This window comes from Mustela lutreola, chromosome 9 (genome assembly GCF_030435805.1).
Source record: "Mustela lutreola isolate mMusLut2 chromosome 9, mMusLut2.pri, whole genome shotgun sequence".
In the NCBI taxonomy this organism is placed as follows: Eukaryota; Metazoa; Chordata; class Mammalia; order Carnivora; family Mustelidae; genus Mustela; species Mustela lutreola.
In genome coordinates, this window is record NC_081298.1 from 15254067 (window position 1) to 15371249 (window position 117183).

Here is a 117183-nt window from a genome sequence, read left to right on the forward strand (position 1 = left end):
GGCCTCTCAAAGCAATATTGTATATTGTTTGGGGATACACACACATATATATAAACAAAGGTTTTGAGGGTGGATTGTCCATGCTTACACGTCTGACATGTGAAGTGGGTGCCCAGTGGTGGTGGGGAGTGGGAGCTATGCAGTCATGGGACTGTGAAAACAAACACCAAAAAAAAAAAAAAAAAAAAAATCACAAAGAGAATAGCTCATTTGAGAGAATGAGGAAGTATGTCATATGCTTCTGGAGAGTGAAGAGTGGGCCAATATTGTTCAGGGAGATTTGTCAATACTTATTACAAGCTTCCAAAACTTGCATCATTTTAACCTGTGCATCCACGTCTAGAGAAGCTATTAAGTGTATGTCCAACAGCTGAACTGCAAAGAGCATTTCTTTGAATTTCAACATGAGAGCGAAAACATTAAATCATATGAAATGTTATTCAGTAATTTAAAAGAGTGGCATAGAGGTATATTTACGGCTGTGGGAAAATGTTCATGATGGGAAGCTAAGTGGAAAAAAACAGATCACAGGCCATGAAACTACTTACAGTACTAGACCATTAAAAAAGCACTTTATATGAAACACGGTCAAGGTGGGGGGAAAGGAGAAAACACATCAGGTTAAAAAGTGGCTGTCTCTGGGTAGCATGATGAAAATGATTTTCAATTTTGCCTTTGTTCTTGTTTTCTTCCCACAATTTCCTGAAAGGTGCAAAAATTACTTTTGTGATAAAATTCATGTATTTTGATTTGAAAATTGAGCAGGCTACCCAGATGATTTGTCAAATGGAAGGAACTAGGTTGAGAAGAGAGAACGAGGCATAAAACTATCAGGATGGGAAACTAGGAGACAGGCAAGAAGCTTAGAAGCAGGAAGGGCAAGGAGAAAGTCTAGAGAATAGAGGGTCTGGCAGTGTCTTATAGGGACCTTGCAGCCTAGGGGCTTGGCCCAGAGAGAGTGGTCAAGGGGCAGAGTCTCAACTCTGACCCAGACCTACCTCTTGCAGCCAGCTTGCCAGTCTTCAGATGCCCAGTGGCCAGGACTCCATCATCTTTCAGCCTTGATCCTTCATCACTGTCCTGTTTGTCAGGCTGGGAGTGAAGATCCCCCAAGTATGGAGCTCTGTTTGCCATGGGGAAGTTCAAGCTTCTATCAGCCTCAGCTAGGTGCAGCCAGCTGGGTCGCATGTCATAGCCTCAAGTCTAAAGGGTATAAATGAGCCATCCGAATGGGCAGGAGCTGGAGAAGCAACGGGACAGAAAGAATGTCTTAGTCATGAACTGCTAAGTATCAAATTACCATGTACATAAGGATTTACACACACACATACACACGTTTATTAGTTTCTGTGGGTCAGGAGTCTGGGCAAGGGTCTGCTGGATTTTCTGCTTCAGAGTCTCTTGGGAGGCTGCAGTCTAGGTGTTGGTCTGGACTGCAGTCTCATCTGCAGACTCAAGGAAAGAAGCATCTGCCCCAAGCTCACATGATTGCTGGCAACATTTGGTTCCTCTGGGCTTTTGGATTGAGGGCCTTTGTTCTTAGTGGGCTGTTGGCCAGAGGTTGCCCTTGGACCTGCCTGACATGACCCCTTGCCTCATCAAGCATGCAAATGGAGAAGGGCAAGAGAGAGAATGTCAGCACTGTGGATGTCACACTGAACGTGATCTAATCATGGGCGTGACATCTCATCACTTTGGTCTCCTGTTACAGGTCGGAAGCAATTCACAGGTTGCATCCACACTCAAGGGTATTCGTGGGTACTCAGTGCATGGGCATGGATCCAGGGTGCGAGGATCATCTTGGAGTCGACCCACGAAAAGGGTAACCCAGAGAACAGCAAGCTGAAACAAGAGGGTGTGAGATTAAGGAATGGGATGGGAGTCCCTGGGGACAGGATGTCCAGAGCCATCTCAGTTATAGCCCTGAAAAAACATCCTGGGCAACCCCTCTATCCCAGGGAAACCAGAACAGTTGATCATCCCGCCTAGCAGGACACAAATGATGTTAGGCAGTGTCACACTACCTAACGTAGAGAGTCTCTGTTTCATGGACAAAGTCTTTACTCGGCGATGCTGTGTCTTACCACTTCTCTAAGACCGTCAACCTGTCTTTTATCAAAGACATCTCTGTCTTCGGACCCAACCCTTCTGCAGGCTAGAGTATCTCCCTATAACTAAATGTTGCTTCAGTTTTATCCTATTTACTTATCTGGTTACTTTCTATTTATGGCAAGTGATACTGGGTTCTTCATTTATATAGTGTTATGAAATTTTCAACTCAAATACATGCATTTAAACAAAAATTAAGTCAGTTTAAGGAATAGCAGAAAAATAATAATGTCTGTGGCTGATGATCATTGCACAAATCTGGATGGCCAGTACCACCTGCCTCTCCTGTCCATTAGTACCCGCGTGACCACGTGTGTTCCACCTTCCTTGTCATTCATTCACATCGGCCACCCTGGCCTCCTTGCCTTCTCCTCAGGCCAGCAGGCACACTCCCCAGCACAGGGATTTTGCACCTTCTGTTCCCTCTACCTAAAACATTCTTTCTCCAGTTGTCTGCACGAGTCACTCCTTCATGACTTTCCTCAAATGTCACTTTCTCATGATGTCTTCGCTGGCCATCCTGCGTGACATTATCAGTTCCACTCTGGACAGTCCCAATTATCCTTCTCTATTTCATAGACATTTTTTCAATAGGACTTACTGCCATCCAAATGCTATGGTTTTTTTTTTGTTTCTTGCTTATTTCTCTTCTTTATTCTGTTTCTCCCCATTAGAATATCAGTTTCATGAGGACAGAAAATTTTGTCTGTTTGAGAATTGTTTTCTGTACTCCCCAGGACATAGAATGGTGTCGGGCTCAAAGAGAGTGCTCCGTAAATCCTCTCCAAGGGCTTTGTGATGTGGTTCGCAGGTATAAGGCCGGGGAGATGGCTGTCATTACCTTACTCCTCTCCCGCACGTTTCCCCCATGGTTCAAGACCTGCACTCATATTCTTCCTTCCTGTCTGCCTCTTTTCCCGCCAATCAGAAACAAAGACACCTGCCAAGAAAATCAACATTCAGGGGCGCCTGGGTGGCTCAGTGGGAAAGCCTCCGCCTTCGGCTCAGGTCATGATCTCAGGGTCCTGGGATTGAGACCCGCATCTGGCTCTCTGCTTAGCGGGAAGCCTGCTTCCCCCCCTTTCTCTCTGCCTGCCTCTCTGCCTACTTGTGATCTCTCTCTCTGTCAAATAAATAAATACAATCTTAAAAAAAAAAGGAAATCAACATTTAGATGTGGCTTGGACAAGCTCTGGCTGAGTCTGGGGTTACTTGGTATCCAATGAAACATATTAAAGAGATGCAGGAGAATGTTGAAGAATCACTGGCAGGAAATAGAGTCAGATATGTATATCCATGGGATGCTTTTGGTCACCCAAAACAACAACAACACGCACACGCAAAACCCCCACTAAACACAAAAAATAAAAAAAACCCAAAAGCCCAAAGCAAAAATGCATTAAACAATAATGAGATGTATGTGCTAACACTTAAACACCAACCCACTAAGTAGGGCAGCTCCAAGGTTGGTTAATTAAGTGGCTCAATGACATCATTAAGGATCTGGGTTCTTTCACCTGTTCTGCCGTCCACTGTTGCAGCTTTGTCCTAATTTAGCTTCCCTCTTGGTTGCAATTAGAATATGTCCAGCCATGGAAAAGGTGATGTTTCTCTCTCGTGTCCATTTTTCAAGAGTGCAGGCCCCTTTCCAAGTAGCTGCTTGCCCCCAAAATTTCACTCGATTCACAATGGTCAGAACTGGGTCCTAAGCGTACACCAAACATGGGCCAAGAGAGATGTGGGGTTTGTCATGGAAGGTGACTTAAGGGGCAGGAAGATGGATTTGGGTGGGTAACCTGCCATGTAGGTTTCAGGTGACCTCATGTAGGAATGAAACCGGGACCTGAAGTATCAGGCATCGAGGTCGCCTGCTCCCTATCCCCACAGCTTGATTTGCTCTGTTCATTTGCACAGACTTCTTTTTCGCTCCCCTGCTTCTCTGGGCAGCCTGGCTTTCTTCACTCTCATGATCCATGGCTCAGACAAGGCTCTATTACCCTCAACTTCAGTCTCCTTCCCATTGAAGTACAAACACCCAGTAGGGAAGGCGTTCAGCTGGAAAGGCGAATGCTGTAACAGACACGTTTGAAATCTCAACAACTTCAGACAATACGATTTTATTTCTTGCTTACATCCCAACCCAATGTGGGTCAGAGTGCCTGTGTGTGCATGTGTGTGTGTGCGCACACGCTCGCACGCATGCGCTGATGGAGGGTGACCCATGAAAAACAGCAGCACCTTCATTCTGGGGCTGTTACAGGTGAAGCCTTGCTTGGGGGCACCCCAACCGGGTCTGCAATAAGGCCCAACTTTGTCTGCTGTCTTCCTGGCTCCCACAATCTCCTCTCTCTCTCTTGCTTCTGCCTCTACCTCTTTGGTTCTTGCGTCTCTGTTACTCTGTCCCTCTCTCTTTTCTAGTCTCTGTCTCTTTCTGCCCTTTGTTCTTGTTTTTCTCTGTCTCTTGTCTGAAGGGGTGGTTTATTGGATCAGAAATCACACCCAGTTTTTTTTTTCTCTCTTTTTAAAAAATCATTAATACTCCTCACCAACTAGTAACTGAAGATACTCTTTGTGAAGAAGGGAAGAAGGTGTGTACCTGATCCCTCTGCTCCCTATTCCCACTACACACTTGCTCCCTGGAGCACACCAGATGCTTCTCCAGAGGGAGAACAGAGCCTGGAAGTCATAGGAAGGAAGCCGCAGAAAGCAGGAGACTGAGCCGTGCAGTGGTAACAAGTCTCAGCTTTGTCCCAGCTCTGTCTGGCCCTCCAGATGACCCAGGACTGCCATCCTACCTAACTATCGGAGCTCTTGGCAGTTTTTAAATTACAGGTGTGCTCAGAATCTCCGTAAGGCAGATTCTATGGTGAGGATGCTCTATCCGTTCCATGGGTCCAAGGAGGGCACAAGCTGTATCCAAGGTCACACGGGAAGTTGGTGGTAGAGGCACTTAATGGCTTCTGCTATAGGGAAGGACTCACCGGTTTCTAGCTCAGGGGTGGCCCTTAGCAAAGTGTTATTGTGAACTGGCTAAAATATACCGGCCACTGCAGTGATGATTATGATGATGATAGTTAATATAGTAAACCTACTATGTGCTCGGCAGTGTGCTAAGTGTTTATATGCAATAGCTCATTTCATTCACCCTACCCCTCCCAGCCCTTTCAGGTAGATACTTGTATCATCTCCATTTTATAGGTGAGAAAACCGAGATACACAGATTGCCTAAGAGAGAAAACCACACAGCTAGTAAATGTCAGTGCAGTTGAGATGAATAGGTAGGTGGCTGGATGGAGGGGTGGCTGGATGGATCGAAGAATGAAATAACGGTTAGGTCATTGGTTAGGGACTTGGAGTTATAACATAAACGATTTTAATATCTCTAGGCCTCTCAGCTTAATCATGTATTAGCCACTTGAAGACAAGGAGTAAGTCAAGGAAATACTAAATTCTCTCTCAAGCTACCAGTCTGCATGGACAAGCAGCATTCACGCCCAGTCAAGGCTAAACTCAGACCAACCAAGATGCAGAGAGGCAGATACAAGTGCACAGGAACAGAATCTTACAATGATATACAAGTATAACTCACACAACCTGGTTACACACACACACACACACACACCCCCACACACACACGCCCCAGGATGCATGGTACCTTTAAGACCGGACTGGACTCACTTCACACAAGAACACACACCTTGCAAGGACATGTTTAGGGACAAGGTCATTCACAGACAAGGACACAGATATGCAGAAATGCCCATCTCTTCTGGGATATGCACACATAGACAGACACGTTTTACACACACATGCACCAGCACACCCACACACCCACAGAGATATTTTACACACACACATACATGCACAAGCACACGCACACACACACCCCAACACAGACAGGATCAGTCTCTCTCTGACAAAGCTGCAAACCAGGCCGTGTCAGGTTTAGCTATATTCTAGCCACTTACTCCTTTTTCTAGAAAGGCACTCACCTGGGTCTTGATAAATGTGCAAAATCTAGGGACCTCATCCCTCAAATGCTTTGTCTTAGAGAACTATTAAACAGGAGATGTTCCATCCACATGAGTGGTTTTCTCTTGATGCTTTGAAGCTGGGCAGTGTCCCTGTCTTTCCTTTTCCTTCCTGGTCTTCACTAGTCCAGTTCATCTCTTAGTCTGGCTCAGGTCATCTCTGGAACTTCCTCAGGGTTAGCCTTTCTGGCCCCTCCTCAGCCTTGTCCTTTGTTGCCTCCTGCCAATGCCCGGAGACTTAGGACCCCGGGGGGGCCCCCTCCATCCTCCACTTCACCTTTCCACAGCTCAGCCTCCCCCGCCTCTCCTGGGGAGGAAAGAGTCAGTGGTCTTTTGGTTCAAAGTAGGACTTATCTGAACAGGAGGAGGAAAGCATCCCTCTGAACTGACTCCAATCTATTCCTTCCAGAGAAGCCCCAGAGGTTATTTGAACATGCACATGTATGGGCAGTGGCTTTATTTTATTTACTGATAAATATAAATACAAATAAATATGTCTATCTTCTCAGGGCCAAGAACAGTGCTGGGCACAGAATAGGTGCCATTCTCAGCTTAAACACCACCTCTCCAGGGAAGTCTTCCCAGATTCCCTCAGGCAGGATTAGATCTGCCCTACCCCCTCACACACTTGCAGGTGCAGACACACACACACATGCGCTATAAAGCACATAAATATCTATCTTGTATGACACTCTCATCACAATTGTAATTGAAATTATTATTACAATAAAGTGAGTATATCATGTTATAATTAAATAATTATTGGCATAATTATATGTTTAATGTTGCCAGTTTATAAGCGCCATGAATTCAGGGACCGGGTTTGTTTTATTCCTCCGTGTGCATTTAGGGCTGAGTACAATGACGAGACTGGGTGGACCCTGCAAATTACTCAATGTATGTGTCTATTAAGTACCTACGATCTGCCTGGCAGTAAATTTACATCCCATCTTCACCATGACTTGGCAAAGTGAATGCGAATTATGCTCATTTTTTGATGGGAACCCTGAGGGGACTTGCCCAAGGTCACACAGCTAAACTAAGGATAGGCACTTAAACTCAAGGCAGGCAGTCCTTCTTCAGCTCCGATCTACTGAGCTGTCTGGCCCTTGGCACCCTCCCTTTCCCTGGGCTGGGAAGCCCACACCACCAGTTTGTTCCTGACTCCCCACTGTTCCCTGTTCCAGACTCACCACTTCCCCCACCCACCATCTCGAGCCTTCCCACCATCAAACTTGTTCTTAGAACACATGATTCATACTCAGGTACGAGCAGTGGACAACTTAAGATTTCCTGTGGGAAAAATGATCTATTTACAAGGGATCAAAGATTTAAACTTACAGGGCCAAACCTTACTGGGGGAATTTTAGGCATGAGCTAACCAAGAAAGGAGAATTCACACCAGGAGTCCACTGCCTATATTGCTGGCCAGAGGCCAAGTCTGTTTCCGTTGGCTGCCTCTCCTCCTTGACACTGCCAGCTTTGTCTGCATTCACCCCAGGGGCCCCCTGCCTCTCTTGCCGGGTGAGACACAACCTGGAGCACAGCAGGAAGAGCACTGGGCCAGCTCAGGACACGACTGTTGTGGCAACAGCTCTGCACACATGGGCTATGCAGTTTAGGGAGTCCCTTGCACTTTCTGGGCCTCAGTTTCCCTCTCTCCCAGCGGAGGGACGCACTGGATGACCTTTCCGATTCCTCCCAGCTCTGGACATCTGCCTCTAACAGATGGGGCTGTCCGATCCCAAGCTCACACTTGCAGAACACGCACTGTGTTTGGGCACTGTTCTAAGAACTCCACATTTATAACTCACTCTGTGATGACACTCACACTGGGAGGCATTGTCCCCATTTTACAACTGAAGAAACAGGCCCGGAAGAAGTTCATTTGCTCGCTCAAGGTCATGATTCCATCATGGCCTACAATATTATCCCCGGACTTAGGGGGTCAAACGACCACCATTTATGCTGTGGCCCAGGAATTTGGGAAGGGCTCAGCGGAGCAGCTCCTGCTTGTGTGTTCGTCATGCAGCTGCCATTGGATGTCCGTTGGGGCCGCATCAAAGTTAGACACCAGAGATCACTCACTCACAAGCCTGGGAGATTGTTGTTGGCTGTCATCTGGGGGCTCAGCTGGACCCACCGAGGCCTCTCTAGCAAGCGTGGCTCAGGGTAGTCAAGGTCCTTATGTGGACGCTGGCCTCTCCCAGAGTGTGCAACCCAAGTGAGCCAGGAAGAAACTGCAGGAAACTTTCTTTCTTTCTTTTCTTTCTTTCTTTTTCTTTTTTTTTTTTTTTTAAAGATTTTATTTATTTGACAGACAGAGATCACAAGTAGGCAGAGAAGCAGGCAGAGAGAGAGAGGAGGAAGCAGGCTCCCTGTTAAGCAGAGAGCCCGATGCGGGGCTCAATCCCAGGACCCTGGAATCATGACCTGAGCCAAAGGCAGAGGCTTTAACCCACTGAGCCACCCAGGTGCCCCTGCAGGAAACTTTCTGACCTAGCTTTGGAAGTCATGCATGCCACTCACTGTATTCTACTGGTTCCAACCCAGTCACTAAGGTTGCCCCAGACTTAAGTGGAGGGGACAAAGACCCTACTGTTCAGTGGGAGAGCGGTCAAAGGATGAACACACAGGCTTTAAAACCACCACAGCGACTCAGATGATAAGTGGAAAAGCTAGAATCTGAGCCTCCAAGTGGGGTCTGCAGGCTGAACCAGCACACATGTCTACTTTCAACATTTAGGTGTGTTTTCTGGGAGTCTCACTGCTGGTCAAACAGACATGCCTTATGGGTCCCTGAGACTTCTTCTCCAGCTCCAGGCCAGCCTTTCCTGGCCTCTCTGTTGTCCTGTCCCTTCTCTAGGCCTCAGAGTGCTGCTCTAGGCCTCAGAGTGAGCCTCCCTCTGGCCTGTCTTCCTTCTGCTACAGTCTTAGTGGCCAGCAGGGCAGTGGCTGGAGCACTGGCATTCCCTGCTCTCTGTCACCTTGAGTGTGTCATTTCTCCTCTGAAAGTCTCTGTTCTTCATCTGTCAGCTTCGTGGGAAGGTATTCATCCAATCAAGGATCTACTGAGCACCTGCTTTTTGCTAGGCATTCTTCTAGGCTCTGGGTAGGAGAGAGAGAGACATTAAGCAAATAAGCACGAAAAAATATATGTATAATGCCATATACATATGATATGTCAGATAGTGATCAAGGCTAGAGAAAAAAATAAGGCAGAGTAAGGAGGACTAGGCATTTCAGGGAGGGGTATCGCTACTTTACAAAGGATGGTGAGGGAGGACTTTATAAAGAAAGTGATGTTTGAGCACAGGTCTGAGACAATGAGCCACACAGCTCTCTGGAGGGAAAAGTGTTCCAGCCAGAGGGAACAGCAAGGTCAGGACAGTGGGTCTGGAGCTGAGGGAGCCAGAGGAGTGGTAAGAGGTAGGCCAGAGAGGGAGCAGAGCCAAAGGACTTAGGACCATGTCCAATTTGGACTTTTACCCCTAAGTGAAATGAGACCATGGAAGGGTGTTTGGCAAAGGAGCAGCCCCCTCTGATTTCCGTTTTTGACATCCTGAAACTGACCTTGAAGAAAGAGGAGGCTGTAAGCAAGAACCAGAGGGCCATTTCTAGGAGTTAAGGGCAACTCTAGAGCAACTCCCCAGCAAAAGGCCAGCAAGGAAACAGGGGCCTTTTCCCAAAGCTACAAGAAACTGCAGGCTGCTACTGACCTTACATTACAATTGTAGTGAGCTTACAGGTTCTTTTTTTTTTTTTTTTTCCTAAAGATTTATTTATTTTTTTGACACACAGAAATCACAAGTAGGCAGAGATGCAGGCAAAGAGGGGGGGGAAGCAGGCTCCCTGCTGAGCAGAGAACCCATGTGGGGCTCAATCCCAGGACCCTGGGATCATGACCTGAGGCTTTAACCTACTGAGTCACCTGGTTGCCCCACAAGCAGATTCTTCTGCAGAGCCTCCAGACAAGAGCCCATCTGGCTGATACATTGTGAGGCCCCAAGGAAAAAACTCTGTCAAAACTGCTAAGATTTCTCACCTACATGACTGTCCACTAATACACGGATGTTGTCAAGCCTCTTACTTTGTTATGCAACAACAGAAAACTAATGCACGTGTTATGTTAATCCTCACAGCCATCCCAAATAGAGGGTCTCCCCAACGAACAGATGACAGAACACATCAGTGAGGTGAAGGGCTTTCCTCTAGGCCACACAGAAGGGTAGTGTCACAGCTGGGATTGAAACTCTGGGATCTTGCCATCTCCCCAGGCTGCTTTGTAAAGAGTGTGTGAGAGCAGCTGGCAGAGGTTAGACATCTGAGGGTTGGCTGGATGGGGACCTCAGGCCCTAGGTTAGAGAATGGAGTTTGGATTTCTGACTGTGATTGTGTTCATCCTGGGGGCTTTGAGTGTCTGAAACCGTGTGTGTGTGTGTGTGTGTGTGTGTGTGTGTGTGTGTGTGTGAAGATTGTGGGTCCTGGAGGCAGATATGTGGGTGTGTCCGTGTGAGCATGTGATCCTGGCAGAGTGTGTCTCATTGTGTGTGCGTCTGAGGGAATGGATCTGCCACTGGGAATGACCGAGGCTGTATGTCTGTGTCTGGGTGTGAGCACATGTGCCCACTGAAGTGTGTTTGAGTGACTCTCTCGGCCTGGGTCTGAAGGTAACCGTGTAGCAGTTGGTCAGTGTTTGCTAGCATTTGTGTGTATGTGTGAATCAGTGCTCAGGGAGTCCATGTCAGGGGCACTGAGTGTCTCTGTGTGCAGATCTCAGAGTGCGTCATCGGAGTGTGTGAGTGTGTCTCTGTGTGAATTTTAGGATGTCTATGAGTGGTGTGGGTGCTTGAGTGTGTGTGTGCCTGTCTGAACTTCTCTGTGGGTTTGTGTGGGATCTGAAGGTCTCCCTGTATGTCAGGGAGAGGCGCAGCGTGTGTGTGGGGGGTCCTTGGTTTTCACTCTGAGTGCCTCTGCAGGTCTCCTTGAGAGTCAGAGTGAGTGTGTGGGTGTATCTACCTCTGTGGATCTTGTGTGAGAATCTGAGGGTGTCCACAGGTGTAGGTACCTGTGTAGGTCTCTGGAGACTGTCAGGGGACAGATTCAGCAAGTGTCTCTATGAGTGAGTGACTTTGTGGGTGCATCTCTCTGGGTGTTGTGAGTCTGAGGGTGTCTCGCAGAGAGAATGCACTCGTGTGGGAGCCTGTTTGAGCTGCCCTGAGGGTTCACGTGGAATCTGAGGGTCTCTGTGTGGGAGGCTGAGAGCCGATCGCTCTGAGGGTGTCCGTTCTGAGCCTGTCTGCGTCCCCGGGTGAGGCCTGTCTCGGTCGGTGCCTGGACGCCTGCATCCGGGGCGAGTCTGAGGGCTGAGTGTGGGGTCGGGACAGAGCTGGGAGCACGGCCCGGGGACCAGGGCGCAACCCGCTCCGCCCGCTCCTCCCATGGGGCGCGCACACCTGCCGGGCTAGGGGCGGTGAGGAGGGGCCCCGCCCGCGCCCTCCCGGCTCCCACGCCCCCGCGCGCGGCGCCCCCTCCCCCGGGCGGCGCCGATTGGCTGCGGCTGCGGCTCCGAGCCCGCCCCGCGCGGCCGGCTGGGGGCGCCGCGGGCCAGAGCGCTGCGCCGCCACCTCCGCCGCCGCCACCGCTACCACCACCGCCACCACCACCGCCACCACCACCACCACCACCACCACCACCACCACCACCGCCGCCGCCGCCACCACCGTCGCCGCCGCCGCCGGGAGCACAGCGCGCTTCGGGCTCCGCGCGCCGCCCGCTCCCGGCCCGCCCGCAGCCCGCCGGCCCCGCCGCGCCCGCCGGCCCCGCCGCGGAGCCCCGGCCTAGCCCCGGGCAGCCGCCACCACGCCGCGCGCCGTACTCCGCGTCAAGAATGGGGCGGCCAAGCTGCCCAAGCCGCCCGCCGCCGCGGCTGCCGCCGGCGCGGCCGAGGCGCCCGGCGCCGGCGCGGGCATGGAGCGCTCGCAGAGCCGCCTCAGCCTGTCCGCCTCCTTCGAGGCGCTCGCCATCTACTTCCCGTGCATGAACTCCTTCGACGACGAGGACGCGGGTAAGCGCGCGGCCCGCCCCCATCCCCGGTTGGGGTGTGTGTGTGTGCTGGGGGGTGGCCCCGGGAGCCAGGGCCGGAGGCCCCCTGCTCGACCCGGTGCGCCCTGAGAGGGGCCCGCTCTCTCCTCCCTACCCACAGCCCTGCTCAGGATACGCCCCCACCCACGGGGCCCCAAGGTCTGCCTTCCAGCCTCCAGCCGCCCCCAGGGACCCTTAGGCCCTCTGCATTCGTCCCCTTCCCGCAGGTGGGCCCCTTAGGGTCGTCTGGACCAGCTCTGTTTACTCATTTGAGCCTGCTGGATGCCCCCTGTCTTGCTCCTGGATCCGACCTGCCACCCTCCCTGAGATTCCCTCCTGTCGCGCCCACACCTCGAGCCCCGGGGCTTTGGCCGCCTCACCCCTGGGGCTCCGACGCGCACCCCGCCGCTGGAGGTGGCGCGCAGACCTTACCTTTCCATCTTTGCCTTGCCTGCGTCCAGAGGCTCCCCCAAGACCCCCCGCCCTGCGCCCAAGGCCTTAAGCGTCCTCATTTGGCTTTCTTCCCCTTCCCCCGGAGGCTGGGGATCCAGACTCCTAGTTCCTATCAGACTGGGGCGGACCGCGGGGAGACTAGCTGGGTGCGGCCTTTCCTCCCATCTGGTCCCAGAGGGAGGCGTAGGGCGGCGCCAACTCCTCACCTGCGCACCGCCCGGAATGTGCCTGGACCTTGGGTGCTCTTGTCGCTGGAGTAGCCCTTCTCGGTGGGCTGAACCCGGCCACCATCTAGCGGCCCAAACCTCGCGCTCCCGGGCCTGCGCGCAGCCTCAGCTAGAGCCCGAGGGGCGGGGTAATGTAGGGAAACCTGCTCTTTGGGGCCATGGAACCAGGCAGATAGAACCTGAGGGCTCCAGGTAGATTTCTGTGGTGAGGAAGCCAATCCACCAACAGGTGGGGTAGCTAGAGGGTTTGGGTGAGAGTTCCCCAAGGAGTGGCACATTGGGAGTCAGAACCACGTTCCAGTCTTGCTTCTCTGCTTATTAGCTGTGACCTTGGGCAAGTCATGTACCCCGTAGCCTCAAATCCTCATCTGTAAAATGGGATAACAGCGCCTAAGACACATGATGCAGTTAGAAGTGTTTTCTGAAAATCTGAGGTAACAGAAGCTGAACATCTGAGAGTATTTGAGTTCAGTGAGAGGACAAAACAGAGAGGGGTGTTTGTGGTAGGGAGGAGCAAAATGGCTTCACGGACACTTTTGAGAACCTGATGAAAATATAGACTATCTCTTCCAAACATACACATATGAACCATCCTCAAAATTTTGTCTGCAGTTTTAGGGAATTTATGGGTCCTGCTTAAGACTCTCTGCCTGCAGGGACCCTTGTCTGGTCTCCCAAGTTATCTGGTGAGACATGGGATGGAGTGGTGGCTAATGGGTGCCCACCTCTTCCTGCTGGAGCAAGATGCAGGCAGGTGGGCTGAAGATTCTCCAGAAGACTTTGTCGGCCAAGTGAATGAATGAGGGGTACGTGAGGCAGACTCCCGACAGACCTAGAGTTGGGGTTGGGTTAAAGATGGTTATTGCAAAGTCATTTTACAGAATCACCCTTTTGTGGAAAAAGTAAGTGAGGCTCAGAGCACTGATGAGCTTGATGTAGCTGGGGGAGGTCATTATTCTGGACAGGGCAAAATGAGAGGAAGTGAGGATGCTGGCTAACACAGGCCTGCACTGGAGGAAATCAGGTTAGCATGAGGGCTGGGAGAGGGACCCCCACCAGCACAGGTGAGCTGACTCTTCCACCTTTTGCCTAATGGTCAGAGACTGAAGTTCAACAGGCCACTTGGGTCTCAGGCCGCTGGTGGGGCAGGAGCATGGGTTTGTAGGAGCAGGGACCGTTAGATCTTTTTTCCTCCTAAGTCATGCTCCGTGTCCTGGATCAGGTTATCATTGCTGGTTGCAGGCAATGAAGTCAGAATAGTGAACTTCATGAATAGTAGAGATTTTTTTTTTTTTAAAGACCCACCTGATGTTTTTTCCAACAAGTTTCTTCAAATTCTTGTTTTGCACTTGAAAGAGACCTAGACATCATCCTGTCCAACCCCCTTTTGCCCTCAGATGAATATGTGCGTGTGTGTGTGTGTGTGTGTGTGTGTGTAACCCAAGGTCACCCAATGAAGTAGGCACAAAGCTGAGACTAAAATCAGGTTTCTAGTTCTCTTTCCAGTAAACTACTAACCTTCTGTCTGAAAGAGGATTTTTTCAAAAGCCAAATCTCACTGCGTGGAAAATGGTTCCCAGGTGAGGGGCCCCAGGGAACGGCCGACAGCCAAGAGTTTGGGGTGGGCATCTTGTGCTCATTGTCTGCCCATCTTAAGGGATGCTTTGAATTTGGGAGGGGGAGGGAGATAGTCAAGTTTCATTTCCAGGAGACTAATGAAGTGTTTGGGAGAAATCCGAAGTAAGAAACGTTGTCTTGGTGCTTAATTTCTCTTGTTCTTCTCAAAGTCATTAATTTTCTCCTAAAAAAAGCCTTTTGGATTTATTCTTTTAGAACAGTCCCGTGCTGAACTAATTTCTAAAAGCAGTGTGAATAATCTGTCACATACTGGACAGAGACTGCTTCGGTAGGAGGGCTACTAGACCTGGCTTCGCTCCACCTTCCTCTTCCTTGATCCCTCCCCTGGCCCATTAATGCCAGGCTGTCTGATGGCTCAGAGGTGTGTCCCTGATGGCTTCTGGCTCATCTAGGTGCCTCTTCTTTGAGGCTGCTTCCAAATCCTGTGGACTGTGTCTTGTCCATCACCCAGGTTGAGCCAGAGCCATCTGAGGGCTTTACCTGCCCCTTCAGCTGGTTTCCTGAGAAACTGTGAGAAGCCTATCTCATTAGTCTTAACTGGGCCAGAGTACTTTCCTATATTGGGCTTGGGAGCCTTGGACATTTTGTGGGCATAGGAAGCAGCTCTTTCCTCCCCCACCTGCCTCCCCTGAGGCTCAGGATGCTGGTCACTGTAGGCTCCTAGAATTCCTCCCAAGGAGCATCTTCCCTCTCTTTGCGCTCTGAACTCATTACTTATGCTGCCTTTGTCCCTTTTCCAAAGATGCTGGGGACTTTAGAGAGACATGACCTGGGGGCATAATTGGGTAGGTGTCATCATTGCTCAGCCTTGTTGGCACTGGCTTTGTAACTGGGGAGTTAGATACATGACCTCAGCTTTTTCATCTGGATGAGGAAGAAAATAATAGCGTGGACCACATAGGATGACCTGCATAGGGTGAACATTTTTAAAATGATTACTTTTCGAAAGGCATCCTCCTAGGTATTTTAAAGATATTAATTCTTTCCTCATAGCAACCCTATAAAATTAACATTTAACAACCCCATTTTCAGATAAGAAAACTGAGGCACAGAGAATATTCATTCAAGGTCACTCAGCCAGAAGTTAGGGAGTTAGGATTTGATCTTGAGGTATCTGACTGAAACATCCATGCTTTTGATTATTATATTGTTTGTGGTCTGCAAAGGGCTTAGTACAGTATCTGGCATGAGGTGGGCTCTCAGTAACAGTTAGCTATCATGTAATTATCAAATAAGACTTGTTTTTTAGCATGACTGTAAAAAAGAATCTGTGGGATTCTCAAAATGTTAGCTTTTATAATTTTTAGAAGCTAATTTTGTTGCATTGTTGTAGCTGTTAAGGCAGCGTTGGATGCGCTTTTTTTGGCAGGGTTTAAAGATGGGGATTTGGGGGGCTTGCATGTGGAACAAGAGGGTGGGGAGCAGTCCAACTCCCTGTTTCCCTGTTCTTCCTGAACAGTTAATTTTCATCACATCTATAGTCCTACCCCTGCTGTGGTGCACTGGGGCATGGCTGGGGAGCAAGGGTGTCTCCACTTTCCAACAAATGCCAAAGGGAGTTGTTAATATCAGTGTCTGGAATTGATGATGGTGTCCCCAAGTCTGACCAAGTGGTTTCAGCATCCAATTCTCCCTGGTCTGGGAGAAGGGCGGAGAAGCTGGAGCAGCCAGCTCTGATTTGCCCATAGGATGCTTCGATCCAGCACAGGAGGAAGTTGCCATGGCAACACCGGGCCGGCTACCGGTCCCTCTCTTAGCAGTTAGGGCCACATCTCTGGGCTGCAGAGCCCTTCACTGCACCGCCCTCTTCCGCTCAGGCCAGATCTGGTGGCTGGGGTGTATGGTAGATGGATCCCACAGACTAGTACCAAAGCCCACTCCCTCTGTTTTTGGACAGAGGGAAATGGTGGGGGTTGTCTGAGTTTCTTCTCCTGGATTGTGGGGTGGAGATGCCTGTATCTTGCCAGACAGATCCCAGGAGAGGGAATTAGAGCTCTAATTCTTGCCCACACCGAGGCACCTGGACCGATAGCACTGGTCGCCCCCCACCCATTTACTCCATTTGGCAGAGTTTTCTTTCCCAGACCAAGTGCTAATTTTTGTCCTTGAAATTTGACCTGATCTTTTTCTGAGAAAAAAGAATGTCATGCTGTTCCACCCCTTTAGTGCTAAGAGAGTGGATGAGAAGGGAGTACTTCGGCCTCAGAGGGGGTTAGGGCTGAGTGGATAAGGGGGGATGGTGAGGGAGAGGCCTTAAAGCATCCTTTGGGATCAGGTGCACTTCAGGTGTGAGCCTGAGGTTTTGAAGCCTCCATTCCCACCCTCTTTTCTAGGGCACACCACTTCCTGTCCCCCCCACCCCCTCCCGCTCCCTCCCCCAGTTTACCACCAAGTGCTGTCATCTTCTTTGGTTTTGGGAGTTGGGCAGAACTCTCTTAAATTTGGGTAACTGAGGCATGGTAAAGAATTGACCCAATGTTCCCCTGGTACATGTCATGGGGTGGGATGAGAGTATGAACCCAAACCACTTGATCTGAATCAAATTATTCTGAAAGAAGCATCTCGGAAAAATCGGGTGCATGGGGATTCAGCCCTTCCCCCACTCCCCAGCGCGCTGCCCTGCAGATCTGCCTGGATGCCGTTCGCACTCTTTCCTTAAATCCCTCTCCGTCCGCCCCCCCACCTTCCCTGTCCCCAGGCAGCCAGACTCCTGGCTCCGGCTTCCTGGAGTTTGCAGAGGCAGGAAGGCCTGTCTGGTTCCGTTGGGTGGGAAGCGGGGAAGGAGGGCTCCTCGCGCCGCGGGCTGCTCCCTGGGAGGGTGGTGCTCTGGCTCGCTCCCCACCCGCCTGGGCCCGAGGCGTAGCCGGTTCTGCCGGCAGGCTGAGTGAGGGCGGGGCGGAGGTGTGGAGGAGAGCCGAGTGGGAGCGCCTCGGAGTCAGCTGACCTGCTCTCCAGGCTCTGAGCCTTTTACTTTGCCTCCTCAAACGACTTTTCATTACGACCTTAACAACCATCGTTTCAGCATTTCTTTTAAGAATTGTTGGAAAAGTGCCAGGTGTGGAGAATGTGTTCGCAGGGGTACACACGCGTCCTGCACTGTAATCTGCGCCCCGCCCCCTCCAGGGCTACTCACAATCCCACGGTCTTACTCTCAGAGCTCCAGGTCCCCTAGATCCAGTCACCTGGAGGGACCACACTGCAAACTCCTCTCTCCCCCACCAATTTACTCCATGGGGCTGGCACTGGACTCCACTGTGGCTCTGGGGCCTCAGACAGGTCCTTTAGCCTTCCCTGGCCTCAGTTTCCTCTTTGAGAAAAAAGGGTTACTTATCCTTGTCTGAGCATTTCTCAGGATGGTAAAAATAAAATGACTGAAAGTGTTGCTTGGCTATGCTCTGTGCATTCCATGATCTTACCGAATCCTATAGCAACCAGAAGGGATTGCTACTGTTGCAGGTGTACCCATTTTGCTGACGAGGGAAAGCCAGGCAGCTTGGAGTCATTTAGTGACTCGCTTGGGTGGCACAGTGGTGATTCAGCCTGAGGTGTGTTTGACTCCAGAGGCCACTCTGCCTCTTGGCATGAACCCAGAGTCCAGGTGGGAGAGGGCTGTGCACGCCCTGGGGGCTGTGCTTGTGCTGGCAAGTAACAGCAAGTGACAGAGGCTGGGGTGTGTGGGGTCCTGTTCAGATTCACATGTGCCCCTCCAGGGTCCACCGTCCTGCTACAGTCCACCCCAGTCTGCTGGATCGCCTTTCTGGGCTTCTTTTCCTGGGTGATCCCCATCACTGGGCTGCCTGGCCTCCTTGAAGAATCCAGTTGTCTGCCGTGGCCCTAGGGGCCGAGCCATCACCTGCCTCTCCAGACCGATGTAGGCCAGTGCTGGATTATATTTAACGCTGTGCTATTTCCACTTGACAGCTCCAGAGCGTCATCCCCCCTCCCATTTTCTCCTTCCTCCCTCCTCCCTTTCTGATTCACTCGGAAACTGACGTGGCTGATGTCAGCGCCTTATTCTTAGCCCCCGTAATTGTAACTGCATTTAGCAGTGCGCACTTCATTAACGGTTTCTGCGATGGGGGAGTGAGATGACTGTGTGCCTGGGCAGGGACACGGGTTGGGGGGAGGTGAGGAGGGGGCAGCTGTGCAGGGACCCTGGCCAGCTGCCTCTTCTGGCCGGACCGACTGGGTGGGTTCCAGGCCTCACTTCTCAAGACTGGAAGTCTTCAAAGGACCCTTGGAGAGCATCAAGTCCATTCCCCTCATTAGGCAAGGAGGGAAACTGAGGCTCAGAGAGGCAGAGTGGTTTGCCAAGGTCATGTGTTAAGGATCCAGGGCTCTGGCCTCTGAGTCCAGGCTTTCTTCCTTAGTATCTACTTATTAACCAATATTTAATTGGCTGCTCAGTGCCTAACAGTATTCTAGGTGCTGAGGATGTATTGGGGAACAGGGCAGACATGGTCTCTGTGCTCATGGAGTTATGTTCTGTGATGGGGGAAGCAGACAATAAACAGGGAAGCAATTAAAAAATAAGTAATTTCAGGTCGTGTTAAGTGAAATAAAAATAAAACTGTTGGGATAGCGGATAACAGTAGGTGAGGAAGGCAGGGGAGGCTCACTGAGGAGGTTACATTTGAGTTGAGGCCTAAATAACAGAGAGCCAGCCAGCAGTGGGACTATGAGGGGGAGGGTGATCCAGGCAGTAGCAACGCTGGTGCAAAGACCCTGAGGTCAGTGTGAGTTTGGGTGTTTATGGAACAGAAAGCAGACCAGTGTGGTTAGAGAGAATGGGTGAGGGGAGACAAGGTCAGAGACATAAGCTGGGAGCAGATCATTCAACCTTGCAGCCAATCAGGAGTATCAGGTGGGGAAACCACGGTCCAAACTGGGAAGAGAAAAGGCCCCCTAGCTGTGTAAAGTCAGAAAGAGGCCGAGAACTCATGCCTCCTGAACCCCTGTCCTTTTTTGTTCCTTGGACATAGGTGGCTGCGCCTTTAAATACATCATTTGGCTTCTTTTCACCCTGTAGTCTGGGCAGGGCTCTTTCTGCCCTGCTCCCCACCCTGCCCACCTCCCCTCCTTGACTCTCACCTGACCCAGCTTTATAGCTCTCTAAGCTGATGTAGCTGTGAGAGACCTCAGGGAGCTTCTCTTATAGGGTGGAAAGAACATGACTACATGGCTTTGAAATCTGATAGACCTGAATTCGCATCCTGCTTCTGCCACTTCTAAGTTGTGTGACTCTGGGCAAGTGGCTTCCACTCTCTGGGGCTCAACTTCCTCATCTCTAAAACGGGGGAGGCATTCTTCAAAGGGTTATTGTGCGGGATACGTGATGTGATGCACAGAACTCACCTAGGCGCGCGGAATGGAGGTTTCCTTGGTTACAGGGATGAATAAGATCGTGTGTTCCATGCTGAGCACATAGTAGATGCTCAGTTAGGGGGAACTGCTGCTGTTGTGGTTGTTCCTGTCAGTTTCAGTGGGTCAGAATAACCTAAGGGACTAGTGAAAAACACTGATTGCTGGTGTCACCCCAGCATGTTTCATTCAATTTGGAGTAGAAGAAGAGCATCTTATTTATTTATTTTTTAAGATTTTATTTATTTATTTGACAGACAGAAATCACAAGTAGGCAGAGAGGCAGATAGAGAGGGGGAAGCAGGCTCCCTACTGAGCAGAAAGCCCGATGCCGGCCTTGATCCCAGGACCCTGAGATCATGACCTGAGCCGAAGGCAGAGGCTTTAAACCACTGAGCCACCCAGGCACCCAAGAGCATCTTATTTTTAAGAAAGTCCCAGGTGTTGCTGTTACCAATGCTGCCAGTCCAGCGACCCTACCTTGAGAACTGCTGGGTTAGGGAAGAAAGATGGAGAGAAATGAAGGGTTCTTCTCCACTTAGGATGTCTCCTGCCTACCAGTGTCTTAGATTTGGGGACACTGGGTACCAAATTCAAGAGCTAGGAATAGTCTCCAGGTGTTCCTATCACCAGCACATGGTTCTAGATTAAATGAGCCTCCAATGCTGCCCTGCTTTGTGCCGGGTTTAATACATGGGACCCCATAAATCCTTTTGGAAGTCATCTAGATAAATGATAAATGAGTCGACATGAATAACACATCAGGCCTTAATATCCTTTTATGGAATATCAGGCTCAGACAGTTCGGGGATTCTGAGGAGTTCATGTCTAGCATCTGTACCAGAGGGAACAGGACACAGTCCCTTTCCTGAATTGGAGAAAGGCAGGGCTATGTCTTAAAACCAGGAGGTTCATTTGAGGACAAGGCTCCGCTGGGACGAAGTAAATCAAAGGAATCATGGATGTAAAGGGGCAAAATGCTGGGAAATGCTACCAAGGGAATTTACTGAGTCATTTAATTTAGATGTTTCTAAGAAAAGGGTCGCTGGTAATTTTCGAGGGAAGGTTTGAGACTTAGCTCAGGATGGAGGCAGTAGGGGACAAACCTTATGATGTGATAAGATTCCCACCCAGGCCTATGAAAGTCTGAGTCTGAAGACAAAGGCATTTACAGATAGTTTCCAGGCGGGACTTGTCTTAAACTGATAGGAAATACTCCAAGAGGAGTGGCTCAGGGTCATAAAAGAACACAGGCTTTGGGTTTGAGTCTCTGCCGTGTACTGGCTGAAGCTCTTTTTTGTTGTTGTTGTTGTTGTTGTTGTTTTTTTAAGATTTTATTTATTTATATTTGACAGAGAGAGCATGAGTTGGGTGTGAGGTTTGGGGAGAGGGAGAAGCAAGCTCCCCGCTGAGCAAGGAGCCCACCCTAGAGCTCCACTCCAGGACCCTGAGATCATGACCTGAGCTGAAGGCAGAGGCTTAACCGCTTAATAGACTGAGCCACTTCAGCACCCCACCCCCAAGATGAGTCTCTTAACTGTGATATGTAACTGTTCTGCTCAGCCTCATTCTTTGCAAAATAGAGTGAATAACTTTCACCTTGTGAGCATTAGAGATAATGTGTATACTGCTCATAGGGCATCCGGGAAATGGAAACTTCTGCCTTTCCTGCTAGGGTTGACTGCCCAGGTGCAGGACTGGCGGGATTGGTGGGCGCGCACATCTGGGGTTGGGCCTTGTGGCTCTGGTCTGGATACTGGTGTTCCCTGTGGGCTGAGGGGAGCCCCAGAGGCTGCGTGAGGAGTCAGAAGGGGTCTCTGTTCGGCCGCTGAATCTCAGTGTCTTCACTGGCCATGTCCCTTTGTCTTTTGGGCCTCAGAATTCCCACCTGCAGAACGAGAGTGGTCTAGTGGGCTTGTTTATTACGTACAACCAGAGTCTCCCAGAAAGCAGGACACTTGCTTAGTACCCTCCCCCCCTCCCGAACTCAGCTACAGCCCCTCTGTGGTCATTTTTATCCCCAGAGCATTCCCTCCTGCTGCGGTTTCTCTCTGGCTGGCCGTTGGCTGATCGGTCATGGAGTACTTTTTGAAAAGATTAAGTGCTGTTTGCAGTAGGTCATAAATGCAGATGGTATAGCATTTACAAGTCATGAAAAGTATCTAGTGAAAAGTGTCCTGGGCACCTCCGTCCTCTGACTCTCCCAGGACAAACACAGTTTCCAGCTCTTTCTGCTGTTACTGATATGTTACAGTAAGCAGGCCAGGCAGCACGAGGGGACGCCCAAAGGGGAGCATCAGCCTCCTCCCACCTCAGCCACCCAGGCCCACCCTCAACACCGTCGTGGTCTTGTAGGCTGCCAGCTTTTTCTTTATTTTCCAGATACCACATTCTAATTAGACACTTATGGCGGTGTTTAGCTCTGTGCCAGGCACTGTGAAGGTATGAGAGTGGTCAGATTAGACTGGGCAGTGTAGCTTGGTAATGGTTATGATACAGACTCTGCAGCCTCATGGCCTGGGTTTGAAAACTGGCTTTGCTGCCTGTTGGCTGTGTGTCCTTGAGGAAGTTAGTTAGCTTTGCTGAACCTCAGTTTCCAGGACTATAAAATGGGTTAATAAAAACCCCTCCCTGCTCTGAAGCTATCATGAGGATTAAATGAGTAAATATTTGTAAAATGCTTCATAGGGAGCCCACACACAGTAAAAGTCTGTCAAGAGTGTCCGCTGTTACTGTCTTAGAGCCTCCCAGCTGGAGTCCCTCTGAAGTCATCTGCTCATCTTCATGCGAGGCCCAGAGGGGTATTGCATGGTTTACCCAAAGGCTCACAGCAGGTCTGTGGCAAAGCCAGGAATAGAACTGATGGTTCTGTATTTCCCAACCAGGGCCATTTCCTCTCCTATGAGGTACCCCAAGTGACTACCTTGGACCCTATTTCCACCTGAAGCTTTAAGTCCTCACCCTCCATCTCCAGCACTTGGTGTCCCTGGGAAATCCTGCCTGGAGTCACCTGGGGAGTAGGTGGGAGAATGTGTCCTAATGGGGGCCTGTAATGGAAATTAATTAGTTCCTCAGCAAACGTCTCAAGAAACATCTTTTCATCTGCCCAGGCCCAACACCAAGCCTGGACCAGGTGCCTCTGGGGCCGCCCAGACCCAGGCCAGCCTGTCCCCAAGCCATCTGGTCCCAGGAATCTGGCACTTTTGCCCATCCTCTGTTGGGTGTGCTGAGTTCTGGGAGAGGGACCCCTCACACTGGGAAGCCTGGCCCTGTTGGGAATCAGGTGGGTGCCGCTGGCTTGGGAGGAATGAACACGAGGCGTACGCTCAGGTTCCTCCCAGGAGTCTTCAAGGGGAAAAGAATACAGGACAGGGGAGAGCTCTTCCCTCTTGTCACTGAGACAGGGCTCTTGTGCAGGTGAGGGGCTGTGCGGTGCTCTCGGGAGGCCTGTGAGAAGGATGCATGAGAGCAGCAAAAGGAGCAGTTAAAGCTGGGTCCTTAGCTGCAGCCTGATTTGGGGGAAGTTCTTGGGAGCAGGTGGCATTGCAGAGTTGACTGGCCGCCTGTATTCCCATATCAGTCATTGTCTGTGGGCAGTCCTGAAGGTCAGGACATAACTTTTTGGGAAAGTCGCTCCCATCTAATAGCAGTTCACAGAAGGGGCAGCTAGGAGCCAGGACCTGCAGCTACTCACAGCAGCCATGGGTTGGGTGTCCTGCTTGGTGAAGGGGATCTGGCTGGCCTGGGGACTTCTAGCTGAGCAGTATCCACCCCTAATTCAGGTCACCCTCCCCACAGTCCCACAAGGTGTGTGTGATCACTACAGTAGATGGGCTGGAACAATCAAGTACCTTGACTTGGCCATGGTCGTACAGATAGTGAAGGCTAGCGCAGCGCTTCACATCCTGGTCTGTCTCCCAACACTTATGGTCTTCTCCAACACTCTGTACTGCATTTCTTTTTTTTTTTTTCTTTTTTTTCTTTCTTTTTTTTTTTTTTTTTTTTTTTTTTGTGAATGTGTTTGTATAAGCTTCTTAATGGGTTTCTGAGTATGTCTTTGAAGGGTGTCTTTCTTGATACTCAAACCTTTCAGGTTTGACAGAACATTTTTGCCTGTTTGATCTCACTTGATCCTCATGGAAAATTGGCCCTATTTCCAGAGAGGTGGGCTAGGGTCCTCACAGCCTGTCTGAAGGGAAAGTTAAGGGGTAGCTGATTTGTCATGGAATGAGCCCTGGCTTTGTCATAAGAAGGCCTGGATTTGAGACCCCATATCTGCCAGGTTGCCAGTTGAGTGACCCTGGGCAAGTCATTCTCCTCTTTGAACCTTGCTTTCCTCTTTGGACGAGCAAGTCCATGGCTGTAAGCCACAGGGATCTCTGCAGGTGTTCTAATAATACTGCAAGGACTTGGCAAGGCTTTGACTGGTGTGGGTGTGGGGAGTTCAAGACTAGGGCTGACTTCTGCCATGTCTGTACAGGAAACAGTCTCAAATTAGGGCCTGTTGTCAGATGGGCACAGTGACATTTACCCTGCTGTCCAGGTTTGGGTTTCCCCAGAAGCAGGTCCTGAAACAAGGCTTTGAGTACAAGTATTAGGATGGGCCACATGAAATTGCTATTTTTAGGGGTTAAAACAGTTGTACGTTGTTTGTGTGGTTCATGGAGGTGATGGATGAAACTACAGGAGAGGCATTAGAGAAAGTGAGTCTGGGAATGGTGTGAGGAAGCAGTGTGTTATTTGCCAAGTTGCCCCTATCTGAGGGCAAGTGGAGTTGAGACTTTCTGGGGCCTTCTAGGCCAGACAGTGGATATTTTAGTCTTTGTGGACCATAAGGTGTCTCTTACCACTGCTCACACAGTTGGAGCTTGAAAGCAGCCCCAGAGAATATGTAAATGGATGGGTGAGGCTGTGTTCTAATAAAACTTTATTTACAACAATAAGCAGTGAGTTAATTTAACTTGTGGGTGTTAGTGTGCAGAACCCTGGAGTCCAACATGCCCTCATCTAGGGGTGAGGGAGCTGGGGTATTTACACCAATTCCTGTCAGTCATGGCTTGGAGGCCATGGCGGCTGGGCTGGCCAGTTATAATAAGCTTCCAGTTATTTGCAGCCGACTACCAGGAGGGGGCCCTCAGGCCAGGGAGTATATAGTTCCTGGACCAGTGGTCGTTGACAGTAGTGAAGTAGTGAAGGTGAGGGCTACGGGACAGGGGACCACCAGCATCGCTCATGCCAGCTCAGGGGCATGGCTGTGTTTGAAGAGTGGACTGGAAAGAAGGTGGCTGGATGAACACGTCTTTGGGTTGGGCCAGATTATTTCACTTCCTGTTTCCAGGCTTTCCAGCCATTTGTTCCTTTCAGGAAAAATTGGCTCCTCATTCTCGGCTGTTTTGTTTTCATTGTCTACCTCCATGCCTCTGCTTCAGATCCCTTTTCTGGGATGCCCACCCTCCCTCCCTTCCCTACAGGGCTCCAATGCCACTGCCTCCAGGAAGCACACCTGTCTTCTCTCACATGGAGTTGGTCTTGCAAAGTGCGGCTTCTCTCATACTTCCACTGCCACACCGAGAGGCCCTCCAGGGCAGGGACTGTGTGATTCCCTGTCTGCACCCCCCCCCCCCATTGACCTGGGAAAGGTGGAGCTGAATCCCAAACCCTTCCCTCCCTCCTATGCTCCCTGCACTCTCCACTTTTCCCTTTTTTTCCACCAGTACTGGATGAGGGGCCAGGCCCTGTCCTAGGTGCTGAAGAGCCGGGAAATGCACCGTCTTTGCTGGTCTCATGGAGTTTAGAGTCTGGTGGGAAGAGGGCTTAGGCATTATATTACTCAAAGGAACAACTAAAATTCGATCACTACTGTGGTGAGTGCCGTACAAGACAACTGGAGAGTGCCAGGAAAGGCTGGAGCTGGGAGGACTGACCTGTCCTGGTTGGGAGGAGACGGGGGTGGGGACAGCTAAGCTGAGACCTAAGGGATGAGTAGATGAGTTCGCCAGGCACAGGAGGTGGGAGTGAGATAGGATGCCATATGCTGAGAAGACAGACTTGGGAGTCAGTTGTGAGAGTGGGGGTTCAAATCCTGGATTCTCTTAATCTGTGTATTTGTTTTCTACTTCGTGGTTTTTCTTTTCTTTTCTTTTTTTTTGGTGGTGGTGGTGGTGTTTGTTTGTTTGTTTTGGGTTTTTTTGTTTGTTTGCTTGTTTTTTGTATTTTCCAAATTTTCTACAATGGATGTGTCATGGTGAAAATTGAGGGCTTCAGAGTCTGGAGACCACACTCGCACTGGTAGTTGTGTGACCTTAACCATGGGATTTAATCATGTTCTGCTTCTCCTCCTTCTGCAAAATGGGGATAATCTGGTGCTGATTAATACACGCTCATCACATTCTGACACTTTCTGACACATTCTGACCTCCATTAGTTTATTCAAGCCTCACAACCACTCTGTGAGCTAGGTACTATCACTATGCCTGTTTTATAGCTGAGGAAACAGGATTAAGTATGTTGTTCAAGATAACCCAACTGGTAAGAATCAGAGGCAGGATTCAGACCCAGCTGTGTGACTCCGGAATCTGACCTTAACCACTTGGCTCTACCACCTACTTCACAAGGTAGGAATGAAAATTAAAGAGAGGACACCTGTCAAGCCTTTAGCATAGTGCCTGACACCCAGTTAGTGCTCTATAAGTATTGGCTCATGTTCTTACTGGGAGCTGTGCAAAGGCCCCATGGTGGGAGGGGCACATGGTGTTTTGAAAGCCCAGGGAAGGGAGCATGTAGTTGGCCAAGTATCAGGACTGGCTCATACTAGATCTTTAAGTCAAGAATCCTAGACTTGAGCTTATAGACAGTTGAGCCCCTGTTGGGTTTTTAACAGGGAAGCTACAGACTCAAAATCTATGGTTTGCAAAGATTCTCTGGCTGCAGGTGGGAAGAATGGAGCCAACAGGCCAAGGGATGGTTCCTTTTGGTTATAGTGACTCTGCTTAAATAGGTCTGACCATTCCAGCATTAAATCCACAGACTGTGGCAGTGAAGATCTTCCCGTGTCTGGGCTGGCTGCGTGGGCTAGAGCGCAAGACACAAAAAAGTCAGGAGTGTGTCACCAGCCTGGTCTGGTGATGCTGGGAGGCTGGGAAGTGCTGGGTTTGAAGGCAGGAAAAAATTACTCTCCTGGAGGTTAGGCTGGGCCAATTCCTGCCGTGTTGCATTATTAAATTTGTAATCTTCATTCTGATACTTCCCAGCCGTGAATAAGATCCAAATTTAAAATGCCGGCTTTACATTTCTAGAATGAAGTTCTTTGTCAAGAACTCTTGAAACCCATAATTTCTCTCCAGAGGTGAATGTCTATGTCTTAAAAAAAATTAAAATTAAAACATAAAAGAATGTCACTGTTGTAGGTAGAGGTTGGACTGGAAGGGTTGTCTGAAACCCCAGCCCCGACCAGGAATTGGGAGTGGGGCCCCTTTGTCTCCAGGCCCAGAAAGGTTTCAGAGTAGGATGGGGTCTGCAGGTACCCAGGGCCACCCCAGAAACTTAAACCCCTAAATCTGGGCTTTGCCAGGGAAAAGAGGGGAGAGAAGCCTCATGTTCACCTCACCCCCAAGTAGTTAGCAAATCTGTTGATTTTTGAAAGGTTTTGGTAAAATGAGGACACAGTCCCTGAAAGAATGGAGCCATGTGAGGCTGTGGTAAGTTTTCTGGTACCTGTGTGGTGAGTGGTAACCCTGGCTGCTGGGCGAGCTGTGGGCCTTGCTGTTACTGCCCTCACACCTGCCCGGATGGGTCCTGATCTGGGGCCTGCAGCATTATTGGGCGGCTCTCTGAGCAAGGAACCTATAGATGAAGGGGCCATGCCCACCTGGACCCCCCTCATCCTCAGGGTATGTGGGACCCTGGAATTTTGTGTCCAGATGGCCCTGAGTCATCATCTTGGGTGTGTCCAGACCCCTTCCCTGGGTCCATCCTCCCGAGGGTGGACTCTGCACGTTGCTGGTGTCCCGTTAAGTGGCTTCAAAGTAGCTGTTTGTGGAGGTGAGGACAGAACACAGATGTGCAAAGTGGGCCCCTTTAAATGAGGGGTGGGGCTGAAGGAGGGCCAGGCTGCAGCTGAGGGCCGGCTCCCTCCTCACTCCATATTCAGCCATGGAACACTGTGGATTCTAAATTTGAACCTGGGCTGGCCTTCAAGGTCATTATGTAGGCCTATTTGTCAGAATAGAAGGATAGAGCATATTTTATTTAATAGCCTCATTTATAACTTTTAAATATTTAGAATAAGTATGAGGGCCTCCATGTACTCTTGCCCCGGGCCCCCAATAGTAGGGGCATGGGGGAGGGGGGGCGGGTGGTGGCCTTTGTGTCCTTCTCTGAACTGAGCGTGAGACCAGCCCAGGGATGATCCTTCTCATGGTCCCATTTGTAGTACACATGGCTTGCATGGGACGTTTGTGCAATTAGAGAAGAACACTTCTCACACCCAGCCTGGGTGACTGAGTAAAGAGATGGTACCTCCTATAGAGGGATGAATCAGAAAAAGACCCCCCTTCTCCAGTGCCAGCTCAGGAGGACAGGCTGTATTTCTGCCCTGGTCCCATCCTCTGTCGGGCACCTTTATACCGACAGCAGCTTGCCCAGAAGTCCGCAGGGGTCCCTGAACCTGAACCAGAGAACCAGCCGTGGGCAAGACCATAGGGAGAGTGCTGAAACTATGGGGTCCCTAGAGAATCATTTGTCATCTTACGTTTTTCATAATCATGCTCGTGATAGCAAACGTTTAATTTCGTTTCATACACGCTAGGTACTCTGAGCACTTTCCCTGGATTATCCTATGAAACATCAGTATATGAAGGGGGCAAAATTGTCCTACTCATTGTACTGATGAGGAAACTGAGGCTCAGAGAGGCTAGGCTCCTCTTTGGGCCAAGGTCATTCAGCAGGAAGGTCAAACAGGCCTGCCTGGCATGTGAATCTCTTAGCCTGACCACTGCCATGCACGGCCCTTTATCATTTTTAAAAGCATTGTTTATGTAGTCAACATATTTACTGGCCCCTGCTCCAGTGTGCTGGTTGTTTGAAGGTAAGCTGGGGGCCTCCCTCAGCCAAGGAGGAAAAATGAGCAGAACAGGTAACTGGGTGACCCCATTGAGCAGGGGGTGCTGAATGTGGCTATCAGGATATGTAGTCAGGGAGGGGCTCCCTATGGTTTCTCGATGTCTTGTGGGGGCGACGTAGGTACATCAGGAGGAGGTAGGTGATTGGGAAAGGTGCTAGTGCCCCCACCCTACTTGGAGACTAGAACTTTCTCATCCTCTTCAGGCTTCCTGGGCCCTCTCTCAGGGGAAAGACTCACTGTCCAGCCTCCACCACCAACCTTTGGAAAGGGAGAAAAGTGAGATTGAGAGGGTGGTTTGCCGTGTCTTTGGCTGGGATGGATTTGGGACCCAGGCCTCTGAGCCCTCCTGCGCCATAGCCCAATCCCTTCACTGGGCTCCTGCTGTGCTGGGTGTGGTAGAGTCACTCCTTATCACTTTAATTTTTTAAAACCATATTGCACTTTGACTAGTCACAAACACGTGTAGTGTTACACTAGCTGACATTTGCTAGCACAGACCATGTTCCAGATGCTGTGCTAGATTTCACACGTGTTACCTTGTACAGTCCTCAGTCCTGTCCAGTCCTGTTGCTGTGCCCGAATTCCCCCAAGGTCACAACCTAGCCAACAGCAGAGCCGATTTCCTTGGGCCTAACATCTTCAGTCAGTGCCATGTGTACCCATGGTGGAGATTCTGAGAATATGCAGAGAAGCACACAAAAAGAAAATAAAAATGACTCTCATTCTGTCATCCAAAAGCAGAATGTTGAACCACTGGGGCTGTTTCTCTCCTGTGTGTGTGTGTGTGTGTGTGTGTGTGTGTGTGTTTGCGCGCATGCTTGCAGGAATGTGTTTAAACCAAGGCAGGGTCATGCTGTGATACTATTTTGTAAACTGAAGCCAAGACTTAAAAATCACCTTAAAAGGACCTTCACAGTCTGGTCCCCCCCAGGGACGCTCTGATTTCTAGGATCGGGTCTAGAACTGTGTATGATCCATCTGTAGACCTCAGCTCAGCCAAGGCAGGCTCAGGGACAACACAAGGCCACTCACCCCGAGAGCCATGGCTCATTTTTGTTCTTGCTTTTCGCTCTTGTTCTTGTAGAAGATAAATAAATAAATAAATCAAAAACTGACAGACTTACCCAGGATTTTATTCCATGCCCGGCCCCGCATTTAAATGCGAGAAGCAGAAGGCTTGTGAGCTATAAATAGCACAGGCCGATTCTGAACAGTGGCGGGGAGAATTTGTAGGTTCTGTTTCCTCCCAACCTGGTGACCTGGATTACTTCCTTCCTGCAGCGATGGCTCTCCTCCCTGCCTCCTGTGCCCATCCTTCATGGAGCGGCACAAGTCCCTCTTGGCAGGTGTTCAGTGAGCACCTATCCCGGGCCAGGCCCTGGGTGCTGGCCACGCGGATCTGACTGAGCCATCCGCTCCTGTCACAGCCTGGGGCGGTGGGGGGTAGACGTAGACACAGATGTTTGCAAGTGGAAACCTTGTCATTATGGAAGCCCAAAGAGGGGTCCCTAGCTCTGGGGGTGGGGAAAGGCATCCCCGTCCTGAAGGGTGGGATGCTGGGGTGAAAGAGGGCAGGAGGAGACAGGAGCCCCGGAGAGGAGGGGTCTCTGGGGCAACGGGTGTGCTGCTTGGCACCGAGCAGGGTTTTGTTATCACTCAACGATTGCATGCTTCTTTTTTTTTTTTATTTTTTTTTTTATTTTTTAAAGATTTTATTTATTTATTAGAGAGAGAGGGAGAGAGAGCGAGCACAGGCAGACAGAGAGGCAGGCAAAGGGCAGAGGGAGAAGCAGGCTCCCTGCCGAGCAAGGAGCCCAATGTGGGACTCGATCCCAGGACGCCGGGATCATGACCTGAGCCGAAGGCAGCTGCTTAACCAACTGAGCCACCCAGGCGCCCCCGATTGCATGCTTCTTGAGGGCACTTGCTAGCTTCCTTCAGTGGCTCCTGTGGCTTCTAGAATCCCGCAGTCCTCGGTAAGGAAGGTGCTTAGCGTTTCACTTGTCCAGTGAGTCCCAGCCTGCGTGGTCATGTTTTTCCACCTGACACCAGGATCCTGAGCTCCAGCCCGATTACTCAACTGTAACTTTCATGTGGGACCCAGGAATCTATCCCGTCGCAAGCTCCGCAGGTGATTCTTTGCATTTGCCGTACTGATCTGGTCTCCATCTGGGGACCCACCTTGGTCCCCTGTCCAGTCTCCCTTGGTGACAGTGAGGGACAGTCCTAACTGCTCAGGGCAGTGCCTTCCATTGACAGACGGCTCGATGGCAGAAAGTCCTTCCTTTGTGCCCAGAGTCACCTTCACCATTAATCCTAATACAACAATGATGCTGAAAATCAAATTTGCACAGCCCTTTGTTGTCTACATGATTACTTATTTAATTTGAGAGGCAAAAGCACATTTTAAATTCAGAGGGACCTGCATTAAAACCTTACCTCTTTTCTTGTCCCGCTCTACTGGCTGTGTCCTTAAACCAGTGAACCTCTCTGTGTCTCAGTGTCCTCATCCCTTAAGTGGACATAATCGTAGTATCAGGGGTCATGGAAGGACTGAGTAGAGGGTGATACGGGCTCGGGACAGGAGTAAGGCACCAACTTCATAATCGTCGTCATTATTTTTACCGCTACTATGTGAGACATTTACACTCAGCATTCAGGGTTTTTATTGGAGCGCTTGATGTGTGCCCAGCACTGCTGTGGGTGATGTGGTACGTCGCGAAAAAGCTCTCACTTGTTGGCAGTCGTCATCAGTATTGTTAATGTCACTTGAACCTTCAGCGTTGCTGGAGCCTTCGAGCGTCTTGCAGTCATAAAGGAGCCCTTGGGGAGAAGTGTAGGGTCTGGCTGCTTCACTGGCTCTGCTGGGTTGGGTTTGCAGCCTGAGTGTGATTAGGGTCTTCACATCTGCTCTGGCAGCTGTGGGTACAGCCTCCACTCTACCCTGAGTCACCCCCTGATGTCCACAGCAGGACTTTCCTGAGTCCAGGTCTGACCGGATTGTTTGGGTCCAACGCCGTCTGCTCTCGGCCTCCTCACCGTCCCAGGAAGGTGAGCAGGAGTTTCGGGCACTGAGTTCTCTCTTCCGGGTGAGGGCCGGGGGGGCTTGTCATTCAGCCTCATCTCTCTCCAGTAGATGAAAGGCCCCATTTCCTGGTAAGGAACCCCAGACATCAGCAAGGAAATGAGAAGCCTTATAGTTAAAAGAGGGTCCCTGTAAACAGACATTCAGGGATGTTTGCTGCTAGCGAGGTGGGTCCCAAGCCAGTGACTCACATATCTTTTATCCTGTATTAGAGGTCGATCTCAGCTTCCCTCTTATGAGCCTTTCTTTGAGCTCATTTGCTGTCTTGTACAATTTCAGCTGCCCTGTTCCTGCCTCCCCTTCCACCCACTTCATTCATCTGGCAAATCTCATTTCTAGTAGCCTCTGACTGAGGGAAAGCTCTAGGTCAGGAGTCAAGAGACTGAGTTGTAGACAAATGCTGTCTAACAGAAATTTCTGTGATAATGGGAATGTTCTGTGTCTGTACTACCCTGAATGGGTAAGCAGTAGACCCATGTGTCTGTGTCAGCTCTTGATGTGTAGTTAGTATAACGGAGGAACCAAATGCTTCATTATTAAAAATTTTAACTGATTTAAGTGGCCACATGTAGGTAGTGGCTACTATGTTGGACAACACAGCCCCAGAACCAGCTCTGTGTGTGCTGAGCTGTGAGACCTTGAGCAAGTGTCTTGCCCTCTCTGGGATTATGGAGGGCTGCAGTTGGAGAAACCAGAAGGAGACTGTCTGGAATAGAGACTGAGACTGAGACTGAGACTGAGCCAGCTAGATCTGGGGCAGATTCCAGCTCTGTCAAAACCAGCTGTGTGGTCTTGGGCAAGTCACTTAACCTCTCAGTGCTTCAGTGTCCTCATTTGGAAAGGGAGCATAATAACAGTCATCCCACAGGGTTGAAATGAGGTTTAAATGAGATAAAACAAATCTACAGGTGACCCACTCCCAGTAGGCTCTTGACAAATAGTAGAAGTAGTTGTGGCTGGTCTTAGAGGAGCCCATGTTCTCCTGCCTCTTTGGACAACTTTGATAATTCTTGCTTTTGCTACAAATGTGTAAAACGTGCTTGCTTTCAGGGCCAGAGGCTTATCACCTTGAACCTCTTGAAATTATGTGTAGGTTGTGTTATTGTGCACCTGTACTTTTTTTCTGGAGAAAACCAGACTTTTTTTATTTTAATAAACAGCTTTCAGAAGATTTTCAAGGGAGTCTGAGAAGTTTAAGAACTCTGGGAGGGAAAGAAGCTGGTCCTCACGGTCTGTGTCCACCAGGGCTGGTGTGTTCAGGAAGACAGAGGATTCTGGCCCCAGACTGCCAGCCTCCTCCAAGCTGAATAAATATTGCCGAACCTCAGCTTCCCCATCTGTAAAATGGGGATAAGATAGGGCCTCTTTCATGGGAGGCTGTAGGGATTAAATAAATGAGTCCACATTCATTGTGTAGCCCACACTGGGCATGTGATCATTGTCCAGTGAATGCTGGCTGCTTCTGACATCGTCATCGTCATCGTCACCAACACAACCCGCACCCCTTGTTTCCATGACAGGCCCGGTGCGAGCTGTGTTGTCTGCCAAAGTTTGTCCTCCTGCCGCCTCATCTCAGACTTCACCTCGTACCACTGTCCCTTGCTCACTCCATTCCCGCTGCTCAGGCCTCCTTGTTTGTCGGATGGGCCTGACATATGTCTGCCTGCGGGTCTGTGTTCTTGGAGGGCTGTACCTCCAGGTATTCATCTGGCTCGTCCCGTTCCCTCCTTGAGGTCTTCACCTGCATATTATAATGAGGTCTTCCTGACCACCCGTCCCTCCACTCATCACCCTGTAGCACCCTCCGTATCTTCATGTATTTGGGTGGTTCAGTGTTTCCTTCTCTCTCCCAGATTGGAGCTTCAGGAGGGCTGTTTGTGTCCCTTATTTTGTTCCCTGCTCTGTCTAGCTCTAGTGCGTAGGACAGGCCCTAACACAGAGAAGGTGCTCAGAAAAATACTTAGTGAGTCCGTGAATGAACGATTGGCTCTCATTCAGTCGGAGGTAGGCTCCTGTAGGCTCCTCAAGCTCCAGAAAATGTCTCCTAATTCTTTTAATCAACATATATTCTCTGAACCCTCCTCTGTGCCAGGTTAGGTGTTTGGTTCTGGGGATAGAAAGATGAAGAACATCTCAGCTCTTGGAGAGCTCACAGATGTGGAGGTGACCACAGTGTAGTCCCCTCAGTTGTAACTATGGAATTGGGCTACGACAATTGGGGTCTATCTTCCACCCTGTCCTGGAAGGGTCCAGCGGACCAGGGCCCCCATCTGCCTTGCTCCATGCTGTGCCCTCAGCCCTCACCAGAGGCTGGTGCACATGTGTGCAGGTTGTGTCAGTGAGCACGTACAGGCTGTAGTGGGGTAGGGACTGGCAGAGGGTCTGTGGCTGTGCTGACGAAGAACACAGCCTCCCTCACATGGGAAGAGAGGAACACTCTCCCGTCCCTTGGCAGCTCGCTTTAACTCTTACTTGGCCAGTGATGCAGCATCTTGGGAACCATGGGAGGATGGTGGCTTCCTCTCCATCAGGAGGCTGGGTGGCCCGCCGCAGCCCTTCTGTATTTCAGCTTCTGCCTGGGCCTCTGTCCTTGGAGTTAAAAATAGCTGAGGATGGGAGTGCAAGGACATGCTGTCCTTCTCTGCCATGGAGTGGGGATTCTGCTGCCGCCTCTCAAAAGGGGCGGCAGGTTTGAGAAACCAGCGGCTTAAAGAATTATCCCTTCTTGCCTCCTCGAGGACAAGCATGGACTTCTCTTCCCCAATCTGGGATGACTCTAAATGAGCTATGGAATGTCACAGCTGGAGGGACTCTAGGGAGTAGGCTGACAACTGGCAGGAAGCCAGTCGCCTCCAGGCCTGGGACCTTGGCAGACATCACCAATCAATTAAAGCCCCTCTTTCTTGGGCACATGGCAGGCATCACCGATCAATCACAGCACCCTTTTCTGCCAAGTCCAGACACAGTCTAAGAATTCTTAACACCAGAGTATTTCAGGCAATAGCTATCAGAGTTGGCAAAGAAGAGAAAACCAATTTATCATTGTAATCTAGTCCAGCCCCCTCCTGGTGGGAAAACTGAAGCTCAGAGAGGGGTAGAAACTTACTTGATGTCACACAGAAAGTCTGTAGTAGAGCTAGCACCAGACCCCAGGAGTTCTAACTCTGCTGGGGCTTTTTTTGTTCTCTGTCCCCTATTGCATCTCCTTTTTTTTTTTTTTCAAATGAGAACTAAAGTGTGTCTGTCCAAAAGAAAGGCTTTTCACTGGACTGCAAACCTCAGAATTTTATGCAATGTACTATGTGTATATATGTGCTGACAAGCACATTTCTAAGGAAGAGAGAATAGCTCTTGTCAGCTTCTCAAGAGGCTCCTTGCACAATCAGGAATGGTGAAGAAATCCAAGTGCTGCTGGAAGTGTGGACCTCAGACTAGCGCAGGGACCTCACCTGGGACTTAGAGATGCAGAATGCCAGACCCCACCCAGGAGCTACTGAATCCAGTCTGCATTGTAAGCAGATCCCTTGTTTCATGTGCACATTAAAAGTTGAGAAGCTCCACCTTTGATTTGCGCAAGTATATGGAGCGCCTGCTGAGGGCCGGCACCTTTGCAAGTCTGCAGGGAAGACACAGCCCTTGCCCTCATTTGAAGGAGTGGAAAGACACTGAGGCTCCTTGGCCAGGATGGGGCCCAGCTGTGTTCTGTAGCTCTGCTAAGGCCAAATCAAGGGAGGTATTTGTTTAAAGTGTTGGAAGATGAAGGGTAGCACTTCACTCCAGCGTGCATTAAGCAGGTGTGGGGGGACGGCCTTGGCTGGAAAGCCTTAGTGGGCTCCTGGTTAGCTTCCCTCCTACAGAGCAGTGTGGAGGGGGCCTGGGTGCTAAGCATCCATGATAACTTGGATGGGCCAGGGTCTGAGGCCAGGTTTACCAGTGGCCTTTGGTGCTGAGAACAGTTCATTGAAGGTGGGTTTGCTTTGGTGAGTGCTGGGGCTGGTGGTTCCAGCTGGTTCTAACTGGTCGCACCTGATTCTAGTTCATTCTTCTGAGTCCAGTAGGCTCTGAAGCCGGCTGACCATATGTAGACTGAAGAAGGTGCCAGTGTGGAGCCAGAGGCACAAACAGAAGTCTTGCCTCGGTAGGGCTGGGAGTAAGGGATTCCTTCTCTCCCTCCCATGTGCCCACTGCATGTCTTCATCTGGGTGCCTTTGTGAGGCTGTGAGTTTACGGGTGTACTTTGAAGATGGCACACCTCGGGTCCAGAGGCCTCATTTGGCCTTCGCATTAGCCTTCCCATGCGGGCCTCTTGCTCAGCTGGAGCCCTTTGCTGCTCCTGTTGGAGGCCTGCTCTGACCTGCAGAAGCCTTACCCACCCCCCAGCTACTGGCTTTGTGTGGAGTGTCTGTGTAGAATAGGGGATAAGAGCAGGGCCTGGGAAGGAAAATGGTTGCATATGGAAAGAAAGCTTTAACCACAGACCATGCAATTCACTATGTAATGTGGACAGCTCAGGGGTTGTTAGCACACTCACCATTGTACAGTCCCAATTGTGGGACATTTCCATCTCCCCAAAAGTAATCCCTATACCCAGCAGTATTCACTCTCCTGTCTCCCCTCACCCCTACCCCTAGAAACCACTAATCTTTCTATCTCTATGGATTTGCCTCTTCTGGACATTTCATATAAGTAGTCATAGACTATGTGGTGTTTGATGGGTCATGTAGCTTCTTTGATTTTGCCTGTTTTCAAAGTTCATCTGTGTTGTAGCATTCATCAGTTCTCCAGTCCTTGTTGTGGCTGAATAATAATATTCTATTAAATATATACACATACATGTGTATATATATATATATACACGTACATGTAAAATACATTTTGTTTAGTTGTTCATCAGTTGAAGAACATTTGGGCTATTTCCACTTTTTGACTATTATGAATAATGCTGCTGTGAACATTTGCACTCAACTCTTCATGTGGTTGCGTGGTTCTGTTTTGCATACTGCCCCTCTGCTAACTTGCTGTGGGATCTTAGGCAAGCCGCATTAGTTCTCAGAGCCTTGGTTCTCTGAGAGTTTCTGGGAATTGGAGACACTGGTATCCATCTCAGAATATTGTTGAAAATAGTGCCTATAATTTACTGAGTGCCTTTAACTTAGACAGTCACTGTACATATGTTCTGTCATCGAGGTCAGCCCCGCATGGGACACAAGAGGATTTATTTCACAATTAATGTGAATCTGAGCTAAAATAGGCTAACACATTGCCTTGTTATAACAAATCACTTGGTGGCTTGATGGGTTCTCTTTGCAGTGTGAGTGCAGGGGAGAGAGCTCCCCCCACTCCTCTATACCCTTAGCCTTCTCACATTATTAGGGGACATATTTCTTATCTATCCTTTTGTATATTCTTAAACATGCTTAAATATACATAGAGAAAAGCACAGCGGCTGGAAGAGCTGCCTCACGGTTTCATCATTTCTGTTTCCCCTCTGCCATGAGATAGCATGTCCCAGATAGGGTTTGCTCCTTCCTCCTGGATTCCAGATGAATTCATGGGATACAGCCACAGCTAACTCGTAAGGGATGTTTCATGTGAGCAAGCACTAAAATTTATTTTGTGAGCCACTAAGATCTGGGCGTCTTTTGTTACTCTAGCATAACCTAATGAGAGCTGATCAATATTACAACAATGAGAAGTGGGTTCTATTATTTCTCTTTTATTATTCAGAAAGTAGCAGAAGGGTGCTGCAAATCCTGAACTGTTATTCTGGCTTCTAAGCCTGTGCTCTTAAGAAGATGGAAGTATGTGAGCTGTGTTTGGTTAATGATGAGTGATGCAGTGTGGACAGACCACCTGGTATGTTTGTGATGTAAGAGTTGTAGTATAGGTTTGGGGCAGGTTCTGGAATTGTGAGGGTTCCCAGTGCCAGATGGGATCATAGACTCTACCTTTTTGCCCACAGCCCAGTTTCTTCCAGAGCTTGCTTGGTTTGCCCCAAGGGCTGTTGGGAATGGCTTCATGGGGAAAGGCAGCCACATGTGGGGGCTATAAATTGTCTTCCTTCCAGTGACCATCCTGATAAGTGTGGGATCCCTTTTTCCCCAAATGCATTTACTCTGCATTCAGAGTTCTTTGTCCTCAGTTGACATTTTGGTTCTGCCTCTTTGCCTTCTCCCTACATGTTTGTCAGTATGGCTTTTGTTTGTAAACTCCCAGAAGGTAGCATTTGCATCTACGATAAAAATCTCACTATGACTTTATTTGCAACCAAGTATATAACTCAGTATTGAAATAATAATTCTTAAAACTGAAGCACTGCCTCTACTTCCAGTGCTGTATTAATTACTCCTCTGTTCCCCAGTACCATGTGTATATCTCTGTCCTTGAACTATTGTATGTTGTAATTATAACAGCTTGTGTTATAATTGCCCATTTACTTGTCTGTCTCCCCATAGACTGGGAGTTTCAACAATGTCTGGGTTTAATTCATCTGTATTAGGAGTCTCCTGCTTAGGCCCTGGCACTGAATAGGCACTTGGTAAGAGTTTGTTGAATGAATGACAGTTACTTATCTGTTATCTTCCCCATCCCTCTCTGCCAACTGTAAGCTCCTTAAGGACAAGTCTTCTTCTAATCTCCAAGGCCAGGAAAAGCATGGGATAGGAAATGAGCTTCCATAAATGCATATTTCATCAGACAAATGAGAACAGTTATTTCCTTCCAGGGGCAGAACTCTTTAGAGTTACAAGGCACATTCATATACTTTACCCAGTTAATTCTCTCAGAATCTTTAGACTCTCCCTGTCTAGTGTTCTCAGATTCCTATCACATGCCCTTTGCCTTCCTTGTTCCCACCAATTTCAGTCTGTGTCTTTATGATCTCTCCCACTTCCCCCTATGTATCCTCTTGGACAACGTTCTGAGGAATTCACACACAGCCCTCTCCTCTCATCCCTTCAGTGTAAAACAGCCTAAAGGGCAAATTACACTTGGGTCTGCATTGAACCGAGATCATTCTCCCACTTAACAGCTTTGCCATCTTGGGCAGGTTCATTAACCTCCCTGAGTCAACTTTCATTTCTGGAAATCAAAACAGTAGTGGTTTTGAGGATTAAATGAGGTAACGTAGGTTGAGCTCTGGGAGCTCGGTAAGTGGGAGTTACTGCCTTTACGTGGAAGGGTGGAATCTGAGACATTATTAAGCAGGTGGAAAGGAAGTGTGGCTTAAAAACGAACATGGGGTGGGAGTCGCTTTGTCCTGAGATCTTCCCTCCGCGTGAGCTACCTCTGTCCCAGGCAAGGCAGGACCTCAGCACTTGGGTCAGCACCACGGACAGTTCCCAGCACGTAGGTCTATTCAGTTCCTGTTCTGTAATGGCCCTAAGAGACCTTCACTTCCACGTCACAACTTTATTTTACACACCTTCAAGAAATAAAACGTCAGAATTTAACAGATGTGCCCTTGGTTGTCATCCACATCTGAATTTCAGAAGTCTTAAAATTGTGTGTCTTAGAATCAATGAAATAATGACAGTGTATGAAAGGTGGTATCAGTGAATCATTGGCCGATGACCCTTAAAGAGTTAATTTTAATAGGCAGCATTTATTGAATGCTTACTGAGTTCCAGGCCTTTTTTGCCCCTCCCTCTTCTGTCTTGGGTGCTGTCTGCCCTTTACACATTTACTTAACAAATGTTACATTTGGGGAATATAAATGTGAGCCAGATAGACAGTTGGTCAGCAGTTTTCCCACATCTTTCTTCCCAAAATATTTTAGCTCTGAGCCTCATTTCTTCAGAACTTTGCTTCCTGGTAAAGGATAATCTGTGTTAACCTTTCCAGTCCACATCATGCTTAATTCATTTAAAAAGCGTTTTAAATGCTTATCCTTAATTTCACCCCCAGGTTTGTGCCTAGAAAAAGTGCACAAATGGTCAAGAAAAGACATATATGAGAATGTCTTTGGCAGAGCCTTTGGTAATATCCCTAAACTGGATATTAGCAGTTTCATCAGCAGTAGAGTTTTGACATATAAGAGTATGAGAATGAATGAGCTGCATTGAAACAATTAGTGTGAATGAGACTAAAAAACACAAGGTTGAGTTAAAGAAGTCAACCTTGGAGAATATACAGTAGATGATTCTGTCTATACAGAAGTACAAAAGAGACAGAACTAACCTGCGGTGTTAGAAGTCAGGATAATGCTACTCTTGGAGAAGTAACCATGGCTCATGAGGGGCTTCTGGGGCATTGGCAAGGTTCTGTTTCTTGATCTGGGTGCTGGTTCTAGAGATGAGTGCACTTTGTAATATTCATTAAGTTATACACGTAAAATTGTACATCATATATATTGTACACTTCCATATATATTATATATACATGTGTGTATACACACACACCCACACACACACACACACAGCAATTCAACAAACAGGTTTTTTCTTTTTAAAAGGTTTATTTATTTATTTTAGGGGAGGGGCTGAGGGAGAGGGAGAGTCTTAAGCAGACTGCTGAGCACAGAGCTCAGTGCAGGATTCAGTCTTACGACCCTGAGCTCATGACCTGAGCTGAAAAGAAACCAAGAGTTGGACGCTTAAGTGACTGCACCACCCAGGCGCCCCCAAACAATTGTTTTTAAAAGCATCTTTCTCCAGAAGAGAAGGGGATGGTGAGAGTTTTATATGCAGGATGATTGGCAAGACATTTGGGGGTAGTTGGTCACATGGGATGTTTGGAATTACCTGAATTATTCAGTGTGAATGGAATGGAAAGCACATTGGAGAAAAGGGAAAAAATAGGCTGAGAATGTAGATTGGAAGCAGATCCAAAAGGCAGTTTGTGTTAAGGCCTTTGGAATTTATTCTGCAAGCATTGAGGTATGATTGGAGGTTTTTAATCAAAGAGATGACATACTCAGGATTGAGGTTTAGAAAATTCATGCAGGCCACAGGGTGGGGAACTGGCAGAAGATAATGCTCTGGTGCTGGGACACTAGTTGGAGTCGAGGCTGACCACCTGACCAGGCATTCGGGGCACCTGGGGATCTTCTGAAATTACAGATTCACAGACCCCACCCTAGGCCTCCTGAAACAGAATCCCCAGGAGAGGAGACAGAGGAAACTGGGTTTTTAGCTAAGTTCCCAATGTATTCCAGCTGTCAGATCAGCACTGGTCTCCAGGTGGATGTTTGAGAGCCTCTACATTCATTGACTATTGCAGCAGATAAGGCTAGGGAGTGAGCTAAGACTGTGACCTTGCTGATACAGAGTAGGGCTGATTTTGAGTCCCCAGAGGGAGGCGTGGAGACACAGTTTACTTAATTAACAAATACTTATATGTCATTTACTTAATAGCACTATGTGCCAGACCTTGTTCTAAGTGTTTTTTTTTAAATTACCAAATATTAACTCATTTTTATCCTCATAAAAATGTTATGAGGAATTTGCCATTGTTTTCTCCATTTTTTTTGGAGAGGAGGAAACTGAGATATGGAGAGGGTAAGTAACTTGCCCAAGATCACATTACTAATAAAGTGACCAGGCCCAATTATACAGCTCAGGCCATTAGGCGCCATTGTTCATGGTTTTAGTCACTACTCTGCAAGAGTAGACTTTGCTATTTCCTGGACATGCTTCAGAAATAGTAGTGAATGGCTGTTTATGGTGAAAGGGACTGAGAGGTTGACAGTGAAGAGACCTGAATTCTAATTTCAACATAGTCATTGCCGCATGTCCCTCTGTAGACTTCAGTTGCCCCTCTACACAGGAAGATATTAGTCTGGATGATCCCAAGTTCCCTCCAAATGGAATCTTCTATGATTTTAATGGATGACAGATTTTGACAGCTCTGGAGAGAAGAGGGGGAGGTAAAGCGCCCTCAATCAGGGTTTATGCTTCCTTGGCCCGTTTTTGGAGACAGCCAGAGGCAACATCAGGCCTAAGGAGGTCTGAATGCTTGCATGTCATCTTAGCCTTGATTTTCCGATGACTTTTAAGGCATGGGCAAGGGAGACATATGAAGCTGAAGTCACTTGGAATAGTAGTCCAGGGAGAGGTTGACCATGAAGGAAGAAGAGGCACCAGCTTCCAGGGTATTCATCTCAGAGGAATAAGAAGGGCAGTGCTAGTGGGTAGGGGGAGCAGTGAGTCCCAGGGGCCATGATACTTCTCCGATCCTGGTTTAAAATAACAGACTGACCCAGAGCTCTTGTGTCCAGGGGACTTCACAGACTGTGATATGGATCTGTAGTGGGCCTTTCACAGAGACAGGAATTCACTCTGGTCAGTGAGGTGGTGAGGGGTTTTTAGAGCCTGGGGACCTGGGGTAAGTCATAGGACCTCTCTCAGCTTTGGGCTCTTCATCTGGAGAACAGCTGTGAAGACCCATCTTCGATAAAATGTCAAAGTGGAGAATAGTTGTAGTCCTTCCTCCCTCTACCTCCCACCAGCACATTCTTGGAATCTCTAGTGGTTAAGAGTATAGGATCTGCTTTCACACAGATCTGGGTTTAAAACCTAGCTCTGTCTTGTCTGGCGTAAACTTGGATAGGTAGCTAAACTGCTCTGAGCCTGGTTCCTTTTTGTAAAATTAAGATACCCAACACTTGACTCTCAGAGTTTTGGCTAAATTATATCTATCTATCTATCTATCTATCTATCTATCTATCTATCGCCTAGCACAGGGTAAGTTCTAAGAATGATGGTATCTACTCTAATTTTTAATTTATCTTTATGATTGTTTTATTATCTCGTTCCTTATGAATGCTTGTTTTTGGGAGAAAGTACATTAAACACATTTATATTCAGGTATAAACACCTGAGTGAAACTTACTTGTTTTCTTTAAAATTGAAAGATTTGCATTTTTCTTGGCGGCACGTCCTAAAAATAAAGCCAGTTTTGGGGCACCTGGGTGGATCAGTGGTTTAAGCCTCTGCCTTTATTTATTTAGCTCAGGTGATGATCTGAGGGTCCTAGGGTGGAGCCCCGCATTGGGCTCTCTGCTCAGCAGGGAGCAGGCCCCCCAACCCCTCACCTGCATGCCTCTCTGCCTAATCGTGATTAAACACTATTCATGGGGATTAGACATATTGGGCACTGTCCTTGGTGCTGAAGGGAAGTAAGGGAGGAATGAGCTTACACTGTAGACATAGTTTGACTAAGAACTGTGTTTCAAGGTTCAGTGGAGTAGATAACTTCAGGAGAGGTGAAGAGGAAGTGCCCCCTGGGACTCCAGGAGTCTAATCAGGGAAGTCTTTGTGGAAGAGATGACATTTGAGTTCTGTGGTAGAGCTTAGTGGGTTTAGTTTAGTGGTTCATTAAAAACATGGTTATTGGAGTTTGAAAGACCTGGGTTTGAATTCCACCTCTGTCATTAGTAGGTGTGTGTCCCTGAGAGAGTTCCTTAGCCTCCTGTATTCTTATTTTCTCCTCCTATAAAATGGGGCAGTAACTGTTTTGCTCACAGTTTATTGTAACAGTTAAATGCTGTGATGCCTCTTAAAATACTGGGCACAACATCTGACAGGGTGGTGATAATAATAGTAATAGCCATCTTTATCAAGTGCTTGTGGTATGCCACCTCCCACCTAGGACATCCTGAAGATTAAATGTTAGTGTTATTATATTACTTTATTGTTATAGTTAATCTTCATAACAGCCCTGAGTTTGCTGAGTGCTGAGTAAATTGTGTTATTTAAAATTTAGCTCTGGAGGATAGCTAGAATTTTGATAGAGAAGGTGAGGAAGGGAGGAAAATAAAGGAGAGAAAACCAAGGTGAGGAGTTGCTGAGAATGTATCTGGGGTGTGAAGAATGGGGGAGACCAGTAGCAGATGGGCTAGGAATCAGATGATGGCATCTTGAGTGCCTGGATGCAAAGGTTGAACCTAATTTGACATGCAGTGGGGAGCCATTCCAAGGTTTTTAATAAGATCATGGCATGATTGAAGTGATTTACTTATAAATTTATATTTCACTTTCACTTATATGTAGAATTAATACATTTAACTATAAAAAATTCAAAAGTCATAGAAACATACAAAAGAGAAATAAAACTTTCCCAATGGGCTGGTTGCAGTGTAACTTGGTACAACTACTTTGGCAAGTCATTTGGCAGCTGAACAAATGCTTGCCCTATAACCCAGAAGTTCTGTTTCTAGGTATATTTCTGAGACATGTGTCTGAATCTTCCCTAAAGGCCAAGCACCGAAGTAATCATAACAACATTGTTCCTAATAACCCCATACTGAAAAAAAAGCCCTAAATTATACAATGGATAAATCGATTGTACTATATTCATACAGTAGAATCAGTATAGCAGTGATAATAAGTGTCTACAACTACACACAATGTGACTGGATCTTATACATTCACCATAACACTGAGCAGAAGAAGCCAGCTTCCCCCTCCCCAAAAGGCCATTCTCTGCCTTATAAAGTTCAGAAACAAAACTAATATTTGGTGTTAGAGATCACCATAGTGGCTTCCCTTGTATAGTGAGAGAGACCAGAAGATGGGGCACAGAGGGCTTTGGGAGTCTTGGCAGTGCTCTGTTTCTTCATCTGGGTGCTGGTGATATAGGTATGTCTGCTTTGTGAAAATTCATCAAGCTGTATGCTTTGAGTTCGTGCACTTTTCTTTTTTTTTTTTTTTAAGATTTTATTTATTTATTTGACAGACAGAGATCACAAGTAGGCAGAGAGGCAGGCAGAGAGAGAAGAAGTAGGGAAGCAGGCTCCCTGCTGAGCAGAGAGCCCAATGTGGGGCTCGATCCCAGGACCCTGGGATCATACCTGAGCCAAAGGCAGAGGCTTTAACCCACTGAGCCACCCAGGCGCCCCTTGTGCACTTTTCTGTATAGATCTTGTAGTACTTGGATTTGAAAGTTACAGAAACACATCTGTCATACCCCTCTTCTGACAGTGTTTCTCCCTACAGTTATTCCCCATTAACAGTTCAGTTCATATCCTCCCAGATTTCCTCCCAAATATATATAAGCTATCTATAGCTTTACAAAAATGGTATTATGATTTACATAGTGTCCTGCAGTGTACTTTGTTAACAATATGTTGAGGCAGTCTTTCTGTGTCACTGTGTGTGTAAAATCCAGATGATTCTTTTTAAAAAAAAAAAAAAAAGATTTTATTTTATTTTTTTTAAAGATTTTATTTTTAAGTCATCTCTACACCCAGTGTGGGGCTCGAACTCACAACTCCAAGATCAAGAGCTGCATGCTCTCCTGACTGAGCCAGCCAAGCACCCCTAGATGATTTGTTTTAACTGTTATACAGTATTTTATTGTGGAGATGGGTCATTTAGTAAACTAGTCCTCTACCAATGGACAGTTAATTCCAGCATTTCACTGGTGTAAATGATACATGGGGAACCTCTTTATGCATATCTTTGTGTACTTTTGTGACTATTTGTGTAGAATAAATGAGTGGGAGTAGAATATCTTTGTCTGAAGTGATAATTTAAGATGGTTAATCTCTTAATGACTTGTTGGGTGGGTGGGTTGGAAGCAGAGAGACCAGTTAGGAGGCTGCTGGCATAGTTTAGACTTGAGGTAATCAGGGTGGTTGGCTGTGAAAATGGACAAGGAAGGGGAGAGATAAGAGCTCTTATGTGCAAAGACCTTATAAGACCTGCCATTTGACGAGAGAGGGGGAAAAGTCAGGTCCTGAGGGGATTCTGAGTCTGGGTAGCTGAGTTGATTGGGGGAAGTAGGACCAGAGGTGGGTTTAGTTTTGGCCAGGTTGCCTCCTGGGATTCTGCTCGTCACCCAGGCAGTGATGCTCAGAATGCCGTCGGAAGTATTGCTCTGGCCAGAGTTAAGGGGTTCAGGTTGGGGGTGGGATTCATTTGCATAGGATGGTCCTCAGGTTGTGGGAGGGGAATGACATCATCAGGGGGCAAGGTCTAGAGACAGAGAGAACCCAAGAACTGCATGACTGAGGGCCTCATGTATAGAGATGGAGACAGTAGTCAGAGGGACCGGAGGAGATTCATAAAATTTACTGTCAGGGAAGTCAAAGGAGAAATCTGAGGTGACTTAATTCAAAGGCTGCAGTAATCAGTAGCATGCATTAGTCCCCCTCCCACGGTCCCCCCAATGGGTGCTGTCACTCCATTTTGTACTTGGTCTCCAAAGCACTTACAGCACTTGTGATTAATTGTGCGATCATCTGTTCAGGGTCCACCTCCCCCTCTGAACTGTGAGCCCCATGGAGGCAGGGACCATGCCACTCATACTGTCCTAGCTCCAGTGTGAGGCACGGTGTTCAGCACACAGTGGTGTTGGTACCCCAAGTTATTGCTGTTCACACTCTGCACTACCACCCCACCGTGCAAATCGGGAGAAGAGGGATACTTAGGACCCTGTGGGAGAAAATTCAAGCTGCTCAGTTCAAGTTTTGGGTACAGCAAGTTGTGAGTGGGTGGCCAAAAGTGGGTCATCCAAACTCCCATTTATTTGTACATTACAGTAGCCGGCTACAGTTGGTGCCCAAAGCCTATAGGACTCAAACTCCAAACCTTTCCAGTGAGGCACTGTGATAACCGGGAACAACGGAGCTTCCCCTTTGCTCCCCTCGCCCACGCCCCCTCTCATTATGCACCAGCTCTTTTTATCACCGCATTCATGAAGGGAACGGTGTTCCCATTGTGATGCTGGAACCCACCAGTGCAAAGATTTTTGAACTTCGACTTCCTTAGGGTGCCAGTCAAGGCAGGTATCTTAAGTCAGGTTTCCCCAAAAAGTATGCTGAGATGAGATTCGTTGACGGAAGTGCCCCCACAGGAGACTGAGGAAGCAGGAAGCACGTGGGGTGTGGGGTTAGGCAGATCCCACAAGGGCAGCTTCAGCCCCTCGCCCCCCACTGGGTTCCTCTGGAGCCTATGTAATGCCTCAGAGTTGTTCTGACTTGAGGCATAGGACCTGAATTGAGGGTTCCTTCTCCTGTTCCATTTAGGCTTTGACTAGGGGGATCACATGTTATAAACCTCCAGGCACTTCTGCTTCTGTCTATCGGGGGGCAGTGTGGGCTCAGTAGCCCCAAGGAAGACTGAGAAACAAATGAAAGTTTGGCAGGTAGATGGCTTTCAGGAGCCAGTTGGGGGAGGGGGTCACAGGAGTGGGAAAAAGGGAGATCTGTGAGGTCTGGGCGGAGCGTCAGCACTGTCTGCTACAACGGGTCAAGCCTGGGTCTTTTCCTGGGACCTGATGGACCCAAAGCAGAGGCTGAAGCACCTCTTTGTCTTCCGTCCATGGGCACTTTATCAGTGGAAACCAGCCCTTGGAAGCACATTTCACATCTTCGTGAAGGTCTCCCACCGGACCAGAGGCACTCAGTAGACGGGCGCTGTGAGAATTGGAAGCACCCCAGTACAGGAGCGGGGGGCTGAGGCGAGGCCCTGTCCTCGCTCCGTGGTCCCGAGCAGCCGCTGGAGACTGGCTCAGGAAGCTGTGTGAATGGAATGGAAGCCACACTGCCCAAAATGGCAACATGTGGTTGTCTGTGCTCAGAAGGAGTTTGCTGTTTGAAGGGGGTGGTGGAAGAAACGGAGCCTTGAGCAGACTTAAAGGAGGAGTGGAAAGAACCAGAAGAGGGAGAGGTGGCAGATCCAAGGCCCAGAGAGGACAAATGGGAGGATGCGTTCCTGGTGCGGGTGGGAGGAGGTAGGATGAGGAGAACAGGTGGTGGGTCAGCCTCGGCCAGGAGAGGGTCACCCCCTCCTGCTCTGTCCTCTGAGAGAGCAGGGGAAGGTCGAGGGGCGTGTTGAAAGGTCTGAGGATGATGCAGGTTGGAAGTGAGAAGGAGCAAGTCACAGAGACACATCTTTTCAGCCAAGTGGGGGGAAAGGTCATTGGTTGGGGTGACGGGCTGGGGAGAGAAAGCATTGGCACAGTCACTTTGGGACCTTGACGGAGTCATCGGGAGATGGCCAATGGAGGATGAGATGGCTGAGGGTAGATGGCAGAACTTGGTGGGGTTGGGTACCAGATTGGGGACGCCCACGGTGGGGAAGGTGGCAAATTGCGGGAAATGGAAGATGGTTGGTGTGAGCCAATTTGGGGAGTGTTGAGAGGTCTTACTCCACAGTCACCGTGGCTACTTCTGTTTCACACCTACTATGTGCCAGGCTCTGTGGCAGATGTCCAACAGCTCCATGGGGCTGCCTGACTTGCCCAAGGTCTGGCCACCAGTGGTTGCAGAGCTGGGACTCTGTGCCTGCCCCTGTGTCACCTGGGTGTTTCTGGACACGTGGGGGAACACGTGTGTCCCCGTCTCTGTGCTCCCCTTCATCCCACCATTTGCTCTTTCCCTAAGCTGTATCTGCAGTCCACCTGATTGCAACACCAGCCTCACCTGAGGCCCATATAGGGTACTTGGCTGTGAAATGCTTTGGTCCTGAAGAATGCCACACAGATGTGAAGCACACCTTTCCAGAGCACCTCCTTAGCCCCCATGGGGACTGAGTTGGGTCATGCTTTGGTTATCCCTCTTCCAAGAGAAATGTTTCAGACCCTAGTGGGCGGGGACAAACCAGCGTGAATCTCCAGAACAGGGCTCTGTAGGGAAGTAGAAAGCCGAGGCGGGTGTCTGCAGCCTGCCTGCTGGGTGCCGGGTTGTGGGTTTGTACCCCCGATGTGGAGGAGTGAGGTTCGTCCCTGGACATATGTCTGCACTGTGTGTGTGTGAGTTGGGGGACATCTCTCTGTGCTTGTGAGTCTGTGCTGCTGAGTGAGCATGTGTGTGGTTCTGGATCTTACTCTGTCTTAGCACCTGCTACACACAGAGGAGCATAGAAGTGGTTGGGTGGATTGCAGATACAGCTTAGCGAAAGAGCAAATGGCAGGATGAAGGGAAGCACAGAGACGGGGACACACGTGTTCCCCCACATGTCCAGAAACACCCAGGTGACACACACACAGAAATGCACAGTGTCGGTTTCTCTGTGTGCTTTCTTGAGTGGGTTGGCGTATACTTCTTATGGCTGTGCATCTGTGTGTATGACTGGCACATACCCAGTTAGCCTTAGAAGCACAGCATGATGGAGACTCACGGAAACGCACAAATACCAATGCTCAGCCATACATTAGTGTGCTCTGTGTTTGCATGTGTATTCCTGCACGTGTGTGTGCGACCATGTATTTTTCTGAGTGTGTGGACATCTCTGTGCCTGAATAATGCAGATGCATGTGGGAGACAAACGTGGGCACACACACTGAGAAACACAGTGTATGTGTGAGTGTGTGTGGGTGGGTGGGTGGGTGGGAGGGAAGGAGGAGCAGGCCAGTGGGAGGTGTCCTGGTCTTGCTCTGCCTCCTGGCATGCAGCCCCAGGGCCCTTACCTCTTGCTGAGCAGGATGGTGGGATTTGGGTGACACGGCTTCTCTCCAGCGGGTTGACCAGCCAGCACTGAGGAAGCCCCTGAGGTTTATGAGCTTGTCTCAGCCTTTGTCAAGACCTGGGGAAGCTCTCCCTAAAGACCTAGCCCCACCTCTAGTGCACCCGCAGTCCTGCCAGGTGCCAGGGATGTAAAACCCACCCTGATAAACCGGGCTGTGGAGCGTGGAGCAGAGAGACCCTCCTGGCTCAACTCTTGGTGCCGTCACCCCCCTACCCTTTCTGGCTCTATGAGTGTGGACAAGTGGCTTAGCCTCTGTGTCTTGTGTCCTTGATGCTTAAGTGGGAGAACAGACTCCTCTCTCTCATGCGGGGGTTGAGGAGTAAGACCACTCTCAGGGCAGACCTCGATTCAGCCAGCAGTTACTAACTGAGCACGTGCTGTGGCGGGGCCCTCTTCTTAGCCCTGGGGCTTCAACGGTCAACAAAGCAGAATACCATGTCCTGAGTTCACCTGCCCTGGGCAGGAAACTGGCCAGTAAGCCAGTAATGCACAGACATGTCTGGGGTGGTGTTGGGAAGAAAGCCCGATCAGGGCGACAGGATGCGGGGTGGGTGGCAGGGGCTAGAGAATGGTAAGGAAGGTCATCTAAGATGACGTTTGATTACAGAAGGGAAGCTAGCAGAGGAGAGGGTATTTGAGGGGAGGGAAGAGTAAGGGCAGAGGGCCATTCGTTGTAAGCCTGTTGTTCTCCTATTGTACAGTTGAGGAAATAGAGGCAGAGAGAGGCTGAGTGATTTGCCTAAAGTCTCACAGCCAGTGAGAAAGAGATCCACACTTGAACCTGGGCAGGCTGGTTTCAGAGCCTGTGGTCTAAATCAGTGGTCCTTCATCTGGGGTGACTTGCTCCCCCCACCCCCACGCCCAGGGGATATTTGGCAATGTCTGGAGACATTCTAGATGGCCACCCTAGACTGGAGGGTGCTACTAGCGTCTGGTAGGTAGAGGCCGGGGATATCGATCGACCTTCCAGAATGCACAGGACGTCCCCGACAACTAAGCAGGATCCCATCTAAACTGCCGGTTGTGCTGAGGTGGGGAAAACCTGGTCCAAACGCAAGCAAAGCATGTGACAGAGTGTGACACAGAGTAGGTGCTCAATAAAGAGTAACTGGAGAGGAGGAGGAGACATGACCTGTAGAGAGTCGCAGGGGGGAGGTGAATCCAAGGGGGGAAACGTAGCTGTAAATGAATCCGGCTGTTACCAGGACTCCTGCGCTGCTTCTTGTGGGGTGGGTGTGAAGGGCAGGGCTGCCCAGGGAGGGGCCGCGGGTGAGGCTGGTGGTAGGAGGAGGGACTGGGGGTGGGGGCCGACCCTGGGAGGGTCCAGACACTAACCAGACGACTTGTGTCTCTGTCCCTTCCCGTACCTTGTCTCTCTCCCCATTGCTCTTGGCCTCTCCGCCTAGAAGGGGACAGCCGGAGGCTGAAGGGAGCCATCCAGAGGAGCACGGAGACTGGCCTGGCGGTGGAGATGCCCAGCCGGACGCTGCGCCAGGCCAGCCACGAGTCCATTGAAGACAGCATGAATAGCTACGGCTCCGAGGGCAAGTGAGTGTGGGGCCCGGCCCGCTGTCAGTCCTGCTGACTCTCGTGGGCCCTTGTGGGGGTGGGTGGGAGGGGCCGAGCCACCCCATCCGGAGCCCTGGCTCAGCCTCAGGCCTGCAGAAGGGAGGCGACGAAGCACGCAAGCTCTAAGGGGGCAGCAGAGCACACTGGCCGCGCGGCCCTGGGCGAGTCCTTCTCTGCGCCTCCGTTTGCCCGTCTGTCAAACCGGCTGATGCTGGCGGCCTCAGAGGGGGTGTTGTGAGGACTCCGTGGGTTCGCACGTACAGAGAGCGGAGGACAGCGTTGGCATGTGAGTGCTGCATGTCAGTGTTGAGAAATAAAGAGGGGTTTGAGAGGGGTTTTATCGTGATGTTACTCTTTGCTCTTTCTTAGTTTCTGAAATCATGATTGGTTTTAAAGATACAGATTCCTGCTGGATAAGGAGTTTCACACACGTCAGACCACGAAATATTAGATAGGACCGTGTCCTCGCCCGGGTTCTCTCTCCCCTGACGGTACATAGCCCCCCAGGGTATTTGTTCCCGATCCAGACTGCAGACCCCATGCCCTGAGTCCGAGCCTCTGGGAGTGGAGCTCGGAACTCCGTTTCGTTTCTTTTCTTTTCTTTTCTTTTTTTTTTTTAAAGATTTTATTTATTTATTTGACAGAGAGAGATCACAAGCAGGCAGAGAGGCAGGCAGAGAGAGAGAGGAGGAAACAGGCTCCCTGCTGAGCAGAGAGCCCGATGTGGGACTCGATCCCAGGACCCTGAGATCATAACCTGAGCCGAAGGCAGCGGCTTAACCCACTGAGCCACCCAGGCGCCCGAAACTCCGTTTCTTAAGGGCTGCCTGAGGGAACATATTCTAGACTGCAGGTTCTCGTCTTTGCAACAATGATGGGCTCTTTGAGAGTTTTGGGCAAGTTTTGGGCTTTTGTTCCCCTAAGAAATATGTGCACCTACCTCGTAACACACACACACACACACACACACAGTCATGGAGTCGCACTCATTCCCAAACACAGCGACACGCCTTCTCTCACACATACACTCACACTCATTCTCGCACACAGTCGTACAAGCATACTCTTCTCATAATTCCAGCGGGTTCCCAGATTCCCCTAGAGCCCATCCATGGATTCTTAGCAAAGAAACTTGGCTCGCAAGTGACTTTCTCATTGTACAGATGACCAGGGCACTCAGAGAGCCTGGGGAGCTCGTCCCGGGTCACAGAGCATGTTAACATGTCTGGAACTCAAGTCCCGTGACTCCCGGTGGGGGGCTTATTCCGTGGCAGCACATCGCTCCCTTGTCTTAGCTGTCCTCAGCCAGGGTCGTGGGGGTTCTCATCACCCTCATGAGGACACTGGGGCTTGGGGAGGGTCCAGTACAGTGGACGCCAGGCATGTGGCTATTGAAATGTAAATTGATTTAAATGGAATGAAATGAAATATTCTGTTTCTCCACCGTGCTGGCCATGTTCCAAGCACTCAGCAGTGCGTGCCCCGTGGCTGCTGTTTGGGACAGCGCGGGTATAGAGCATGTCTGCCCTCGTAGACGGTGCCGTTGGACAGCACTGGCTAAGGGGCCTCTCCAGGCGCAGACACCAGGGCGGGCCCAGGGCTGGGGGTCGGCCGCCACCTTCTGCGCTACCTCCCAGCGGGGGGTTCCTGCTGGCTGGAAGCCTTCCCACCCCCAGCCCCTCCTAAACTGGGCATCTCCGGCCTCTGTGAATGGCCTTGCCTTGGCAGATGCTGCATTCCACCCACCTCCTAGGGAGGCTTTCCGGAGGGCGAGAAGAGGAGGACAGGCGGGAGGGAGAGGAAGAGGAGGAGGAGGAAGGGAACACATGTTTTCTTCAACCTGAGAAATTTGGCAAGGCAGCAATGCTTGGAGGAAGGTATCATAGGCCTCGGGGTAGCAGTGGGTCTCTGCTGAGTTCCAGAGGGTCAGGAGGTTTGGTCCTAGTCCTGGGTCTGCCAGTGACCACCAGGTGGCCTTGGGCACATCTCTTGGCCTCTTAAGTGTCAGGAGGCTGGGAAACATCTGGTCTGTTGGTCTCATAGGCAGCTCGGGGGGAGGGTGGTGTGGTGTGGGGAGTAAGATCAGGGGGTGAAGCCCAGAGCCCCATTTTACGGATGGCTCCAAGAAGCCCTGTGACTTGTCCAAGGACAGCAGCATAGGAGGGCATCGTGAAGGAGAAATGAGTTTATGTCTGCACAGGACAGGTGCTTGTGTCATCTGTTACAATGTGCTTTAAGGGACCGGAAAGTCTGAGTTAGAGTCCAAACCTGGACCCTAGAGTCAGATAGGCCTGGTTAGTGCCTCATTTCTGCTTCCTAGTAGCTATGTGACTTTGGGGAAGTTACTTCCCGTTTGTGAGCCCAGTTTCTTCATCTGTGGAAAGGGGACAGTAGTAGCACACAGAGACTCTCAGAGTTGTTGTGTGGCTTACGTGAATTAACACAGGTATGGGCGCTTAGGACAGAGGCTGGCACTAGCAGGCACTATTAGTCTGTTATTGTTGGCTGTGATTCTTGTTGTTCCTTGTTGGTTCGCCCCTGTTAGTTGGGTATTTTGCTCCTTGTGTCCAGCTGTATCTTGCTGGATACAGGGGCTGCCCCAGATGCAGCTGTGTCTGCAAAGTACTTAGCACAGAGCAAGCACGGCCTTGATGTTGGCTGTGACATTTAGGATTGTCAGAAGGTTTGGGTGGCTATCTTGAGCCCAGCTGAGGAAGGGTCGGGTGGGTTGGAGGGTACCGGCTCCAGCAGAGGGGAGAGTCTTGATGGAGCCCAGGGAGGCTCCACCACTCCACCTAACACCGGGGCAAGGAAGGGGCATAGAAAGGACCGGGGGACGTGGAGCTGTGGCCGGCCTCCTCCTTGTTCTGGAGGTATTTTGGGTACTGGTGGGACCCAGATGCCAGGCTCTGAAATAGGAAGGGGTGTGACTGTCCTCCCCTTGGGCTCCTGCCAGCCCAGCTGAGGCTTACGCCGAGCCAGCGGGCTAGAGCAGCCCCTGCGAGCCCGCAGCCCCTGGCGCTGCTGGACCTGTCTGCCTGTGCCCTGGCTCACTGGCGTGTGTATTCCTGCAAGAGGGCGCAGGGGTTTTTCTTCCAGCAAATGCGACTGAGTGCCTACGGTGTGCTAGACAGTTGGGCTGGACACCTGGGAGGCCCTGCCTGGCACTGACCGAGCAACTCGCAGTGAGTTAAGAGCTTCCAAGGACAGGCGTAGAGAACATAGGAAACCCTGCATCCTCACCAGGTCTCTGGGCTAGGGATGGGGTGCGTATGGGTGGGGCCGCTCTGTCACTGAAGCTCCTTGGGCTCCAGGCTGCATGGTGGTAGCTGGCAGTGACGTCAGCCTTTGCGGTTCCCAGTGTGGCCCCCAGTCCGGCATCAACGGCATCCCCTGGGAGCTGGTTAGAAATGCAGGGTCTCCGGCTCCACCCCAGACCTCCTGAATTGGAAGCTGAAGCTTTACAAGCTCTCCTGGGGGCTTGTGTGCACATGGAGGCTGAGAGGCCCTGGCGGTGGGAGTCATGTTCTGGAGCTATCCCTTACCAGGCACTTGCTCTGGGCAGACACTGTGCGAAGTGCTTTTATATGTGTTGGCCCATTTAATCCTCACAACAGCCTGATGACGCCAAGACTGCGAATGTCCCCATTTTACGGACTAGGACACAGAAGCCAAAAGAGGTTAATGAACATGCCCAAGGTCACTCATCCAGTAAGTGGCTTCATATGCCAGGCTTCAGATCTGGGCCTTGGAATCTGCCCTTAATCTTTACACTTGACTGGTTAAGAGCTTTACACTTCACTGGTTGACACTTAATGGTTGCATTCATCAGGATTTCGGGAGGCGGGCACTTCAGGGTGGTGTGGTGGCTCAGGGAGTCCCTTCATGTTTTCCCTCCCAAGATCTCAGCAGGTCGGACCGACCCTGGTCTGTCTCCTGGGGCTGGGGAGGGGCTTTCCTTCCCAGAGCCCCTTTCTGCCCGGTGGAAAAATTGGAGTTCTCTATGTTAAGGATGGAAGGGAACAGCTCTGGGATCGGGAGATCCGAGCTCGCCACCCCTCCTCCAGCAGTCCCGTCTCTCCAGATAAAGGGCAGGGGTTCAAGCCCCCTGAGAAAGGACCACGAGAACAGCGCCTTCCCACACACCCCCTGAACTTGAGCTGCTCCCTTGGTGAGTGCTACAGTTAGGGTTCCCCAGAACCAAACCCGAGAGGTGGATTTGAGTGCGAGTCATTCACTTGAGGATGATTCCAGAAAACCACGGTGGAGGAGCGTGTGAGAGGAGCGGAGCAGAGCAGGCATCCAGAAACATGGGCTTTAAGAAGCGAGCTGCCACTGTAGGCTAGAGCTTGATGCTTATAGGGACTCTGGGAGCCAGGTGGACCGTGCACCCCAGCGCCGTCCCCCGGCGGTAGGGGGAGCCGAAGTAGTCACAATTGACCCTCCTTCCTTAAGGATTGGTGGCTGCTTTCTGGGGACCCTGCTACCCTCCCTGCAGCACAGTGCTTGCTAGAGGCAGGAGGAGCGCAGGGACTGGCAGTGAGAGTCCCAGAGAGTCCGTGAGCGCGGATGAGGGGAGGGTCGGGAGGGGGTGGTGGGGAAGGAGCAAACAGCGCCACTGGCACCTCCAGGCTGCCCAAACCAGAGACCTGGGGCTCTCCCAGGCCGCTTCCCCTCTCACTTTCCATTTCCATATCCAGCCCCCCGTTGGGCTCTTCCAGTTTATTCCTAACTGTCTTTGACTCATCCATTTCTCTCCCTCCCACCCCACCCCCCACCCCGGTGAGGCCACTCATCACTCTTGCCTGCGTGCTCGCGAGTCTCCCTTGTCGAGACTCCGCAGTCTGTCACTCTGCGCTTCCTTCTGCTGGTCCCTGCCAGCCTCCCCCAGGCCCCAACCATGTGCCCCCTGCTCCAGTGCCCTGAACGTCTTGCACCTCCCTCCGTCTCCCCTGCCGGTCTGTGCTTCGGCCTTCGCTTCCTCTGCCTGGCACTGCCTTTCCCACCTCTCCTCCCTCTCCACCCTCTGACTCATTCCTCCTCCAGATCTCAGCTCAGAACTGGCACATAGGCTTCATCTCCGGCACCAGCTCCAGCTAATTGATACTGGCTGCCTGGAATGTTGTGCAGAGAAGGATTCTGGAGCCTTGTCCAGCCTTGGCAGGAGTGTAGAGGTTGACTAGTAATGTCTGCCCTGGGAGTGGGCAGAGGAGGGGGGAACGGCGAGGTCAGCCATTCCTCTGGCTGCGACAGCGGCTTCCACGGTCTGTTCTGCCCCCCACGGCAGCCTCCACTTGGTCGTTAATGGTCATGGGTGTATCTAGTTCAGTGCTGCCCAGTCTAGGACCTGGACTACAGGTGATATTTTGCAAATTCTGATGGATAGTGGGTAGGGGCTATGAGCAGGAGCACCCCCAGATTCCACTCCTTCCTGCCCTTCCTTAACCTCCATCACACAGAATCACAGCCTCAGCATCTTCTCTGGGTCGCAGAAGCTCTTGAAGCCAGCTCCCAAAGCCTCTTGTCCTCCTTCCCTCTGTCCCGTGTTGTCCTGAGGCGTTTGGGTCACTGACATCCAGCTCCCTGGGCATCTGGGTCACTGTGCCCACAGCCCTGGAAAGCAGGGTGTGGGAACTGGTGCGTGGCCACCTCAGCTGGGTTCAGGGTCATGTTTTTGCCAAGTCTATGTTTCCCTGGTCACCAAAGGCCCCAGGGGTCCGGCGGGTGGCTGGGACCCCCTTTCCCTTGCCCACCTCTGCTCTGTAACGGTTCGTGCCTGAAGGATGGACCGGGACTGGCTGGGGCTGTGAGCTAGGAGACACGGGGGTTTGTTTTGTTCTGTTTTGTAAACACTAGTATTTATGGCACATTTGGCTGTGCCAGATTGAGTTCTCAGAAGTTCATCTTGCTTAGTACTTACAACGGCACTGAAGGGCACCCTGTCGTTCATTCCTGCCTCACCAAAACGGAAACCCGGATTCAGAGAGGTGAAGAATGTGTCTCCACAGCTACAAGCCGGGTGGGCGTGGCATGTGGGGCGGGGCTCCCAATCCAGGCCTGCCTAACCCACCGGGAGCCCAGACTACAGACCCTGGGGCTCGGCTCTGGGCAAGGGGACGCTCTCCCCGGGGCGTGTAGACACAGCAGAGCAGAGTGGTTAAGCAGATGCACTCCAGAGCCAGACTGCCAGTTTCTAGCAGAGTGATCTTGGGGTTATGTAACATTTCTATGCCTTGGTTTCCCATTCTGTTATTTATTGGATAAATAAAAAAGTCAAATCCCTGGCATCAGGCCCGCGAGCCACACTCATGTGCTTGGGGGCAGGTGTGGAAACATCTGGGTGCTTGAGAAGCTGGAGTTGGAGTTGGGATTGTGGATTCTGTGTCTCCTGGCACACAGCCAATTCTGCAACACCGCTTGTTTTGAAAACGTGCATTTGTTCCAACACAGTTGAAGTATTAGGGAATAGTTTGAGCACAATACAGATTTTGCTTTTGCTGAGGTGCGTTTCATTCTGAGAAACACGAGGGGAACGCTGAAAACAGCCCCCACGTGGGAGCACCCATACAGCCCTCCAGCCGCTCCCTGCTCCCGCGGCTCCTGCCCCCTGCCCACTGGGCCTTACAGCTCTCTTCCCTGTCTCAGACAGCCCTCCTCCGCCACTTCACAGCAGCTCGTGGGCTGCGATCCTTCCGGCACTCATTTCCACAAGCAAACTTTTAGGTCATTGCCTCGGTAAAGCACCGTATTTATTGTAGTCTGTATGCATTTCGTAACCATTTAATGTGTTTAAAGACTGTTTTTACTATGTTCCTGTGTTGTGTGTGTGTGTGTGTGTGTGTGTGTGTGTGTGTACATGATACTGACATAGTGTTTGGCTGGTGTGCCCCTAACCCTGTTTTCCCCCAAAGCTCCGTGATTTCTTCTGGGAGGATTTTGCCCTGCAGAGTGATTTTTAGGAATGTCTAGTTTGCATGATAGCAAATGAGTGTAGTGGAGGCTCCGCGGGTCTGTGGGAGGGCGGATGGATGGGAGGAAACAGGGGGGCAGACAGTGAATGGGAGAACAGCGAACCCGTAAACCACTGAAACCTTTCAGAGTCACATAACCTATAATCACCACGAGGGCTGTGCAGCCTTTTAATTTCGGATGCAGTTGACATAGGTGATCCATCCGGAAAAGAGAAGAGCCAGCCCCCAAGTAACCCAGTTAGTTCTTTAACTGTGAGAGCACAGAAAATCCACAGAGCTCCAGCCAAACGGAGCTCAAAGGTTAATAATAAAAAGACAAATGGATTTCAGTTCTGCAAACAAAACAAACAAGATTTGAAATGCAGGAAATCTTATTTCACCATTAACACAAAATAAAAGGCCAGCGGCCCAGGGGTTGTAATCCTGTTTCAGGCCTGGGCCTCTACCCATGCGGCTGGTGTGTGTCCTTGGGGGGGGGGGGGACCAGCCGCTGCGGTCCTCCTCCATATCCCCCCCCAATCCATCCTCCCCTCACTCGCCCCCCCACCCCCCACACAACACACACACCTCCTCAGAGCCTGGCCTTGGTCTTAGGCATCCAGATGCTGCAATTCCAAACAGGTCTGGAGTCAGAAGTGCCATGAAAGTACCATGGCGAGGGAGGAGAGGTCCTCCCAGCGCAGACAGCAGAGGCCGCATTCATTCACCCAGCATATGTCGTGTGCTGGGGCCCGTGCCGAGTACCTTGCCTGCGCCTCCTCGCTGACTCTCCCCGCGACCCAGTAAAGTGATCCCAGTTTATCCCCCATTGCATGGAAATGAAACAGCAGCTCAGAGTGGTTACAAAACTTATCCCAGGTTGCACAGCACTGGAATCCAAGGTCTGTCTCAGCCACTGTATTTTCCCGGTCTGGGACCAGCTGAAGGGTGTGACAGAGAACATTTTTTTAAAGATTTTATTTATTTATTTATTTGACAGAGATCACAAGTAGGCAGAGAAGCAGGCAGAGAGAGGGTGGGGGAAGCAGGCTCCCCACTGAGCAGAGAGCCCGACGTGGGGCTCGATCCCAAGACCCTGGGATCATGACCTGAGCTGAGGGCAGAGGCTTTGGCCCACTGAGCCACCCAGGTGCCCCTGACAGAGAACATTTATTGAGTTCCTACTACATACAAGACATGGTTCAGGAACTGGCACGTGTATGGTATTTAATCCAGCAGACTCTCTCTCACCCTTTTGCGAATGGGCCCTATGAACAGAGATTTTTGAAACTTTTAAAGCTGATACAGCACAGGCAGCCATGGGTGGCATCACTGCACACTGTCCAAGAGGGAGGTGGGAGTGGTCTTGTGTGCACATGAGACAGTTTAAGCACAGAGATGCCAGCAGCTTACCAGAGATCACAGAGCAAGCAGGCGACCAGAACTAGAACCAGCTTGGACTTTGTGTCCTCTGCCTTTTGTCTTACTCCAGGGAAGACCCCAAGGTGTAGTGAGATCTTTGATACAGTCGACCCTCAGGCCAGCAGGAACCTGCCACTATCCCTTCTTCCTTCCTCCAACCCCATGGAGGATGTGATAACCCGTTCAGGGCTTCTGGGGCATCTGCCTGGTTCCTTGGCAGCCAGCGAGGCACCCTGGGATGGGAAATCAGGCAGCCGCCCAGATATTATAAACAATTACCGCTAATTACCAGGCCTGCCAGTTCCCCATTGTCTGCTCACAATCCCACCAGGAACCGAGGAGCAGACAATGGTGATGTTGGAGGGAACTTTCAATTTCAGGCTGCAGAAGCCTCGCTCTGCCTGGGAGGCTGGGCCTTTCAGTGACTTGGAGCTTAAGAGGCACCACTATTTCTTGGGCTTCTGGAGCCCAGACTCTCCTTACAAAGGGAGCCTGGACCCCACAGATGGCCGGGAGCATGGGGTGAGAGAGAGACTGGGCCGAGGAGGAAGGCCCATGTCACCAGTCCTGAGAGTCTAGGTCTTAGCTTTGATGTTAATTAAGGATCTTTGCAAGAATAATAGATACACATTTCTATCCCTCGATATTTAAGTTGTTTCCCCCATACTCTCTCTGTGAGACTGTTGCATAATTGCTGAGATAATAGATTCAGAAGCCGGACTGCTTGGATTCAGTACTCCTCTGCCTGTCTTGGTTTGGCCCTCTCTCGGGTGTGCCAGGAACATATGCTTCTCTTGGACTTGGAGGGACACACACAGCCTCAGACTCCCAGGTTCACTTGACAAGACACCAGGCAGCCATTTCTGCAAAGCATCATGCCCTTTTCTTAGCTCCACCCAAGAGGAAGGATGAGCACAAGTCCCCTCTGCTTTCAGATGCCTCAGGCCTGTGTGGGGGTTCCCAATGGGTCTCAGCACCACCAGCCCCGTCCAGGGACCCAGGCCTTCCCTGAGGACCCTCCAGCATCCCTGCTCTCCCCTCCTCCCTGACTTCTGCTGCTCCCTGGGGCTGGGGAGTTGCCGTGTATCTGGGGACTGGACAGCCTGGTTTTTGCATGTATCCCTCTAAGTCTGTTTCTTCCTGGATTTGCAACTCAAAGGCCAAGAATCTGACCAGCTTGTTCATTGCCTTCTCCTGGCTCATCACTTATCTGAGACTGTTGCCTGAATGGAAGAGGGCGGCAGGGATGGTCGGAGATCAGGAAAAGGAAAAATAGTCAGGCTACAGTGTCCAATTACCATTCTGCCATCAAGCCTGCCAATAACTTGAGTAGAGAGAGAGAAGTTCCTGGCATGCCCATGGTGAGAGAGCAGCATGAGCAGTGAGGCCTGGGGGGCTGGTTCGGGGCTCTTCGGGAGGGCCACGCACAGGGCTCCATCCTCATGACTTTCAGTCTCTGGGATTCTCTTTTCTTGTTTCCCAAAGAGTTTTTGTGTGAGCTTGGGTCAGGCGTCTAAGCCGTGGATCCGTCAGCTCTGCCCAGGGGAGAGGGCAGAGTAAAGCCAGTCACCATAACCGGCCTCTTTAGTCGATGACTGAATGACAGTGTTCGTTTCTGGTTCATGTCAATTTCAGGGCAGGTGTTTCTGGTCGTTGGGCCCAGGCTCCCTTTTTCTTGTGGCCTCACCATCATTAGGGTCCCCGATGGGGGAGGAGAGAAGGTATAGGAGGTTCCGAATTGTGGTAAAATACACAAGATACCAACATTGTAACAGTTCTTCTCATTGAAGTAGAGATGACACAGCGTTACATTGGTTTCAGGCGTACAACATAGCGATGGGACAACTCCGCCTGGGACTTATGGTTCCATAGCTGGAAACCTGAGCCACCCCCTCCCCTTCCCCATCATTATACCTTTTTTTTTTTTTTTTTTTTTAAAGAGAGGAAGGGTTTTGGGGAGAGGCAGAGGGAAAGGATCTTAAGCAGGCTCCTCGTCCAGCACAGGGCTCAGTCCCACGACTCTGAGACCATGACCTGAGCCAAAATAGGGAGTCAGACACTTCACTGGCTAAGCCACCCAGGCACCCCCATCATAACGATTTTTAAGTGTGTTGGTTCAGTGGCATTAAGTAGTCACATGGTGCAACCATCACCACCGTCCACCTCCAGAACTCTTCATCTTGTTAAAGTGAACTCTGTCCCCAGAAAACATGAACTCTTTATTTTTCCCTCCCCCCAACCAGCCCCAAGCTCCTGGCAACCGTCCTTCAGTCTCTGAATTTGACTGCTCGAATATCTCCTACCAGTGGAAACACCTAGTATTTACCCTTTTGCGACTGACTTACTTTGTTTAGCATGACATCTTCAAGACTCATCATTACAAATTTTACACATTTGTAAAATGTGTCACAGTGTCTTTCCTTGTTCAGGCTGAATAATAGTGCATCGTATGTATAGACCCTTCGTCCTCTGATGGACACTTGGGTTGTCTCCACCTTCTGGCTAGTGCAGATGACGCTTCCATGAACAAGGGTGTACAAATGTGTCTCAGACACCCTGCCTTCAATTTCCTTGGCATATGCCCAGAAGTGGAATTGCTGGATCATATGGTAATTCTATTTTTAATTTTCTGAGGAACTGCCATCCTGTTTTACAGAGCGGTTGTACCATTTTACATTCCCACCAACAGTGCAAAGGATTCTAATTTCCCCACATCCTTGCCAACACTTGTTATTTTGTTTTCTTAATTTTATTTTGTTTTTGATAGTAGCCATTTCAATGGGTGTGAGATGGCATCCTGTGAGCCCTGGCAGGTTTGGTTTGGTTTTGTTTTGTCTCTATAATGCCAGTGCCCGACTTCAGCTCTGACTGCCGAGGCGTTCATTTCAAAGAGGCAAACAAATTTGTCAGCCACACAAAGAGCCGGGCCACCTCCTCCACGGTTGAGGCTCTTTTGTTTTAGAGATCTTGACTGATTTCGGTAACTGACCATTTGGGCCACTTGTCTTTTCTCTTCCCGTGCTTTTAAATTCCTGCTCTTACGTTTTAAATTCAACACTAAAGAGTGAGCCCTGAACCCCTAGGCGCCCACCCTGGACCTCCACAAAAGCAGAACCCCTGGTCCGTGCGCTCTCTCGCGCCCCCTTCCCTCTTCCCACGGCCACGCTGTGTAGCCCCAGGTGTGCTGTGCAGTTTCCCAGGTCTTGTAGGTTATAAGCCTTTATTTCTCCAAAGTTCCCTGGTGATTGTTGCTTACAACAAAGTTCCCTGGTGATTGATGTATCTTGCCATCTTAGCAAGAACCACAAGGGTCGGTCCAGTCCTCACACTGGTTTGGAGAGAGGGTAGGTCTGTGGCAGGCACGCGGGGGCCCAGTTGAGTGCTCTAGACATTTCTAGCGTAGGGCGTTACTGTCCTTAGGCTGGGACTGGCACAATAGACGGCATGGGGGACGGGCCTGGGAGGGGCCTATACCCCTTCAGCTCACAGGGCCAGCCTTGGCTACAAGGCTGGGAGACAGACTGAGATGTCTCTTCCGAAGGAAGAGATGAGGAGAGCCTCCACCACACTGAGGCATACCGGGCTTCTGGGAGCTCACCCCACATCCTGGGACCAGTCCTGGACTGGGGAAGGTGTTGTATGCCGTGGCAGCCGCCTGAAAGGTGTCTTCCACAGGCTGACTTGGGTTCTAACTCTGCCTCTCCACCCTCTTACTGTGTGACCGTAGGCAAGTGGCTTTCCCTCGCTGAACCCCAGTGTCCTTGATGTTGTTAGCTCAATAAAATCATGCCTGTTTCTCTAGATCCACTGCAGAAGTCACACCAGAGGGTATGGCCCATGAGAACAGGAATCAATAAGTTCTGGAGCCCCGAGGGGTGCTGGCACATAGTAAGCCCTTGGGACTGGGGTACCCAGCCCGGAGTAGGTGGGTCGGGGACTGGGTGTGACTCGGTATATTGTCCTCTTTGGTCATTTCTTCAGGAGCAACACATTTCCCCCAGCAAAATGGTGAGTTCCTAGTGTGCAGGGTCTTGTCTCTTGGGAAAGGCACCGGTGGTTCAGAAGCAGGAGGGGGCATGTGTGTGGAGTGCATCCCCAAGCCCCACCTTCCTTGGAAGCTCTTGAAAGCTCGTCTTGCTCCTTCAGGTTGAGATCCCAGCAGGTTTCCGAAGAAGGGAAGCTTTGGTTGGCAGGGGTGGTGGGGGGTGCTTTCTGGCAGTGAACCAAGCGTGCTGTGCCCCCGAGGCCCGAATGCAGTTTCCTCCTCCTGCTCAGGGACCTCCCTGGCTGCTTCTGGGCAACCTGGCACACCATAGGCACTTGTTAAAAGTTCACTGGTGTTCTTGGGACCTGCCCAGGTGGAAAGTCACCAGGGCTTGGCCTTGGAAGTGTTATATTCAAGTGCTGACTCCCTGGGAGCTCTGTGGCTTTAGGCGGAGCAGGACCTCCTCCTCTTCATCTGAATAGTGGTGGTAAATCTGAGCCACCAACCTCTTGAGGTAGGAGTGAGGGTCAGATGAGGAAGTGGGCTGCCAGGGCTTTGCTCCTAAAGATAACAGTACTCATCTCATTTAATACAACAGACCTAGGAAATGGGAACATTATTATTCCCATTTCAGAAATAAGAGAGAAAAGCCATAATTAAAATGGGCTGAAGCAAAATAATAATAATTTGTAATAATAATAGTTGTTGTTGACTTATGTAATCAGAAAAGAGATGAAGTATCTTGCTTCAGGTAGAGCTTGATCCAGGAGCTCACGCAAGGCCTTCTGCCTGTCTGATGGCTTCCTCCTTTGGGTTCCGGATGGTAATGAGATGGCTCCAGTCTTCTGTCTGAGGTTCGAGTCTGGTGGGAAAAGAGAGCTTCTCACTCCCCACAGTTCACAGGAAGTTTCCTAACTAGATTCTTATGGCCTGAATTGGGCCATGCAGAGCTCTCTGGCCCAGGGAAGAAATGTACTGATCGGCCAGGCTGAGCTCACACCTGGACCCTGGGGCCTGCTCTGCTCTGTCCCATGGGAATTGGTGCCTTGGGGAGGGGGGCTCTTCAAAGAAGATTTAAGGTCTCATTCCCAACAGAAGGGCAGTGGCCTTTGGGCAGCCCCATAACAGCAACAAATACAGGCCGCTGAGGCTGAGCCACGGGTCCTTTGCATCTCAAATTATCAGGTGCAGACAGGTCTGTTGGGGCTCTTGTTAAAAGGCAGACTGAATCAGCAGGTAGTGGTGGAGTGGGGTACAGATCTGTTCCTGATTAGCTCCTGGGCACTGCCGCTGGTCCTTGGACCACACAGTGAGCACCGTGGCGCTAAGCCCCGGGAGCCAGGCATGACAGCATCACCTTCCACGCGTCTTACAACCACCCCAAGAGGCAGGTATCATCAGACCCATTTCATGGAGGTGGAGCCCGAGGCTTGATGAGGGGAGGTGAGGAGATGGTACAAGACACAAAAGCTAAGAACGAGAATTTTGAAGTTGATGTGGAGGTGTTAGGACCATGAACATGGAGGGAGGGAGAGAGAGAACGAGATCTGCCCGCGGCCGGCAGGTGGACATGGGCAGAATCCCTGGGGACTGAGAGGAGCTCTGGACGTGACTACCTGAGTCATCAGAGTCCCCAGTCAGAGCCGGGGAACATTTGGTTTTGTCGCCTCCTTCCTTCTCACAGCCTTAACTACGGGGGAGTTTGCCTGGCGTCAGACGCGCAGTTCAGCGACTTCCTCGGCAGCATGGGGCCGGCGCAGTTTGTGGGCCGCCAGACCCTGGCCACCACGCCCATGGGTGAGTGCCCCGAGACCGTTCCAGGTCTTTCCCCTCACTCCCTCTACCCTAGCTGCATCCACTGAGCACCCAGCTTAGAGCCCGGTCCCACCTGCCAGGCCCTCAAGCAGTCAGAGTTGTTTCTGGTCTTGTTTGCGCTGGGAGCAGGGGAAGGGGGTTTCTTCTCTAGAGAGGAGGGGCTGAACCCTTGGGTGAGCTTCTAAGCTACTTCCCAGTCGCTTTACTTGGGGCCTCTTGCAGGGGACGTGGAGATCGGCTTGCAGGAGCGGAATGGCCAGCTCGAAGTGGACATCATCCAGGCTCGGGGACTGACGGCCAAGCCAGGCTCCAAGACACTGCCAGGTGTGGGGACTGCCCTTCTTTCTGCAAGGCAGGGGTGGACATCGGGGAGGAGGTCCTGAAGAGTATCTGGGTCTAGAAGAGAGAAAATTGGGCCCAACTACAGGGGGACCCCTTTGTCCCAACCCCAGTGACTCACATGGGACTAGTGGTTTAGAGTTTGTTCTGAGGACACACTTGAGATTGTCAGTTGACCTTATTGGTTTCCTCCACTGGTTTGAGCTTCTGGAGGACAGCCTTGGCACAGTCAGGCTGAGCAGCTGTGTCCGTGATGAGTGTGGAAGCTGGGGAAGGGGCGAGCAAATCAGGGACTGAGAGAAGGAAGAGGTCAGTGCAGGCAACTGCCCAACGCAGGCTGCCCCCACCCTGTGGCTGCCTACCCAAACCTCAGAGGGGGGCAGCCTGACCCCCAGCAGTGACTAGGCAGCGTCCCTCTGCTGTGCCATGGGCCCACCGTTTGGGGCCCGATTGGAAGTTACCTCCTGGCCTCTGTCCTCAGCGGCCTATATCAAGGCCTACCTGCTAGAGAACGGCGTCTGCATTGCCAAGAAGAAGACCAAAGTCGCTCGCAAGTCACTGGACCCGCTGTATAACCAGGTGCTGCTGTTTCCTGAGAGCCCCCAGGGCAAAGTCCTGCAGGTGAGGGGCCCTGGGGCAGGGGTGTGTGTGCAGTTCTCTACGGGGGTGGGGGGGGATGGGGGGTGGGGGGGGAGGGCTGTCAGCTGGAGGGAGTGGAGCACTGTGGTTGGTCTGAGTGCCACAGTACAGCTTGGAGCAGGTTCCTTTCTGAGCCTCAGCTGCTTCCTCTGTAAGATGTGGGGGGGGGGGTGAGGGGTGCCTGTGTTACCTCCAGGGAACATCCCTGTGACAGTGGCTTGTGTACTTCGTGCAAGAGAAGTGTAAGTCTGGCCAGTAGGGAGCATGCCGCATGGCTGCTGCCATGGTTCTGGTTCACGTCAGCGCGGCCGGCTCTGGAAGCCGGGGCTTGGCCTGGAGCACAGAGATCATCCGCTGGGAGCGGTGAGGGGCCAGAGAAACGAGGGTCTCCTGGTCGTTAGGAGGTCCTCGGGCTGACTCGGACGAGGAATTGGAAGTAGCCGCCCATCGTGGGCGTCGACAGGGCCCAGGTCGGACGTCTGTGGGAACCACGTGTCCACCGTCTCAGAGCCGCGGCTTGGGCAGCTCAAGCTGATGCCTCCCTGCCTGCTTCTCACCGGGGCAGGCAGAGCAAACCAGGGCAGGCGGGGCCGCTGCAAGGGGCCGAGGCAGTGGGACTTCCACCCAGCGGGGAAGCCCAGGGCCTGTCTGGGGCAGAGCTTTTCAACACGAGGGTTAAGACCCATCCGTTGAGCTGTGAAATCTGTGTGGTGGCTCGCAACACGTTTGTTTGCTTGTTTGTTTAATGGGCTGGACTGAGAAAGGAAACATGTATTGTTCTTCGGGAGACAAGTGGTCGCTGGGGAGGCTCTTGCTTCCTTTGGGAATCCCCTGTGTGCACCCTGTGACGCTGTGAAGCTCTTACTGTATGTCCCTGTCAGAAAAGCTTGGGGAAAGTCTTCCAGCCTAGAGGCCTGTAAATACAATGTCGAACCCCAGAAGATTACCCAGGGGCCACATCGGTCCGCTAGAGGAAGCTCGTGCCTTCTGGCCTGGGCATCTTCAAAGACGCTTTGGAGAACGCCCTGCCTGGGATGTGGAGGGGGCGGGGCGACAGACAGCCTAAGGGGTCCTTGCTGCGGGGCGCTCTGACCGCCGCCAGAGCTGGACAGACCCACCGGCACTATACTCGAGGTCCAAATGCTAGTTGTGGTAGTGCGCGGGGGCTGCCGTGGCAAAGTGCCACCGACCAGGTGACTCACACAATAGAAATTTCTCATGGTTCTGGAGCTAGGAGCCCAAGACCAGGGTATTTGGTTTCTTCCAAGACCTCTCTCTTTGGCCTGCAGATGGCCACCTTCCCTCTGTGGGTCCTCGCGTGGTCTTTTTGCTCTGCACACATGTATCCCTATGGCCTCTCCATGTGTCCTGATCTCTTACAACTCCAGTGGGACTGGATTAGGGTCACCCTAATGGCCTCATTTGAATCTAAGGCCCTGTCTCCAAATCACGGTCGCACTCTGGGGGCTAGGGCTTCAACATGAATTTGGGGGGAACACAGCTGAGCCCACAACTCCAGTTTAAAATGAATTCATGCATGCACTAGAGGTGGGCTCCTGCTCAGCTGCCCAGGGGGCCACCTCGGGCAAGTGATTTAGCTTCTCCCAGTTGAAGCAACTGAAACGAGCGTTTTTGTTGTGAAGATGGCCTCTAAGGCCAGTATCACCTTGGGGCAGTCCGACACTGTGCATGGGGGCATGGGCTCACACTGTTCTCATCTCCCCCCTCCCGTGTGCTAGAGGAGCTGCTAAGAGTTCACAGGGAACTTTCACATCCACTCCTCTGTTCCTTACCTGCGAGGGAAACTGGGGGTAATTTCATTTAGAAACAAGAATTCGGAGACCCCGGGATGTTAGATGCCTTGCCCTAACCATTAAGCCAGGACTGGGATCAGGACCTATGTGTGTCTGAGCCTGGAAGCCGTGCGTGCGTTCTGACAGGCTCTATGGGGTGGCTGAGCCGGCCCACCTTCAGAGAGGGGACGGACCCGAGCACGGGAACCCCCCAGCTGGCTGCCCCGAGACTGTAAACCACACAGCAGGGAAGGCACTGCAGAAAGGAGGCTGTTGGACACAGGAAAGGGCATCGTCAGCCACTTCTAAGAACTTGGTTTCACGTAGGGGGTTTCCAAGGATCTGGAAGCAGAGCGCCTGGTGGGAGTCGTAGCGGGGACCAGGCAGGGGACTCCCCATGTAGGGTCAACCCTCAAGGCTTGGCATCCAAGACAGAGGAGGGTGTGGAAGGTGGAGTGGAGAGATCTGGCTGGGAGGCAGGGGGGCAGGAAGCCAGTCGTCCAGGCGAACAGTAACGGTGGCACCAGAGCCACGAAAACATGGTCAGGCTCGAGCCATTTTAAGACGGTAACATCCACAAGACTCAGAGGCGCGGGCGTGGGGGTGACCTGGAGTCTGGTTCTGGGCCTATTAGCAGCCCTGGCAGGGTCTGACCCACCATGTCTCTTGCCCTGCAGGTGATCGTGTGGGGGAACTATGGGCGGATGGAGCGGAAGCAGTTCATGGGTGTGGCCCGTGTGCTACTGGAGGAGCTGGACTTGACCACCCTCGCCGTGGGCTGGTACAAGCTCTTCCCCACCTCCTCCATGGTGGACCCGGCTGCGGGGCCCCTGCTCCGGCAGGCGTCCCAATTGTCCCTCGAGAGCACCGTGGGGCCCTGTGGTGAGCGATCTTAGGGCCGGGGTTGGGGGGGCCCCCTGACAAGGCCTGGAGAACGCCCAGCCCCAACCTGGGACCCCAGGCCCAGGGGCACATTGAACAGAGGAGGATGGGGTTCTCCCCCACAGTGGGGAAGCAGAATGGGGAAACCTGCCCCCCAGGGCCCCTCCTCACCCACTCTTTGCCTCCTATCCCCTGAGACCTTCCCTCTCCCAACGGGATTGGCTGCACTTTTGACTTGGCCGGTTCTTGCCCTGGTGGATGTGGCTGCAATCCGGAGAAAGGAGAGACTGAGGTGGCAGAGCGAACCATCCTCCTGTCCCAGACACTGTCCGACTGCTCCCCCTTTTCGCCTCCTCGGAAGCTCGCTGCCCGGAGCCAAGTCCAGAACCCAGCGGCCATCTCCATGGTGCCAATTACCAGCAAGTGTCTTTCCTGCGGCACCGGGTTCAGGCAGCTACTCCTGCCCCAAAGCTGATGGGGCAGCCTTGCAAGGATCCGGAGCCAGCTCCGGGGGGCCCAGAGCCTCCCGCTTGATGAGGAGCTTGGCCTCCCTCCTCCTGCCCGTGGAAGGAGCTTTGCCGCAGCCTGTCTGAGTCCATCTGTCTGTCCCTTCCTGCCTGCCCCTCTTCCGGTGGCTCTAGGAATTGGGGTCCAGCAGGGACCAAAGGAAAGGAGGCAGTGCCCTGGGCCTGGCACAGACCCCCAGGGTGCCCTGCTCCGTGGGACCGCAACAAGCTCGTTGAAAATGGTGGACTGGAAAGAACTGGATCGTCTGCGTTTTGGTGAAGGGGCTGCGGGACACTGATTTTTGAGAACCCCAACTCCAGAGAGCTCACAGCCTCTGAATTTTGGGGATGCTGGATTGGAGAGGGAGTCAGTAAAGTTGGGATTGGGACTGGTGGTGCCAAGGCAAGGGTTCCTCAAATTAGGAGAATCCCTCCTCGTTGGATGAGGTCAAAGGTCTTCTTGTCTACCCCTCTGCCTCCAGGCTAGGGGTCTGGGGAGGCAACAGAGCTTCCCTATTTTAGTCTTTTTAAACAAACCATCCTATACTAAGGGCAGAACCCACTGCCCTGGCCTCAACTACCTTGGCTCATGAGTGTAAGAATCAGGAGATTCCTTCTCAAGCAGGCCTGGGTAGCTGCCTTCCTGGCCCGGCCCTCCCCGAGGCCTACGGAAGCCCTTTTGCATGCTGGGAGGACACAGGCTGGCCCCTCTTTATAGAAGCACATTTCTGCCACCTCCCCCTGGGAGGCACCCAGCAGCCCCCCACCCCTCATTACCCAGTCCCTGCTGTGTAGGGCGTAGTCCAAGTTAGCTGGGTAGACTTAGTGTTCCAGGCCCCGGGGCCTGTTCTTAGCTTGCTTATAGTCCTTACAGAGCTCCAGGACAGGGGCGGAGAGGGGACGGCGGTCTCCCTGCTGGTCTGGGTCTGGGCCTGGGCCTGGGCCTGGAGCCGGGGTCGTGGGAGGCCTGCCGTTCCTCCCCTTCCCTCCCCCCGACCCCCAGGGTTGTAGCTGGAGCTGCCCCTTCTACTCAGATGTTCTGATGTATTATCCTTGATACAGGTTTTATTTGTGAAGCACTCCTGAGGGTTGTGGGCCTCGGTGGAGAGGTCTGGGCTCTGTCAGACAGACGAGGTCGTCTTCCACCTGGAGGCCCAGCTGTGCTCAGTCCCGCCTTCTCCGCGGCCTCACTCTAGGCTGTGGACCAGGCGATTTCTTCCACCCCGAACCCCTTCCCTCCCCTGCCCGCCCTCCCCTCCTCTCTCTGCCTGTTTAAGCCCTGGGGAGCCTTTAACGTTCTGGAAGAGTTATCTTGCCTCCATGGAGCTTCCCATGCTGCACTGGGAAGGGGAGTCGGAGATGCCCCTTTCTTTTCTCGAGCTCTCCCGAGCTTCCTGGGATTGTGCTGAGTGGAATCCCAAGGCTGGGGCAGGAGGCCGCCAGGGCCCTGGAGGGCCTCCCATCTGAGGCCCCGAATCAGCCCCTCCCCTGTTTGTTTTTTTTTTAACCAGTGTGATTTCTCCGCTGTTCGTTTATTACTCACCATTTGGAATATTTTGAGCCAGGAGAGCGCCTTCTCTCTCTAGCCGTCACTGCTCGGGTTGTTCAGGGGTAGCTTTTCAAAGACGGGGCAGAGCCTGGCTGTCCCACACAGAGGGCGAGAGGACTCGGTGCCCCCCCCAACCCCCCACCCGGCCAGAGCCTACCCTCCAGGGTCCGCACAGCCTTTATAAAGAGAGAACGCGCTCCAAAGCAATAACAACATCTGGGGGTGGTCACCGAGGGCCCCCCTCACTGACTTTCTTGTTTGTTCTGTGAAATCTCCGTTCACCTTCGGGTGGGGTGGGGTGGGGCTGGAGCCCTGTTTCTTTGTCTAATTGTTGTGAGCACATGCCCTGCTTCCAAGGGGCTCTGACCATTTGGTGCGGGAACCACTGTCTGTCCTCACCAAGAGATGGGGTTTTGGGGGAGGAGGTGACGGTTCTCAGTGTTAACTTGTCCCCACTGCTGCCTGACCCTCGGCGCACTCACACTCCACCTGGAGAGGCGCAGAGACGGAGCACCGTAGCGGTTTGGGAGCCGCGTGCTAGGGGCTGATTCTTTTCTCAATCACTGGGCCAAAAGTCACACGGAAGGGTACTGTGGGAGGAAGTCTCCATTTCCCTTTGCCAGAATCCGCTTTTCATACAGATGGGAAAGGGCCTTTGGGACCATTGGTGAAGTCCATTTTACAGAGGAGGACTGAGGCCAGGCCAGGCCAGGCCAGGCCTGGGAGTGCAATGGCGCCCCCTAGCCTGGGTCTTCTTCAAGCCCAGGCTGAGCTGCAGCCAGAGTGGGACCCAGTGAGGCCACTGTTTCACACAACACTTTCTCCTCCCTTCTCTCTGTAGAACCTCTCAGTGGCCCAGAAAAGATGGGCACCCTGTAGCCCCTCTGAGAGGTGAGGCAATTAAAGCCTGGAATCAGGAAGTGACTTGCCCAGGACCCTTCAACAAATGATCCATGGGGACAGAACAGGGGCTCTGTCCTGCTTCGCTCCTTCCTGGGACCTGAAGCCACTGACCAGGCAGGTCTGCCTTGATAAGTATTTGGGGCCTTTAAGCCCTGGGCCACCCAGCCCTGCCTGGTTCCATCTCCGAGGGCCCGGGTTTGGGGGAGAGAGTTGCCATAGAGACTTAGCTCTCCTGGGGTCTGGTCCAGCTGACTTCGGGTACACGGGATCTGGTCTAAGCCTTGGAGTCTGTCTGGGCAGAGGCTCCTGCTGCAGGAGGGGCCATAGCCCCATAGGACCAACCTGAGGGATGTGAGAAGCACCACTTCCTGCCTGGGGCTGGGTGGGAGCGAGGAGGCCGTGGTACACCGAATCTGAAGCCTCCCGACACCTTCAGATGTAACGATATCTGACCTTCCTGTTGTGCTTCTCAGACTTTTGCTTTCAAAGTGCTTTGACGTCAAGCACACGCTCCCAAGAGCCCCTGGGCAGTGGAGGGGGCCAGTATTCTCAGCCCACCTTAGCGAGGAGGGAGCTGAGGCCCGGGGAGGGAAGGCATCGGCTAAGGTCCCACTGTGGGGCCATGGCTGCGTCGGGACTAGAACTCAGTTCTCCAGCGCTGGAGAGCTGTAGGAGGTGAGGCAGATCGTGTAGGGGGTGGTTACACACTTTACAAGCTGATTCACCATCCAGTTCCTTAAACCAGGAGCTCCTGGGCACCCTTCAGTGTTGAGAGGCGGCGCTGAGCACCCCCCCCCCCAAACTTTGGAGCACAGCTGTTGCGTCAGGCAAGGCCACCTGCATTTATTTATTGAGCAGCAGCGCTGTGCCGGGCCCAGGGGACCAAGCCCCCTCCCGCTCCCCAGTAACGATCCCCTTGGCTCTCTGGGAGGGCCCCCTGTCTGTATAGCAGCACTTCAGAGTGGACGGAAAGCCGTCACGTCTGACTCACATGCCCTGTGGGGGAGGCAGACTGTGCCCACCGCACTCCCAGCGATGAGGACTGGCACTTTGTGAGGGCCAAGTGGAGACTTGAACCTGGGGCCTCAGGCAGCACATCTTGAACCCTTTCACTCCAAGGCTGCCTCCTAAGAGGGTGGCAGGGAGGCCGGACCCCGGGGTCCTCAGGCTGGGGGCCTTTCCATCCGCCCGCTTTTCCCTCACTCCCTCTCCGGGAGCAGGAGCTGCTCGGGATTTTGGGGAGGGAGGGTTTCCGGGGCCCCTGGGCGGGTGCGGCTCACGTTGCATTGTGTTTATGACCATGTAGCTCATGTTGAAAATTAAAGTTTTTGGCTTTTCTAACCCGGCTCGCTCTGCTTTGTGTTGAGAGTTCTGTCTGGGAAGCCAGGGGTAGTTGGTGTGTGAAGGAGCGGATGCTGCAGGATGCCAGCACGCCCCACTGTGGGCGCGGAACCTTCTAGAGATGCACGGCGGCTGGGGCGGAGGGGGGTGGCGGATTCCGGTCCTATTACAGAGCTGGAAACTGAAGCCCAGGTAGGAGATGACATTCCCCAAGGTCACATGATGGGCAGGTCCCAGACAAGGGCTCTTCCCACAGCAGGATGCTGCGTCCAGGTGCCCCAGGGGTGTGGGGGTTGTCAGCAAGGCCCCCCTCATCCTGAGGTGGCATGGCCAAGGATGAAGAGCAGCAGATGAGGAGGAGGGGAGGGTGTGCTGCATTCACACATGGGCCAATTCCACTCTACACCAAACAGCGAGAGAATGAACGATCATTTAAATAGTACGGATTTGCCACTCCTCCCCACTGCACAGATGTTTCCTGCCGACCATCGGATCCCTGTGTTGCTGGCGCTGTGAGTGGCTGGCCCCACTGCTGATTCCAGTGCTGAAGGTCGCCCATCTCCCCTCAAACACGGAAAACCTGCCTGTTGTTGCAACAGAAAAATGGCCACCTGTTCCCACTCCAGAGGGCGGGCTGGTGGAGAGCCTCTCCTGGGGGGTGCTGATGTGGCCACGCCTTCCCGAAACAATTTGAACCACAAGGGATTTGCGCCTACAGGGCAGCTGAAGCGTGGCCCTCGTGCTTATGGTGCGGCTTTAGGGGCTGGCCACAAAAGGGAAGGACAGACTGCCCGTGGCTGAAGACGGCCTGGAGGCCACAGCCCTTCACCCCTCTCTGAGCTCTGGGGAGGGTGCACTGACAGGTGACCCTGGGCCCAGGCCGGAGCTGGGCTGTCAGATGGACTTCCGCCGGGCCGGGAGCCTGCCCGCCCCGCCGCTGCCCACAGCCTCAGGACTGGAGGGAGGCGAGAAGCCCAGGTTGTCGCGGGCCCCCATCTGCAGCTGGTACACGCGCGAGGACACGGAGGTGGAGCCCCGGGCGCGGATGGGGCGGCGGGGCGGGGAGCGGCCGCGGCTCTCGGGCGCCCCCAGGCGGAGCGGGCTGGAGCGGCGGGCGGCGCGCTCGGGAGCGTCGGTGCTGGCCGCCAGGAAGCGCAGGACCACGAGGTTGAGGAAGGCGCCGATGACCGTGAGCCCCAGGAGGATGTAGAGGAAGCTGAAGGCCACGTAGGGCGGCTTCCTCTGCAGCGCCTCGTCGCTCTGCAGCGCCACGAAGTCGCCGAAGCCGATGGTGGTGAGGGTGATGAAGCAGTAGTAGTAGGCGTGGAAGAAGGTCCAACCCTCGAAGTGCGCAAAGGCAGCGGCCCCGAGGGCCAGGGTTGTGGCGCATACCAGCAGCCCGGCCACTACCATGTTCTCGGTGGACACCCGTGGCCGCGGCAGCCCCAGGCAGCGCTTGGCCGCCAGCAGGAGGCGCCGCACCAGCGCATTCAGGCGCTCGCCCAGGCTCTGGAAGGTGACCAGCGTCAGGGGGATGCCCAGGAGCGCATAGAACATGCAGAAGACCTTGCCCGAGTCTGTGCCTGGCGCGGCGTGGCCATACCCTGGAGGGAGAACAGAGGGTGGGGGGGTGGGGGTAAGCGCCGGCCATGGCCACCCTGCCTGGGCTCCCTCCTCAGCCCCAGAGCCCATGTAGCATCTTGAAGTACGGCTTCTAACTAGGCCATCCCCGCCTTTGAACCCTTGGGTGGCTATTCCTAATCGCCCCAAATGGTAAACAACCCACCCACCCTCAGCCGGGGAAGGACAAACGGCCTGCGGTCCATCCACACAGCCCGGTTCTGTTCAGAACAGAGAGGCATGAGCTAGGGTTACCCGCGGCCGCAAAGGGTGGCTCTCAGCTGCGTTAGGCAGAGTGAAGGAGGCCAAGCCCAAAGACAACGTCCTGCATGGTTGCACTGAAATGACATCCTGCAAATATTCCGGCACAACTACGGGGACAGAGAGCAGATCTGTGGTTGCCAGTCCTGGTGGCTGGAGGAAGGGTAACCAGAAGGAGGCAAGACAAATTTGGGGGTGATGGAAGCCTACCATGTCTTGGTGGTGGCTGCAGTTACCTGACAGGCCTTCATTTGTCAAAAGTCGTAGAAGGCTGCTACACTGGAAAATGGTGCATTTCACTGTGTAAGTTATGCCTTGATTTATAAATAAAGCAAAATCTTCCACGGTGCCCCAGTACCCACAGGAGAAAGTATCCACCAGTTCTCTCGCGGTGTCCGAGCTCTGCAGGGATCTAACTCCCTTCCCACTGGTCCAGCCTCACCCCGTGTTGCTTCCCCAACCCACATGTCCCACCTCCTCATGCCTCATCTCATCGTTTTTCCTCCTCTGGACTGCCCTGCACCCTGCCCCCTGGTCCACTTCTCCTTCCCACATCCTGCTCCAAGCCAGCCCTTGCTAAGCCCTTCTTCAGTCTGGTGTAGCACATGTTCTCTATCATAGGGGGACCTATGCGCCACTGGGCGTCCTTGAATCCTGGACCACTGCGCCATCGCCAGGGAATGAGCATTCCTAGAGAGAGGCGCGAACACTTTCTTGGTATTCTCAAAGGGGCCCATAACCCAGGAACAGTCAGGTGGACCTTCCCCCAAAATAACACCCCTCCTCTAGCAGATGGGCACCACCTGCCAAAATGGAAATACTCAAATACACAAACCCTGGAACCGTGCTGTGCCACAGGGAGCAAGTCAGTCCCACGAGGTACACACGTGGGCAAAGTGAGGGAGGCACGTGGGTCATCACCAAAGCATCGCTGCTCGTGGTGAAAACTGGACAAGCTAAGCGCCCATGGAAAGGGGGATGCACAGCAGTGGCTCCAGCGGGGGTAGTTTTGTCCCTGACAAGGACATCTGCCTGTATCTACAGACACCTTTTCTCACAAGTGGGAGGCAGTGGCTGTGTGCTACTGGCATCTACAGGGTGGAGGCCACCGTGCACGGGGCGGCCCCTCAACAGGGTTATCCAGTCCAGCAGTTGGATAATGCCAAGGTCAATTACGGTTTTCAAGCAACCCAATGCAGGGTCAAGAGACTCGAGACCCTAAGATCAAAACCTGAGCTGAGATCAAGAGTTCGACACTTAACTGAATGAGCCACCCGGGCGCCCCACGGTGGCACAGTTTTTTAGGGTTTTTTTTTTTTTTTTTTTCAATCACCAAAAAATACTCGGTGAAAAAAGGCAAGAGACCGAACCGTGTATACAGCCTAAGATCCCCTGCCGGCTCTCTGCAAGGCTGACTTGTGCAGCCCCGATCGCACGGCGCAAGCTGGCGCCCCCAGGTGGCCAGAAAAGGCAAAACTCCGGCTATTTCCACTCCGTAGGTCTCTTTCCCAGGCTCGCAGATGCCAGCCAGGAACCCAGGTCAGAGAAGACCAAACCCAGCTCCAGAGGTCTCCAGATAGCGTGGGGGTGGGCAGAAGGGGTGGATGGGGTCTCACCCACTGGACACGTCAACAGAGAGTCTTGGGCTGAGCCCAGGTAGGGAAGCAGGGGTGCCCGTGTTGACACAAGAGGGCATAAAGGGCTGAATGGGAGCTGGGCCCACAGCTGGCAAACAATGAACTGTTATTACTAATTAATAGTGCCTCTTTAGCCTCAGGCACCACGCCAGGCATTTTACACACTTGACCTCATTTAAACCTGGCAACCACCCAGTAAGGTAGCAAGAACTGCATTTGCAGTCGAGAAAACTCGGGCTCAGAGAGGTACATCCAATTGCCAGAGAAGATAGGAGGCAACAGAGATGAGAACAGAACTCTGGGCTAGGTGATTGTAGAACTCAGGCTTTTAACCCACAGCTCACATCTACTTGCAAGGACATTATGAAAAAACTTTCTCCAGTGCTCGGACTTCCAGAGTGGTGATCCAAGCTCTGGGGTTGTGTGTGGGGTCATGCCTAGATATCCACAACTGGGACCTGGGCCGGCCTGACACCGGGCCTGGAGCCCTGCAGAGCCTGCTTCCCTCCTCTCCTGTTTCCCCAGGCTTCTGCTCAGCAGGTACCAGCCAGACGGTAGCCATGGCAACGGCTGAAGGTCCAGATGCTGCAGAGAAACTGCTCTGGATCCCCGAGGGTGAGGTCCAAAGCTTGTGGTAATCAGTCATTCCTTCAACAAATATTTATTGAGTGTCTACTATGCGCTCGGCTGGGTACACTGCAGTGACTAAGACAGACTAGATCCCGTTCTCGTGGAGTAACAGAATAATTATAATACAAAAATCAATCTCTATTTTTTTTAGTGTTGTGTGTGTCAGACCCTGCGCTAAAACTTTTCACATGCATTATCTCCTCGGCAATAATGATCTCAGCCCAGTCCCAAGATAAGGGAGGCCTATTAGCAGCCCTACTTTTTACAGAGGGGGAAACTGAGGCTCAGAGAGGTCAAGCAACTTGTCAGAGGTCACACAGCTAGGGTGATAGAGCCAGGCAAGGAAGCCTCCATCTCCAGCCACTCGTGCGCTCCGGCCCGCTGCCTCTGTCTCCCAGCCCCCGGAGGTTTCCTGAGCTGTCCCGCGTGCCACCTCCGGGCGAACTTGAGCTCCTGACTCCTCCCAGCCCCGCCCGCATGGGACGCCGGCCCCCTTCGGCGAAGGGCAGCTGAAATGACTAGTCCAAAGCCACCCAGGCGAGCAGGGGCAGAGAAGAGGTTCGAGCCCGGGGAGCGGGGTGGAGGGGGTGGGCGCGTCGCGGGGCCGCTCACCGATGGTGGTGATGACGGTGATGGCGAAGTAGAAGGAGCCGGCGAACTTCCACTGGCGGCCGGCGCGGTGCGGCTCGGCCTGCAGCGCCAGGCGCTCCAGCTCGCGGTAGTCCTCGGCCGAGAAGCCGTACTTCCTGCGGAACTCGCCGCGCTTCTGGGCCAGCAGCCGCTGGCGGCCGCGCTCCGCCTCGGACTCGAGCGCGTCGAAGACGGCGGCGCCCACCAGCAGGTAGGACAGGATGCACAGGATGAGCGCGGCCGTGCGCACGCTCTGCTTCCTCATGGCGGCGCCGCGGGCCCCGCGCCCCGGGCCCGTCCATGCGCCCCGACGGCCGCTCCGCCCTCCGCCCTCCGGCCCCCGCGGCGGGAGCGGGCTGCGGGCCGCTGGACGCGCGGGCGGGGGTGGGGGGAGGGGACGGAGGCGGGGCCTCGAGGGGGGGCGCGGAGGACCGAGAGGGCTCCTCCCGTTGCCCCGCCCCCTCGCGACACCTGCCTTTGTTTACCCGCCGGCGCTCTGGGCGCAGGTGTCTCTAAGCAGCAGCGACCGCTGGAGCAGAGCGTCCAAAGCCCAGGTCTGCGGATGTCCGGTCTCCACCGCTATGGGCCTGTGACCTTGGGCCAGTCAGCCAGCAGAACTTTACTGAGCACCTACTGGGACAAACTAGCATCCTGGGGTACCAGGAGCCCATATCCTAGAAAGGAGGTTTGGCTAACAGACTCACAAAGATCATTGAAGACAAGCGTGAGACAGAAGGGAGTTAGTCTCTGGGGGAGGTGGGCGTCGCCCCACCGAGGTGGTGGGAAAGGCCTCCAAGGGATGACTGGGGATGGAGCCTCCAGGCAGCAAGTGCAATCCTTTAAGCAGAGAACCTACATGAGCTGGTACCGGGGAAATGGGGTGCTGGGGGGTGGAGGAGCAGGGAATAGGAGGACAGAAAGGGGACCTCACACAGGGTCTTACAGGCCATTAGCCCGGAAAAGCTGTAAGCAGGAAAACAAACACACACCAGTGATCTGATTGACATTTTTTCAAAAAGAGTGTCCTGGCGGTCCATGGTAAAGGGGTGGAGGCTAAGAGCGAGGCCGCTTAGGAAACTCTGTAGTCCAGGAGCGTGGGGGTGTGTGGGGGGGCGTCAACCAGGGACACGGCCTCGGAGGTGCAGAGAAGCCCATGGATGGGAAATAGGGTGGGGAGCTGGGGCTGGGTGCACACAGCTAGCCATATTTCCCAGCCTCCTTTGCACTTACAACTGTCACCAGTGGCCTGTGGGCAGAAGTGACCTGTGTCAACTCCCAGGCCTGGCCCATAAGCCCCCTCCCATGCTGTCCTCCACCTGTCCGCCCCCACCTGTGGGCTGAATGGTAAAGGTAAAGTCTAAGTGGTAAATGGTAAAGGTAAAGAGAGGTAAAGTCTTTAGCAGAAGGCACAGACACAGGGTAGAAGGAGCCCGGGCACCCGAATGACCCCGCAAGGCCGCCTCCATGCCAGGAGCACCGATTCTGAGCTTCTGTTGTGTTGAGCCCCTGAGCTATGTGCTCAGTCTGTTACCCCAGCTGGTGTTACCCTGATGCGTGAAGCAGCTGCACCTGCTGGTGGCCTGGATGTAGGGGGCAAAAGGGGACTCCAGATGACGCTGGGTCTTTGGCCTGAACAGCTGGGTGCTTGGACCGCTTTCCGTTGACCTCACTCCCCAAGGAATGAGGTCATTGTTGCCGCCCAGCACCAGAGTCCAGGGTAGGTCTTTGTGGACACTCTGGGCAAGCATCCGGCAGCCTCTCCTGCAGGTGTCCAGAGCATCTGTGTGGCCTGGTCTCTGCTGCAGCCTTGGCACCCATCCCCCAACCCCCCATCTCTACTCCCACCTCTCTCCTCCGCCTCTCTCCCTGCAGCCCCTTTGTGATTTTTTTTTTTTTTTTTTTTTTTTTTTTTTTTTGCTTCAGACACACTGAACTATCAACTCCTTGCACAAACTCTTGCTTTGCTTAGAACAGTCCCCTTCCCATCACACTCAATAGCCCACATTTCTTGAATGACTGCCAGGAGCCAAATGCCCGGTGAAGCTCTTTACAGGTATCATTGCATTTTGTCACGACAGCCTCCTTACGCTGTAGGCGTGGCTGGCGGATGCCCCGTTCCTCCTTCAGCTCCCAGTTTACCAGACGTGGCCATCCCTGGCTACCCCACAGGTGGCCTTCTTTCGTGCTGGTCTTTGACCAGCCCTCCAGCCCTCTTGCCTTTGGCCCCTGGCACTGTGATTTTCCCATTCCATATCTGTGTTCCTCTGGAGGATAGGGATCCTACCTTGGTCATCTTCCTCTCCCTGGCACCTGGGTCTGGCACAGCACACCTCCCGTGACTGTGGACAAATGAGCAGCAGCGGCCCGTAGGAGTTCAGGGCATGGGCTCTGCAGCATGACTGCCTGGGTTCAGATCTCAGTCTGCTGCAGGGTTAGAAAAGTTCCTATCTCATAAGGTGCTGTGCCCCGTCCCTCTGCAGAGATGCCCATGTTCCTTCCCTGGACCCTATAAATAGGGTAAGATACACAGCAGAGTGGAGGGAGGGTTTTGGGTGGAATGAAAGTTACTAATCTGCTGACCTGGAGGTGGGAGTTTATCCTGGACTATCAAAGTGGGCCCGGTGTCATCATAAGGGTCCTTATTTGTAGACACGGCAGGCAGAAGAGGGACAACCTAGGAGGTTTGAGAAGCCATTGGCCCCATGTTGCTGGCTTGGGAGATGGACCAAGGGGCCACAAGCCAAGGAGAACAGGTGACTTCTAGAATCTGGAAAAGGCAAGGAAATGCCTCCCTAGAGCCTCCAGAAGGGAATGGAGTCCTGCAAGTCCCTCAGTTTTAGGTCAGTGTGACCTTTGTAGCCCTCCCGTCCTATAGAAGGGGAGATGGCACATGGGTGGTGTTCAGGCCGCTACGCTGGTGATCATTTCTTTGAGCGGCAGCGGGAAATGATTTCAGCAATTGTCAGGATGGAGGAGCCCGTAGGCAGGAAGCGCTAAGCAGTCTCTGGCCCTGAGGGCTCATCTGGCAGCATTAGCCACTGTTTCAAACATCACAAGTGAGCGAAACCCCCAGGCCCCCAGAGACATTATAGCATGTGTTCTGACTCAGTTCTGGGGCCGAATCAGGGGACTTGCCTCTCTACCCCTCTGGGAAGCCGGACTGCAGCTCTGTGGCCCAGAGGCCATATTGGCAAGTGGCTTCAGCAAGTTTGCTTTTCCTGATTCCTGCCCAGCTTTCAGAGGAGCCGGAGCCTGGGTCACAGTCTCGATGGCTGGGGGTTGGAACATCATGGATTTACTGCCTGAGAAAGGGCTGGGAAGAGCTTTCCGGGGACAGTTAATGAGTCCTGGCCACTGACACTGGGCTCACAGTCCAGCTCCTCCACTTTCTAGGTGCGTGAGTGTTGCAAGAACTCTCCTCTGGCCTTGGTTTTCCCATCCGAGACACGCTGGTGGTAATGATGTCCACCTCGTGGGGACCATGCCGAGAACATAAAGGATCTTGTGTGTCGCTTCCCAGGAGCCCGGTAGCAGTAGCTGCATCTCCTCTCTTTGTACAACTCACTGTCTGCCTGCAGATGTCAGGAATTCTTTTTCTGGAAGTGCATGTCTGTGCTAGGCTTATTCACAGACCTTCCTGACAGAACCCTCACTTTCCAGTGCGGGAAACCAAGGCACAGAGGGGAGGACACCTCACTTGCCAGGTCCTGATGGCCAGGTGGCAGCTGAATCAGGGCCATGTCGTCCCCAAGGTCACAATCCTTCCAGGGCACTACGCCACTTCGTCAGGCATCATGCCGCCAGCTCTATCCCCCTCCCATTGCCTCTCTGGCTTCCACCTTCCCCATCTCTAAGCTGGAGTGGAGGACCCCCCGCTGGCTGCCCCCAGCACCGTGAGGGCCCCCGTGACACACAGCTGAGCCCTCTGGGGGTGGGTATTATTGGGGCCATGGAGGAACTGTCTGGCCCTGCCAGGCAGGTGACTCGGCCGTGTGCTTGGCATCTTGGGTTCAGCAGCTCTATTTTAAGCCAGAAGAGGTTAGAGTTTGTGGGTGTGTATTTCTCTGCTTGCAAAACTGTCAGCTGCCATCACCAAAAACAGCAGCACTCCAAGGCACCCCCTTGGGCTGCCCCTCCCTCTGCCTCTGCCACTCCTTCCTCCCTCAGGAACCTGAGGGGACCCAGTGATTTTCCTCTGTCCCTTTATGCCAGAGTCACACGCGGGGTCCCTCAGCGAGGCCTTGGGTCCTCTTCCAGGACCTCAGGGTCACCGGCTTGGAGGATAAGGAGGAAGGTGATCCCAGTCCCCCACTAGACCCTGGGTGCCTTTCAAAGCATTCTGCATCCCTGTGAGTCTAGAGCCTTCTGAAAGCTTTTGTGAGTCCGGCAGGCCATGCCGCTCCCATGTCAGAGAGAAGACACCGACTCGGAGAGTGGAAGCAGCTACCACATAGGGTGACAGAGCGCAGGGCAGAAGAATGGGAGTTTCTGAGGGAGGCAGGCCTCGGTTCCCTCTTGGACAAGCGACTTCACCTGCAAGCCTCAGTTTCCTCATCTGTGGCATGGGCGTAAAGATATCGGCCTCTCAGTATTTCTGAGAGGATTAAATCCAAATGTGAAGGAGCGCTCCACACAGAATGGGTGCCCCGGAAGTGTTACCCCTTCTATCCAATTAGTTTTTTCCTTCCCCTTTCCACACTGCTTATTCCCCAGGCTTCCTGGGATCTTAAAGGATTGATTTTTATAGTTAGAATATAGTTCAGTAATTTTCCACAAGCCCAGAGGGCCCAGGTGTTTTTCCTGATAAGATCTCTCTCTTGTCTCGGTCCTAAAAGAATGGATTATTTTGGCCTCAGCTATCAGCTCCTTCGAGAAGGCAGCTGTAACCTTTCTGAAGCCCGAGTATCACTTAGGAATCCGGGCGGCAAGAAATCAAAAGCTGCCTCTTGCCAGTTTAAAGAACACTACAGGCAAGATCTGGGGTTCTTTCTTGTAGAATCTTCCAGGCACTGGCACACAAACCGTATGCTGGAAACTCGGCATGCTGGAGAGCTGGAACCTACATCAGGGAATCACAAAGCCATACCCAGTGCCAGGGCGGGGGGCGGGGGGCACCATGGTTCCCAGCCTGGTGCAGACACTACTCGGGGGACAAGTCAAGTGGCAGCTATCTGAGCATGACCCTGTCTCTGAACTGTTGGGACCTGCCAGAGATGCTCAAAGGATTCCCAGCGTGAATCTGTAGCCATTTGGTTGGAGCCTTCGGGAGTTCTCCACTTTCCTGAGGTTGGGTATCTTTGGGTTAATGGAGAGATTAAAACCTTTACTCTGGTTAATAATTTTAAAAATGAGGGGCACCTGAGTGGCTCATTTGGTTAAGTGGCTGCCTTCGGCTCGGGTCATGATCCCGGCGTCCTAGGATCGAGTCCCACATGGGGCTCCTTGCTCGGCAGGGGGCATGCTTCTCCCTCTGCCTCTGCTGCCACTCTGCCTGCCTGTGCTCTCTCTTTCTCTCTCTCTCTGACAAATAAATAAATAAAATCTTTTAAAAAAAATTTTTTTTAATGAGTGATAGGAGTACAGGAAGTTACTAAGCGATTCTGTGTCCTTTCATGTACGATGGAGAATTTTCACAATAAAATTGATTTTTAAAAGAACCTTTCTCTCTCTCCATCCCCATTCCCCTTTGGTTTCCACAGGAGGGTTTCTCTGTGGGTTGGAGTGAATTGGAAGGACATTTGCTGAGCAGTTCCTAGGACCCAAGCAGGAAGCGAGGTGCTCAGCAGGTGTCTCCTCAGGTCATCCTCACACCAGGACTTTCCATCCCACCTCCCGGGGAGGAAGCAACTGTCAAGGGGGGAGGGAGCCGTCCTAGCCTGTCCTGCTGGCAAACTCTTGCTCCAAAAGGCCACACTTCCCCTGCTCTGAGGAGCATAGCAGAGTACCAGGATAAGATGGCGGTCTTGGCCACATGGAAACTGGGGTTCAGGCCTGTCCCTTCTCCTACTAATGCCCACCCCTCCCATTCCCCTGTCAGCATAATGGATTGGAATTAAGGGACATCTGAATCAAAGGGGACAGGGTTAGATTTCAGAAGACATCATTGTCTGGAAAGGTCAAGGCAAAGACATAAAAGATACTCAGCAAGGCACGTGTTCAAGTTAGTGTAGCACAGAGGCGCTCTGTCCCCTGTGGTAGCCACTAGCCCTAGGTGACCACTGATCTTTAAATCAATTAAAATTCGGGCGCCTGGGTGGCTCAGTGGGTTAAGCCGCTACCTTCGGCTCAGGTCATGATCTCGGGGTCCTGGGATCGAGTCCCGCATCGGGCTCTCTGCTCAGCGGGGAGCCTGCTTCCCTCTCTCTCTCTGCCTGCCTCTCTGCCTACTTGTGATCTCTCTGTCAAATAAATAAATAAAATCTTTTTAAAAAATCAATCAAAATTCAATTCAGCTTTAAAATTCAATTCTTTGGGGCACCTGGGTGGCTCAGTAGGTTGAACCTCTGCCTTTAGCTCTGGTCATGGTCTCAGGGTCCTGGGATGGAGCCCCATGTCAGGCTCTCTGCTTGGCGGGCAGCCAGCTTCCCCCACTTTCTCTGCCTGCCTCTCTGCCTACTTGTGATTTCTCTCTGTCAAATTAAAAAAAAAAAAAAAACTTAAAAAATATTTCAGTTCTTCAGTCACACCAGACACATTTCACGTGCTCATCAGCCACAAGTGCCAGTGGCTAGGACATTGGACAGAGCTGGTCAGAACCTCTCCGTCATCATGGAAACTTCCATTGGACTTCCCTGGTACAGGGAGTCAGCACAGACTTTGCAACCAGACTAGCTGCTTTTGAATCTCGGCTCCACAATTTAGCTGCTGTTATCCTGGGCCTCAGTTTGTTCACCTGTAAAATGAGGCTAATAATCCCGGAGAACCCTCCATATCCAGCGCAGCTACGACCAAGGTTAGTTTGCGAACGTGCGGAATTATTTTAAATGAAATGCACCTTGAACGTTTGCCATTCTTATCTTCGAGTGTGGAGCTGTTAATTGGCTTTTCACGTCACCCTCCTTACATAAGCTACTGAATCTCTCATCTGATTTCCGATTTGGGTTTATTTCAAGCGGAACAAGCGTTTGAAGACACGGTACAGCCGCTTGAGCACAGAAAGTCTCTAGATTCTCATGGCTGCTTTTATTCTGGCTCTCTTGTCATTGTTTCTTCCTTGCCTAAATTGACAGTATTTTTTAGCAACTCATCTCTATCGAATTTTCATAAAAACGAATCTCTCCCTTTTTGCACTCATATTTCATCTGCGTGCGGAATATCGTTACAATAACAAGCATGGCACATGAAAACTGGTTTGGGAACACTCTTTTTTTTTTTTTTTTTAAAGATTTTATTTATTTATTTGACAGAGAGAAATCACAAGTAGACGGAGAGGCAGGCAGAGAGAGAGAGAGAGGGAAGCAGGCTCCCTGCCGAGCAGAGAGCCCGATGCGGGACTCGATCCCAGGAGCCTGAGATCATGACCTGAGCCGAAGGCAGCGGCTTAACCCACTGAGCCACCCAGGCGCCCCTGGGAACACTCTTAAATGTGCCATTTGTCTTAGCTCAGGCTGCTAGATCAGAACACCACAGACTAAGTGGCTTACTTCGCACGGTGATGGAGGTGGAAGTCAGAGATCAGGGTGCCAGCATGCCAGGGTCTTGGCGAAAGCACTCTTCCTGGTTTACAGACAGCGGTCTTCTCATTCTCGCTTCCTAGGGCAGAGATCAGAGAGAGGGAGCAAACCTTCTCATCTGTCTTCCTGTAAGGGCACTAATCCCATGCAGAATGGCTCCACCCTCTTGACCTTACCTCCTGATACCATCATTGAGGATTAGGATTTCAACCTAGGAATTTGGAGGTGGGGCGTGTACAAACGTTTGATCCAAAACATCATTCTGTGGTGGGGAGCAGAAGGAGGGCAAGAGTGCCAGAGAGTGGCCCTCCAGCTCCAAGCATCCATTATGCCTGGGGCAGAAGCTGTGTTCAGAAGGAATGCGGAGCACAGGTTAGCCTGGTGAGCTGATTAAACAGACATTGGTAAAGAAAGCTGCTTTGTGGGGACCCTGGGTGGTTAAGCAGCTGCATTAAGCTCAGGTCATGATCTCCAGGTCCTGGGATGGAGCCTCACATTGGGCTCCCTGCTCAGGGGAGAGTCTGCTTCTCCCTTTCCCTCTGCTCCTCCCCTGCCTCATGCTCTCTCTCAAATGAATAAACAAAATCTTTAAAAAAGAGAAAAGAAAGAAAGCTTCTTTGTCACACTAACTAAAAGGCTAGTGTGGCATTGTCTCTGGAAGATACCTGCCCAGACAGAGACTACATTTCCCAGGCTTCTTTGCGTTTTAGCATAATCACATGACTAGTTCCCACCAATGGAATGGGAGTGGGAGCAGCACACATCATCTCCACGCCTTTAGGGAGCAGGTGAGCTTCTCCATCCCTGCCTGCAGTCTAGCTGCAGAAGGCTCCCAGGCCCAGGAGTTTGGTGGAACCACAGCCTGTAAGCCCCTGGCTGACCACACGAGGGATCTCCAACCAGAAACCACCTGCCTTGGAATATTATGTGAGTAAGAAATAAATTTCTGTTGCGCGAAGCAGCTGAATTTTGGGGTTTGCTTGTTATAGCAACTGCCATTATCCTAATTAATAAACTTACCATATAGGGCTATTGCGAGGATGAAATTTGATGACAGACACATCACAGACTCTTCAGTGAGACTTTTCCTGTTGCCTCATATTTCCAGTTAAAACCACAAGATGCTAAATGCCCCCCATATTCCAGAAAGCCACAAGACCCATGTCTGTAGGGCCTTCTGAAGGATGCCATGCCAGCTTTTACCCTTCCCCATCCCGGCCCCCTCAGCATAAGCAGAAGATTCTTCCCCGTAAGCAGAAGATTTGAATTTGAGAATGAATTTTTAGAGTAAGGAGAAATGACCTACTTTTCCTTTTTCTATTTTCTTAGGGAAAGAAGAGAGGGGTACTCCCCTCATCCTGACAGATTCTGCTGGTAGATATTTGGGGTTCCTGCCAGAAGTAGTGCGTGATATCTGATTCTCTGACTGCTTATCAGACAGACTCGCTCATCTGCCCGTAGTGTTTGTTGAGCTGGGAGAAAGTGGTTCAAGAGAGATGTCAGGGCGGGTGGGGAGAGCACTCTGCACTCCCAACCGTTTGGCCACGAAAGGATGGGCGAGCTTCCCATGAGCTGAGTAGATGCTGGGCCATCTGCTCGGTATCTTGCCCAAAAGGGATGATCGTTTTGCTTTCCAGGAAAGAGGACTCTGGCAGAAAGGGGCTGTGAACTGTACTTCTGGGGACAAGAGTTTGAGAGAAGTCAGGGCTCCTAGGTCTCCCCCCAACAGACTAGAGACCACTGCAAGGGCCCTGAATAAGCTCCTCACATGGCCCAGTGATACCAGCCTTTGAACATTTGCCACGCAGAAGGAATCCATCCCCCTGAGAGGACTTGAAGCAACGCCAGCTAGATTTTTGCCCCCTTTTCTTCTCTGCTCCCTTCAGGCCTCATAAACAGGAGAAGCTAGAACTTAGACAGATTGGGGGTGAGAAAGGTGTGAGAGGGACCCTCACATTGCTCTCAGGGCTGTGGAGAACTATAAGGCAGAGATTAAGGGCAAGATTCTGGAGCCAGACAGCTTGGGTTTGAATCCTGTGTCTATAACTTAATAGCTGTGTGACCTGGGGCAAGTTGCCTCACCTCTCTGGGCCTTAGTATATGTAAGATGCCATTAATAATAGTACCTGCCACGTAGTGTTTCAAAGTCCACCTAGTTAGGCCACTTAACTGTTTGTTAAGTTAAATAACAATGCATTCTTGAGGTGAAAAGTCAGTCCCGATTTAGCAGAGGCATTCAATAGGGTATGATGAGATGTTCAAGCCTAGATTGAAAGGCATGGACAAGGAGAGGTTTGAGTGAATGTGTTCAAGGACCGTGACTGAAGAAAACCCATTTCTGTGTGTCCTTCACCAAGCTCAAATTGGTCAATAAAACAGAGATACAGGTCAAGTATTTAGATCAATTTGGGACACATTGAAACCCTCAATACATGTTAAATATCATTGTTATTCAAACCTCTTCCAGGTGGGGGATCAAATCCTTTCTAAGCTTGATTAGTTTGGGGTGATAATATGAATAGCTTTTTTTGTGGTCTCCTACTTGGTGGTCTTTGTAAACCACCAAATTTCATAAAATATGTATGAATTTAGATAACAGTCCTAACTCTGTTTGTGAAGTAAGAACAATGGGGGGGGGTATCCACGGGTATTGTTTATAATCACCCTCAGCTTATACAAAAATGAATTTCATCACCTCTCCGATTAGGAAGGTCATCAGTTCAGGGTAAAGGATCGTCCTACAGATGGTGTCCATTTGCCTTAATGACATTCCACTGTGTTGTCCTTATTTTTAGTCCCAGTTCAGTGGCTGGTGTCTGAAGACCTCCGATATCAATTACATAGATTTTGCAAGCACCTAGAGCTGTTGTCCCCTGTCTTCATGGCTGCCCTGTAGGACTGGGATTGTCTCCTGCACTTTCATGATGAGGGTGTTGAGGATCAGAGAGGGTCCAGAGATTGACACAGCTGGCCCCAGAGTCTTGATGTTCCCGGAAAAAATCCATCTTCTCCTCTGGGTTTTATACGTGTTATAGGGACCTCTGCTCCACGTGGTCACCCAGGGACCCAGGCTCCTTATTTCCTGAGTTCATCATGCCTGAACACAGACTTTTATCCCGGAGACGAGGGCTCTGTGGATGGAATTTAAAATAGTATTAGCCCTACTTACTTGTTGCCAGTAGAAAACACAGGCACTTTCCTATCTCACTGCAGTTACAGCAGACATCACAAAGTACTCTGACCCTCCTTAACCACCACACTGAAATTATGACAACTAGACTAAATCTTGTTAAAAAAAAGAAGCCCATACATAATTGTCTCACACACTTTTTTTGTTTTAGTGACTGTATTTTGATCATTTGTTTCCCTTGTAATGCCATATATTTTATTTTATCCATTTACTATTACTACTCTGAGAAGGAAATCATAGATTTTACCAGCATAGGCTCACAACTCTCTTAGGTGCTTCTGGGTATAGACTGAAGCCAGGTCCCCACATGAAGAGAGCAGGGAGAAACCGAAGGAAGAAGCAGGACACTCCTGGTTGGTAGGTGGCAGTTTTAATCATAGCCAGGGAAACTCCCATATGGGGCTTGTCTTGGGCAGCAGCAAAACCAGTGATGCCTTACACCTGCCCCCCAGATCTTAAAAGCTTATAAAGAAGTCCTACCTGGGCTCAGTCACACACACCATGCAGGTGTTTTCAATGCCACATCAGCATCTAAAGGCTGTATCCTTGGAATGGTCCCAGGAAAGGCAAGTGGAACCCACATTACAAGGACAGGGGCAGGGGTGGGGAGTCTCTGAGTTCCGGGTACAGCTCAGGGATCAACCTGCAGTCGTCTTTTTTATTGTGTTCCCCAACAAGCTGTCTGAGGAGACCTAGGCTCATAAAGAAGAGTTAAGAACCATGTTCTAGAGACTTGAAGTCCTCCACTGGGTCCCCTGCCTGGGACCGGGGAACAAGGGCAGAGAGCCAGTGCAGTAGCTTGGACGGTGCAGGGGAGAGGGGGCTTATGGTTCACATCTGGAATCATAGCCCGTGGCCAGACCTCAGTCACCTGCCAAGAAGATGTGGTCTCTCTCTGGGTTCCCAGAAGGAAAAGACAGACAGTTTGGAGAACAAGCATCCAGGCTTCGCCCCATTATCATGTCACTTATAAGGACTCAAATTCGAGGAGGCACTAGGACCCCTTGTCTCCGTGATTTCTGTGGGAGGCGGGTGCTGGGCACCAGGGGCCCATCTTGCTCATCTGATCTGCAGGTGCATCAAATCAAATGTTGCTGGGAGGTGGTGCTGGGGCCCGCTGAGGCTGTTCTTTGCACATCTTCCTTCTGTTCTTCCAACATGCCGTCTGCTTTGTGTCCCAAGAATCCACAGTCTGTCGGGGACTGGTGAAATTAGGACAAAATGTACATCCTTGAAAGTATAATTATAGCTCCCATGTATGTAGAGCTTTTGTTTGTCAAGCACTTTCATAAGCCTGGACTTATCGGGTCCTCACCGCAGCCCTCGAGCAAGGCAGGGCAGAGACAACCATTTCCACCACAGCTGGAAATGGGGCTCAAAAGGAGACTTACATGCTCAAGGTCACAAACCAGAGGCAGAATCAGGGCTGGAACCCAAGTGTCTGTCGCCATTCATCAGGGATGTGGTAAATACTTCCCATGTGCCAGGTCCTGTGCTGGCTTCAGGGACACAAGGATGAATCAGAAATCTATTTGGCTTCTAGTGAGCAAAGCCCAACAGAAAAGCCAAGAATAGACCAGTAATTAGACTGCCCTCTACAATTATATTTATCAGGACTCTTTTAGCTCAAGTGATAGAAACCCAACTCAGCCTCTTTTAAATATAAATGGAATTTATATTGGTTCACATAACCAAAACATTTAGGGATGTATAACTTCAGGCATGGCTGGATCCAGCAGCTCAAACCCTATTGCCTGGCATCTGTTTCTCTTAATTACTTGGCTCTGTGTGATTTTAATTTTCAGGCACTCTCTTCTCAGGGTGGCAGACATAGATTCTGGCAACCAAAGTCTTACCCTGTAATCGTTCGGCTACTTGAGTCAAAATGATGGTAACCCTATCCCAGTTGTTCCAGAAACAGTCTTGAGGCTTTGAACGGAATGGCCAAACCGCCTACCTGACCTGTTGGTGCCATTCTGGATGCAAGTAAGGAGGGGTGGAGCCGTAAAAGTGAAGGAGGCTGAGTCTCATAATCATTTTGTGGAGGAGACCACCCACCTGAAACGCCTGCTAGGAATGTTATGTAACTAAGAAATTGTGGTTTAATCAGTACACTGTGGTGTGCCACAGGGGGTCATGGTGGTGGGGTGGTCTGCCCCCAGATGCAGGTGACAAAGGAGTGCCTTGTCTTTACAGACATTTAAAACTATAGTAAAACTGGCTAGATTTGATCTGCTTTTTAGCATCACCCCATACCAGTAAATCTAAACATGGCCAGCGTTACAATATTCCTTCCCCAGGAAGAACGCTCCCGACGGTGGTGGTCGGGGACTCCTTACTGCTGGACTCTTGTTCACCCCAGTTTAATAAAGACCTGATTCGGGGTTTAAGTAGCCATATGATGAAGACCCATATGTACACCACAGTGATTAAAGAAACATAACAAATAGGACTGTTGACGTGAAAGTTTAAAATAAGTGTAAGTTTCGTTTGGAGATCAAATTCGGATGGCTGAGTAACCTGCTGAGTGGAAGGCCCCAGGGGGACTTCCCATCAGGGGCCTTCCTGGGCATCTGGAGTAAGCAGTGAGATGGTGCATCTGGTTTCAAGACCTTGGGCTTCGATGGGGGTGAGCGTGGAGCACAGGGCAGGGACCTGGAGAGGACAGGAAGGCCACGGAGTGTGAAGAGGATGTCTCTCGGACTGGGGGATGCAGAAGGGTAATCAAGACATGGAGGTCCAGTCCTCGAGAGGAGAAGAGAGTCAAGGTCAAAGTCAACCACCTGTGCTTGGCTGCCGCTGGCTTGCAGCTTGGGTTAATGTTGCCCATCCCACCCAGAGTGGATGAAAAGACCTCGCCCAGCAATGAGATTCGGAATATTTTCAGGAAAGTCAGTAGTGAGGGGCCAGGAGGCAGTGAATGGGCCACAGATAAGAACCAGATCAGTGTGATGGGACACTTACAACTGTGCTCATTGACCAACCTCAGGGTGTCCAAGAGGCCAGGGCTGTTGCCCTTGGGTTCCTCCTAATGTTGTCATTAATCGTAGCAGAAGAGGAGAAAGTTCTTGAGAATTGGCTCAATGGCAACCCTGTTGCTGAGAACATGGCTGAGATCCTAGACCGCATTTTAGCCATCAAGAGGCAGGTGGACTTTTTTTTATAGTACCTGGTACCTCCAATGAGGCTGCTGGAGTTGCCCCTTGAAGAAGACCCCCTGCCTCTTGTTAGCGGAGTAGCCAATACATGTGTATGTTGATGGGAATGATCTGGAAGAGAGGGAGAAATGGAAGGCACAGGAGGGGAAAGGGGGCCTTGTAGGGCTGCATCACCCAGGAGGGCAAGAGGGGTGGGAGCCAGTGCACAAAGGGAGGGGTGGCCTCAGGTAGACATGGTAACTGGCACTAAGGGAGAATAATCAGGGGACATCCAGGCTAGACGGGAGTGGGGGGGTAGGGAGATTGCCCCCAGGGAGCGGGAGTGGGGAGCTCCAACCACCCAGTGTGGTGGGGCACCGAGGAGGCCTTTGAGTCTTGGAAGGAGCCTGGACCCATCCCAGAAGGCAGCTCGGAGCCTCAGAGGGGTTTGAGCAGAGTGACCTAACCACAACTGTGCTCCAGAAAGTGCCTCTGGCTGCACAGTCTGGCAGGGGGAGGAGGAGGGAGCTGGGCTGCGTGCAGAGGAGCAGGGGGACAGCTGAAGGGGCTCTGGGTCAGGGCAGTGCAGGGGTCCTCACAGGCATCTCTGTAGTATTTGAAGGAAAGGGAACTGCGGCATCACACAAACAGGGAGGAATCCCAGGCCAAGTTCTGTCCCTGCCTCCCTCCAACGGCCTTGGCTGCCTCCCGCCTCAGGCTGCTGGTCCGGTCAGGCACCGCAGTGCCACAAGGGGGCAGCAGCACATCACTGTCTTCTCCCACTCCCCCACTCCAGAAATCTTAAAATTTAATGAGATGCAGGACGTGTTAACCCACAGAATTCTGGTCCCATCCCAAGAGTTTCTGTGAGTCTGGAGTGGGACACAAGATATTTGCATTTCTAACCAGTTCCCAGGTGATGCTGATGCTGATGCTTCTGGTCTGGGAACCCCACTTTGAGAACTACTGGAGTTGAATGTTGGGTGGGGAGGGGGGCGTGGCCACTGGGAAATCCCTCCCTCCCCTGTCACCTGGGCTTTTTCAAAAGGAAGAGCTATTACTTCATTCATTCAATAAGGACCAAGCCTGGTTCTGTCCTGGGTACTGTTCTAGGTCCTGGGAATACATCAGGCAACAAAGCAGAAAAAGGAAGCCCCAGCCAGCACCTATGGGGTCAATGAATAATAAATGTTACGAACAAGTCAGGTAGTGTGTTAAAGCATGGTTTGGGCAACATACATCGGGAGGATAGAAGAGGGTGGCCGAGGTGGGCTCTCCATGACGTGTTAGCTTGCGAGTCACACCTGAAAGAAAGCAACGGGAGTAGCCATAGGGGTATCTGGGGGAAGATGATGTCAGGCAGAGGGAAGAGCCAGTGCAAAGGTCCTGAGGTGGGAGTGTGTCTAGCATGTTCAAGAAACAGCCAGGAGGACAGTGAGGCCAGAGCAGCATGAGCAAGGGGTTGAGGGCAGAGAGGTGACTGGGGCACAGAGTGGGGTCCTGTGGGTTGGCATGGTGTGGTTTGGCTTGGTGTTCACAGGATCCCTCTGGCACACACTGTAAGGAGCAGGGAGGAAGCCAGGAGAGCAAGAGGAGACTGCAGGGGTCATCCGGGCAGAGACGGTGGTGGCCTTGGCTGGGGAAGCAGTGGGAAGACAGGGGTGGTAAAAGGTTAACACACCAGCATACACACGTACTTGTCTGTGTTTCTGTAACTAAATGGCCAGGGCAATCTGATAACTCCTCTATGCGAGTGACTCTAATTCCCAACCCGAACTCTTGTCTCTATGTCTGTCCATGTCCCCTGGCCCATCTTTGATATCTGGCGGCCTCCAGCCACACTGTCCTGGGTGACTACTTCATCCTCAAACTCAAAACATCAAGGCACCCCTCCATCTGCCACCTGTAGGGGCTCCCCCACTCACCCCAGTTTCTGGCAGTGCGGCCCCTCCATTCTGCCATCCTCCAGCACCAAGCCTAGGGTCATGTTGGGTGTCTTACCCCCAGTACCCCCAGTGCTCACATCCACCCTTCAGACAAGACCCCACAGGAAATGTCAGGTCGTGGCGATTCTCCTGTTTCCTCTTTCCTGCTCCCACCACCTGTCCAGGCTGGCTTGCCTTATCCCTGAACCCTGCAGTGACTGCACACGGGGAGCCTGGTGGCCACGGGTGTGGGCTCTTGAGCACGACTCCCTGGGTTTGAATCCTGGTCCTGCCAACTGTGAACTCTGTGAACTTGGGCTAAGGGTCTCTGTGAAATGGGCATAATTATACTTCAGATGGTTATTAGGAAGGTCAAGTGAGTAATTACATAGAAGATGCTTGGAACAGAGTCTTGCATGTGGTGAGAACGTAATGTATGTTAGTTCCTACCTTTATGGCTTATGCAGTAAGTCTTTACTGAGCATGTATTGGATGGAGACCTGCATTGTACTGGGAGATAGTCTGACCCAGGATAAAGAGTGCAGACCCTAGCAGTTCTGCTCCTGGATGTTTATCCAACAGAAACATTCCCCAATGTCCAGCAGGAGACGTGAGCTAGAAGGGGACCAGGCTTCGTAATAGCCCAGGCTGGAAACTACCCATGAAGTATAGAATGGATAAATGAAGTGTAGTATATTCATGCAATGAAATGCCACCCAGTGTTGAGAAGGGATGCACTCTTGTTACTTGTGACAACATGGATACTATAATATAAATACAACTGGGGGAGGGGCAGTGCCTGGCTGGCTTGTTCCGGGGAGAGTGCGACTCTTGATCTTGGGGTCGTGAGTTCGAGCCCCACGTTGGGTATAGAGATTACTTAAAGATAAAATCTTTAATTTAAGTACAAATAAATATATAATGGGGAATGGCTGGGCCCAGTACCTCTGGGCTATGAGTTTCTGTGGGGGTTAGTCTGATTTTTACCTGTAACCTTGCCCCCAACACCACCTTCTCTTGTTTATAAACAAGAAAATTCTCAGCCTTTGCCTCATATCACTCTCTGACTTGCAAAGAATCGTGGAGCAGGATTGTACAGATTATATTTCAGGTGAACACAGAGGAACGACTGACCTGATACAACACCACTACGTGATGGGAACTCGCTCAACACAGTGATCGCATAGGGCGGGCACTTCTATTTATGCCCATTTTACAGGTGGAAAGACTAAAGCCCTGAAAGGTCCAGAGAATGATGGCTACAACTGTTATTTAAATCACATAGTACTCAAGAGCCCTCTGTGTAGAGTACTGCCCTCATCCCTGTTTTAGAGGAAAGGACACTGAGGCATAAAGAAGTCTGGTACCCTGCCTAAGATCGCACTAGGAAACCTCAGAGCCAAGACGGGGCAGATGGCCGAGCCCACCCTGTGCCGCTCTGTTCCGAGCTGCTGGGTAGTGAGGTCGCAGACCTTGCAGCCAGCCGGCCAGGGGTCCAGCACCACAACCCCAGGACAACTCACTCATGGTTCCAAATCTCCATTTATCCCATCCTTACAATGGGAACATCAGTAGCACTTTCCTTCAGGGGGTGTCCCAAGTGCAACATAGAGTTGTGGGGAAAGCTCCTAGCAGCTGTCTTCATCCTGACAGTCATCACTTCTAGAGAGAATATCTGAATTTTTCCTGGCCACGTGTTCAGAGTTTACCTTGCGGAACCTGACCCACTGAAACTCTCAGCGTGTGAGAGACCATCAGCTCAGTCTCGAGTCAGGTCAGCTTGGCATGGGCTAAAATCTCTCCCCAGCTGCAGACCAGCTTTTCTGGACAGACCACTTTCCCAAGCAGAGTCCTCCTCTGTGCCCTGAAGTTAGTTCTATTCTGTCAAGATTGGGTGGTCAGATGCTGCCTGTGATTCTCAATCTGGGGTTTTGGGAAGAGGTGGTCCCTGAGCAAAGTGCCGGGGGCAGCTGTTCCGAAGGGCGGGTCGTGCGCATCCTGGGAGCTGGGTTGTCCTTCCCCTGCTCAGCTTCATACCTCATCGCCCCACACTCCCAGGCTCCCTTGCCTCTTACCTTCCCAGGGGGGGGGGACCCATGGGAGGCACCCCTAGAAACTGGGGCAGGGGGTGGTGGACAGCAGAAGCCAGGTCTGCCTCCCCAGCACTGTCGGCTTTTTGTTAGTTCTGTAAGGCTGCACCTGCTCCCAGTAAAGAGACCTGCTGTGATTCCATCTTCCGCTGGCAGGTTCCAGCTTCTGGGCTCTCCTTCAAACCCTCCGTTGCAACAGCTGGTACCAAGTGAAAGAAGCCATTCATAGAAGAATACCCAGTCTATTGATGTGAGGTTCGAGAACCGGCTTTCCATCGTCTTCAGTCATAAAACTCAGAACAGGTTTTGCCTTCAGGGGCAGAGAGGATGACCAGGAAGGGGCCAAAGGAAACTTCCTGAGAGTCTGGACATGTTTTGGACCTTGATGGAGGTCTTGATCACACAGGTGTTCACATTGGCAAAGACTCTATAAACCGTGCGTTAAGACCTGTGTGTTTCACGGCATGTAAACCGCGCCTCCATAAAATTAGTTTAATAGGAAGAAATCCGAGTTTAAATACAGAGAGTGCTCTCCAATTTCCTGGTTGGAGTCTGATGAAAACACAGTTTTTATTTTTAAACATAACATGTAGATCACAGAGGAGGATGGAAAATTTGTACATAGGTTTTTTTTTTGTTTTTTTTTTTTTTAAAGCAATAAAACATGAGACTTCAGAGAGAATGTCACACTTGGGTTGGTTTATTTCAGGCCATGTTTCCCAGTCCCCAGGGGGCTATCCTTCATGCTCCCCTACTTTTCTCTGGTCTCAAATGTTGCAAAGCACCAACCTGTATATAAAGTGTCTAGCTCTGCGCCTGGTACATTGCAGGTGCCTGAGAAAGGTTCATTCCTATGAATACAAGTCGGGTTTAACGGATCACTCTCAGGCCTGTTTTCCGACTTTCTTCCAGACAGTGTGATTTCACCTTGTGACTTTCACAAAACATGCGACCTCTGAATTCTACCCTAGATGGTGGGGTGTGGGGGAGCTTTCTCAGACAGCATAAGCCTGACCTACAAGCTCTTGCACAGACACGTATACAGGGACATTTTTATGTCACTCCTGGGAAAAGAAGCAGGAGATTCAGAATATCTGTGTGCCCCTCTTCACCACACCCTCAGGAAAATAGCCAGTCCAGCCCAGCACCTGCCTCGGCCTGATGATTAAGGGACAGCTGGTTGCCCTATCTGCTGGGAAGCTTGCCTATGCACATGTTTGATAAAGGCTGTTGGGAATGGCGCAGAAGACCCTGGAAACCTTGGCCAGCCCCCTAGGCCATGAGGTAGAGGAAGAGGGCTGGGGCAGACATCCCGGCTCTATCTCAGGGTCCAGATGGAGCAGACGGCTTGTGAACATTCTGGTCCTCCAGGGCCTGGATGCCGTTGCCTAGCCAAGGGCGTGAGGAGGGGCCATCTGCCTTCTGCTCAGGGCCCAAGCGCTGGCTTGCCTGCTGGGGAGTGCGGTCCCGGAGCCCCCAGATCCCCAGCCCTGCTCTAGAAGGTGCTGTTCCGTGGGCCGCGGCCCCTGGCAGGTGGACAGGGCCCGAGCAGGCAGAGGCGGCGCTGGGTCTCCAGGCGGCAGAGGAGGTTCTGGTTGGACACCCGAGTGGCCACGCCCAGCCCACAGGTGGTTGAGCAGGGGCCCCAGGCTGTGCTCCACTCTGGGCAGGGGGCGCCAGGGGGTGGGGGAGCCACAAGGCCAGAAAACTGGGGTCCTGGGGGAAGAAAGAGAGGTCAGAGCTGTGAGGTCAGGGCCTGGCAGCCAAGTCAACCCAGCCGCCAGCGGCGCCCTCATGGTCACGTCCCTTAGCTTCTCTGGACCTCAGTTTCTTCCCATGTAAGTTTTCTAATGGGTGATAGTTAGGACTGAGTAAAATAACGGAGGGAGCATGCTTAGCACGGTGCTGTGAGCACCTCGTTTGTGCCGGGTACTAGGCAGCTATGATGGTGCCGGCCGTGATGGTCCCCCAGTACGTGGTGGGTTTCTCATTTCTGCACCCCATGGCATCTTCCAGGAAGAAGGTTGCGGCCTGTGAGTAGAGGTGCTGGGACTCGGTGGCAAAGCTGCTAGGGTTGTGAGGCTGTACCCGGAACAAGATGGGAGGGCTCGGCACCGTCTAGCTTCTCCTCCTCCTCACATCTTATTCTGCTTTCTTAATATTGTGGTGTCCTTTCTTCCGGTCCTTATTAACCAAATGGTTCTCAGCTGGCGGTGACTGTGCTCCCCTCCTTTGGTGATGTCCAGAGACATCTTAATGGACACGGCTGGGACTGAGGCTACTGGAACCCAGCAGGGATGTTTCTAAACACCCTGCAGGGCACAGGGCAGCTCCCCTACAAGAGCGTCACCCAGCCCGAGTGTCACTCGTGCCCAGGTTGAGAAAGCCTGTGTGATATGCACCTGTGTGTGTGGAGGGCGTACAGGGACACACATGCACACACACACACACACACACACACACACACACTTACAGACACACGTAATGGAGATGAGATTGCATTTACAGTGTCGCACCCAGATTTTTCATATATAAGATGAACTCACTGGCATTCTCCTATGTATTTAAGTGAATGTGTTCCATTCCACAACAGGGATACTGACAGCCACCACGGATGGAGTGCTCTGTGCGAGCTGCTGCTGTGACTGCTTTCCTTGGGCTTACTCATCCAGACCTCTACAACAGCTCTGCAAGTTAGACACACTTACCCTCATCTTATAGTTGGGGGAACTGAGGCACAGAGAAGTTAAGCAACTTTCTCAGAGTCACACAGCTAGGAAATAGAGAAGCTGGGCTTAGAACCCAGACAGACTCCATGCTGAACCCCATCCTGCTCTACTCTGATGCGGCACCAACATCAATGAACCAATGCCTTCTTTTCAGCTGCCTTTCTTTAAAAAGATCGTGTTCATATAATGACAATAACCCACTAATGTAACAGTAACAAGTTCTCTAGAACCAAAGAGTTTATAGCAAGAGGTAACTATCTTTCCTCCATCTCTGACCACCCCTAAGCCCACATCCCAGAGGCAACCACTTCACCTGCTTCAGTTTTGAGTTCCCCTTTGGATAAGCCCAAATAACTACATATTTATAATATTACATAACATTTAAATTATATGAATGTATTATTAATGCATATCGCTATATTAGAAATAGACCACTAGTGTCTATCATAATAGTATACCTCTGCTATGAAACGGGAACATTCGATCCAAGTATCCTAGCCCTCCCTTCCCTTCCCTGCTCCACCACCAATTTTTATTTTCCATTATTTATGATTTAGAATTATTTGCTTGTTGTTTTGTCCGTTTAAAGAAGTCTTGTGACTCCCGCTGGGCTTTCCGAGTGTCCTCAGCCACCAGCCCCTCCCAGCAGCGGTCAGGGAAACCTGAGCTCTGACAAGTCCAAGTGTCTTGGCTCCAGGGGAAGCCCCACCCCGCGGTGGCCCTGGCCCGGGCCTGGGCCCCCCCAGCACTCACCTTGGGCTGGGAGGGGCCGGACCCCCAGCTCCCTTCCCTGGTCGCACACCCACTCAGGGCAGCACTTGCCGGGGACCTCAACCCTCCTGGGATGCGGACAGTCCCAGCTGGGCAGCCGAACGTCCTCGCTGCACAGGGGCACACAGGTGAAGCCCCCGTCCTCACACTGGCAGCGAATCCGGCAGTGGGGCTGGAAGGTCTCGCCATCCCGGTACAGGCGGCCGTTCACCTCACAGCTCCCGTCATCCTCTCCCCCTGCAGAGGAGAAACCGGACCCCCATCCATGACCCCCAGCTTTTCCCTGGGCAAGACCGTGCCAGCCACATCCTCTACCCGGTCTCTCGGCAGAGCTGGCCAAGATCCTGCTGGGGACCCGGTCCCTTCGGCATCTGCTCGCTGCCAAGGTGCTCCAGCCGGTCCCCATCGCCAGCCTCCCCTGGGGCCCGCGGGAAGACAGTGTGGTGTACCGCATCCTGGCATAGGCGCTGTGGGGACACTGGCCTGGTTGGAGCCCCCACTCTGCTTTTTATTAGCTATGGAGCTTGGCCAAACGACTTTACTTCTTCCTACCTCAGTTTCCTTATCTGCAAAATGGGTTATAATGGCACTTATTTCACAGGGTTGTGGTAGAGACCAAATGAAATGATGTATGTAATGAATCCAACATAAAAGAGACCTTCAACAGATCCCAGATGCTCTGTTGTTATTATTAATGTAATTAATTACTATATACTATATTATTAAGTATATAACTTACATTCGCACTGAGAGTTCATGCAACACACTTTCAATGTGCCTCTGCCAGGCTGTAGTCACCCCTGCCAGGCCTGGGCTTAACCTGCTGGCTTTGTGACTTTAGACAAGTTGCTTAACTTCTCTGAGTCACCTTAACAATAGCAATGATGAGAACAGCTCCATGCCTTCAGGTACGGGAGACGATATTCCATAACTTCTAACACCGTGCTAGGCATACAGTAGGTGCTCAAGGGACACTCTTCAAGTGAAACCCTCAAGATAGGGGTGTTATTCCCACTTCCTGCACTGAGCAAGCACTCCTTGAGGGCCGGGGCCGCCCTATAATGGCTCAGAGCATGGCTGGGACACACCCAGGTCATTTGAATGAATGTCTTGTGCAAGACCCAGCAAAGAAGAGACACTCATGAAAGGGTTCTGTTTTCTTACGGTTCCGGAGATGTGTCGTGTGCCCCTCCTGAGTGCCAAGCCACTGGGATCCTAGACAGGACCAAGACGTAGTCCTTGTCTTGAAAGATGGAGCACCAGGCAGGGGACAGATGTGAAAGTCACCATCTGCCAGACAGAATGAAAAGCCAAGGAGAGGCCTAGGTGAGCCGCCCGGGGAGGGCAGAGCAAGGAGGAACCGAAAGTCCTGGAGACTCCGGGGGCAGTTCAGCTGGGTCTGGGGAAAGATTTGCCCGAAGGCAGGTTTTCCCAGGTCTTCAAAATAAAACCTCCAATAGGCCCATACCTACGCAGGGATTTGGGACCTATGCGGGGATTTGGGATCTGCGCAGATGTGGGTGCCAGCCCCTGTTCCCACTTGCTAACTGTGGGGCTTGGGACAGGTCACTGCACCTCTCTGAGCCAAATTACCCGGCTCCCAGGGCCACTGGAGGATTAAAGGAACTAGTGTACTTAAGGCATTTTTCCAAAAGCCTGGAACATAGCAGATGCTCAGTGAACGGGAGTGGGGGAATGTCCGTTCCTCGGGGAGGACAGAACGAGAGCCAGCTCTCTCCCAGCTCCTTCCAGGCCACAGCCCTCTGACGCCAAATCCCTGACCTTGGGCCTGGATCATGTGGCCGCCAGACTAGGGGCAGCTGCCCCTTAATCCTGAGGGGTCTCCCACCAGATTCCTGGGGCCACAGCCCTGGGCTCCTGGTCTCCGGGAGGATCTGGTAAACAGAGGGATTGTTTCGGAAAGTCAGCTGGAGGGGTGATAATTTTAGCAAGGTTTCCTGGCACCTCTCCTGGTCCTCCAGCTCAGAGCTGGCTGGGGGCGGGGCTGAGGATCCCTGGGCGGCCACTCCCCACCCTGGGGTCTGTGTACCTTTGTGCGGGGTCCCAAACACCAGGAGGCACCTCCTAAGGTGCTCACTCTTCAATCCGCCAGCCCCTACCCCCTGTCAACCATACACACATACAGTTGCCAAAATCCTACTTCCTCTTCAAGGTCCTTCCAATGCCCCCTTGTCCGGCAAACTCCCTCAAATAACTTCAGAGCCCAGTCTTGTCACCTGGTGATCTCTGTGTCCCTCTTTCCCTCGGAGAATCCCTTGCAGGAGAAGGAACAACAGAGGATTTTTTTTCTCCCCTTTGGCCACTTGCAAACTGTGTGACCTCGGAGAGGTGACTTCACCCCTCTGAACCCCAGTTCTTTCATTTGCAAAGTCATTTTAATAATAGAACCTACCCCTTATTAAGGGTAAAATGAGATCACATGTGTAAAGGTCGTGCCCACAGGACACGCGCCCTGAAAGGTTCCTGTTCCTACAGCCTCCCCGGAGCTCTTACTCTTGTTGTTTCATTCAGTCAGTGCTTATTTACTGGGGGCCTCCTGCATGCTAGGGACTCATGATACAACAATGGTTAAACAGGCAAAAATCCTGCCCTCATTGGAGCTTTCGCTCTCATGGAAATAAACACTATAAACAAGTAGAGTTTATGATGTCCAGTGGTGATTAGAGCTAGAAAAATAATGGGAGGCAAGGTTCAGGAGTGTTGAATATGGTGATCGGGGAAGGCCTCCCAGAGAAGGTTGTATTTGAGAAAGATGAGAAGGAGATGCAGGAACTCGCCATGCAGATATCTGGGGGGAAAGAGCATTGGCAGAGCAAACAGCCAGTGCAAAGGCCCTGCAGTGGAAGCTCCCCTAGGGTATTTAAGGAACAGAATAGGCCAGCATGGCTAGAGCAGAGAGCAGGAGAGAGGGGGGGAGTTAGGCAGGGTCAGAGAGAAAACAGGAGCAGGACATTACGGGGCCTTGTAGCCACTGAGAGGGCTGGCTTTTACTTGGAGGCAGTGGGAAGCTGTTGGAGGCCTTGAGGAAAAAAAAGGGATGTGATCTGATGTATGTATTGAAAGGAGCCCTGTGGCTGCTGTGTTGGGAACACAGTAGGGGGTGAGGACAGAAGCGGGGAAATTATTATAGGGCCGCTGCAACAGCCAGCACGTGATGGTGAGGCTCAGACCAGGCTGGTAGCCGTGGAGGGACTGAGAAGGGGCCAGAATGTCAGGTTCTAGAATATTGTGAAGACTTCGCTGGTGGGCGTATGTGGGGTGTACAAAATGACAGATATCAAGAATGACTGTAATTCATGACTGTAAGGTTTTGAATTCAAGCCGCAGGAAGGGTGGAGATGCCCTTGGCTGAGCTGGGGAGGCTGCACACTCGGAGTGTGGGGTGTTGGGAGCTTATGGTGGACATGCACACAGCTCAGAGTCTGCTGTCAAAGGTCTGTCCGGCTAGGAATTGACTGGAGAGTTTGAGGCAGCATATTCCCCGCAGAGCTAAGACCTAGACTCTGCCTCTGTAAGGTCTTATCTGTGGGGTTCACCAGCCTCTGGATCTGGTTCATGAACACCCACTGTGTTGCCCAACCACAGCTGGGAGTTGTAGGAAGAAGCAAAGACCAGCTACAGTCTAAAGTCTGAATCAAGATGGAATAAGACAAGCCCCTTAGTAAACTTAGTGACGGGAATAGCCAATATGGACTAATCATATGCTGAGGGTCAGGCAGTAGAGTGACGGACATGAAGATTGTGAAGCCAGCTCCCTGAGTTCAAATCCCGGCTCAGCCACTTATGAGCTGTGTGACCTTAGGCAAGTGGCCTAACCTCTCTGTGCCTCCAGTTTCCACCCGTCTATAAAATGCAGATGACATTAGTACCAACTTCATATGATTTCCAGAGATTAAATGAGGTGGTATTTGTGAAGCCCTTAGTGCCTGGCACATGGTAAGGGCTTTGAAAGTGTTGGATAAATAAAATGCTTCCAAATGCTTTAGATGTGTCCTGGCTCAGCGAAACAGCAGCCTGGGAAGATAAGTGATACTTATCTCATTTTTTTCCCTAGATACATTTTTCTCAGCAATCATCTATGAGTTTATAAAACAAATTACTATCTTCTCATGATTATACTCCCCTGATTTTTTTTTAAAGTGTTGAACAAAGATTTAGTATTGATAACTTTATGTCTATCAGTCTTGTTGGTTTTTTTAAAACTTGCTTTTTTTCTAGAAGTGGACTCATTATCAGTGATCCATGAGTCCTTCTCTCTCTTGTTCTTTTTTTAAACTGATACATGCAAACAGATGAAAGATATAGATTGCTCTGTAAGACTTATTGAGAAAAAAAAGAACACCCTCCCATTTTTCTATTTCTCTAAAGCAGTGGTTCTCTGTTGGAGACGGTTTTGTTCCCCAGGGGACATTTGTCTGAGACAGAGTGTCACGACTTGTGGGTGAGGGACATGCTAGGGGTGTCCAGGGAACAGAGACCAGGGATGCTGCTGAAGGTCCTGCCAGGAACAGGACAGCTCCCCTCCCCCAATATAGAATGATAACAAAGAATTGTCAGGCCCCAAAAGCAAAGTTGAGAAACTCTGATCTAAAGCATCCAAAGGCACAAAGGCTTGGAATGGTGGGAGAGGGAACATGCTTCAGGTCACCAGTAAATGGCAAACTCAGGATTTGAACTCAGGTCCTAGGGCTCCCACTCCAGGAGGAAGGCAGAATGAAATGTTGCATCACACCCTGTGATCCATGCTCCATCTCTGCAGGTGTGTGCCCAGCTGTGCCCGACGCCCTGTGCCTGTCCCTGGCCACCACCCCGAGCTGGTCTAGTCCCGAGCTGCGTAACAGTAATCGTGCCAGTAAATATTACTGAACCTCAGCTGGCTCATCTGTAAAGTGAGTCAGGAAGGACTTAGGTCGAAGGGTCCTTGCGAGGATTATGTGATTTACGTGAGGGTCCTGGGGTAGGTTTCAGCATACCGCCCGACGCCTATTATTCCATGCCCTCCCCCCCAAGTAAACGGTTGCACTTTTATTTCCTCAGAAGTGTGGCGAAGGTCCTGAGAAAGGGTAGTGATTCCCGGTTTAAGGAATCTGAGAGGACTTCTCGGGGGAGGAGTGTGTGAGGTTGGCTTTGGCAGTCGGTCATGGTTTGAATGGATAGGAATGAGGCGACGCTGTCCAGGTGGGCGGCGTGGTGGAAGCCAAGACAAGAGGGGAGGAGCCGAGGGAGGGCCTGGGGAAACATGGGCCACCAGGTGGTGCGCCTTAAGTGAGGAGATAGAAAAGAGCTTCTCTTGGACCCAGGACCCCTCAGCCTTGACCCTCCCAAACACACCCACATCCGTCCGGCAAACCTGCTTACAGAGGCACACAGCCCCTCGGTATCCAGAGCCCACCCTGGGTCGGCAGACCAGTCCCTGGCTGGGGTCGCAGACGTGGAGGTGGTCACAGGGCTCCCCCAGCCGCCGTGCGCACACCCGGCAGCAGCCGCAGCCGTCCAGCACCAGGGGCACCCCCAGTGGGCATCGGGGCGGTGGCCAGGGACAGGCACAGGGCGTCGGGCACAGCTGGGCACACACCTGCAGAGACAGAGCATGTCACTCGGCCACGGGCATTCCAGGTGGGCAGTGAGGGTCCACGTTTTGGCCCAAGGGTCACACAGACCTGGCCTTGAACCTTGGCAGTGTGGCGACACCCTTCCCTAAGAGGCAGCGTGTCCTTGTGGTTGCGAGCAAGGACTTTGGCCTAGAGTCGCAGCCCTGCCTCTGCTCCTTATTAGCTGAGTGACCTTGGGCAAGTTACTGAAGCTCTCCAAGCCTCAGTTTCTTCATCTGTGAAAAGGGGGCAACAGTAATATTGAACTCAGAGGATTGTTTTCAGGATTTCATACATGAAATGTGCGTGTTAAACCCTGAGCACAGAGCCCATGCTGTAGATGCGCCTTGCCTTAGCCGTGATGATCACGGTTGGGAATTACAAGGGATGAGCCGGGCCCTGCCCTCAGAAGCTTACAGAAAGGCAAAATCAACAAAACAAAGGATTACAGTGGCAGGGCACTGCACATTTTCTAGCATGTAGACTGGAAATATTTGTCCTGACAGCTAAATAAATCACACAGTATCATAGATGTTTTTGATCTTTGGAACAATCCAGAATATGTTTCTGGATATGTGTCAGATCCGCCAGGAAACTTGGTAAAATACTGATCCCCAGGCCTCCCCTGGGACTTCCCAAATATAACTTCCAGAGACAGGCTCTGGAATCTGTGTTTTTATCGGGCTGTCCTGGGGCTTCTGATGCATAGCTAGGATTTTGACACCTCTGTCAGGGAGAGATGGGGGAAACTGAGCTCCAGCGAGACAAAGCATCTTGCCGAAAGTCAGAGTGTGTTAGCTGCAGAGCTGAGCCCACTTCCTCCTTAAGGATCCTGTAATTGGGAAAAGCCTGAGCCAGGGACCCATCCCCCACGGACAGGGTCAAGGTATTGATCCAAGTGTCCTGGTTGTTCTTCCACACTCAGGGCAGAGAAACAATCAAGCCAGAAGCCAGATACCATGGTCTCCCCATATGTCCATTTGAAGGTGGGGACCCAGAGGCAGGCATAATTCAAGATATTCCCAGGTAGCTCCCTTTGTAGGGGGCCGATCTTTAGTTCCATAGGATCTTTAGAGGACCAAAGGGTTTCATCTGGAGGATGGAAGACTTACAGTTTACAAAAATAGAATGAATCACCTCCAAACTTCTGTGTGGCCCCAAAGCAGGCAATGAAACCCTTGGCCCTCTTTGTTCTACCCCTAGGATCCCCCAGTCCTGCAAACTTGCCTTCAGTGGCCTGCAGGTTGCACCCCAGCCACCAGAGGCCGCCCCAGACCGGCCAACCAGCCTGGGGGGCCGGGGTGGGGGTGGTGATTCCAGGCAGGGACAGCACTGGTCAGGAGGCAGGCGGGCAGCTCTGTGCCCCAGGCCTCGCAGGGGAGTGAGTCACCATCTCTGCAGGAATTCCATGCTGCAGACTGGGTGATACTGAAGAGATTCTAGAGAAGATGGCCTAACCTTGCCCCTCAATGCCTGGTCCGGACCAGCAGCATCCGGCTTGTCTGAAAGTCTACGGCAGCATCTAGGGCGCTTTTTTTTTTTTTTAAAGAATTTATTTATTTATTTGACAGAGAGAGATCACAAGTAGGCAGAGAGGCAGTCAGAGAGAGAGAGGAGGAAGCAGGCTCCCCGCTGAGCAGAGAGCCCGATGCGGGACTCGATCCCAGGACCCTGGGATCATGACCTGAGCCGAAGGCAGTGGCTTAACCGACTGAGCCACCCAGGCGCTCTAGGGCGCCTCTTTATGAACCCAATGCTGCACTGTAATAAATCTGGAAACAATTCTCATGGAATCACCCTGAGGAGCCATCAGCCTGACTTTGGGATCCCTGTGCAAAGCAGAGGTTGGGCTCCCTTGGTTAGTGAGAAGTGGAGCCCCTGACCAGAATTGGCTCTTGGGTCCCTCCCGCCCAAAAGCAGGGGTGCCAGGCCACAAGCCTTCTGCTTTGTACCTGGGTTCCTGCCCCAAGCTGCCTACGGGGTGAGCTTGGCTTAGGGGGATGTGCTGGTCCTGACACCCAGGTGGGGCCACTAATTATACCGATGATGTGGCCAGCATTGACCACGGGCATGCCGTGAGCTGTAATGTGCTAATTCAACCCTTTCAGATGAGGCACTCGCTTTGTGTCCACAGGAAAGACCAAGAAACAGAAGCTCAAAACAGTGTAGGGACGAGGCCAGTAAGAGGTAGAGTCAGGACTGGAATCCAGGTCCACGGGAATCCAAGGCCCAGGCTCTCATCACCACAACCCACCTTTGTCCTTGGGCAGCTCTGCTGCCAGCTTAGCCTCTGCCTCAGTTTACCTATTTATTCAGGAGGGACAGTGAGAGGTCAAGGGAGCCCAGCCAAGGAGAGACCTGTCTTCTCTGGACCCCCTGGATCTCCAGGGAGACTCCTGCTGTTTCCTCAGAGCCGTGCTGCAGTCACCAGAGGGATGAGCCCTGGATGTGGAATATTCTAGAAAAGAGTTGAAATCCAGGTTGTACCTGGATGGGCTGTGTGACCTTCAACACACCATATAAATGCTTCGTGGGGAGGAGGCTGTTTCCTTCTCAAAGGGGTGAGACCACCTATCTGGAAATGGGGACAGGGATTAAAAGAAGTCATGGCTGGCTCTTGGTCACAGTGATTTTGTCTGTTTCCGGGTCTCTGTCACCTGCCCCTGTTCACCGACCTGAGCCCAGGAGCCCACAGGCTGCCGGAGGACTTAGAATTCTCTCCCTGAGGATGGTTGTGGCTTTCTGTGTTCATGATGACTAAGTCCCTGATTCTGTGCGGGATGCCGCCCGCCCAGCTCCCGGCGACAGGGAATAAGGGAGGGGTGGACAGTGAGTCCCAGACAGCTTCCTTTGAGTCTTTCATTTAAGCCTGGCCCCGGAACCCCAAGTCCCCTATTCCAACTACCCAAGCCACCCACCCGGGCATCGGGTGTTGCTCAGCCCCTTGGGGGAGAAAAACAGTGGGGTCAGGATGCCAGCTGGGCTCACAGCCTTGCCCCCCAGTCCTACTGAGGATCCAGGAGAGAAACGCTCCTCAGAGAAATGAGAAATGATCCTCAGAGAAGCATGACATACAATGAGATTGTGGCTTGTGGTGGGGCCAGTCTCCATGGCATCGGGAACTCAGCATTTGCTGAAGGAATGACGGGGCTCAGCAGCTGGGGCCTTGGTCCAGGTAGGGGAAAAAGCACGGGCAGCAGGAGAGACACAAATAGAAGTGCCCCTTCCCTACTCCCCACACAGCCAAGCCCACCTGGGCTCCACTGCCTCAATTACTCTGATGTTTCTTTGCTGTGTGATTTTAGGCAAGCTGCTTGCCCTCTCTGAGCCTTGCTTGCCCAAAAACAGGGGATAATAATTCCTTATGAGGCTGTTGGATATGCTAGGCAAGGTAGATATTTCACAAACCTTGTGAAAAATGTTCCCTGAGAGGAGATTGCTATTCCATGAACGTCTCCCTGTCCCCTCTTCAGCCTGGGTCTGCAGGTCACTCACACCCAATAGCAGTAATGCCCTTGCGGTATGAACTTTCCCATCAGGTAGACACCAACATCCATCCAAATCCTGGCTCCAGGTAGGCAAAGCAGGTTGTATGTTGCATCTTCCCATATATAATGAGGACAACCCCCTCAGCGCTGTAGAAGGGCTCTGGGGACCGCCAGTAGTCATGGCCCTCTCTTTTGAAACACCTGCCACAGTCCAGGTCCTGTGCTGAGCACTTCTGATGAATTACCATTGTGATCTTCGCAAAGACCTTGTGATCATTATGCCCATTTCACTGAGGGAGCAGCTGAGGCTCAGAGAGAAGGGACTCGCCTAAGGCAGCACCGCAGAGCTGGCCAGAGACAAATGTCTGGGCACCGGGGAGGGAAGCTGGGCTGTGCCTGACACCAGGGACCTGCAGGAAATCTTCCAGGGGATCCTTGGCAATGATCCCACACCTCTCCCACCACACCAAGGAAGTCAGCAGGACGTTTTGGGGCCCGGGGCCCCCTTACCTTTGAGAGGAGGCAGAGGAGGGAGAAGGCCAGAAGGTGGGTCTGTGGTGTGCCTCTCATGTCACTGTGTCCCCCACGGAGCCAGCTCTGAGCCTGGGAGGCAGGACCTACTCTAAGATTTTATGTTCCGGCGGCTGTGAGGTCACTCCCAGGCACACACACACACACACACACACACACAGACACACAGACGTGTGCACACACACTGGCCTCTGCATTCCCCCTCCTGTCCCCATCCTCATGCTCCCACGGATGAGCCCATTTACCTGAAGAGGAGACCGCGGAGGCCACCGAGAGGGTGTGTGTGTGTGTGTGTGTGTGTGAGCGTGTGAAAGCCAGAGCCAGTGACAGGCTGCCAAGAGCCTATGACAGGCTGGCAGGGGCCCCTCTTGCTCCTCCCAGCCCAAGGGGGTGGCCGCCGCAGCCCTGCCCCAGACCCCAGCCCGAGCCCCGGGACGCTGTGGACCCAGCAGGAGCTCCGCAGGACACCCCCCTTTGTAGAGCTGACCCAAGTCCTCCGAAGCCCTGTGGCCCGGACTCTGGGCAGTTTCGGCTGGGCCTGTGGTTTCTGGCAGGAAGATTGGCAGCCACCCAGAGGCGGGTGTGACCCAGAGCAGCAAAACTTCCCTGGGCGGCCTGTTTGCTTTTGGCAACAAGGGGCCTCCCTCCCGCCGGCTTTCCTGGGCTCTGGAAGGTGGCCCACGGTGCATGAGCCCGTGCAGGCTGGACCTACTGTGTGCCGGCCCTGCTGGATGGTCTGGAAGAACCAAATCCATTGTGTTGAATTTGGCCATCTCCGAGGCCCCCTCTGTGGGAGCTGGAGACACAGTGGTGACCTTGGAACAAAGCCCAGAGAGAGAGACGACAGCGGGAAAACAGGTGAAATTCCTGGGCATCCTGAGATCCTTGTTGAGAGGGAAAGTGAGGGATGGCTTTCTGGAGGAGGTGTCTTTACAGAGACAGAGGGGGTAAGAGCAGGCAGGGTTCGCAGGCAGAGGGAACAGCACGTACGCCTAGGCAGGAGTCAGCACGATAACGGTAACGTGCCTATTCTGGGAGCCAAGGTGTGGCTGGAGCTGGGGGGAGTGGGGAGTGGTGCTGTATGGGGGGGAGCAGAACACCCAATTCAAACCAGCCACTCCTGGGGGCATCTCCAACATTCCAGCCAGTGGGGGGAAGGGGTGTGAGGACAAGGGCTTGGACTGTAGAATTTGGTAAAGGTCACAACAGGGAGTGTCGAGCAGGGGCTGGGGAAGGCTTTGGCCCCCATAATCTCCACCAGGACCCCAAACCTTGAAGTGAGGGCCCTGGCTTCCAGAACGGGTGGTGGGTGAGGAAAAAGAAGAGTGACCGGATATAGGGTCAGACGGAGGGACTTGCTGAGGGGGAGACTCCCTCCTAGTCCTGGGGAAGGGGCAGTGGGATGGGGGACGTAGATGGACATGCACGCTCGGTCTCCGTGGGTTCTGGCTGGAGGAGGAGGGCGGGGTGGGGACGGCGGTGTCCCCAGGTGGGCAGGGAAGGAGATACACCTGTTTGTCTCTCCATGCTTGTGTTTTAGTCCAAGGCAAGCCTGGGTGCTCTTTGCCCCGTTCCTTGTGGCTGAGCGCCCCACTCCTTTGCACGGCAGGACTGTTTTCAGTAATGGCCTTGAGATGAGACAAATTGTCTTCATGTATGAACTAAAGCTTGCACTTACCAAATAAAACCGCCCCCCAACCTTTGCAGTCACACTGTTTCAAATTTTATTTTTATTTTTATAAGATTTTGTTTATTTGCCAGAGAGAGAAAGAGAGTACACACAAGCAGGCAGAGAGGCAGGCAGAGGCAGCGAGAGAAACAGGCTTCCTGCCGAGCAAGGAGCCCCATGTGGGACTTGATCCCAGGACCCTGGGATCATGACCTGAGCTGAAGGCAGCAGCTTAACCAACTGAGCCACCCAGCCATCCCTCACTATTTTAAATTTTAAGCACAAACCCAAACTCCAAGGACTCACATAGAACGAGAGAATTGAAATACCTGTATCTTCACCGTCCTCTGTGACCACTTTTCGCTTCAAGTCTACTGTTGGGGTGCAGAACCGCATCCCCAGGGTTGGAGACAGGGCTGAGCAAGATTCTGAACAGTCAGGAGACTGCGTGCTCCTGAGTTCATGGGCGCTGGGCCGCTGTCTTCTTAGAGATCTCCAAGTTCCCTTCCACGTAGGATAGGTTTATTAAATGGAAAGAAATGGCGGGGGAGTCTTGGTGGTTCAATTGGTTAAGCCTCTGCCTTCAGCTCAGGTCATGATCCCGGGGTCCTGGGATCGAGTCCTGCAACAGGCTCCTTGCTCAGCAGGAATCCTGCTTCTTCCTCTCCCTCTGCCTGCTGCTCCCCCACTTGTGCTCTCTTGCTCTCTCTAAAATAAATTAATAAAGCTTTTTAAAAAATGGTAAGAAATTAGGGGGCGCCTGAGTGGCTCCGTCGGCTAAGTGTTCAACTCCGGTTTCAGCTGAGGTCATGATGTCAGGATTGTGAGACTGGGCCCCACACCGAGTCTGCTTGAGATTCTCTCTCTCTCTGCCCCTTCCCTTCTCTTGCCCCCACTCTCTCTCTAAAAGAAAAAAAATAGGATAAGAAATTAAAATGTGCTAAATTCGAAGCTTAATTAAAATTCAACAGTTACCACATCAATTGTTGAGAACTTGGACCAAGACAAGATGTTTTCAGGACAAAGTACTTTATGATGGACAGGATTTACATTTATGTACTGACACGGTTTCTATTTATATACTGACTTCTCATTGGTTTCATTTTATCTTTAAATTCTCTGCAGACCCTGTGCCCATCTTATTGTCTGTGCTCAGGGAAGACCAGTCCCGGGCCCCACCCATCCTTGCTAGGACCCCTGGTTTTAAGAACAATGAAAGTGATTACATAAAAGGCACACAGAGGAAGCCAGCCCTGGGCTAAGTACTTTTTATAAAAAGTGGTGTTTTAATCTTCACAATCTATGCCTCAATGAGGGGAGGTTCAGAGAGGTTAAGTAACTTGCCTAAGGTTGCACAGCAAGAAAGTAGAACCAGGTTTCAGTGCAGGTCTCCCGGGCTCCCAAACCTTCTGTCATGGTTTTGGTTGTGATTTATTTTGGCTACTGCTTATAAAACTCTCGGTGGCATATATTTTTTAGTTCAAGGGGAATGTGCCAGTGTGATATAAACGTCTTGATAACTCTTCCCATATGTGCACACCCCTGTCACCGCCACTCAGAGCAAGATACTTTTCCAGAGGGTTCCTCATGCCCCTTCCAGGTACTCACTCTTCTGACCTCTATCATCATTGATCAGTTTTTCCTGGAACCTCTTCTCTGTCTGAAGCAAGAAGGAAGACAGGAGAAGTTGGACGAGGGGAGGAGCTGGCAGGAGGCACACTGCTCACGGCCACGTGGAAGGAACGACCTCCGCTGACAGCCAGGCAGTGAGGCTGCCGTGGGCTCCCAGGACCGTGAAGGAGTCATGGGTCGTGAGGGCCAGGGAGGTGACAAGAGATGACTCGAAGTGCTCCCTGCACCATCCTCCCCCTACCCCTGCCCCCGGGGGCCTCTCTGAGTCAGAGTGTGGCCGTGTGCTTGGAACGTGTCCGCTCTCGTCACTGGGGATGGCAGCATGCGGTCAGCAGGAGGCCCTGGGGCCTGGCCAGTCCCGGAAGCATGCGGGCTGGCATCGGGGTGTTTGGTGGTACAAGTGTCAGAGATGAGCCTCCCACATGCGGTTCGGGATGTCGAAAGTCCTGCGGCAAGAACTGCCACTTTGCTGATGGCTTACACAGGGGCAGGCCCCCCAAAGGACTAAGCTCAGTGCCAGAGGGATGAGACAGTCCAGACAACCCATGAGGCTCTTGGCGGCGGCTGCAACTCCCCCAACAAGACCCCAGAATGAGCCAGGCTGCTCTTTGCCTTACTGGAATAAAATACGGGCTCCTAAATTCAAAGATCCTGGCTTCGAATCCTGACTCCGCCCTGACTTGCGGTGCTGGGATTGGGTTGTGGTAAGAGGTGCTCCTAGATACCCCGAGCGAGCGGCCCGGGAGGGCCCGTCCCTCTCGGGTGCCCAGACCTCGTGCGCTGAGCCCACGGGGCAGTGAGTGCCGCCTGATGAAGGTGGCGCCTGCGGCCCCAAATGAGTTCATGGCAGCAACTCAGTGAACACAATGGTGCTGACGCAATGGTACTCCCTCCTCCTAATGGTTAATTGGGGTACATTAGGCTATGCTGAGGCCACAAATCCCCAGATGTGGGCTTGACCCAATGGAAGGCTGATGTCTGCTCCCGAAGAGTCCAGTGGGGTCAAGCAGGTCTTCTCCATCTTGGAGCTGACCCTGTGGCTCTTCCCTCCCCACGTGTGTGCTGGGCTGTCAGCGCCCTCCAGGTGCTCCTGTGAAATGTGGAATCCCGGGCCTCGCCCAGAAGCAGAATCTGCATTTTTTTTTAAGATTTTATTTATTTATTTGACAGAGAGATCACAAGTAGGCAGAGAGGCAGGCAGAGAGAGAGGAGGAAGCAGACTCCCCGCCGAGCAGAGAGCCCGATGTGGGACTCGATCCCAGGACCCTGAGATCATGACCTGAGCCAAAGGCAGCGGCTTAACCCACTGAGCCACCCAGGCGCCCCAGAATCTGCATTTTAAGGGGGCCCACTGGTGTTCTGTATGCCGTTTCTGTTTGGGAGTCACCCAAGGTCACCTTGGAGGAGAGGGCGGAGAAGGCACGCTGGTTCTTCATTGCCTCCACCCAGAGGCCATGCCCAGCACTTTGCTTGTGCTTCCTTGGCCAAGTCTGTGCCGTATGAATTTTATCCTAGGAGCAGCTTTGGGTTCTGTTGTTTTTCCACATTCTTCTTTGGTTCTCCAGTTCATTGATTTGTCCCCAGAAGTTTTTCTGTTCTGTGCAGCTGGACCTCAGTTGGGCCTTCAGATGCCAACCTGTTCTGTGTCTTCAGCAGGGTCACCTCCATCAGGAAGTCCACAGGGTGGGCCCAGTGAATGGCCATGGCTTGCCGTGGTCTGGGCTCCTGCCCCAGAACATGAGACCCCATCTCTCCAAGACTGGCCGTCTCCATGCTGCCCTTGCTGATGGCCACACTGGGAGAAGCTGGTGGAGCTCTGCCTGTTGCCGGTAGCACCAGTCTTGCCACCCCCGGCACCTCTCCCCAGCCCCTTCTTCCACACATTCCCCAGTCTGCATGGGAGTTCAGAGGTCTGCCCCCTGACCCTGACATCCCAGATCTCAACCGTGCTGAGCTCCTTCTCCCACCCCTGGGACAGCTGTGGGGCTTGGACAGTCTAACACCCAGCTTCAGTCTGGGCTGCCCATGTTCTGTGTGCAGGGACCAGCATGGTGCTCCCCGAAAGAGGGGCTGGGATGTGGAGCTCTCAGCACACACATGGGATTGCCTCTGCACACGGCTTCCCATAGCACTGGGACCCGGGAGGCCTGGCAATGAGCTGGTTCTCACTTGCTGGGTGAGGGGGTTGGCCCCGGGGCTGTGCCAAGGGTAGAGCTGGTGAAACATTGATAAGCCTGCTGGGGAGCAGGGAGGAAGTCATGAAGGGACATGGAAAGGGCTTTGGAAATTGGCACGAGGGTTTATTTACAGACTTAGTATGCCAAGGAGAAGGCGCTGAACATGGCAAGCGTTAGGTGCTAGATACGGCTTTGGTGCGTCCTTGAATGAGTGAACGAACCGGGGGACCAAAGCTCTAACCCCAGCTCTGTAGCTGTACGTTCTCGGGCCGGTTCCTTGGCCTTGCTTGTTGTCACTTTCTTCATCTGTTAAGTAGGAGAGGGGCAAACTTCCTATTTTGTACAACCTCTTGGCTCTAGGAATCTGTTTTTGTGCCCAGAAGCATGGAGTGGCAGCTCTGACCCAGAGCGGGGCATGGAGGGAGGGCCCTCAGGAATTCAGAGTTCTAGAACATCAGGAGGCAGAGAGGGTTCCTATAGACTCGTTGATGTCGACTGATTACCAGCGTTCAGGAGACCCCACTGAGTTGGAATGAGTTGTTGCTCATGAGGGACTGGGTGTCAGGGAAGAGCTGGCTTTGCTTTTGGCCAGCTATCTCTCGGAGGAGGCAGATAATAAGTTAGATTACTCCCTCTCCATCCAAGAGAGCCCCTCCATCCGTGGGGATATCCAGTCTCCAGGGACTTACCTCTCACAGTCTGTGTCCCAACAGGTGCCATTACCTGTCCATCCATCTGTCCATCAATCCATCTATCTGTTCGAGCATTGGTCCTTCTGTCTGTCCATTCATCCATTCAGCTATAGATCCATCCAGTCAACCGTCCACCCATCCATCCATCTATCTGTCTATCCATCCATCTGTATATCCGTCCGCCCACGCGTTCATTCGATAAACAGTGAATGTGGTGAGCCATCCCCTACTCGTACATAAAGAATTACAATAAGGTCTCTGCCCAACGAGCTCACAGATTAGAGGGGAAGAGAGAGATAAGGGGGGGTAATTACAGCACAGTCAGTGGGAAAGCAATGAGAGAGGAAGACCTAACCCAGTCTGGGAGGTGGGAGAGGTGGCTTTGTAAGTCTTCCTGGAGGAGGTGACCGCTGAGTTGAGCCGTGAAGCAAGAGGAGAAGTTGTGCAGGCAAAAAGGCAATTAATTAAACAGAAGACGGGAGAACAAAGGCCTGGAGGTGGCGTGAGAGCAGGAGCCCCTGGGGGAGCTGTGCATAGCTGAGTCCGGATAAAGCCTGGAGAGCCAAGTGGGAGGCAGACGGAGATAAAGCTGGAGAGGCCTGGTTACGCGGAGGGCCCTGTGTCAGCTGGGGAGGACATTTGTGGCTGGGGGTGGGGATAGGGACAGAGACATCCAGAGACAAGCAGAGATGTAGAAAAGCTCCGGGTCAGCCATCAGAATGCCGCCTTCCTTCCTCCTGTCTACTCCTGAGTGGCCTTAGGGAAGTCACCTGCCCTCTCTGGGCCTCAGTTTCCCCACTGTGACATGACAGGGTGGCCCTCTGTGGCCTCTTGGGAGCCTTCCAGCTCTGAGGGAGCCCTGAGTCACATGTGGTTAGCAAAACCAATACCCACGTGAACATCTGGCCTGGCCTGAGGCACAAGTTAATTGTTCCCAGTCCCTGTGTGTGTTGGGGGTGGGGAGGGCATTGGTTAGGAGGACCCGGGTTAGGGACTGCCCCCATAGGGTTCTAGGTCACAGGACAGAAGGATGTGCTAAGCAGGAAGTGAGTCACCAGCCAGTGATCAGCTCGGGCCTAGGGTCCCCAGGTAGGGGAAGGGGAACCCCTACTCCTAGCTCCTTGTCACCCCAGAGCCCCCTCCCCAAGACAGCAGACCTCCATTCAGAACAAACTCCCATACAAAACTCTAATGTTTAATACAGGCCCAAGGAAAATGGTTTAATTGGTTTGGTAGGAAGCAGAGGGTGGGGGCCCCCAGCTGGGGCTCTGGGTCCTCTCCACCCCCCAGCAGCCCCCAGGGCCCTACCACTGTGCCTCTTTAAAGGTGGTCTGGAAGCATCTCCTGGTTTCCACTGTTTGGGATTCAGATAACAAGATAGAAGTGATTCAGAAGGAAGAGAGAGACCCAGTTACATCCTGGCTCTGTCTTTGCTGTGTGACCTTGGGCAAGTCACTCCACCTATCTGGGCCTCAGTTTCCAAGCAGAGTTGTCCTGAGACTTACAGGCTGGGGGATAGCTGCACTCAGGGGATGGCAGCTCATGCCGGGCGGGGAGGAGGCCGGAGCCACAGCTGAGACTTGCTTTTCCATTTTCAAGCTGCCTGGCTCTGTCTCTAAGAGAAGCTATTTCTTTAACCCCACAACCCCTCAGAAAGGACGAGCCACAGCCTCCCTCTGGGCACAGCCCCCACTCTCAGGATCCCAAGACCTCCCCCCCTCAGAGATAAAGTCACCCTCAGACGTTGGAGGGGCATACGGGCTGCCCAAGGCCACAGTGAGGGTTCTCCGGACCAGCTTCCAGGAGCCCAGGGCAGGAAGTGGGACAGGGAGGCCCCCAGCGCCCCCGCCCCACCAGCCCCAGAGAAAACACTTCA

At 51.9% G+C, this 117183-nt stretch overlaps 3 protein-coding genes across 5 annotated transcripts; 1 reads left to right on the forward strand and 2 right to left on the reverse strand.

Annotated features, from left to right (window-relative positions):
• The first annotated feature begins 11963 nt into the window (after nucleotides 1-11963).
• Nucleotides 11964-70444, forward strand: RIMS4 (regulating synaptic membrane exocytosis 4). Of its 2 annotated transcripts, none has more exons than XM_059133563.1 (6): nucleotides 11964-12207; nucleotides 50927-51068; nucleotides 65131-65243; nucleotides 65484-65585; nucleotides 66082-66221; nucleotides 68710-70444. In XM_059133563.1, the coding sequence occupies exons 1-6, from the start codon at nucleotides 12111-12113 to the stop codon at nucleotides 68926-68928; spliced, it is 813 nt and encodes a 270-aa protein (XP_058989546.1). In that variant the 5' UTR covers nucleotides 11964-12110; the 3' UTR covers nucleotides 68929-70444. The 2 variants fall into 2 exon arrangements, with proteins under 2 accessions (XP_058989546.1, XP_058989547.1); XM_059133564.1 differs by having other exon boundaries at nucleotides 11965-12207; nucleotides 50930-51068.
• A 2252-nt stretch (nucleotides 70445-72696) lies between these two features.
• Nucleotides 72697-78339, reverse strand: KCNK15 (potassium two pore domain channel subfamily K member 15). The gene is made up of 2 exons (XM_059133566.1): nucleotides 77974-78339; nucleotides 72697-74817 (listed from the first exon to the last, which is right to left on the reverse strand). The coding sequence occupies exons 1-2, from the start codon at nucleotides 78254-78256 to the stop codon at nucleotides 74108-74110; spliced, it is 993 nt and encodes a 330-aa protein (XP_058989549.1). The 5' UTR covers nucleotides 78257-78339; the 3' UTR covers nucleotides 72697-74107.
• Nucleotides 78340-96677: 18338 nt separating this feature from the next.
• Nucleotides 96678-109655, reverse strand: CCN5 (cellular communication network factor 5). Of its 2 annotated transcripts, XM_059133533.1 has the most exons (5): nucleotides 109383-109655; nucleotides 109117-109209; nucleotides 104886-105102; nucleotides 99489-99743; nucleotides 96678-97722 (listed from the first exon to the last, which is right to left on the reverse strand). In XM_059133533.1, exons 2-5 carry the CDS (start codon nucleotides 109174-109176, stop codon nucleotides 97502-97504), a joined length of 753 nt encoding a protein of 250 aa, XP_058989516.1. In that variant the 5' UTR covers nucleotides 109177-109209; nucleotides 109383-109655; the 3' UTR covers nucleotides 96678-97501. The 2 variants fall into 2 exon arrangements, with proteins under 2 accessions (XP_058989516.1, XP_058989518.1); XM_059133535.1 differs by lacking the exon at nucleotides 109383-109655 and having other exon boundaries at nucleotides 109117-109333.
• Nucleotides 109656-117183: the final 7528 nt, after the last annotated feature.

What these genes read in the sequence shown, in the direction of transcription:
- RIMS4 (XM_059133563.1), top strand. Translation starts at nt 12,111, where the DNA reads ATGGAGCGCTCGCAGAGCCGCCTCAGCCTGTCCGCCTCCTTCGAGGCG. An exon ending in CTTCGACGACGAGGACGCGG is followed by an intron (nt 12,208 to 50,926) that starts GTAAGCGCGCGG and finishes CTCTCCGCCTAG; the next exon opens with AAGGGGACAGCCGGAGGCTG. An exon ending in CCTGGCCACCACGCCCATGG is followed by an intron (nt 65,244 to 65,483) that starts GTGAGTGCCCCG and finishes GGCCTCTTGCAG; the next exon opens with GGGACGTGGAGATCGGCTTG.
- KCNK15 (XM_059133566.1), bottom strand. Translation starts at nt 78,256, where the DNA reads ATGAGGAAGCAGAGCGTGCGCACGGCCGCGCTCATCCTGTGCATCCTG. An exon ending in CACCGTCATCACCACCATCG is followed by an intron (nt 74,818 to 77,973) that starts GTGAGCGGCCCC and finishes TTCTCCCTCCAG; the next exon opens with GGTATGGCCACGCCGCGCCA.
- CCN5 (XM_059133533.1), bottom strand. Translation starts at nt 109,176, where the DNA reads ATGAGAGGCACACCACAGACCCACCTTCTGGCCTTCTCCCTCCTCTGC. An exon ending in TCCTCTGCCTCCTCTCAAAG is followed by an intron (nt 105,103 to 109,116) that starts GTAAGGGGGCCC and finishes CTGTCTCTGCAG; the next exon opens with GTGTGTGCCCAGCTGTGCCC. An exon ending in CCGGCCCCTCCCAGCCCAAG is followed by an intron (nt 97,723 to 99,488) that starts GTGAGTGCTGGG and finishes TTCTTCCCCCAG; the next exon opens with GACCCCAGTTTTCTGGCCTT.